At 42.1% G+C, this 132,865-nt stretch overlaps 6 protein-coding genes across 6 annotated transcripts in view; 2 read left to right on the top strand and 4 right to left on the bottom strand.

Annotated features, from left to right (window-relative positions):
• LOC308360241 (semaphorin-4E-like) overlaps positions 1-3,901 on the bottom strand; it is a 14,323-nt gene extending 10,422 nt beyond the window's left edge. The window contains exon 1 of the mRNA XM_080832046.1: positions 3,800-3,901. The gene's annotated coding sequence lies outside the window, so the exon portion shown is untranslated. The remainder of the gene's footprint in view (positions 1-3,799) is intronic.
• Positions 3,902-15,964: 12,063 nt separating this feature from the next.
• Positions 15,965-70,421, bottom strand: p3h2 (prolyl 3-hydroxylase 2). Its single transcript, XM_080833364.1, has 15 exons — positions 69,960-70,421; positions 32,975-33,127; positions 32,058-32,247; positions 28,486-28,617; positions 25,722-25,849; positions 23,801-23,890; positions 23,038-23,078; positions 22,533-22,624; positions 22,044-22,171; positions 21,475-21,570; positions 20,937-21,087; positions 19,700-19,817; positions 18,569-18,644; positions 17,037-17,177; positions 15,965-16,377 (listed from the first exon to the last, which is right to left on the bottom strand). The coding sequence occupies exons 1-15, from the start codon at positions 70,371-70,373 to the stop codon at positions 16,285-16,287; spliced, it is 2,043 nt and encodes a 680-aa protein (XP_080689490.1). The 5' UTR covers positions 70,374-70,421; the 3' UTR covers positions 15,965-16,284.
• A 6,177-nt stretch (positions 70,422-76,598) lies between these two features.
• Positions 76,599-78,414, bottom strand: LOC308383006 (claudin-7-A; the record flags this gene model as incomplete). The annotated part of the gene is made up of 4 exons (XM_080860576.1): positions 76,599-76,761; positions 77,166-77,247; positions 77,748-77,912; positions 78,192-78,414. 4 exons carry the CDS (start codon positions 78,412-78,414, stop codon positions 76,599-76,601), a joined length of 633 nt encoding a protein of 210 aa, XP_080716702.1.
• A 15,289-nt stretch (positions 78,415-93,703) lies between these two features.
• Positions 93,704-117,457, bottom strand: ccdc50a (coiled-coil domain containing 50a). Its single transcript, XM_080831868.1, has 11 exons — positions 117,346-117,457; positions 112,090-112,152; positions 105,522-105,651; positions 102,488-102,578; positions 101,801-101,903; positions 97,428-97,561; positions 96,895-96,948; positions 96,208-96,318; positions 95,854-95,933; positions 95,034-95,143; positions 93,704-94,613 (listed from the first exon to the last, which is right to left on the bottom strand). Exons 1-11 carry the CDS (start codon positions 117,392-117,394, stop codon positions 94,594-94,596), a joined length of 945 nt encoding a protein of 314 aa, XP_080687994.1. The 5' UTR covers positions 117,395-117,457; the 3' UTR covers positions 93,704-94,593.
• Positions 117,458-121,915: 4,458 nt separating this feature from the next.
• LOC308382714 (uncharacterized protein) lies at positions 121,916-124,373 on the top strand (the record flags this gene model as incomplete). The annotated part of the gene is made up of 2 exons (XM_080860243.1): positions 121,916-121,942; positions 122,277-124,373. The coding sequence occupies 2 exons, from the start codon at positions 121,916-121,918 to the stop codon at positions 124,371-124,373; spliced, it is 2,124 nt and encodes a 707-aa protein (XP_080716369.1).
• An 8,435-nt stretch (positions 124,374-132,808) lies between these two features.
• Positions 132,809-132,865, top strand: part of LOC308361143 (regulator of G-protein signaling 13-like) — a gene marked incomplete at both ends in the record, with an annotated part of 1,491 nt that continues 1,434 nt past the window's right edge. Inside the window, one exon of the mRNA XM_080833406.1 lies at positions 132,809-132,865. This exon is cut by the window's right edge and continues 20 nt beyond it. Coding sequence (XP_080689532.1) covers positions 132,809-132,865 — 57 coding nt within the window.

Genomic DNA, 132,865 nt, shown 5'->3' with positions numbered 1-132,865 from the left:
CCAACCCGCTGCTGTCTGTGGCTCTGGAGCAGAATGAGGATGCCAGGCATAGTTAACGCCTCGGGGGGAGATAGATGGAAGTAAGGCAGGATAGAAACTAAATAAATGAGCAATCTATATTCCACCTATGCATCAACAGAGCAGCTGCTGACACATCTTATAAGGCCACGTAATGCACATTATCAAGCTAAAGGGAATATCTACAGGGAAAATAATGAGCCCTCAGTGGTGCTATTTATTCCAAGAAAGCCATTTAAGATATGCCTAGATTTTCTCTGTAATAGCAAAGACAATCAGTTTAAAGGTCAGCCTAAAAGTCACTCTCCCCTGTTTACGACTTACCGATAGCAATGAAATCTGATCAGTCATCAATCAAAGTGTTTAGTATGACAAGTTACAAAGTTAATTTGCCAACACAATCCAGTTTCATTTAGCGCAACATTTAAAAGACTTACGAATATCACATTTCACATTACATCACTTTTGCCATTACAGGCCTAAACGTTATGTTCTGCTTCAGTATCACTTTTAACTGCGTTGTAAAGCATCGTGTACTTTTCTTTTAAACTGATTAAAACACTCACTGCACCATACTCAGAACAAAAATGTACTAATCATTAGTGCGGTTAAGCCATTAAAAAAATTATTACCAATGAATTGCACAATTTGCTGTAGTTTAAGTTATTGATTTAATTATTAGTCATAATTCCAAATTGATAGTTGAATTTCTTCTAAAAGACTGATTTGGGACTGGTCTTTCATTTTGACCACTATGGTAGACACCACTGTGTGTTCAACTTGATTGATCTACTGTTGTGTTGAATAATTATTGACTATCCAATTGAGTGAGATTACCAACATTCTATTGGTGCTATTGTCAGGTTAGTACCAACATCATTTTTGTGAATGTTAAGGAGAGTTTTAACATACATACACAACAGCATTTATCTGGCACCCATCACCGGTAATTTACCTACATTAAATGGTACCATTTGTGTGAGGATGGATCTTATTTTGCATCCTGATGGAGTACCTCTACAGCCTGCAAGACCATCTTGAAACCAAAATAAAGAAAGGCCTGACAAATGACTGAACATGTTAGAAAATCCTCATCCTGCTCGATTAATGTTGCATCAAGTGAAATGCATCATCATTCCTTACATTCATCAACAAGAGACTTAAACAGCAGCCCAACTTAAAGGGTGCAATTTGACCAAATTATTAAGCATTATTTTCCAGTACACGGTTTAATTGAAAATTGCTTTATTTTGCGAGAAGTGGTGAGATTTCACCAACAGGCAGCTCATCAGTCATGCTGAGAAACCTGAAGATATTAAATTTAAAAACCCATCTATCAATCAATTAGCATTGCGACTAGTCAATGGTTGGAAGCGGAGAATGGAAGATTTCTGAAACTGAATCATACACTTTCTACAGCTAAACAGAACATCAACATAGCCTACTACACTGTACAATGAGTCCCCTTAATTCTATTAAGTTAAGTTCTTCCAGACCCAAATTTCAAGAGCACTATCGTGAACAAAAAGGTTTAGGGTATTTAACCACCCGATTTCCAAATATGTCAACAAACTGAATGCTACTTTGTTTCTGGTTTCTCAATCCAAAAGAACAAAAAAGATACAAGCCAAAAGACATAGCCAAATAGTATTTACCTGCAAGTGTACTTTGCAAGTGTATGCAGCCGACAATAACCTGACCACACATTTATCATATTCTGCATAAAACAAATAAAAAAAAAAATGAAAGCTGGCAGAACATTGGTCCTGAAGATGAAGGTGCAACTGAAAACACAAATTAGTTAGGCTACTAATTAACCCTGTTACCTTAGAACTATCCCTGTTCCATCCTAAAGACGCTTACATTTACACACTATTTATCTTTATCTAGGCCCCACCATACACAACGGTGTATGGGGTTGGTCTGATTTTCAAAGAATGCTCACTGAAGTACGAAAACTATTGTAAAGCAAAGCATTGTGGGAGTTTTCTTGTAAATGATTGACCAATGGATGATGCAAGGGAATCTGTACTACACTGAGCTGCTTTAGAGTAGGCTTGCACAGGAAGTTGGTAACAGGGGGCTGCTCAACTCTGACACCCCCAGTGTCATAATCCCCTGAGAGACAGTTTGCACTGGAAACTCATCCTGTCAGGAAAAGGTTTTGGGTTTGCCTGCTCAGATAGCTATGGGCACATGACGTCCGTGAAAATAATGTTAGTGGTATAGGTAGTTGAAAAGGATTAAGTTGAAGGCACAATGTCAATTCAAAGGTAATTTGGAATCAGAATTGGTTTATATTCAAATTACACCAATTGAGGCACTGGGTTATTGGTGGACAAAGGTCAAGGAAACAAGTTGAGATGTATGGATTTAGCACAATAACAGCAGCAGGATCAGAGGGTGTGTAACGTTATTCTTATCATAGGGCAAGTCTTAACAGGAGTTGCTGAGGAAAAAAAACATGAATAACTTGAGAAACATGTCAAATACAGGGAGGAGCATCTTACTAGGGAACGTATTAGTCATCCTTTACACACCAACTTCAGTGTGTCTCAAGAAAAAGGAAGAATGGATGACTAGAGTAGGCCCTAACAAGTCATCATCCTATGATAGCGTTGACTTTCCAAATGAATTGAAGAAAACGGTACACGCTCAAATTCACCTTGTAATTATCTTAACCCAACTACCCACCTACCTTTGCAGTAAAAGCGATTTACCTGAAATTCAGGACTGAAAAATGTACATAAACTTATTTATCTGTCGATTTGTCAGTGTGCTTGAGTTTGAAGGGTAAAACATTGACAAACAACATTGGACGGTTAAATACTAAAACATTAGTAACTGCTAAAATGACACCAATCGCAAGAATATAAATACAGTAACTGGTCAATTCTATACAAAACCATAATTAGCTAGGCCATGCTCACTTAGTTCGAAAAATGTTAATCTTATTACTATTAAACAGACCACATGGTGTAATCACGGACCTATTGGAGGAATTGAGACTAGTAAGCCGCTTCTCTTTGGCAGATCTGGATGCCAGGACAACGTTACAACCCACTTCACAAACTACAGATTTACCAGTGTCAACAAGCTCAAATGTTAGCTAAAGTATATAATTTGCGTGCAAATTCGATATCCCTGTACTTTAAACCCAAGACAAGAAACATATCCTACCTATGGAGCTCACATGGCTCGCACTCACTTGTTCGTATGTTTTTGTCGCCAGAGCGTAAATCACGTAAAGCGTCACCTGAGACTACATTTTACCAGTGGCGAGATCTAACTAATTCCCTAATATAACTTGGCTCCAAGCTATGTTTGTCTCTTTTTCTAGAGAAACTGTAACCTAACATCAAGGTAGGTAATTGATGACACCGGACTACCCAGCAAGCAGATAGGGGTCTTTCTCCTAACGTTATTTCCTGATCCCAAATGTCTGAGCAAACGTTAGCCGGCTAATTTGGATAGGGAATAACGTCAAACTTAACTTTAAGTAAGTCAGCCACGAGCCACCCTAGCCTACTAAAGTTAGTTGCACATCTAGTATATCCCACATTAAGCTAGGAATTCGTGACTATTACCAATATTGTAACTACCAAAAAACAGACGTGCATTAGCTAGCTATAGGTTACGGTTAACGATTCGACTAACGTGACGTTAGGTTGTTGGTTTCAATTTGAATTCGTAGCTCGTTCAGCAACCGCATTTTAGCTCGATGTTACTTGACGTAACGATTGTATTTGTAGCAAAAATGGCATTAACGTAACGATCTTACCTTTCTTGACAAAGTGTTAGTATTCCGTAAAGATTTAAATTTCCGTAGTAAAACACAACCGTCTTCAAGCAACCTGTCAATGTTTCTCCTTGTTGAACGGTGTCGACTCTAGTAATACACACCTGATGGGAGGGAGAGTCAGTCGCTTTAGGATTAAGAGCAGCAAAACCGTGTGACGAAAACTTCAGGTGCGTAGAGGGAGACAGACTAGATAATTTGATTGTCCACTGGATTCGCCCTCTTTTCTTGTTAAGACTAAATGAAAACCAAGAGGTAACATCATTCACTTACGATTAGCGTTCGGGGGGGACGTTAAAATAGTTTTTGGGGCTCTTTCTCACCTGTGATAAGGGTACCTAACTGACAAACTGTCTATGCCACATAGGCTAAAGGTACTTTAATCAGCCTAGGGTAAGGGCTATGAAATGTTCTATTAACGGTGACATAGAAACCTTCAAATGGACAAGTACCCATGCTGGTCTATGACAGATGTTGTGTACATGACATGGCACACGTAAAACCGTAAGGCAAGTAATGTTGTCACAGCTGGTCCTCAAATGTAGGCAAGTGTTCGTGTCTATTAAAATGTAGCCTATAACCTGTTTCAGGTATAGGCAGGGCAGGAAATGGAAAAAAAAACTCGGGCCCATTACCGTAGTAGGCTGTATGCTTCAGTGGCATTGAGGGCTAAAGAGGTGTTAACAAATAGCCTACAACATGGAGGGAGAGGCGCAATTATAGACAATGAGGGTTTTAAGTGAATTTATAAATGTATAGGCTAATTCAATATAACAGAACACAACGACAATATAAATGTAGGCCCATTATTTACAATTAATAGGCTGCTGCAGCAGAATACAGTCATTCAAAGAGAACATGCAAAATGGGCTATCCGAGTGGCTACAAACGTAATTCGACGGCCTGGTATTTATAACAGGTAGGCTTATTTCTTTGTTCTAAATAATGTCAAGTTTGCCACCTAGCGGGAAATAGTCATTACAGCACTATTGGCGAATTTCAAATAAACAACAAAACTACATTTACATATCATAAGGCCACCTGAGTGGGACTAAACGACATTGTATATTTGGTCTGAATTTGTTCTCTCTGTTTTGCATTTGTCACAGTTGTCTTGTACTCTTGGTTTGCATGTGTTCTCTAGAGACCACCTTTTTTTTTTTAGCGCAGCCCTGCTTGTTCTCATGTTGGTTTATATAGGTCTGCAGTGCAACAATAGAAACCGCAGTATAGCCACAGAAGAGGTAGGCTAGATTATTATTATAAGGTAGTAGGCATTTGCCATTCTGGTCTGGCAGATTTTTTTGTGTGTTTTTTTTCTTTCAAACTTGGGTTTACAGCAAGAATTGACACAAACTTTAACACACTCAGTAGAAGCAACATAAATCAATAAATAGGATGGGACCAACACAGTGCTGGGTTTTTTGAACTCAACTAAATGGGCTATTAGGATCAGGGTCAACCTTAACATTGCTATTTTATCCAAGCCAAATAAGTTATTTCACCCAGCAACTTTGCTAGTTCATATTCAAACACAATTCTTTGTCTGTATACAAACTAAACATTTTGACTGAGTTGAAAGTCACACCTTCTCCTAACAGCTAAATGTACAGTATATGCTAATGTAACCTAACATTGATTGTCTAGGCTAATATTAAAGTGACAGGTTGCCTAGACAGTCTAATAAAACAATTTAGGCAGAAACACCTATAATAAAAATAACCCAAGGAAATGACCCAACAGCTTCAACCCAGCGTTTGGGTTGAAAAAAAACAACCCAGCTTTTTTTTAGAGTGTATGTTTATCATGAAGTGCCAAATCCAACTCTTTTTACAGCTGAAATCAGGTGGCTTCAAATGCTCACCTGTGTCCAAAACAAACGAAAAGCCATTGTCAACCAACACATAAAGGAAATCACTGATCAGATAATGCCCAATAGTAATAACCAGACAGGGAAACCAAGATATAATGAACCAATGAGGTAGACAATCATTCTGTGCCCTTGCATAAACATTTAATCTGCATTGCGTGTCATTTTGCACACCACACACATACCATCACTACCCTCCCAATTAGCGTGTGGCATGCACAGAGCTAGTTTCATAAAAACAGATATGTATAGGAGTGTTTAATGTCCTCTACAAGTTTTTTTCATTGGTCTTGATTAACAAAGTGACAGTCACGCATGAAATAAACAGACAGACAACAGCTAGACGAACCTAAAACACTCTCATTGTGTGGTCATGGCTGCCTGCTTTTCAGAACATGTTAATGTTACCCATGATTTACTTCAGATCCCATCCATCACTAGGACATCACTTGAACATGATAAAACTATGATTGAACAGGTCTTATTCCAGAATTATTGCTTTTATATTCTTGAGACTGGCAAAGTGAACATAACGTCTTACATAATAGATGCTTGTCACATCATTTGATTTCATTTGTGAATTTTATTTTTGTGGTATTTGTAAAGGGACCATGGGCGTTTTAAATACAATTTATTTTTAGTACTTGCCAGAGTGATGGCCTGTTTTTCTGCTTTATGAATGATACACCATTGCTGTTATTGCCATATTGTTTGCAATTAAGCAGAGTTAAACTAAAAACAAACTTTGAAAGGTCAAGTGCAACCCCCACAGCATCGGGAACCCCTGAAGCCCCATTCTGCATAAACCACATTACTGTGGCTGTTACTGTAGCTGATAATGCTAATCCCTTTTGCAAGGTGGTCTCTATGTAAGCTGAATACAAATTAACAGTGACCCTGGTTCTTTAAAATAAGACTTGGGTGCGAATATGGCCAAACACAAAACCACAAAAGCAGGGAAATCAGAGAAAGGCTGAGTTATTACAAAAACATATTAACCCTTGCTTATTAACAATTCAGCGTGCAACAAGATCGACATGTGTGGAACATAGCTCACCAAGTAAGGTCTACCCTTGGAGACTCAGTAGAAGCAACATAAAGACAACAGGTGATTTTCTCTGTTCGTCCAATGAGCGTCGTTTAGCAATGCCGTCTGCAAGTACGGTGCAACAAGCTGCCTAGCACTACCAGAGCAGGGGCATCCCTCTCTACCTTTAAGAAGCTCTTGAAGACCAAACCCCTTTCCTAACTTGCACTTCCTCTCCCTTCCTCTACCTGTCCGTATCTTTCCTATAATGCTTTCTCCTCTAGTACTTAAAGGCACCCAGTGCAACTTTCGAGGCAAAAATAGACATTCAATTTCTAGTCTTTTTTTTACACGTAGTAAGTTTCAATAACTCCATACCATTACATATCGACATTCAAGGAGCAAAGATGAAAACTCCAAGAATTACCGGAATCCTGCTTTATTTATTGGTCGCACCAATAAATAAAGATTGTTGTTGTTTACGATTTTCTATTAGTTCTCACCACACAACGACGTCTCATCTTTGCTCCTTGAATGTCGATATGTAATGGTATGGTGTTATTGAAACTTACTACGTGTAAAAAAGACTAGAAATTTAATTTATTTTTGCCTCGAAAGTTGCACTGGGTGCCTTTAACTTGCACTTACAGTAGTTACATTCCGTCACTTTTTTATTTCTTATGTAAAGTAGTATTTATTGTAACACAATGCTCGTAGCTTGATTGTTCTCGCCATTGTACGTCGCTTTGGATGAAAGCGTCTGCTAAATGTGATGTAAATGTCCAAAAGAAACAAACATAATCACCACACTTACAAATCCAACTCTCCTCTCTTCCTGCATCCACCTTAACTCTCCTATTTTGCACATTAATTGGGACAGAAAGGCACCAAACGGAGAAGGGTGTATTCTGGCACTTTTGATGATGCAGGCTTCGTTTAGCATACGTAGCAAACATATTTAATTGTTTGACTGAGTGTTTGAAGTGGGTTATTCATAAGGAAACTCCCTTTTTAAAGACACGTGGCTTATATTTACAGATGTGCATTTCATTGGTCAGTGGGTTGTGGAATTGGTAAAAGACTCTTTGTGTACATCCATCTACAGTGGATAAAAAATAAAATCAGTGCAATTATGACTATGATCAGAATTCTTATGCCTGTAACCATCCATATTAAGTGTGTATCTTGCATTGCTTGTAAAAGAGGTGTAGACAGGATGTTAGTGAAGGGAACGATGCTTGATCCACAATTCCAAGCAGTGCAGTACAGCATTATGATTTTTTTACCTCCTGCATCCATCCCCAGAACCACATGTGTTGATCTTCTTTTGCCACTGTGTGTGTTGTGGGGTTGCATATTGTATCTTGTTTTGCACACTCAGCTTCATTTTCAATTTAGTTTGTTGGTGTTTATTAAAAAAAAAAAAAAAAACTGCTATAGTTAGGTAGCATCAGCAATGTCAAGGGTATGCACTGAATAAAGAATATTGGCTGAATCAATGCAGAATTGCAGGACCAGTGATGAGTTATTAGTCATAACTTCTAAATTAGAATTATACAAGGTACATTTTGGTCCTGGAAAACACTTGTCACTGATAACCTGCTTCCTGTTAAACCTGAATGTTTTACTGACAGGAAGAAGACAGGGAGGGGGAGTCGTTGGATTCAAATCTGCTTAATGGGAAGGACATCTGACATTACATGATAATAACTTTTAAACCTTTTTGTTGTTGTTGTTGGATGAAAGCATATGGGATGGGAAGGCCAGTTGTCATGGTGCAGAAAGCAATATCATATAGTATTCTCAGGTGTACTTTACTACTCGTAAATGTATGACATTAACACACTCTGCTTAATGGCATCCCATATTCTTTAATATTCATAATTAACAACCTGTTACACGTAAATTCAGATGATAAAAGGCTTACAAAATTACAAAATTAATCTAAATTGCAAAGTTAATCTCAGTTACAATATGAAATGAATTAACATACCTAACACTTCAAAACCAATGAGTTCAGTTATTTCTAATGGGAGAGAAGAATTACTGTGCTTGGCAGATCAGAGGATGTCCTGTTGAACTGAAGAATCTGTCTAAATGAACAGAATAGAGGGCTGCATCATAAATAGAATTACGTTGTGAAACGTTCGTATAACGTTCGTTGTGATACGTTCTACACCTTCGCTCTGACTTTGTTTGGGTGTTTCCTCGCTGGTTTTGCTGCTCTCACATTTTCATAAGTAGCTGTCTTGGACTCAGTGTGTACACGCGTTCGTGAGGCCTCCGTTTTCTGTGTGCAGCTCCGCGTCGTTGGGTGCGTGTTCTGATATATACGGCTTTCTAAAGATCAACAAAGAAAGAGACCGCAATACAGTGACAGAAAAGAAGTAGGCTATGAAATATAACCAGTTTTCAGAAAAAAAACTACATGGCTAGTTGTAATGTAATTACAATACAGATAAAATAAGTTAAACATCAGTTTACACAACCCCTTTGACACTCTTCCTTTCAACTCTTCAAAGTTAATTTCATATAGGTTACAGTTGTTCTTAGTCCAGGTTGTAATTGTTCACTAATAAACTATTCACATTGGCAGGTTGTCTGTTTTATGAACAAGTCAATACATGGCCTGCATGCATGCTATCACCACTATTACAAGAAACGCTTATTTTGAAAGGCAATCTCTAAAAGGGAGACGAGATTTCTAATGCTTTGTTCTTGATTTACTTTCATGCGCTCGAGCTGGTGTCGGAGTCTTCAGTGGGCTCTGGGTGAGTATTCTGCTCTGGGCTGTTTGCACACAGGGCCTCGGAGAGGGCTGTTTGGGTGCCCAAGTCTGTACCTTTGTCGTTGTATTTTCATACACAGGGTTCTCTAAGAATAAATGACAGGCCGAGAATATCATTTTAATTTTTACTGTCCACAATGTCAATGTAAATTACACAATGTAAACAGCATACAAAGCACACTACTGGAGTTGTCCATCATGTAAACGTTGATCATTTCATTTGAAGCACAGTCCCACAGTTCAAATCTGAAAAAACCTTGAAACATGCGACCCCCACTGCGTCAGCGTGCACAAGAACACACAAGCAAAACCGCATGGGAGATCGACACGCATTAACTCATGTAATCTGCAGCTGTCTGTGAGAGCTCATCTCAGTGCACCTAACCACATGCCACCTCCACGCTCTCACAACACTCCACTGGAGCCAGGAAGGCACTAGTAAAACCTGACCTTAAAGGCTTTTTTTTGGCCCCCTTCATGAAGCATGCACAGACCTAGTTTCATAAGCTGTGTGCAAACTCCTCTCTCTATTACACTTGTTCTGATGTTTTTTAACCTGGATCTTCATCAGGGCAGTGCACCTAAATGTTTCACAGCCCCACTCTCAGGGTTGGGAAGGTTACTTTTAAAATTTAATAGGTTAGAGATTTCTAGGTACCCTGTTTAATGTAATAAATAATGTAGCTATTTTATAAGTCATCAGAGTAATGTAACTTATTACTTTTGATTGCTTTTTGATTGACAGGCAAAATAACTAATTGAATTACATATTTCCTCCTCAGTAACATATTACCATTACATTTATTAAGTTACATGTAACTAGTTACTTCCCAACCCTGCCCACTGATTATCAGATTTTTAATTAGATTTTTTACATAAATGCTCTATGACAATCATGATGTGTAGCCCATTGGTTATGTATCACAAGTGTCTGAGGCGATGCAGATATAAACCTTTGACCTTAAGCTTAATCATTAAAGGCTTTTGGTCTTCTATTTAGTGAGTTGGCAGAGAGTTAAAGAAGCGTATTTAGTAGGCCAGAGGATGGTGAAGTGACAGAAAGGGCTTACTTACCTCTTTCCAGGCGTTTCTTCCGCCTCCACAGGATCCAAATCAGTATCAGTGCAATGACCACTGCCACTCCTGTGCCTGCTCCTACCCATATCCATACCCCTGAAAGAGGAGGACACAATGTGGATGTTGGTGTAGCGACTAAATGGAAATAGGGCAAGAAAGTGATATGGTCACTCAGTTTTCTTCTTGGCATCTGGCAAGATTTAGTATGTCTAAAATATAGCAGAGTCAAAAATGAATGCAAGTATTTCAATTGTGAAATTATTTCTGTTGCATCCTCATTAAAGACACTGGTTATGAGCAACAACAGACAGTATCTTTCAGACTGATAAACTACTAAGTCTTTCACCGATTTTTTTTAAAGAACATAAGATACACAGGATATCTTTTTACGCAATCTGCAGAATCTGAACTTTACCATAGCCATTTAATGCAGTAATAAAATATAAATAGAATAAAAGATATAGGCCATGAGAAAAATAAATACTTTTCAGACGGGTCACTGCTATCTCTGCCAACATATACTTGCATGTTGCTAGCCAGCCACTACAAGGTGGTGTGGTGCAGCACTTCTAATGCACTATAGCAGCCTCTAAACCTCTCACATGTTTAGAGAAGAATATGTCCCAAGTCTATGGTGTGAATGATTTGATTTGGTTAAATAAACTTAATCTTTAACTTCAAATGTATCTAGTCTTTTATCAAGTTTTTATTTTGTAGTTTTGTTTGGGAGACTATAAATTACATCTGTGTGTAAGTGGATATTTATAGTCAAATATTCTTAATGCAATAGATTTACCGGTCATGTTGGTAGAAGCAGTTGAAGTGTCATCTTTGGAGAATCAGAAATGTACATTAGTAGTGACAAACTGCACTGCATGTATAATTAATCCTGGATATGTGGTTAATAGTAAAGCTGATAATTAACAGAAGAATATCACAAGAATTATAGCCAAGAACAGTTATGTTGAATTAGTGATAAAGAACATTCAGGAGAGGTCTATATACTTGAGAGGTCTAAGCTCTTCATCTGAAAATGTACTTGCAAACGCTTATGAATGACAACAGTTCAGACATTTATTGGCTGAATCGTCTTAATTACCATCAAGGACATTGCAAAACTAAGTCTGTTTTCGTGCAGAATCAGTTACGCTGAGGATACATGAGAGGTCTAGTTTGTATCAGTTTGATTATTAAGGAGTTATTGTTGCCAAATTGCCCATTTCAAGTTCTCTCACTTAGATGTGGCTGGTAAACACTTACTGATAATAACTTGCCTCCCACTGCTTAAGACTTCCCAAAGTTTAGGAATATCCACTGTGGCTTTACAAAAGTACCATCCGCTGTCATTCACAGTCACATTTCTCACTGTCAGTCTGGACCAATATTCTCCATCCTCCAGATGAAAATGATCCTCTTCAGATACTAGCAACTTTTGAAGGTTAGATGGGTCACTGATGTTCTTGGTAAACTTCCATTTAACTTTGACAGTGGAACCATTGCAACAATTGTGCATATGGCAAGTGAGACTAAAGGAAGAACCAGGTAAGACAGATACAAACTCTGGGCTCAGAGATATGGTTCCTTTATCCTCAGAGTAACCTTTATGTACAAGAGCTCCTGTGTACAAATGAGAGAGTTTTTTTTATGAATGTTTTTTTTTTAATTAATGTTTTATGACATGGATTCAGGAAACATCAGCATTCAAACATGTTCTATACACTATGTTCTATGAAAGAGTTTGAAGGTCTTACCAGCAATTAGCAGAAAAAGAGTCATTTTATGAATATGATCCATCCCTGACGCAGTGGTGAGCGCTTTGCTCTCTCTTTGTGAAAGTAAGAGGTGTCTTCCTGCGAAAACCATAATCATCGAGATGACAGAGAAGAGTGGGCTGGGAGGAGGAGTCAAAGGAGAACATTTTTTGCTTGATGATAGAAACTTGTTAATGAAAAAAAACATGCACTGATGTTGCCAAATATACAGGTACTACTTTAAACTTTAATACTGATCAACTGCACATCATTTTGTATTCCTCCTTAAAAACATTACTTTGGTATCATCACTGGCATGTAACTAACCTGACATCAATAGATAGAATCTGACAAGCCAAAGGTTTCAAGCTCAGTGCTGCAGTAACGCTGTTAATTGTCTAAAGAAGCACGCTCATGTTTGGTCATGCTTTGAGTGTGAGACAGGAAAACACATGAGGGCCAGACAGTGTGCATTCCCCCCCCCCCCTTTCTTAGTAGAGTAGAAGAGGTAGAGCTTCATGGAAACTAAAGAGACCTCATGAGGGTCTGTCATAGTGTGTGTGTGTGTGCATGTACACATTATATTATATGCTAAAGTATGCATGATATGATAGTGGCAACCTAGGTTTACTCCATAGCTTAGTTTATTTGTAAAATAGTATTCCTGTAGCACAACAGGTAGTGAGTGAACATAGTAATAAACATATCTATGGACCATATACTGTGAGTCACTTTGGATAGTAGCTTGTGCTAAATCAGTGAATTTAAGTATAAAATGTGTAAACAATCATCTAAAATTTCTTTCAGTTAGAGATGTTTGTCTTGCTGGAAATCATTACAATGCAACCAGTGAAGAGGAAAGGGGTCAACCACAAACAGTCTAGCAAAAATGAAAGTGTATTTTAAAGGTGTCCGGGAGCCGAGAGAGAGGCCCTAAAAGCACGAAACCAGAGGCAGAAGTAACAACAAGTGAACTTTACTGAGAAATAAATCGACAAAAGCCAGGCAGGCAAACTGGTGTTCCAGGTCGGTGGAGTTTAAAAGTTCAGCATGCAGCCTGTGAAGTGTGAAGTCGACCATCTACAGAGGACCCAAGAAAAGAGCTAAGAAAGAGGACCCAAAAACACCAGAAGCAGAAGTTACAACAAAAGTAAACTTTACTGACTCAATAAAATCCAGGCAGGAAAACTGAGCAAAAAAGAGAATGCAAAGAGGAAAAAACCAGCAGGGTTTAAAAACTAAAACATAGACAAATAATTTTAGACCATGAAAAATGGAACCATCTAAATACGTTACCCCAGCATCGTAGATTCGGATGAAGAGTAGTCATGAATAAAAAAAGTTTGCCCATGCACGAGACATGGGCTATAGCAGGCTGATCACCATAGTTAATGTTAGGAAAACCATTAGTAAGCATTAGTTTAACAATCTGTAGTAAGAAAGGCTAATATTCTTAAAAGTTTATATTTATGCCATTCAGAGTCTTCGTTTCTCCATTTAAGCTTACACTAGCAAATCTTCATTGAAGGAATTATACTGCAGTTAGCCAGCTGAGCTAGGCGGTTAATTAAGTGCAGCACACTTATCTGCATAGCTTTCCAAACCTCTGATAAATATTCATTTTTTTTTCTATCAGAATGCATTTCAGCTGTGTGGTTGGAAGTTTGTTGATGCTCGCTATTACATTACCTTTTCCTTAACAACTTAGGCTAATACATACACCATGGCTTGAATAAAACAAGACTGTGACCCAGCCATTTGATTGAGGGGTGGGAAGGGGGGATTTGTGTGGCTTGCGGCCTTTCTGTGTGGATAGCAAAAAAGTAAAAAGAATGTCTCAAAATGACGTCAGTGGAAGCTCGGATGAATGTGTGTTATGGATGTTCCACAAATGCCGATTCGACACAAAATCACGTTTATTCAAATGAAAACTTAAGTCACAATAAGGGCATCTTCACAGTCAAAGGACATCTGTATTTGTGGACACAAAAACACACTTGTAAATTATTGCATATTTGTGGATTTTGGTCCATGCAGTTACAGATCATTTTGACACATTCTTCTCTCCATATGAAAACATCTGTCATATCGGTTTCATGTATGTATTTCTCACGTTTATGACAGAAAAACACTGTGTGGGAAACATGGTTTATGTTTTGATACCCACTGAGTAATTCCTCTCCAGTTTCCCCGCATTTACACAGGAAATACTACCCATTTTCAGAATCAAATGACTAAATGAAAGATTTTTTGCCCTTGTCAGAAAACTGCCCTTGTACCAGTTGTCAAATCAATTCTTCTCGAACATAGAACATTTCTTACTCCTTCTTGCTGTTATTTAACACACAATGCCTCTCAGCCCGGATATGCAGTTTACCCATATGAGCAGAAAGACTGTGAAGCAAAGAAATTACAAAAACACTTGGATTTAAATCTTTAATTTATATATTTATTTATTTATTTATTTGTTACAAAGATGAATTTTTCAAGTGAGATATTGAAAACTTAAATACTGATATTTAAATAGAAGAGACAAAAGTGGCCATCCTCCTTGTCAAAAATGAACGTGATCTATGGAAAATGTGACTACAAGCTTAATACTGAAAATCATAGTTGTCTCACTAGATGAACACAGTGGGTTTAAACTGACCAGGTGACTCTAAACATATTTGAAAAGAAAGGACATTTATATGCCACATCATAATTCAAATTCCTTGAAACAGGAATAAATAACCTCTTTTAATTAAAAAGCTCCTTAAATCAAATGCTGACAACTGCGAAAGCAGATGTTCTCATTCACATACATACCATTGTCTTGTGCCAATAGTCGTGTAATCGTCTACCTCTGATTCCACACAGCGTGTCAAAGGAGAGGTACAGAGTGACGACGACATTAACAGCCTAACTGGATATGGTCACACAAAAGCTGCACACTCTCACTCAATCACACACTCCCTCACTCACTTTCACACACGCAGGCACACACATAAAAAATATCCTAAGACAAACAAAGGACTCTAAAACCCAAAAGAAAAAAAAACACATCAAACAAACAAAATAAAACAACAACAAAATATTACAACCATCACTGTGGTCGTGATTGCCTGTCCTTTTTAGGGTTTCAGTCACACAATGGCATGCCCAGCCAAATCACTGGACCGAAATAGCAGTCTACTGATATCCATGGACAGATATAGTTATTCATTACATATCAACCTTTCAAGTGAAACTTAAAAGCATGTTTTTAAGGCTCAGTGGGTGAATATGTACATTACAGTGTGAGGAAACATAACTTTTTAATAATGCCAGCATTGCATATTCTTCTAAAAACACACAGTGGCTTGCTCTTCGCTTTGGTTTATAAACTATCGGCTAATGCAGTTCAGCACTGACAATTTAGCTGACAGGTAGCCTTCACGTAACAGCTCTGTATTTATATACAGTATATCCATCATCATTGCATGGCCTTGACCTCAAGTGACAAACAAAGTGTGGCTCATTTCCTGACATTACGCAGATTATGCTTCAAATGTAAAAGCCGATAGGGTAAAGATAGCTGTCGGTAATGCAGTGCGCTAATTCATTTGCTCACACACCAGTCTGGTTCCAAAAGTAACATTACATCTAGGCACAGTGTAAAGGTTTTTTCTCTCTTTCAATTCAGTGTTTCTACAAAGTCATGGAACTTTGTGGATTCACACAGTGACTGGTCAGGCACAACAGCTGGATGAAATGTTAAGAATGACTGGTCAACTGAAGAACTGCCGTGCACATTTAAAAAAAAAATAATAAAAAAAATTCATCAATCATCTTCAATATGAACTTCATAACAAAAACAAGAACATACACACAGCATAAAACAGACTCTCACTCTCAAACAATACAAAAATAGAGTTGTTCTCATCACACCATCGTTAAATAAATAGATAATGATTTTGAGTCTAATCTTCGAACCTACAACTCGTCTTTGGGGTTGATCTGGATGTCACCGTCCGAATGTTGAATTTTGTCGAGAGCCTCTACAACCTCATCTGCCTGAAGTCTCTCCTGCAAAGAGGTAAACAGAGAGCAGGGGCAGAAAGACATTTTGTTTTCACCTTGTAGTTTTCACTATTACAAAAGAATGACACACTGTTTCACACATTTTCATAATTGTAAAACAAATCACCATATCCTTATTAAATCATTTTTAAAGGTTTGTTGATCCTTTTCCACACAGAAATGCCACACCAAAAGAGTGGTTGCTTTTCAGAGTCACAGGAACTCAAAACTTAAATTTGTGGTTTGCCTTCCGACTGCACCAGAGAAACCAGTCATCAACATGGGTATTCAGGGTGGTGAAAAGGGACTTTTATTCACTCTTTCCTTGGTTAAAATATTTCCATTAGTAACTAAACTTGTTGCTTTATTTAAATGCCTTTAGTAACTCATCGCTAAGTTTACTTTTGATCAATGAGCTGTGTCCATTTTTTCTAAGGATCACCTTATGTATATTATTTGAAACAAAGAGTATAGACTGTGAAGAAGGAGCTTGCATTTAGCCCAGAAACGTACCTAAAGGACTCTCCCAACTTACGAAGACTTTCATCGGGGTTTGCAAGTAGAACTTGCGGGTGTAAGGTAAACGTCTTTTAACAGTTCTAGATGGCACATTGTTGTGTCATTCACTGCCAAGAGTTAGGTTTTCACACAGCTCTCCTACTCACCAGCTCTCTGAACAGGGGATCCAGTGTAAACCAGAGAGCCACAGCACACCTCTGGCCTTTGGTAACAGCACGTACTCCATGGGGGTTCTCCCCTCCTGATGAGAAGCCAACCATACGGCCACACCGAGGCTTCACCTGGGCCTAGAGAATAATAATAACGATCATAATTACAAATCTTTTGGCATTGTTATGTTAATTAAGATAAAATAACAACAAGTCATATTCATGAAACAGTGTCTCCAACAGTAAAGTATATTACAGTTTCTTTTTACACAGTGGGTTTTACAGACACCCACCTTAACAAATCAGTTAACCTTTGATGCAAAATGCACTATAACCGCCAAAAAACGTCATACTTTGCCCAAAGGGACTCGTGCTGCCATAACTATAGCATATGCTCTCTTCAATTTAACTCCTTAATCACTCAATGTACAATGAACTCAAAAAAACACAGACATCTTGAAGCATTGCAAAATGCATATATCATGTGTTGCTGTATCCTTTTTGTTTTTGCACAGTTTAGTGTTGCATTGCAAAAGAAACATGTATGACACCTCCTACACATAAAATATGTTATATAAATATGAAATTCAGCTATATGCCTAAAGACAGTTCCATGGTAAATTTTCAGCGGTATACTATTGTACAAAATAAGTGTACAGACACTTTTCTTTCCCAGTACAGTAAGTGAAACAACAAAACATGAGACAAATGCAGCCCTAATGCTGATCTGTGGTGAAATTTGTATAAACTTCACATTTACAGTACCGCAACATTCTTATCTTATACACCCCTAAAATTCCCCATATTCCACAAATATTTAAAGGCAAGCGGTCATCATGACACCATATATAATATACTGTAGATACCAGTTTTGAGTGTGCAAAATTGCTAGGTGTGATCAGTGGTTAGTGTTGTTGAATAGAAAGTAGCTGACCTAGGTTCAATTCCTAGGCAATGCTACTTTGGATAGATGTGTTTGTTGTAGTTGCCTTGGTGGGTCACTTTATCTCATTGATAGCCCATGACTTTCAAATGCTGAAGATATAGTGGGAAAATGTCTTCAGCGACAACTACATCTATATTTTTCCTTCATACATGTGGTGATTTAAATTTTGTCTGGTTTTGAACTAAACACTGTTTTGAACAGATTATCTAAATATCTGCAAAATGCTGTAGTTGGAGAGTGAACATTGACTGAGACAGGTATCCATTAATTTCAGAAGAAGTGGTCATTGACGACCTTTTGTATCTAAGCAATCGAAAAGTATCCACAGTTTAGTTCACTTTGTCTACTGATATGCTGGATGTGTTAAGTGTTTTGAGAAAGTGTATATGGTATTCAAACAAGTGTGAAAATGAGTACACAAAGTCTAAGTAGATACTAATCAAAAAGTACCTCACCAATGAGGATACTTAGAAAATCAAAGGCTTTGCTACAAAGGCGGATTATTGGTTTTTATTTCAAGGCTGAGTTATCTCCTTGTTGAGGAAGAGGTTACTAGAAAGGACTATATGAACATGAGCCTTACTGTGAGTGTTTTGGCATCCATCTCTGTGAAGATGAAATCTCCTCCTTCAAAGTCTCCATTGAGGTACAGGAGAGCACTGTGACGGGTAAAGACACAGGTTAGACAGGACAGTACTGAGGCCCTTTTGACCTTCCCGCACACTCTCTGGTACTAAACCAAGATATCAGACAAGACCACAGGCTCTGTTTAGCAGGCAAGCCACTGGCTGCTCCATGTCTCCGGTGTTACTCAGTCCTGGCTTTGTAAACGGGTGGGCTTGGACCAAGCCATAAACAATCCCTACCAATCAGCAAGGTGCTTCAGGACCAAGGACAGGAGGGGTGTAATTAGATTGGCTGTTGAACTCAAATATCAACAACCTTTTTCAAAACAAATAACGGAAACTTTAACTAGGGAAGAGCCTAAACTGCCACAGAAATGGGTGAATCAAGATATACACATAACACAACAAACACAGTGATTACAATTTAAATAAATCCTGTTTGAAATTATCAATTTTTCACTAACAGATTTGAAATAGAATAAAGGTAGAGTCAGCAATTCTAATGCAATACACATCATACACGGACTAGCAGTATGTTCTGTGTATACGCTTAGATAAATTCTGGTGTCCACAGTCTTTAATCTAGATCACATGTGTCAAACTTAAGGCCCGCGGGCCTGATCAGGCCCGACAAGCCATTTAATCTGGCCCGCCAGCTCCTGAGAATGTTGCAAATAGTTCCATTGATTTGAATGAGCAACGGTGACATTTTATTTGGTTTGCCTAATTTTACCTCAGGATTAATAAAGTATCCATCTTTTTATCTATCAGAGCTCGTCTGCCGCGGCCACTGGTATGTTGAACGCACCACAAATACTGCAAGTCCCACAATGCACTGTCCCTGCATTGGTAGCATACGTCAATTTAGGGAGCGCTTGCCCCACTGTCCTGCCCTCAACTTTTTTATTTTGGCCCTCTGTGTATTTGAGTTTGACACCCCTGATCTAGATCATCTGTTTTCAATAGGGTTATCAATTTAAAACAGAGTCAATTGAAATATAGACCATCTGATTTATAACAGTGGACAATTAGAATGGCTTCCAAATATAATGTCTATGTACGGTATACAGTATATGGTGTGCTCTCACCTATAATCTCTACAGGTGTATGCAGGTGGCTCTTTCCAACACTCATTGGCCTCTGGGTCTAGTAGGCAGTTGTCAGCGTGGATGGGGTGACTGAGGTCATTTCTGTGGTCTTGCTGACCTGAGGACACAAACACACCAATTGCAGCCATGAGTCATAACGTGCTGTACAGGATGTCAATAGACATGTCACTAGACAAACTGTTAATTAACCCCTGAGCAGTGCGCACACAAAAATCATTGGCAAACAGGAATGCCCTTTTTGGAAGTTGTAGGATTGTTTCATATAGCTGGACCATATTGAAATTGTAGATGCAGATTACAAAGCCCAGGAGGGTTTCATATACAAGTATTGTTTTCTTTTAGACTATCTATTTTTGTGTGAGTGTCACCTAAAGCGGCTCTAAGTGAGTGTACAAGGTTGACAGCCCCAGTTTGGTTTCACACCTCAATTTAGTTCACACATTGTGCTCTTCAAAGAAATGACGCAATGCATATGTCCTGTAGAATCCGTCTTCAAAATGACAGAGGAAAGATTGTTCTTTGTTCACTGTTGTTATGCATTTTTCTCTCTTTAAAGACTGAGATTTTCAAAGCTAAATCCACTGACCAATAAATATATGATCGGCGTAGACCAAATTATTAGGCTTGAGTACTCATTGTATAATATATGATGTAAATGATAGACATTTCGGGAATGAGGGCCATTGTTTCCTTACTGCCAACAGGGTTTGGGAAAAGGGTAATATATCAGCTTGCACTGTTAGTGGCAAAGTAGGATGTATAGCAATCCCATAGTGGGCTGGTCCAATAGTTTCAAAATTGTAAAGTAAAGGTCCAGTATTTAATAGACACTTTTATCCTTTATCCTTACAAAGGCATCTTACAGTGGCTGGTAATAGGCTAGGTGCACGAAATACTGAGTGTGGGCTGTTTGTTTCCTGTTTAGCCAGGTGTGTTTGAACCTGCCACTATTCTGAATGTAATTAGTGTCTACACGTCCTTCTTTATCGTAACGCTGATTCACTAGGTGCAACACCTAACCAGGTCCGTGTAGACGCTAATTACATTCAGAATAGCGGCAGGTTCAAATACACCTGGCTAAACAGGAAACAAACAGCCCACACTGAGTATTTCGTGCACCTAGCCTATTGACCACCAGTCAACCATTTGGAGGGCGGCAACGCTAGCCATTGTACCACCAACACCTCAACCTGAAACAGTAATAAGTAGTAAGTACCTGTGATTGCAGTCCTACACACCAAGTGTGTATAGGAAAAGTGCAAAGTGGAGTTCAGCATGAAGTACGACTCGATTATTTTCCGCGCCTTCTCGCTGACATCGTAGAACATGCGTGCACTTTTCAGAGACACACGTCCCTCGTAGCCAAACTGAAAACACAATAACACACGTTGATGTTGCATAAAAAATAACACAGCATACATTATGCTCACACATAGTCACACACATAAACAAATAGTTATGTATACATACAGTACATGTTTTAACAAACAAACACACAAACACTATCTCTCTCTCTCTCTCTTTCACCTCCCCCCACACACTCACACACCCGCTAACTCACAAATTCTAAACCACAATGAGCATGCACTAGCCTTATCTCCCAATCACCACATCCTCTTGCTTTTTTTAAAAAAAATGTTTGTGCTCAGATGATGACCATCTTGATCATTTTGAGTGTGCTTAACATTGAGTATGCATCACTTTGAGTATGCATCACGTTGGTTTAAGCAGATAGCGCGCAGGCACATCCCTACCTGCAGAGTCTTCAGCACAGTGGCGCCCTCAAACTTCTCGTTGGGTGTGTGGGGGGACATTTTCCCTCGGTAGCCGTCTCCTGCCATGGTTACCGCCTGAGGGGAGGCAGGCAAAGGAACAGCATCTCAGACACGGAGACTCCTAACTGAGTCTGAACAGCCCTGAATATAAATCGAGTATTTGCACTGTCCTGTGCTGTTCTGAACTCAACTCAACATGGTTGGGTCAGTCTGTATTGTGAGCCAGGCCTTTTCTATTAAATTAGGTTGTTAACCTCTGTGTGGAAATGAAAATGAAAATGTGAAAATGAAAAGGCATTGACTTGAAAAATGAGAAATTAGAAAATATCTAGGACTCCAAGTTGGGTTCCTTAAAAGTGTACCTAGTCCCACTACTGTAAATTAATACATGACTAATCATTAATTATGTGGACCCAAAACCCCTTCAGAAGATTCATTCTGAGGTTTTTTATTTCTGTCAGTGATTTGCAAGTGAATGCTGTTTATGAACTGAGCCACATGAAGCTGAACTGAACTGAGCAGGCCAGAATGGACAGGTGTGGTCTTACATGAGCGAGGCTCTTTAACTCTGTGCACTCGTCCTCAGAGATGACATCATCCAGAAGGACACGCTGGGTCCCATTGAGAGCCTCTGAGTTCTGGACCAGCTTCACATTGTCGTACAACAATGGCCCTCCTGTTCACACAAACACAAATTAAGTTAAAGAAATTGCCGATACCATCTGTACAATATTGTGATGCTCTTGACTGAGCTATGCAATGATACAGTGAAGCCTGTTTATGCACTAATCTACAAAGCTAGGGAGAAAATACAGATACCCCAAACCATGCGTTATGACTGGCTACATTTCATGCCACATGTTCATGTTTGCACAGATTGTTATACTCAAACAAGAGGTTCCATGGTGGTTCTTACAGAAGTTGATAAACAATACAAAGTTCACTAGAAGACAGTTTTTCATGATATAATAAGAATATCAATAGTCCAAATACCAATGAGAATTCAGATGGATGGTGTGGTTAAATGGTTTTCCTACCTTCCTTGAATTCCTGCACCACAGCGATCGTGCCATTTTTCTTCTCTGAGATTGGCACATACTCCATCCAGCCGTCAGTACCAGAGGGGATTCTAGGAAGGTGAGAACAACCCCAAAAGAGTTCAACCTCACCAACCTCACCAACCTCAATCAATCAATCAATCAAAGATTAGGCAACCATGTTGTTGTTTTGATTCAACTCTGTTTAATGAGTCATATCATGACAATGGCAATTATCAGCTCCATCTACTGCTTCTGCAAGCAACAGGAAACAAAACCAGTGCACCAACATGCACCCTTTACAGCAAGGTAAGCATTTGATTTTGTTCTGAGACCTTTAAGGCAATGAGGGAAAAATCACTGCCTTTTACTACCTAGGTAGGATATTGCATTGAGACACACTTGAGGCGCTGATTTTGGCACTAAGCATTAGAGACACTTGTTGATTCAGTGGGTTAGATTAAAACTTGCACAGATTTGAGATGTTATCAGCAAGCCTGCTTACCTTTTGGAATCCTCCCTGCCACCTGAGCTGCTCCAGTAATTCTGAAGAAGCACACATTTTAAAATTATTTATTTTACACGTGAGACAAGTATATATTATATACCTGACTTGATATTTGTATTTTAATAGATTGTTCTTATGGATTATTTCTGGAAGACAGAAGTTTTACATTATGGTGCAGATGGCACAGATGCAGTGATCTGTGGTTGACCATAATCTGATTAGTGTTTTATATCACCCATAGATCATTGTGCAATAATACTTTCTTACACAAAACAAATTAATGATGGCTTACAAAATGCCTTAATGAAGCAGATATATTGACCATATATTAACTATTTATGACCCATATATTGACTCCCTATGTATTGAAAACATAAATGATAGGTGCAAGTAATCTGCACAATGTTGCGCTGTGCAAAGAGATCTCTGCTAATTCAAACACTAGAGGGAGCAAGTGAGCCTTTACTGCAGCTCTAAAGCCTGTGCAGACACCTGTGCCTCAGTTTGGCTGCCGCTCTAGACTGGCATGGACAGCAAACACATCCTCCCATAACTCACACAAAACTGTGCTTTCTGAAATACAGACACGCTTCCCCATAGCAAATCTAGAAAATGTGCAGTGCATTAAGTCCGGAAGACAGAAGAATATGGCAATGGACTGAAAATGCCAGCAGTACTTGTGCTATCAGACCTGTGTGACATTAGCATGTTGCACTACCAAATAACCCAAAACTGCAAAACAGTACAAAATGTGACTTACCCCTTCTGTGTACTCCACTCCCATGTTTTGGCTGCCCACCTTCAGCAACTCAAGCTCTTGCTGGTGACGTTTGACATACCAGTCAGCGTCCTGGCAACACACAGGGAGTAGGATGAGCATTAGTGAGACATTACAGACACACCCATGAAGTATTAAGTAGATGATACACCAACAAAGAACCATAAAGTATCAAGTCCTGAAAGAGCTAAGAAGTCTGCCCTACCTAGCCTTAGTTAAGGGAAGAGAAAACCATTGCTTGATGATGTTTTATAGTGTTGCCCGGTTTTATTTGCAAGATAGTTGTGTACGTAGACGGCTTGGGCAGCTGTACTGTGTTCACAATACGGCTGTTGATCGACCCAGGGAGCAAAACCAAACATCTCCTTGCCTCAGTGCGGAGCTTAATGAAGTGAGGTGCCATCTCTCTCTTGCTCTCTCCTGCTTTCTCTCTCTCCCACTCTCTCTCTCTCTTCTACTCTCCATCCCTCTCTTGGCAAATGTCTCCAAAGCACTTTCTATTAGTCGTTCCTGGCGTGCACTTAAAGGAGATGTTTGAACTGGAGCGGCGCCCGGCGTGTCTCCAGTCCCAGATGAAATACAGAGAGCTGCACTGGAGCCCATCAATGGCAGCGCACAAGGAACGTGGAAGGGGCGGGGGTCGAGGGGCAGCGATTGTGAATGTTTTGAAACTGGAGAAGCCAGTAGCATTTGCTGCTACGGTGTCAGAGGAGAGGAGGGGTTGGGGGGATGGAAAAGTAAAAATGAGGGGAAAAATGCCCTCCTCCCAGTCTGTCATGCAAACAGCGTACAGATTGTTTTAGCTCAGGTCTGGCGTTTCAACATATTCCCTCCCACATAATGTGTACCACTCCTACCAGTTCCTGAAATGCAAGGACGCCTTGGCACAAACTGGTCCCTCTGGGTCTCGCTTCCTTTCACTCTCTCTCTCTTTCTCCCTCTTTCACTCTACTGCTCTTTCTCTTTCCGTTAGGCAAAATAGAACTCTATGGCCAATATGAGGGGGTGGCTAGGGGGAGAATGATTCTAGGGAAGAGAGCTTGAGCCAGGAGGGGAATGATAGCTGCTACTATATTCCCTTAACACACACACACACACATACATGCATACACACACACACACACACACACACGCACACACACACACACACACACACGCACACACACACGTGCATGTACTCGCACACATGCAATTCACACACGCACGCACGCACGCACATAAATAAAACCTCACGCATCCACTTGTGGAGGAGCTGTAGCTGGAAAGCGGCGAGAGGGAGAGAACCGGGGGAGATTTTGGCACTCACATGGATCCTCCTCACTAATGGGATCCAGGCTTGGCTGCCCTGTACCAGCAAAGCTGTGTGGGGTTGTTTTTTTCCCCTTACTGTATAGCGCATTCATGTGGATATGTAAGACGCTTCAGAAGAAATGAATTTACAGTCATCTTGTAACATATGGTTGCTATTATAAAGCCATAAACAATCTCCATGTTAATGGCTGCTGTGCACACCAGTGATAAGGCGAAAACGGATTGGGGTTTTCAAATTCCTCACAGGTCATCAGTGACCAGTGAGTGCTCTTAAACAGATCAACAGGCATGATGAAATTCACACCCATCGGGCCATGATCAGACTCAGACGTCCTCACAAACGCCTCGTTGCTCCTGGCCTCAATTTTTCTCTGGACATCCTTAAGATCCTGGACAGTCTTGCCTCCCCAGAGAAATCCTACCATCCATAAAAACACAAGAACCTAAGCCTGAGCTATAGGGTGTGAAATGTTGCAGTCGTGTCAACTTCCAGCAGGGATGGGACAGGTGTCTTCATTCTTTCGTGTGCCATATAAATGATGGCCACATGCATTGTGGTAAGTGCGGACTCTCCAATCCAAAACACTCTCACCTCTCGGGGGGCTGCGGTGTGACCCAGCACCTCCTGGTAATACTCCACGTTATCGGTCATGAACTCATCCCCCGCATGGAACAGCAGGTAGGACTGAGCGCACGCCAAGGCCTCCTGGAAACGGCCCTCTGTGCAGGAGAGAAAGAGAGGGATTGAGGGGGAAGATTGGAAGGAGGTATATGAGAGAGAGAGGGAGGTAAGACAATGAGGTAGTGAAAGACATAAAAGGGGGAAAGGGGATCTGGAGGAAAAAGGCAGATGTTGAGACAAAGAGAGAGAGAAAGGGGGATAAAGAGAAAAAATGGCAGTAAAAGGTGAAGATAAATTGAGAGAGATCCACAAATAGAGCCCTGAGAAACAGAACACGATCCAGAATGTCAAAAAGACAGATGATGAGACAACAGAAGGAGGAGGTGAGGGTTCATCATCAACCTTGTAAGTGGCTTACAGAAACCCACTCACTGTCTGTAGGCACCCTTTCTGTTTACACTTAGGGGGGAAGGTCAGGGTCATGTTCTCTCTGGGAGGCATAAAACACGGCGGATGTATCTGAGTGTCAGTAGGACTGGAAACACCTTAGACAAATCTGTGAAAGACCTTGGATAAATCAAAGTGTTCAAGTATTGGAAAGCCATCATAAACGACATTCCAAGTCCATGACCTCAATGGAGCAATCATCAGTGAGGCTGAGATAGTGGAAACTAAAGTAGAGAGAGAGAGAGAGAGAGAGAGAGAGAGAGAGAGAGAGAGAGAGAGAGAGAGAGAGAAAGGAGAGAGCGAGAGAACAAAACAAAACAGACTGCTCTAGGAAGCTCGCTGAACTCACTAACTTCATGGCCTTCTGTGCTGGTCTAGAAATAGGTGACCTTGTCCCCTTTACTAACCTGTGTGTGACAAACTGAGACTGGTCACGGATCAGTACTTCAGAATATATTCTCTCTTCTCTGAATGAATACAAATATAAGCTTACATGGTAATAGTGTGGGGGGGGGGCTCCAATAGTAGGGTGATCCAGTGGGTTAGGAATTGTAGGGGGCGGTAAGGAGTAAAACACATTATGGCTGGGGGTAAGTTGCTAATTGCTTTAAAGCCTGGATCATTTTATTGGAGAAGTTTTGAGGGGTTGTTGCGGGTGTTTGCATACACAAGGGCTTGGGGAGTTTGTTTGGGCATATTCCAAAACACCACAACCAGGAGGATGTTTGAAGGGGGCGTTTTGGGCTATTTCATGATTCAGCACCCAGGGGGCACATTGAGGGAATATTACACCATGGCACATTACTGTGCCTCTACACCCCGAACAATACACAGCCCATGAGAACTATGGGCCTTGAAAGCTTCAAATCACTTCCTTCTGGCCTACTGAGAGGAACGTTTATACATTCCCAGTCAATCCTCACTACTTTTCCAGGCCCTTTAACAAAGAGGGATTCTATGCATTTCGCCCCATAAAAGCCTACATGTTATTGAGACTGGCTGGGTCAGAGAACATTTCCTGTTGAGTTGTTAGAGGCCATGGAGGGAAAGGAGTTGACTGTTCGATTACAGCTGGCACTATGAAACGACAGGGTGGGGAACCTTGACCTCTCCTCTCGCTCATATGTATATGTGTAACCATGAAATGTGGTCTTGATTACAACAGGGCCTACATGATTGAGAGTGACACAAATAATGGACTCATTTATGGACTGACTATCCATAAGTATCTACAATATTAGAGTACATTTTCCCCCTACAATTTTTTCATGCTGTCCAGTGTCATTTAATCAACACCATTACCTTCAATTGAGACACATGGCATTCACAGTTGACAGGCATTTATGCTAAAATCTGTGCATTAGCAATTTACTCATAAAGGAGAAGCTATCTGTATATTGAGGTCAGGCTGGTCTAGTGAAGACTGTGGGCACAAATCAGCAAACTTAATAGAACAGAGAGGTCATTCTACTAAACGTAATATTGACCCATCATGAAGAGAGATCACCAAGTGAGCCAGGACAACCCCTGTTTACGTTAGCCTCTGAGTCAACTCCAAACCACAAATAAAACACACAAAGCATTGGATAAATAAAACAAAACAAGTAGAATGAAAGAGGGAATGACAGCGTTTACTGCCTGTATAATATTTGAATACTTGTAAAGCACAACAGTTGCTAAACAGTTCCGATCAAACAGGATTAACTTTCTGGACAAATACAAATTCTTCACTTGGCATGAGTAGACACATCTGTTGTTGGGGAATGATTGTGATCTGAAGAGCTTATGAAAGCCTAAATCACTATAAATGCTCCTATGTGCCAGCCAAGTAGTGAATGTTCTTCAATCCCCCATTTTCTTCTATTATCTAAAGTTCCCAGACAGTGAGATATAGTGACTGAGGAGGTAGACAGATAAATAAGTATGCAGTAGTGGAGGGTTTCTGGCAATGTGGCCTTAAACAAGAAATTGAACACATAATAGACCCAACCAGCCAGAAAGAGGCCTTTAAATGCTAACTCAAGTTAATGGCACCTGTGGGTAGATATAGGACATTTTAAGAATTATAGAGGACATTTTTTATTTAATTGTATACATTTCTTTGCATTACACCTACTGATTACATCTTTCTTTAGCAAAACATTTTACTGGCCAATCCCCACTCCTAAATTGTTGTACAGAACATTGCATGTAATTAAACTAAATGAAAAAGGTTGTGATTTTACAACTCATGTCTGGGAAACCAAGGGCATGCTTGTGACTTGCAATAGCAGCTGAAGCAACTTACCTTTGAAGAAGGCAAACTGCAGGTAGTCGTAATACAGGGGCAGGTAGTTCTCCATGGGCGAGAGGCGTCCGGGGCGAGTGGCCAGGTCCCGCACACACTCGTGCTCACAGTGCAGAACCTGGGTGTAGTGATCTGAAAACACAGATAGGCAAGGAACCAGGTTGTGAGTTTGCTGTGTGCAATTAAGAACTCCGGCCCCTTTCCACATCCTCCTTATCCAATGTGCCAGATCGATGCAAAAATGTTGTGATTATCACGGTGCATTCAACAATGCGCAATCAACAATCAACATATTTCAACTGGCTAAGACACAACAAGAGATCTACTCAGACCATGATTAAGCCTTGGACTGTTTGGAAAGCGAAGACATTCTGTCAGTCTGTTTATGTCAGTGAGGTCATAAAACGTGAACTGAACCGAATCCATGACATTGGACTTTCCCTGAACCCCCCTGTGTTCCCTGTGCCAACTGAGCAACTAGAGCCGTTTCAGGTTAAGCGACAAGAACGTTTCCCGCCGTTTGCAAACAAACAAATGGCCCCTCAAGGCTGGTCTTATGAGACTCTTGTTGGAGTGAATGCCTCAAACAAGCACCCACAGTCCATGCCGACCTCAGCAGGTCACAGTGCTGACGGATCGACTCTGCCTGCAGATTCGCATGCAATCATTCCTGCTGAGGGAATCATGGGGAGGAGAAAAATGGGAAGGAAAACGAGGTTCCTCACTCCGATGAGATCATCCCAGTGAATGAGTGCTGCGGCATCAGCCCACTTTTGATGTGGTAGTGTGCAATGCAGCGAAGCACAGGCGACGACTTTCACAAAGTTGTTTTACAGTCCGGATCAGAGACAGGAGGAAGAGGACGAGGAGAGTTCGAAAGGGGCTGCCAAGCACATGTTACTGCATTTCCCCCCACTAATGCAAATGCACATAACAAGTGAATGAGTGGAAATCTCAGCTTCCAACACAACCACAGTGAATCCTACTGCCCTGGCCTTTGAAGTGGCAATGCAATCCATACAAATCCTATTCCTAAGAGTGGCCTTAAAGCAATGCTATTTAAGAATTTGCCACTTTTTAAGGTATGTTTTTATGAGCAACCATTTTTGGTATCATGTCTTAATTAACCTTGATGGTACATGGACATGTGATGAACAGATAAACACACCTGTCATTCCCACAAGCTGTCTAAGCTTTTTGATATGTGGTTTTGTTGGGTTGGGACATGCTGTGAAAATGTAAGAAAAGCCTTCACAGCACAACATTGCCAACACATTTCGCCAAAAGAAGCCCGTAAGCATGTAAGCAAGATTTTATCATTGCCAACGTGGCTGATGGTGGTGTTTGCATGCTTTTAAGATAGGTAGATTGCTAGTTTTAGACCAGTCATACAATTTTTGCAGCAGTGAATATAAAGAAATTACAGACATGCTAAACGTTGGCATGGCCTATTCAAATCGACGGAACGTTTTGGAACATCCTGAAGGGCCGTATAATAAGTACAGGTATTTACGTTTGATTCCTAATTTACAATTGACCTCCGCGGGCCGCACAAGGACAGCCAACGGGCCGCAAATGGCCCTTGGGCCGCACTTTGCCCAGGTCTGCTATACAGTCTCTTTACATCAGGTGAATTTTGCATTTGGTAAATACAGCTAAACCTTCGTTAAAAGGAGTTGCAAGGTGATATGGTGCATCATGGTTGATGAGTTGGAGTTCAGGACAGCAGATTAGTGGAAGGCAGCAGTTGAGTGATGTGTGTCGGAAAGTTTTGATTTGCTTGAAAAATGCACAGGGTTTCGTGGGATTCTGACTTTGAAAAAGCTGGCCACGCTAAGACGCAAGCACGGACGCACACACACACACACACACACAGAAAAAATGTGTCAATAACTTTCTTAATTTCTTCCATCTCCTCCTTGGAGATGTTGACAAGTGTTTTCCAGTCCTGCTCCACCAACAAGTTCATCTTAAATGCAACACCATGAGTGGAACCTTCCTTCCTTCCACCAGCATTAATAACACCACACAGAGCTGTCTGTCTCATCTGAGAAGAGAGTTGGCTAAAATGTGCTCACTGCTTGATTAGACACATGCTCCATGTTGAAAGGCCCGGTTACCATTTTGTAATGTTTTTTGAGCTTTATCCACAAAATCTACTCCGTTTGCAATCGTGGTCTAATCGCGGTCTAATGTCTGATTAAACAAACCTGGCCTGAAAAAAACATTTTTCCAAACACCAAATGTTTTATCTAAAAAATCTTACAGCGCTTGCAGTCAAATATTCACAAACATTCCACATTTTGCGGTCGGTCAGCTCTGCTACTGCTGCCTTTGAATTACTACGTCATGGTTCAGTTGGAACAAATATTTTGTCAAGTACTATTTGACTGGCTTTTTTTCAAAAGTTTGAAAAGCGTATTTGCTTTGAGTAGACTAAAATATTTGTGAAGAGCTAAAATGTATGTTGATGCACACTCTGGAATTCTTGTTCATAACCATGGTAATGAAAACTGGTCCTAAGAATAAACGAGGTTGAAAGAGTTGGGGAGAGAACAGGCATAGTTATATCTGTAAGAGAAGGTAGACAGTAGAGGGGGTATGGTGAAGTTCAACTGTGAGTTGTGCAGTCATTGTACCAGAACACTGTGTCTGTCCTAACAATAACTCTCTCTTATTTGGCAGGGTTTTGGCCTGCTCTGCTAGGCTTGGCCTGTCTTAAGTGTTAAGGTTCTGCAGAAGTCGCTATGTGTCCCACAACAAGCCAAACTAAACCACAACATAAAAGCCAATCAAATGTTAAAAATTACTATCACAACCAGTTACAGTGTTTTGTTGTGTTAGGGGAACTAATAGCTTAGAGTAATATATTGTAATTAGGCTGATTACAAAATGACAAGCAGTGAAAATTGCCAACAAATCCTGACTGATTCAAAACACAAGTTTCCTCCAAGATTTTGTGGTCTGTTAAATCACTTACTGGACCCCATGATTGTGAATAACAAAAACAGGACACAAAACCTTTTTTGTTCCATTGGTTTTTTTGCTCCATTGAATTGTACAGTGAAAATGCTAACTGTCCTTTAATATATCCATGGTGATATAGCATTGTCATGATTTTACTCTGGCCCACACAGGAGCTCTCATCACTGCTATTTATGTGTCCTCACAGTGTTACTTAACCATACGCAGGCCCCCTTTTCCCTTCTTTGAGTTTGAATTCAGATGTTTATGTCAAACATTAAGGGTCACGCTTGGGCATTTCAGAGGAGTTGTAGGAGGTGGGTGAAATTCTCCCTGAACATTTTATCCCTCTATAATACCTCATCTTTGAAGGCATCAACTTATCAACCTCACGCAGTTTTTCTTACAAAGACAGATTGCTGCATCAAACACAAAGAAACTTCCTTTTTCTTACAATGGAGACCATTTCAACAATGTAAAAGCTACCATTTCAATTGTTATTGAAATCTAGTATCTACAAACATTCCCATTTACCCAATGTCAAATAGTTTATGTTAAGGCTAACTGTAAGTAAACACATTCCACCAGGGCGTCCTCCGGCGTCTCACCTGAGATGAGCTCATAGAGGCTGTAGCGGTACAGCACGTGGTCCTGCTCCACGAACCTCTGCGGCCCCTCGCACAGCGCTCTGCACTCCAGGTCCGCCTTGAAGTACTGGGTCAGGGCCTCCTCGAAGAACGTGATGGCCTCCCCATAATGGTCTTGCTCGTACAGCTTAACCCCCTCCGCAAAGGCTTTCTGTAAACACAACAGGATGTTGGGAACATTCGAAGTGTGACCTGTCAGTTGCAGGGCCTCCACCCTTCTGCATCTGCTGTTACTGTAAATAGTGCTGTGTTTGAAAGGAGGAAGCATTTAGCAAAGGGAATGTAATCAGTCAGTCAAGCTTTGGCCTGCACTGTTAGCAATTTGAGTGAAACCGGCACTTTTTTCACTGTGATTTGTATAGTATTGTAGAGCTGCTTTGCAGTGCATTACTGTAAATCACTATTGCATTATGGGAAACTGTACAAAAATAAAATTGTATCTGTGCTATATAAACAAATGCAATTCATTAGAACTGATATTTAAACAACAATTAAGCTATTTAAGTTAATAAATCAGGTCAGAAGTCATAACTTTTCTGCTTTGACCCATGACCCATGTACAAAGGTGATAGTGGCGTAGTACTTCATTGGTATTTCCTTTGAATAGAAATACCTGCTAGACTTTTACAGACGTTTAAGTGCGACAATATAAACTTACGCAAAGATGATGATCACATAAACTTGTCTAATAATGAAAGCATGGCCAGAGGGACTGTCAGTTTTTAACAACGATATGACTGGTGAGGTTCACTGTACAACCAAATTGCATAAAGGACATTTTAATGAGATTTCTGAGTATCATGCCTCATGATATTGACCATAATATGGAATTTTAATCACAAGTAACCTGTTTAGCCTTTTGTTTTGTGAATGAATACCTGATGTGGACGGGCTTCTCTGTCCATAAAATGCTTTGAGTCCACCCCTTTCATGTTCTTATACTGCTCCAGGTTTCGGCTCATCTCCACATGCTCCGGGTTGGCCTGGAAGTATGTGTGTGCTGCAGTAGCTGCCTTGTCCAGCTCCTTCAACTGGAGAGAAAGAAATAAAGAGAGAGAGATAGAGAGAGAGAGAGAGAGAGAGAAAAAGAGAGAGAGAGAACGTGATGTAAACACATGACCTTGACAAGGACCTCATTACGGTCAAGCAATGAGCACAGATGTCTCACTAACGCACATCATTGCCAAACAGGGCACTTTCCCAGGGCATCCTCCATTACAGAGACTATCCACAACATGTGCCCTTGGAACAACACAACATAGATATTCAATACGTCCGCTGCGATTCGATGAGAAAGGAAATGTAAGAACTGAAGATTATCTCCTCTTTCTCCAGAGGGGCTGAGGCTGTTTGGGAAAATCCTATAACCCCCCCCCCCCCCCAGATCCAGGCCCCAACCTCCCAGCCCTCGCTGGACCCCCGCACTCCAGCAGGTTCCGGTTCTGCCTTGCTGAATAGCGGTCTGACTTTAAGACATTGGCCCGATACTGCAACAACACAAACACATTCCTCCTGATGTCTCCTGACTAAACCACGATACAAAAGTTCAGGATATGCGTTGGCTAAAGAGATCAACATTGCTCTGATCTATTCTATTTAAATGGCATTCTACTGCACAGCAAGGTGGGGGGGGGGACTAAGAGATCAGGCACTTGCAATACAAGAACTGTGATGCTGGTCGAGCACAATGCCGCAAGTTCAGTATGCTAATAATAGCTTTCTTCTCAGCCTTGGGAGGAAAGAGTCCTGGTCCTGCCCCTCACAGGAGCAGTGACCCTAAAACTGCCAATCACATGACAGGGTGAAAGACTAGGAGGTCAGCTCGTGCTGCCAATGGCTTTTTAGAAACAAGGCCATTAAGCTCTGGGAGAGAACACAGAGGTCACTCATAAACACAGGGGGGAGAGGAAGTGCTTTATGATGACTCAGTGCACTAAAGGAGAAAAGGCACAGTGATGCTAAAGAGGAAATGTGAGGAACCTGTGACATGACAAACATGACGTGGCACAGATTAAAATAGCTGGTTAATTAGCTAAACTGCTGTTGATGATCAAGTCATTGATCATCTGTTCTTTCTTGTGTGACTAACGAAAGCAATAACGACCTACACTTATGAATCCCCATGCACATCACACGAGGCCGTCTGCACGGTACTGTAAAAACCATATATTTGACTAGTTTTGCTACTGAAAGACATTCGGAGGGTCAAGACCTTTAGAATAAACAGTAAACCTGCAGATGGTTTATTTCTGGCTTGCGTGATGACCTCCAACATATACATCTGCTTATCTTGACCTCAGTAAATATTTGGTCTCACAACATAACACTCACATCTGCACAGAAAGGGAAAAGTGCATAAACTGAATATGAGGAACAAACAGCTGAACCTGACAGCAGCATGTGGTTGCCTTCCACTCTGGGCTGTTTATGTCAGGGGCCTTGATTTGTGACAAACTGAACAAAAACAGTTTGTCTTCTGTGATGAATCCCATTTGGAATGATGTTTGTACACGTTGGCTGCAGACGCAAAAGACACATTCATCTGAGTATCATTATCTAGTTTAAGCACAGGAGGGAAACTGCAAAGGTAGTCTTAAGATTCATGATGTTTATTTTCCAGGTGTAACTACTCATTGTTATCACGTAGAAGGTCATACATATATGAAGGGATGGCAGCTCTTTTGGGTTATTTATTTGAGGTGGTTATGCAGGCACTTCAGTGATTTGACTGCACCTAGCGCAGAAGAAAAAGATGATATCACAGGTATGGCTTTCACTTTCCAGACAGTCACTTCACCCTGCCCATCTAGATGAGGGCTGAAACATTTAGAGATGATCACAAAAACAAATCTCCCGAGTTTCTGAATCTAGCCTGAAGACAAGACTAAATACCATGAGATACATTGTAACCTTCCTCCAGGAACCTGGAACAGTTTAATTTGTGTATTGCAACACTCTTCTAACCTTTGATTGTATCTCTGAAGTCAGAGTGGTGCTCTAAAGGTCACCCTTTCAACAGAAAGAAGACAAGACTATTTGTGTGTTCAGAGCCCTTAGCTACTGATAAATCACTGCCCCTCCCTTGGCTGGGGGGCACTGAAAGCACCCCCGCCCCCGCAACTCTACACCCTCCACACACACAGTAACTTTTTGCCCCTTCAGTTTTTCTGTGATATGGCCAAGTTTTGGCTCTTTTATCTCCAGTAGAGAGAAGCAGCGGATGAAAAGCTGAGGGGGACATGCTTGGTTACCCCTGAAAGGCCAAAGAGCAAGCTGGCGTCGACTGCATTCCTGCACAAGCCGCCTCTGGTTTCTCTCTCTCACTCTCTCTCTGTCTCTCTCTCTCACTTCCTCTCCACTGCCACTGAACTTTAGAGGCTAGGTTGGAGGTGTATGGGGGACTGGACATTTTTGGGTCCCATCCAAATGCTGACCTCTTCAGTTTTCTTTAAAATGCGTAAAATTCCGGGAACCAGAGCCAAGTGGCGTCTCGTAGAGAACGAGAGCTATAGAAAAGACACAGAGAGAAAGACATAAAAAGAGAGGAGAGAGAGACAGAGTTTGCTGGGGCTGGAACACCTGGGTGAGGCATCTCGTGCCCACTCCACCTGCTCCTCCATGGCATCCCGTGTTTGTAACCATAGAGGACTGACAAACAGCCCACTGTGGAGAAGAACCCCGGCAGGCCATGCAACACAAGACCAGACAAACCTGGCACTGCAAGGCAGACTATACAAACAATTCCGAACAGACTTCACCGTCCCAGATTAGCATGGCAGCGCATTGCAACCGACGTTCACTCATCTGGTGTCACACACAGCATTTCGCTCGTTTAGATCCAGCTTTAACGAATAAAAACCACATAGCCACACTCCCCTCGTAGCTGATTGTGTTAGAAAAAGGATTCTCTTGAGTAATAAAGGAGACATTCGACTTTGATATATTGATCTTGGATACACTTTTGTATGCACAGTGACACATTTTCTCATGATGATGGATTTACAGCCCAGTCCCACCGCGCTGACCTCATAAAGTCAACAGAGTCCATCCTTCTGTGGCGGACGAGAGTGGAGGAGTACCACTCACTCACTTACATGCACTCGTGCAAGAAATGACACCATTATTTACAGGGATTAATCAGATTGTAATGAGGGTTAATAATGGATCCTTAAGCAAATGTTTAAGAGCTTTAAACTACCAACATATCTAATCTACTATTAGCACTTTGGGCTTCCTCTGGTCTCAATTTGAATGGTGTCAAATTAACATTACTGTATTTCAGCAGTCTACACTAAGAGCAGCTGTGTTACGTTACTAAGGTTACACAAAACAGAGTGACTTCATCAACAGATTCAAAGGACATGTAAGGACATCAGGGGTCCTGTATTTCTATAGCTAAAACTAATCCTGATTCCGTTTTAATACATTCTAGGAAGAAAATGCAGGCAGTGTGTGAAATTAGAATTTTGGGCCAATCAACTTTTTAATCAACTCATTATCTGAGTGCAATTAAATATAATGACCATATACCACTCTGTGTCTCCAAATAATTAACACACATCCACATAGTGCAGCATAATTCTTAGATGGTAACACACCGATTCTAAGGGCTATTCATTATTATACAGAAGAGAAACCCAGGTATAAGCCGTAATAATAAGACAGCAGTGATATTTTTTGTGATAACACACTCCCTCTTCTGGTATGCGACTTGCACAATCAATTCATATAACTGTGTTTTAAATATTTCTTTAAAGGCCTCCAGGCATGGACACTCATCACAGCCAAGCTCATGAGAGCCGGCAACATTTAGAATGTTTTTCCTCCCCTTGGCAAGTCTACAGTGAGCACCTGTAACCTCCCTCGTGAGGCGAGCCGTGCCAGTCTCACCACAGAGAGACCTGTGTCAGGCAGCCCAGCGGCTCTTGAAGCAAAAATAACAAACCTTTGATGTGGTGCTTGGTCTGAGCCAAGTCAAAGCTCCACCATTTGCATATTTCCCTTACTCTGCACCCATCTCAAGAACGTTATGGGTGCTGTGCATGAAAACGCGGGTGCATGCTTGATCCGTAGAGGAAAATCTTAAAAGGTGCCGGCATGGCTACACTCTGTGCATGGAGGTCTTGCTACAGCTCCTGAAGCCTGCCATAATGGACTTAATGCCGCTGATTCATAGCTTTCATCCACCTGCCAAACTTGACCAGGCTGATTAAAATCTCGATCATAGACTAGTGGGTGAATTCAGATAAGTAAAAGAAGGTGCAACATTTGAAGTCTAGCCTTGCTCTCAGCTGGTTTTAAGTCCTATACTTCCTACACAAAGTACAACTTTAGAAGGACACATTAATATGGAAAAAGACCTTCTGCTGATTCAATATACCCTCAGAGTTCAATATCCTTCAGCATTACAACCGCATGAGATCATAGGTGAGGACATTCAAGGTATTTCCAGCTGAGGAAGGAAGGGCCGACTGTATGAGCTAGAAGCCTTGGGCTCTGACAACAAGGCTCAGACTGAGGGCAACAGGGTGAAGAACTAATACACTGCTCCCCTGTGGCAGTAGGAAATGTCTTCGCTGCCCTTTTTAAGAGGATTTAACAAGCGTTGGTTGACGGGAATATTAACTCACCTTCATTGTCTTGCAGTGAAGACAGACTGACAGGCACGTTTATCCCCACACAGCACAGAGGGTGGCGAGGCCAAGGCCACTGACAGGATATTAAAGCCATGTGCAGGTGTTCGTCTCATAAGGGCACTGGGTGAGGGAGCCACTTTGAGACTGATAATGAATCTCAGAGAGATCATCCACAGCAGACACTCAGACATTCCTACAAACAGTACTCCGAGACCACGCTGTTGCTCAACAAGCGTATGGTGCTGGCAATGACGGCAGATTTGCAAGCCTCCGGGTAAGATTTGGCATGAGATGGACTGACATTACAGGAGATAAGAGTCCTTTTACAGGTGTCTGGGGCCTAGTTATCATGTTACTTATCCTCTACCGTAGACGATAACCATTGGCTACTGCCTTTGTTTTGGCATGGGATTTATTTGAGTGGTGTGAGAGAGGTTCAAAGTGTCAAGAGTTGGCAGCCCAGCAACAGCATAATATGGTCAGTTCCAAGTGAGTAGAACACTTGATAAGACAGATGTTTTGTCTAAATTGTGAGATACTTTGTTAAAAAAAAGAAATTGTGTCAAAACTTGAGACTCAGTTTAGTCTACGGGCTAAATGGTTTAGGCATCCCAAAGAAAGCACACTGGGCAGGGATAGGTTTTCCCAGGTTTAGAAAGTAGAAGACCATCTGGAGTGGCTAATTACAATAGTCCAACTCTCGAATGATGGAGTGGGCGTAATGAGGTGAATTAGCATGCTTAGTGTACGGGTGCTGCCATCATGGTGATACTATTTACCAAGGGAGCCAGGCGTTTTCCACCTGTGTGAAAGCTCAAAGGGGGTGGGGTGGAGGGTCGAGCAACACCTGAACTTTGAGTGGCAACTCCACTCGGAGGCACTTGAGGGAACACAAGTATGTATGCATTGTATGTTATGTTTGGGGTTGCTACTGATATGATGATGCACAGTGATTACGAGACCACATGAATGGCCTTCCCACAGCATCGTGCTGATTTCTGTGTCAAGCCAGGTGAGTCAGACCAAAGTTGACAAGGCAGTGGAGTGTTTCCAAAACATAGCTGTTTCACATCTAAACAGCTGCTTCACATTTCTTGGTTTGCAAAAGCATATCCTAAAAATCTTTTAAGCTCTTTGCATGGGAGCTGCTCCCCAGAGCCCCTACTGTACATCTGTGAGATTGCAGCAGGCCAGCTATAGCACAGGACACACAGTGGGATGTGTGGTTCTTAAAGAGCACTAACTCAAAGCAGACACTTCACATCAGCTAGCAGTAGCTGTCAAAGTGTTGTGATAGCAAGAATTATATCATATTTGGGGATTGCTACACATCTCGGTGTGTACAAAGCCTGATCATAACTTGTAATCTTGTTTGCACACCAACAACGAAATAAAGCTGCTTAGACATTATATTATCTCTTTTCACACAGTTAGAATACAAACTGACCTGGGGCTCATCTGCATGCAGTCCTCAGATAAAGGAAAACCAGAGAGTTTGAGATGCTTTTGCACAACAGCTTTAATATTGTTGGCTTAACCCTGACATTATAAACACTGCAATTGCACTGCATACTGTTGGCGACCTTCACTGTCGCTAGCCCAATATTTAGCTTATATCCTTTATTTATGGCAAAGGCATCTGTAACTAAAACAAGTGGTGCACCATGTCGTCTCCCATCCACGGCAGGAGAGAGATGCTCTTCAGACCCCTGAGCACAAACAGACTAAACTGTTGTAAAAGGCCACAGCTGTTAAGATAAACAAGCATGGAAAAGCTGCCGACACATTCCTGTTAATTGCCACTTTCAGGGAGAGATTTGCTAAAAAATGTTAAATTGACACTGTCGAAACAGAGAGGGTGGCTTTCATGAAAGCCTATGTAACCTCAAGGAGGGCTACGTGACACATAGCTTGTTCTTCCCATTAACGCTCATTTAAACTATGGCTCCTGCCCTGGTCGTGATGTCTGGCTTTCATTCCCTGTGAGCTTGAGTGGGCTGTGTGGACTACAAGACATACATACTGTATGTCATCTTAGAGAAAGGGCCTCAAGCCTCATTACGAAAGTTTACTTGAGCCAAAGTATAATTTGGTTTATGGTGGGCGTAAAAATTGGGCTTTTTCTCCTGCTGTTACGCCATCAGTTCTGGCATTAGGATAACGGTGATGTGCTCACCTACCCAGCTCTCTTCACAGCTTCCATCTAAAACCCACAAAGAATGCCAAATCAACATTTTGTGAAACTTTACAGAGTAAATTAAATCCAAATGTCCTCATCCAAACAAATTAGCAATTAAACTGTTTAGACAGCTTCATAAAAACATGTTAAGTTCATTGAGATAATAAATAAAAAAAATATTTCAACAAATACACTGTGCCAAGTATGTTCACAGAAGGGGGACTGCTGTATCTTTTCACAAATATTCTTACTGTGTAAATAACCAAAACAGTCTTAAAAGCTATTTGGCAAGATCTAAAAGTCACTTCATTGGTCATTGATCTGACTTAAAGTTTAAGTTTGTTGGTGCAATCCTGTGATGTGCCCTGCTGCAGAATACAGAGCTCTGAAAACATCCACACGTGAACATACAAACATGCTCGCAGATAAACAACTGACAAGATAGTTTATCCCTCTACTCTACTCTTCCCTCTCTAATTCAGCTAATTCTAGTTGCCTCTGGAAACTCACTTCATTTCCATCCACACACATTTTCTTCAGTCAATCCTGACTGCTGTACGGATCACAATACCTGCCAAATTTTGTTTTGAGTTTTCAGCAAGCAGATAATCCCGTGAAAACATTCTCCCTTGTCCTTCCCGTTCATGGACAGTGAATGTCAAACTAGTCATCACCTCCATGGGCTCAGCTGGCACCTATGTCAGCTGTCACTTACAGTATATACTATGTCCTAAGTTGTCAGGCAAAACAGGGCCTACTTTCAGCTTCACAAGCCCCTCAACTAGGCTAACAGAGTATACACGGTTCAAACATTATGAGTGCTACTAAACACATACATATTCACATGCTTGTATGCAAGTACGTACATATATCATACATACATGGTACATGCATACACATAATCATATAGGCAAAAACACACACACACACACAAACACACACACACTCACACACACAAACTGCTATGTAATCCTCACAGCAAGTTACCCAAGAAAGCCTGTGAACAGCTATAGAGTACAGACAGCAGGGTGACGTCTCACTTCCTGAACCCTGTGGAGCAGGGGATGATGGGAACTCATCATACCTATGAAGTCATCATTCAGTGTGTCTATGTCACTGTAACTGGCCTCTCTCCCCATGGCCTGATGACAGCGTGGCACACTGAGGCCCTTTGCTGTGCCATTCGCACCACACCCTCTCACCACACGTGTTGATCCAATAAGGTAATGTCTGCAGAATGCTTTTGGAGGCGGCACACACACCTATAGACACAGACCCCGCTTTCATAGCGGTCTATAGGCCGCGAACACACCAGACTGCATGGGGTGCAAAGCCAAAACAACCCTGGAATAATCTTGCCACTGTACACCGATTGAACTGACAGGCGTTCTTGGATGAATGGGGCACTCTGTGTGGGACCGTGAGGTGTGGGACGGGCACAGGGGAACTGCTGGGGGGTCGATCAACCAGGGGATTCCCACTAGCCTTTGATCTCCACCGGCTACCCTCCCTCTAGCCCTTTTCCTTTCCAGGGATGGCGTGAGGAAGTCTCTCCATGGCGAGGCACGGCTGAACACCCTGTCAGATCTTGGAAATCTAGAAGGAGCTCCTTGGGGGTAAAAAGGTGGATCGCAGTGGGGAATGAAACACCTTCTCACCACCGTGCACCCCCCCCAAAAAAAGGGGAAAAAATTATACGAGGCATGTTTCCTCTGTGGAGAAAGCCATGCCTCTGCATCAGACACACGCTGAGTTCAATAAGCACACTTTAAACACGCTCCTGTCAAAAAGGCTACCACTTCGCAGTGCTACTTTCCTTCCCCCAGTGGCCTCTGAAAACATGGCCCTGTGTGCACCCTCTCGCACCCCCACGTCTCTTTTCAAAACACCTGTGGGTTCCACTCATATAAAAGGAACCTTTCTGCTAGTTGCTGTAAAAAAAATCAAACTAAATTAGTAATCTGCTTCAGACATGTGCCCTCCACCCCTCCCACCAGAAAACATGCTCACTACAGGTGTTTCACTGTGAGGCTCCTTGACAACACGTGAGAAAGAGAGGGAGAGAGAGAGGGAGAGACAGAAACAGAAACAGAGAGAGAAGAGAGAGAGAGAGACAGAAACAGAGAGAGAAGAGAGACATCCCCCCTTCACATTCCTCCACACACTCAGACACGCAGCTCACACACACACACACACACACACACACACACACACACACCTCTCACACACACAGTCAATGCCCCCACGACCGGGTCTACCCCAAAATGTAAAGGGTTCTTCTTTGAAAAAATAACCTCCTTGGAGGAGCAAAATCTCTCAGTTTTAACTTTCATTGTTCACCATCAACTCTTTCCATTTCTGATGGCCTACATAAAAAACTAAGGGCACTGTTTAACAGCATAAGGCGGCCTTTGAAATGACATTAGCTTTGTGAGCCAATGAAAGGTAATTTAATAAACCTTTCCAGTGGTTCAAAAGTATGGAGCTCTTAACTGGGGTCGTAGAGTTTCTCACTGTGTGCGACTAGGCTGGACATGATCTGACTTTTACCATTGTGCCCTTGAAACGAAAGGGGGCGGATATAACAGGCGTGGGTTCACGGTCCTATTCAAGTGTTAAACAGCTAGTGGGCCTGCACTTTGTTCACGCACACAACAGAGCCTTTTAAACTCTCCAAAAGGGTAGCGCTGTCTCTCCGTCCACACAATGATGCCATTCAGGTCCTTGCCCTCCCTTGAGGTTGACGGCCTACTGTACTGCACAGAAAAGCGCCTGTTTCCGTGCGTTAATCTACTGATATGCATAGCTCACCATAATGCAAACTATCTGAAAAAATTGCATCAGGCCTGACATCTCCGTCCAAATCCTTTCCCATGGAGAGGCGCCGCTGACACAGAGCTTTATGGCAGATTAAGATGAACAATGTCTTGGTATTGCAGGGCCAGCGATGCAGCCTTGGTATTAAGCAATCAGCGATTTTCAGCAAAGACTGAAAACTGAATTCCTGTTGTAAGATTAGATGTATTTTTAAAGTGTTAGATGTCCATGATTTAAATGTTGATCTCTAAGCTCAAGGCCATTTTTCACGGCGTGCGGATCCTTTCTCTCTTGATCAAATGGCAAAGGTTAGTGAAGGCTTCATCACTGAGTAATCAATCAGAAAAATTCCTTCAAATTCTTTTCTCAATTCTTGATGGCTCAGATGCGTGATTGGCTCTTATCCACTGCTTTCTTTCTAAGCTACCGTTCCTACTGAAAGACAAATGGCGGCTACAAAAACAAAATAGACAAATTACCTACATTGTTATGACTTATATTCTCCCACATACTGTAAAAATTACCCTCTAACTCACTGTAAGTAAGGCACACTCATTCTTCAGGAGAGGTCTGTTCACTTTTGGTTTCAGCCACCACTTTTTCAAATCTGTGTAAAAATAATAAGACGATTTGTATTTCTTGTAATTCTCTGTAATTCTATATCGTTTCTAAATGTTTCTCTTAGGTTCAAATACAATTCACAGACGTGTACCAAATGAATAGGCCATACTACACAATCGGACAATGTGTTTACCAGGACACTATTACTGAATTCCTGCAGTTATGTGTGTCAGAAGGGAACTTTACTAACACTGGAACAACTATTGGGTAAAGGCAATCGGATGTCTGAGATGTGAGACCTTAGAGGACCAACTAAGGAAACAAGGCTGATGTTTACCTGACTTAACTTCTCTGTCCTTTACGTAAGGCAGGGCCGCATACTTGAGCAGTAAATAAAAAAAGAGAGTGATGGCCAAGTTCTCAAAATGAGGCATAGAAGGTCATAGAAGCTTGAGAAACTTTATGGGGACATATGGTGAAAAAAGTGGGAGAGAGAATGAGATATATTTGGAGAGAAAGAGAAAGAAAAAGTTAGAGTAAGAAAGACTTGGGGGCAGGAGAGAGAGAGGCAGAGAGAGAGGGAGGAAGAGACAGAGAGAGAGAGAGAGAGAGAGAGAGAGAGAGTCGGGGAGAGGGTGGTAGGGCTGTTATTTTTGGAGGTGCGGAGCGCAGAGGTTTTGACAGTAGCCTGGCAGGCAGGCTGCTCCTTTGGCTCTAGCTACAAGTGGGATCCCATGATGAGGCCCCCTGGAGGAGCACTCTGGCCTGGGGAGCAGCGCCAGGAGACCTCCCCCCTGCTGACAATGATGGAAACATGGATCACACAGAGATGCTAGAGGTTAAAGAAAGAAATGACAAGATAAGGAGGAAAACTCATTTGACTGGGATTTAATGGGAAAACCCATAGCTCATAACTCAGCATAACCCTACATTACACAGTATGCTTTATAAAACAGTTGGCTCTAATTATATTAAGTGCCCCAATGTGCCTTATATTGAATTGGTAAATGCAATGCACTTATATTAGTACATGGCCTTACAAGCTGAACTTGGGGTTAAAGCAAGGGTTAGGGTTTAGGTTGAGGGTGAGCGTGAGGGTTATGGTATGGTTATGGAAGTACATGGATTAATAATAACTTAAGGGCACATGACGAGGCATCTAAAAAACCTAGTGCAAGCCAACACAAGAATATATTCCTTGAGCGAAAACAGAGAGGGAAATGTTGCAAGTTTATCAGCCGCATGCAGAGCAGCCCGTTGCTCCAAGCCTTTTGAAGTCACTCCTGAGGAATCTCTGGCACCTACGCTGACATAAGCCATCAGCGCAGACCGCTAATCTTATTTCATGGCACTGGATTTAAGCATGGCAAAGATCGCATCTCATCTTGGACTACGTCCTCTTTGATTTCCTGTTGAATTATGGATATAAACTCACTTGCTGCACACGCTGGGCTGAACTGACAGGACTTCGTCTCGTGAGGTAAACTGTGGGGCACTCACTGAAAACCTCCAACACAAATACTACAACTACCTGTGTGTCCAGTGACAATGACTACCATTGAACAGACCTGCTGTAAAATCTAACTAAGGCACAACAACAGCAATCCCTCTCTGACAGAGCAAAGGGGTCGTCATTACAGGGTTGCCTATACTAATTGAGCACATTCATCATGAATGCAAAGGAGTCATAAAGGCTGACTGTCATGGAATGCAGGAATGTGCCAGACAAATATCTACTATAACTCTTGGAGACACAGAGAAAGAAAGGGAGAGAGAAGAGAAAGAAAGCGAAAAGAAACAAACGAGTGACAGGGAGTACTCATATGTTTCTCTCGGAGAGACCCCCTATATACCTTGCAAGCTCAATTCCCTCAGGGGCTGCAGTGGTAATGTCAGGAAAAAGCCAAGAGTTATGGCGTACCTTTGTTTCATCATTTAGACAGATGGATAGATAGATGGATACTTTATTTTTACCCTGAGGGAAAATTAGGACATTTAACCTCCATACAAACGCTTCTGTTGCTCAGCAAGCTAATACATCGCCTGTAGAGATATTTTGAGTTTGTTGTGAAAGCATAAATAACTATAACAACAATATCAATACCCAACTATTACATGACAAGAATGCATGGAACTCAAACAGGGGGTTGGGTCGGATGCACATTCATCTTCAAGACTGTTAAACTGTTATTTGTGAGGCAATAGACATGTGCTTCATAACTGCATAAGGCAATATGACTGTGGTGCAGTCCCAAAACTCAGACGGTGGAAAGCATCCCAAAGATACATCTTGCTTTCGTACACAGAATGTCAACAACAGTGTCAATTAACGGTAATGACAAGTGAATCAGTGTTGCACTTGGGAAAGGTTGTACAACACGGGTCACCGAACTTGTCAGAAGATATTGGCTGCCATCACACTTTTTGAAGAGAATTCCCATCAAATTATCCCCCTAAGCAGAGGGATTACTGACAAAAACAGAGAACCATTGACCACCATCGAGGATCTCACACAGCAGTTCTCCCTGCCAATCAGGATGCCTTTAACAGAAGGCATACTCTGAATAAAATGACCCATCAAGCCAGGATGTCTTTCAATCTGGTCCTTTCAAATCTGCACAGGTTGTAGCCCTGGGAAAGGTTTCACTGGAACATCCAAGAATCTCAGTCTTCTCCTCACAAAGCCTGAAGAAACCAGAGGCAAAAATACAAAAATTAGGCCAAGTTCCTTCACAAGGCAATGGCGCTGATACCGAGTCAAGCCAGAAAAAAGGCAGCCCTGATCCAGACGACCAGATCCTTCCACCAGGCCTCATGACACATGGGGGAATGGGGTAGAAAGAACCCCATCCTTGTCCAAGTTACCTAAGACTGTAACTGTCACATCCACATCAGGCACACAGGCCCTCACAAATCAAATTTGCAAGAGTAATTACTGGGATGGATCCAGGGGAGGCACAAGTAGCAGATGTTCTCTCTCCAAAATAACAAAACACTCATATGAATCAAATTATTCAGAGGAAAGGTCGTTTATCAGAAGCAATAATATTCAGAGTGTGGAAAGTCCTGTTGAAACAGAGATCCCGTTATATCGTTGTTAAGAAAACCCCTCATTATCCTGCCTTTGGTTGTTTACACCGAACCAAACACAGGAGGCATAGTGCCGCCTCGGTGTGCTGGAGCTCCGACTCAGAAAGCCAGAGAAAATATCCACGGCTGAAGTGAGGCGTGTCATTTATTCAATTTGACATTGTTAACAATATGGCGACAAACTTAAGAGAGACCTTGACTTTATCAATGGTTAGGAAGCTTTTTAAATGCGTGAGAAGATACACGATGAGTCATCACCACATTATTGTGTCTACATTTGGCTCAAACACATTAAAGTCAAAGCTGAGAAATATCATGATTCATGTTAGATGTTCCGAATTCCGAGTTGTCTGGAATGTGCCGTAACATAGGCAAAAACAATGACGCGTGAACTTAGTGTTGGCGGGCTCTAAAAAAGCTGTGCATATTCATAGCAATGTTCAGACTCAAGCTTAGTTGCTGTGCATAATTTACAACATGTTAATGCTTATCATGTCAGATTTGAGTATTCTGACAGCACAGTAATCTTGCTTCATTCTGGTCAGCTGCTAGACAGCATCACACCCCTATACCACCCAGCCCTCCCTTTTGCACAGACATCGTTTCGGCTCCATTACTACCTCCACTGCCTGCTCAGAGGCGTAACAACAATGACCCCCATTCCATCTTTGTACATTTTATGCAGAACGGCAAGGGGTAATAATGTTTATGCCTTGAACAGGCTGTAAAAGCCCATGAGAGAAAGAGCGGAAAGGGCGCTGATAGGTAATGAACCTTCTCTCCTCTAGGCTCTGTGACCTCATGAGGGGTGGGCCTCTCTCCTGGTGTGTGCCGTGAAGGGTCATGACCTCGCTTGCCTGATGATGACATCAGCAGCCAGCTCCCCTGTTTCTTCCTTGAGCTGGCGGTAGCTGGGATTCCTGGGATACCTGAACGGTGTCGTTTAGGGGGAGGTCAGAGGGCAAACTCTGCTGGGATCTGACATGCTTCTCCTTACAAAAACAAATGCTGAGCTGAGGTTCTGCAGGCCACCACGAGCACCCCTCCTGAGGCCTCTCCACGGCTTCTCTCCTGCCATGGAAAAAAAATGGCCTACTAACCACCGGTGGCAATCATGTCTGAATTATTTCTAGTATATTTTCAGAGCGCACTACCCTAAAGATGAAATATAATCTGGAGGTAATTGATCACCCCTGCTGATTAGACTGAAGTCATTCCACATTCAACATGAGATGGAACTGTTAAGCCTCTGTTTTGTCCAAATTTTGTCCAGATGTCTTGCTTTCATGCCATTCTGTATGTGAAAAATGTCTGTCTTCTCAAAGGGAATCTGGATGCCTTTGAGAGTCATTGTTTTGGACAAATGCATTTACTTAATTAAATTACTCTTAACTGGATCTACTAAACTCACATCATTTGTACTTTGCGGATATGACCACTTGAAATACTTCTGCCTCTTGCGTCTCATAACTTTTTATAGACATACTAAGGATAACCACCTCTATGGTAGGTAATCTCTCCTCTTCATTCAGCGGCCTTCGGTCAACCCTGCCTTCATCTCTCACTTGGACCTATTAATCTTTTAAAGCCTGGTGGCAGTGTGGTTTCTTTGACTCACCCCTTTTCAAGGCCCCCTGTAAGAAGTCCCAAAAAGCCACAGATAATCTTTCCCTTTCGTTCTGTTTGAGAATAGCACTTCAAAGTCAAAGCGGACCAATAATAGCACTCTGTAATTAAGATGTGGTTACACATGGTGCAGGGATGTGTGCCGCCTCAGGCATGTCATTTTTTACTATCAGGACTTTTATAATTTGGTCCCTTAAAAAGCCAAGTGCCTGATGAGACCATGATGATTGTTTGTTTGTTTGTTTGTTTGTTTGTTTGTTTGTTTGTTTGTTTGTTTGTTTGTTTGTTTGTAGTTTTCGCGTGACACTTTTACTTTTGTACCTCTTTCACTACTCAGGGATTAAGTATTGGTGGTATACGAACCAGTGATTTCACCTTAGCTCATCTTGGAAAGTTACAGGGATCTGAACGGACTAGTTCTGCGGTAGGCATTGAACTTTTACTGCTAACACACAGGGATTGCAATTCTCTTTGCAAGCTCATTTGATTTTCTTTTTTTGATAAACATAGTCTGCTTCCAATTTACATGTCCCTCCTTTTTGTTCATTGTCAATGCCGTCAAAGCCTTTTCTTATGAGGAACAAATGTTTGCGCTAATAAATATGTATGGCAGAAACCAAAATTTAGATTTCTTAATGGCAGTCAATTGGCCATGGTTTGCACCGTACATTTGGTTTTCATTGCAGCCGAAGCGAAAAACAGAGATGGGCCTGTTCTGTTCTGATTAAGCCTATTACAGGATGAAATTGAAGCCTTACGCCACCAACATCGGTGACTGCAACAGTAAACCCGGAGTGTCTTTTCTCTCGCTCCACTGCTCCCCAACATCAACAACAGAAACCAAGGAGGTGAAGGGGAGGGAATGATTCAGATGTTTCAGACGGGCATGCTTACACACTCTGGTGGTATTACTAATGAATTCTGGAATCAATGTCTCGTACAAGAGGTTAGGCATAACTTTCAAGTTATCATAATTACAAGGAGTTTTCACGTGCAATATTTTACCTTCAATAAGTCAGGGGCTTTCAGATTTCCTGCAGTGGAAAAAAAATGCCCAATAAAAGTTTGTGGTGATGATTGTTTAGGTCTAAGTGTCAACTACACCACTTACATTCACTTGACTTCCCCAAACCACAAGGAGTATTTTAACAACAATCTATAGGAAGAGACTTTGTAGGCTAACCCTTTCCTCATGTGGCCTACACTTAACTCTCTCCCAGCTTATTAGTGGTGGTGGACTGATGATGACATAGTTTTAATGCACAGCTGGAAATAGGTCCATTCAATGGAGCTCCCAAAATATTTTAAATAGCCATCTGCATCTATTATCTCTCTTGTGAAAATGGCTTTGTAGGTCAGTGAATCCTGGCAGTGTTCTTCATAGCTATGGGGGTGAGCTGTTAGGAGATTGTCAGTGTGACACATGGTGAATGGTGTGATTTGATTATAGGCTTGTTGATTGTCAGCCAGCTTAGGGACAGTGTTATTTCACACTATGTGCAGCACATCCTGTGAGGTCAGCAGTGAAAAGAAAGGAACATGTTTTCACCATTGCAAAAGCTTAATTTAACCACCAGAAAAGCAGAAGTTTCGTTTGAAAAACTCACTGCTCATTTATGCACATCAAATTCCAAGATAAAAAATAATAGTCTTTCTGCCTCATCAAAAAATCACCACCAGATGCCAAACTCATAATGAGGAGTCCATTTTTTGCTCTGCATATTACACAAGGCAGGTTAAACAAAACACCAAAACCCTCAGGGAAAGAGAAAAGCAAACATCCAAGCTCTTTAAAGAACGGCCATAGCATGGGGCACAATCCCTCAACCCAGCGGGGAGCCCGGCTCGTGTTGCATGATTTCGTTCTGCCCCCGGTCCGTGTTGATGCTTTGGGACTTTGTTCGACAGAGAGCCTATTCTCGACACACATTGGGCTCGGCTGAAGGAGCCATCCGGCGAGAAGTTATGGACTCTCTGTACTAATTGGGCGGGCAGAACAAACAACGCCAGCAATGACCCATGGTGAGAGGGCCAGTGCTTCATAAATATTTGGACATTCTCCCCTCAAACGTCCCTCTATGGGGCAAAATATCTCAGGGGGGTTTCCAGCTCAAACAGTGCAAGGTTTCTGAGCGTTTGTCCGTCCAAGAATCCTGGGGATTAGGTCTAACATCTCCAAACATCCTCTACCTATCAGTCACAGAGCCCCCCCCCCTCTCCCCTTTCTTTCCAGGTTGGTAAATTAAGTAAATAAAGGACAAAGACACATTTCTGTGTAAAGGGTTTACAGTCCTGTTGACTGGTGTCAACGTGATTTAGTTAAAAATGTGGCTAGCATTGTTTGGAGACAAGTACGGACGAAGGCAGGGTTTGTTAAAGTTTGTTATAGCTGTGCTTGTCTATATACATAAACTGTACATGTGTCAGGATGTGGCCTGGCACAGTCGAGCACAGAGAGGGATTTACAGTCAAACATCTGCAGAGCCTTAAACAACGGCCACTTCTTTTGAAGGCGAGCTGAAGCCCTTTGCACAGCCAGCAATGTAATGACTTTTTCACATCCATCACATTTGGAAGCATTTTGAACAACAATTTGTGTTTTATTTGAAGACAGAACAAAAGAGTGTGTATGCAAAGCCAGCAAAGGTTGCTTAAATGGAAGGTGGAGGACGTAAGTTTGGGCCATTTCAGCCGGATGAGAAATATTTTGCTCATCTAACAATGAGCCAGCTGTTTTTCTTTGACCCCACCCCTCTCACTTCAAATTAAGTCCTGGAAAAAAAGGCGTTGACCAGGTCTCAGCACACATGGTGCACCTTGAGAAAACAGCCGACATGTTCCCTCACCCTGTTTGACTTCATAGTGTGTATCCGCCCTTTTCTTCCAAAATCAAACCCCCCGCCCCCCACCTTGCCTGTGAAATGCAAAGAACTTCTTGTAAAACTTTAAATATATATGCTCCTCCTGAAACTGAAATGGTTGCAGGGAGCTGCCAGGGCTATTTAAAAGTATTTAGGGGTGTTTTGGACGTCACTGGCAGACTGTGAAGCATCGCCAGGTCTGACAGGGGCAAGCTCGACTGAATGGGCTGCTTTCATGATTAAAATCTGGCGGCCAAAAATGCAATGGACCAGTGAGACAGATTTGTCTTTAAAGGTCCATTTCCGAATGCTATTTCACTCTCCCTCTCTCTCTCTCTCTCTCTCATGCTCTCATTTTATCCCCATTCAAATACTTTACATTCTGAGAGTCTGAATTTCACTTTGAAAGCTCTCATTTCACATTCAGACACACTTTCCGGGAGTCAAGTGCAGTGACTGTAGGAAAATGAATAGCCTGGTTTCACCTTGTAAAACAGGAGGAGCTCTATAAAACTTGATGAGCAGCTTCATGAATAGACTTCTCACTCTATCTAAGAAATATGTTAACTATACTAACAGGACCACCAGGGGCGGACGTCCGCCTAAATACCTTAACACAGTGACCCGAGACCTTAAGGCTCCTGTACCTGATTACTATCACAGGCTTGATTTTTTTTTATATTGGCGATGACAGACTGACTGCAAGGACATCCAGGGTTCCACACGGCCAGAGTGCTTCGCATGGATTGCAAATCCAAAACTTTTACATGTATCATTACACATGAAATACATATTATCTTTGCTATGAGCAGATTTCTGGGAGAGGAGATGCATTTCAAGTGCAACAGTGGTCTAGGGGGATTTCAAGTGCAACTGTGATGGCAAATGGACCGACGACTTAAACACATGTCAGCACAGACTCAGAGGCAGGCTGCTCACACATTCCCATGATCCCACAGTTTGTGACCCACTTCCTCCCACCCACCTTCACCCTCCCTTTCTCCCTGTCTGACTACAAGGTGCGATCTAGACAGGAACTCCAAACATTGCCCCTGTGTGACTTCTGCCTCTGGGTAGGCTCCGTAACAGGGCAGAACAAATCAGACACGTGCCTAGCCGGCGATGAGGAGGAGATGGACCTGGCGCTCAACCCTGACCTGATGGTAATAATAGTGAAATTCCCATGGTGCATCCTAATGTGTATTATGGAAAGAGAGCATATGGGGCTATACATCTTACTTTACCTACTGTTGACAGGCAGTCGACTCTAAACCCCAGACCTCAAGGTAATAACGACATAGGAGAAAAAGAGCCCCTTCCTCCAGTGTCTGGGTAACATGATGAGTCAGCCGAGATGACTCAGACACGGATATGTACGAGCCAGAGCATGGAAAGATATTTTCTTCCTTACAAAGTTCCGTTAACACACACCACAGGAATGCTTGTAAATGCGACAATGCTATGCTGTACCAATGTTCCATCCTCCAACAGCAGTCTGGCCCCTTGAAGCAATTCTGACTACACCTAATTGAGCGTAACATTTGCAGGTAGTACAGTAAGCAGTATTAAACAGTAGCTGTTAAACAGAGGATCAAGCACATCCACAAGCAATGGCCAAGATAGGAAATGAGAGGTCTTTTATACACCAGAATTGCTACAGAGCTCACACTCTCCAGCTGTTTCACATTGGGACTTCGGCTCTCTGGATTGGGATCAGAGAGGTTAATTATTCTTGTGCAAGCGTGCGGGTGACGCAAAGCAATTCAGGCCGACACCTCGGCCCCTCTCCATCACAAGTAAACCAGTGGGTAGCTCAGATTTATAATGACAGAGATGACAAACAGGGCCTCAGGGTCATTATCTGGCCCGCTGCACACCAAGGAGCCTGGACTAGAAACAGTTAAATAAAGGTAATGGATGACTGGGACATCATGCTACAGAGAGGGGCAGCTTAACTCACCGGTGCAGTCTTAATGGCCATCTGGAAATGGGCAGGAGTACAGAGAGAAGGCTTGAAATGTGCAAGAGGGCTAGAGGTCCACGATTTAGTAATCGGCCGAAGGTTGAGTCGAGCCATGGGAGGGTTGGGGGTGCAGGTTCATAAGTTGACAGGAACAAAAACAGAACCACATAGATCACTCAAAACATTAATGTGACAAGGGCTCAGTGCCCTTCCTTTGTCTATCGTTCTTTCAAAGTTGCACAATATAGCAAAGATAGTACTAGTACTCTGACATGTCTCAGCAGCCACATTATCATACCTGTGGTTTCGCTAAACCCTAACTCTTCTTTGTCCCAAGAAAGCATTACATTTGTCTGTGGAAGTACTCTGCCATGAGTAAAATGACTTAGGACTGGTGGTGTGGGTAGGTGTCGGTATGTGTGTAGTTGTTAGGGGGTGTGTGTGTACTGTTGCTGGAGGTAGACTTTGAATGAAGCTTCTCACCAGGTCAAATATGTGACAATGTGCAGACAATGTGCAGAGGGGCAGAAGACAGATGGGGGAATTATATCTGCCACCCTGCTGTGCTGCTTGAAGGGTAACGGGAAGTAGAGAGGATGGAGGAGTACTCACTACCCTCTGGGCACTGATGGGATGAGGAGAGCTTGAATCACATGTGCCAATTTAATTTGTAGAAGGAGTGAGTGAAATCCTGAGATGGGAGAGAAAGAGTGTGTGTGTGTGTGTGTGTGTGTGTGTGTGTGTGTGTGTGTGTGTGTGTGTGTGATTGAGTGAGAGTGTACCAAATAGCACAATTTTCTATAGGGAGAACCACCATGTTGATGGGAGTGACAGCTTGAGTGATGACGCATGCAGCGAGATTGTCCTACCCACTATTCCCCAGTTTCTGACAGCTGCCCTTTACTTCCTCCTTTCATGCAGGATAAAATGAGGCCCCATAGAGTAGTGAGCAGCAGTGTCTTCAACCACCCCCGCCCCCCCCCCCCCCCCCCCCCTCCACACACACACACACACAATCCCCAAACACCAGAGGACCTGACCTTACTTGACAGCTCCGGACACAAACCCCAACTGGCAATGTCATTACCATCATGAAGTGCAGCTAAAGCGAAAAACAGGCATTTGCCAAAACAGTGGCACATGCACCCCCCTTTGCTTGTGGAAGTTAACAGTGAGATTAGTCTGTGGCACAATGTTTCTACTGCAGCTGACTCAAACCTGGCCCTTGTCAAGACTCGGTTTGGGAGAAATGGATCACCCAGCAAGACTTAGAAAGGTGAAAGATGATGTAAGCCGAACGCCCCGATGGAATGCCACAGGCAGGGTGGAATTAACGACAAGTCTAAGAATACTGGGTAATTCCAAAAGGCCATATTTAATTACAGAGCAGTTGACAAGCAAACGCTTTATCAGTGAAGCCTAACTTCAATTAGGCCACCCTGCATACAGTGTGCTGTGCCAGAATGAAGTATAGTTACAGCCCCTTTATAATACCTGGCTCCTGTTCCCTGCTTTAGGGGAAATGGGGAAAGGTCGACTTTAAGAGCAGATTTCCCCAAAAAACATTCATGACTGGCATAAATGGTTATGAGGCTGTAGGACAATATACTGATGCCCTTTAGTGACATTTGAGAACATTTAATGTTCTACAGGTTAATAGCTATAGGAAGAATGTGATTTGTCTTACTGACTGATGACAACAGATTCATTTCTTGTGTGTTTAAGATCGCAAAGGGGACACAGTGTTGACTCACGGTTTGCTTTAATTGATATTAAAGCTTCTTGTATGCTGAAGAATGGGTTTCTGGCCCATGGGAAGTGGATTCAAATTAGCATCCTAGTTCACTTACCCTAGTTGTAATAGCAAAATATCATGTGCATGAGAGCCATGTCATGAGGATAAAGAAAAGAAGTCAAGTATTTTGGTTTTGGTGTGTAAATGGGTTCATAAAAGGGTCTTGCTGTTCCACTGCTGCGGAAGAGCTGAGCACAGTCCTGCCTTCAGTCAGCACTAAAGAAGGAGACTTCCCTCTGACAGACTGACAGACACACACACACACACACACACACACACACACACACACACACACACACACACACACACACACACACACACACACACACACACACACACACACACACACACACACACACACACACACACACACACACACACACACACACACACACACACACACACACACACACACACACACACACACACACACACACACACACACACACACACAACTACTGTGACTCAGACCCACACAAATTCTCATACAAACACACACAAACACACACACACACAGACACACCCCGGTGGCGCCCCCAGCACTCCCCTTTTCTCTCTCACACGCACGCACACACACAGATACACCTCCTGGGAGCGTCAGGAAAAGTGCTCACAGAGCTGTAATGAAAGTCAAATGAGGATACGGACACAGGAGTAGGGGCCATTCGCTCGACTAAATGAAAACCAAACAGGCAACCAGTGAGGTCTAGACAGCCACAAGGGGAAGGAAAGAACGTCATGGGGGTAGTAGGAATCCATGTACGTATGGGGGTGGGGGACTATAAAAGAATTAGGCTAATCAGACTCCCCTACAGAGGCTGGAAAAAGTGACAAACTGATTAAAACGAATGGTGGAAGCCCTTCTGACAAGGGCTCTGGGGAAGATGATACCAGGAAATGATGTAATTTGTTTTTTTCTCTTTTCCTCCTCCTCCTTTTTTTCCTAACAGCTGTGCTGTCTGGTCTACTGCTCTGCTCTGTCCCGTCCCAAAGCCAGCCTGGACCAAGGCCCACGCGAGTGAAGTCAACCCTGACCCAGAGGATCACACACTCTGACACACTTCTTTTCTGGGTCTTCCATTGTGTGACACTGGCTCTATAAACTGAACGGCCCCAGTATTCACTGATTACAATAAAAACTACACAAACTCACTGAAGATAACTGCAGATCTTTTTTTCTTTCTCCAGACTAATGACTGATCTTCAAAGCACCGGAGATGGCTGCTTGTCATTAATAAGTTGATTAGCACAGCACATTTAAAGAAATACATATTTTTCAAGAATTCCACACACCTTAAATACCTTATTGCTGGGTCAGCTCATGGCCTCAACAAAGATGTGTGTTTTCCATCTAGATCTTTTAAGGGTGGAAAAACTACAAGTGTGAGTAATGCTTGAAGGTTTCTCCAGAGGCTGGGACATGAGTCGGAGATGAGCAACATGCCCACACGAGGGATGCTGTCTGACCACCTCAATGTTCTTTGTGGACCACATTGAGGTGCAGCTATTGTTACTAGCTTAGCTGGTACATTCTCCACCCACCACACATACTTGTAGGGGGTCTACCAGATATAAGGTGAGGAACAACATTTTTAAAGCTAGTCCTGTTCACCATGGACATCATTTAAGTTCTTCTGTTGTTATTGTTAACACTCAGCTGGCAATGTTGTGATGGTTCAAAATGTTTATGAGGAAAAAAAGGAGTGATCTCATGGCTACACTAAATTAGGCTACCACATCACACTACAGAGGTAAAATGACTTCATGCTAAATAAACACGCTCCCGGCACTTGAGCTAAGCAACATCAGCTCTAATGGTAGCCATATGTTACGCTCATCCAAAGACTCTACTATACTTTCAAAACATCTCATCCCCTCAAAATCCCAGACGCCACTGGAACTGGTGACTTTTAGGCCTCCGGTATAACTGAGACATTTTCCCATCTACTGTGCTCCTTGGAATACAACCATCTGTAAATGTAAATGCTCCTCAGCACGCCGCTAACAGACCACTATGTTGAGTGCACCCACTTAGCCCATAAAAATTCCATAATGATGAAGAGATGCCTGTAGACACAAACCTTCTCATTGACTTCCACTGTTTGTGTCTGCTTCACCTAGCAACCGACTAAGGAAAACAGGACGTATATAGATATTAATTGAATGTTTCAGTAAGCGGTCTCCTCAAAGACATAATGGGCTACTGTATCTGAGAAACTTATATTGCTCTTTCCGACAGACCTGCAGTTTCCTGAAAGGTTACACTACACCCCCTCTTCTAGGTCAGTTTGAGGTAGCTACATGTCCACAGGCGTCAGCTGTCCTACTTCACGTCACATCATACCTCCGCCAAGCACTCTTATGAATACCGCATCAGTTTTATTTGACATTTTGTTGAACCGCACAACATACACATTTATATTAATACTACAATGTGTCCTAGCTTTTAGATGTGTAAATGACTATTCATTGCAATTGAGGTCTTAATGATCTTGGGTTTTTTTAGTTGAGAAAAAGTTCAATTCCTCATGCTATTGGGTGGGGACTTCCCATAGCGGCCAAACCTTCCACTGTCACATACCCAGCAACCTAGCTTAAGTTTTATAACAACAGGGTGCACTTCAACCATCATCCCGATACTTAACAATACTTAACGACAACAACCACACAGCATTTCACTGGAAATGTAAAGTCGACACCTTCGGTCATCAGTGTATTGTTGAATTTGGCCCACGACACCTCCAGAAGGCGTAACAGTGGTGTCTGGCTTCCTAAACCAACCCCCCTCCATACTCATGATGGGTTAGGACACATGTCATACCAGGAATAACAGAATACAGATTAATTAAATTAATAAAGTGTAAAATTTCCGTTATGTCTTGTTCCTTGTTACTTAACAAGAGTTCAATCTTCGAATTCACTTACACAACACCACATCCTCAGAATCCATACATTCAATTACCATGAGGTTCCACAGATACTTTAAAACAACAGGTGCTCATTAACACAATAAGGCACCCTATTAGGGCAATGAGGCTGATGCAGCCCTGGAACAACGCACAACCTCTTGCTCCTCATTCCACCTGGACAGGCCATTGTCCATTGGTTAACTCTCCAACTTGAGGAATGTCTGCTGGTTACACAAGGTCCACATGATTGTCAGTATGTACCCACTGAAGATACTCCTCAAGGTCCTTTCTTTCATCTCTCCAACTACCCGTTTTGTCTTGAGTGCGTAAAGACTTACAAACTTACATGAATCCGTAAATGGCTCGTTCTTTCTTCTTCCTTCCTAGTCTGTCGAGTTCGACCCTCCTTATCGTATCCAGTCTACTCTTCATCATGCCTACAGTACACCAATACCTTCTCTGCTGATTTCTATTGCTTCTTCAGCGGCCTCCTCTATCGAATCAGCCTTTTTTTATTTCAACCTGTCGTCTTGACTTGGCTTGACCTTGCTTTTTTTTCCTACCTTTAGGACGAAATATGTATCTTTCTTTAACATAATTGTAGTTGATGTCACCCAGGTGTCTCAATGTACTTTCCGCTGTACCCTTCAATCTTTCCAAAATTCCTTTAAAATCATTATTGATAAAGACTAGGAGAATAACAATAAGTCTTCCAGTGAACATCAGTCATTCAACTTAACATAATGCAAGGGGTCGTGTCAGTGGAAGCCACCAAGGACAACCAACCCCCAAACAGGTCCAAAAATGCTGCGTCTTCCATTTCATGGCACCTCAGTAAAGAGCTAGACAATCACTGGACAATGTTTCCATGTTAACAGATAGGCTTTTTCTGTGTCCGAGTTTCAAAGCAAAAGCCTGAGTGATTATTTAAATGTGGAAGCCAGGACTTAAAAGCCTGGGGATTTTCCCTTGAGATTTGATATCACTGTTGAGGTGGGTCAAACCAAGGGAGGAAGAGAAGAAGCATTGTTTTCCTTACAGATACAAATCTTCCTCCCCATGCAGTCTTGCTGTTGATTCAATGCAGAGATAATGTATTTGCTTCATACCGCCAGGAATTAATCCATGCCACACTCTTGTTTTCAATTTAAAGCAGAAGAACAGAGGGGGAGGGCCTGCAAAACAATACGCTCTGGGGCTTCAAAGGCACAAATCTTAGTACGTGTTTGAGAGAATGCAGCAAGTTTTTGCGAGTGTGCTCAGACATGATGTGAACCCCCTGCAGGGCTGATCCGCATGTGGGAGAGAATTTTCAGGGAAAACAAAATCGGAGGGGGCTTGGAAAGGCTCTGTGTCAACCACGAAAGAGAGAGAGAGATAGAGAAAATGAAAAGAAAGAGGATCATGGTGCAAACAAACAGAAGACTGTTTGAAAAGAGGTGAGGGGTAAATAGTCATAAATATTCATGTATCCTGAAAAAGTGTTTGTAAGTTTGACCGAAAGACCACCCAATAAAGAATCACATATAAACTTGTCTTTTCTACTATTTTTCTAACATACTCTACCCCCCATGACCCACCCCCACCTCCTCTCCCAACCCCCCTTATTGCTCCAAGAAGGAGGATTAGGACATAGACAAACAAGAACCCAGGACATCAACTCAGACCTCCAAGTCAAGATTATGGTTGTTCACCCCCAGGCATACCTCTTCCTGTCTCCATTTTATCAATTAACTCACTTCAACTCTATTCCATCCAGGATCTTATCAGGTCTCATGAATATTTTGTAGATAAGCACTAGATACTTTACATTTGACATCTGTTTGTAAGTAAAATAAAGTGAAGTCAGAAGACATGCACATGCTCATGGCAAGACAATTTCCATAACAATTACAGAGTTTGTAGAGAAGCCTGGGTGTAGCCTGTAGCGTTCCTGACATCTCTGAACACAATACAGGGGAAGTCGTAAACACCGACAACAGATTGACTTGACTGAAAAGTAAAACAGCGTTAAACTGCACACCTGTTCACACAGACGTTGGACTGGCCCTTGTTGAAGTTTTCAAACTGCTGAACACATTTCAGGGTGACAGAGGGATCTGCTGGAATTCTTCTTACCAGGCTTTGACGTTTGCTTTATATCTTTGCACAGGAAATAAATCCATATGGGAGAGTGGGGTAAGATGAGCCAGTGGGTAAGTTGTATATAGATGTACAGAGACGTCATTATCTGCATCTGTATTTGTTCAGCTAACCAAACAACAACTAACATCAGTATCTGTATGTGGAAAGAATACAGGAAGTCAAATTAAATTGGGGAAATATTCATTGGCTATGCCATTGTTGTGCCTTCAAAGCATAATATTGATTTATGGCATATAAATAATCATAATTCATTAGAAACCATTTGCAGGACATACAGCATGTAACATCTTAAAGGGATGGATATTGAATTAAATACAAGGTAAAATGTTGTTCAAAAATTATATCTATCATTTATATTTCAATTTTTTCATGGAGGAAATTAATACATACAGGTACAGGTCTCTAGCTCCTGCACATGACACCTCCTCCTCTGCCTGCAGTGTGCTGACTCGGAGGGACAGAATATAGTAATCATGTTTCACTAATGAAGTGACTAGGTAGTGAAAAAAAAAGAGTTCAAAGCAGCAGAATGGAGGATTACAAATTAAAGGTTAATAATTATACTTACAGTATTATCTAGTTAATACAATAGTTTCCATATGCAATACAATACAGTAGGCCCAACCCTGTCAGCTGGATCAACAAACACCTAGCACGGGGCAAGTTGAGCCATAAGACCAGTTTTTTTGGGGACCCCATATTGTATTGTCTATTCGAGTTAGACACACTGTTAAGGTTTCAACTGATGGCACACATCCTGAACTGGTGTTGTATGCATACATTTTATGTCTGTCTCATATTTCCTTGGCTTCATTGGTCGACTTAAGTAACAACCGGATCATTTTACCACACTCTCTCCTATAGTCAGTACATTTACAGTGTTGTAAAGCCCCATGAATGGCATTTCAAAGTCTCACTTTGCTTTAGACATTTATACTATATTACATAACACGCTCCTGATAAACTCTGAAGCCTCTTTAGAAGCCTTTCAAAAGTGATGATAATCAACTAAGCCTGCCTATTACAAGCAGGGGGTTCTTTGAACAGCCCCTTTCCTCAATCTATGTGATTCACAACAGCACCGTAAAAACACAAATTGGGACCAGATGTCTCACAACGAAGAGACAAAATAAGAAAACAGCCAGAGACAACCACAACAATAAATCTCTTCCTCTTATACTGAGCTCAGAGAGGTATGCAACATCGCTGAAGCCTGTGTACAAGAAGCTCTCGCTGTCAGTGCCTGTTCCAGTGAGAACCTCAAGACTGTCTTTGTCACAGCATTGGCCCTCTAGGGGCTTTTCTCTCCTTGTTATGGTCACAGCGCCATTATATTTGTGACTTTGCTCTGTGCAGTCCCACGTTTTGTTTATTTTTTACTCCACAGCAGTGCACGACTCCTTGTGTGAAGTCATCCTCAATGGCTTGTTGAGTCATCTCTTTCCCAGAGTCTCTTTGAAATGTTCTACATGATATGATGCAAACCACAGCGATTGGCGTCTTATTTTAATTACGTAGAGGAGCAGGAACATTCCTATTGATATGATAATACGTCGCTTTCCTGTTTCTATTTACAAACCAGCAGACTCATGACACATAAACAGTCTTCCAGACAGACTCAATACACTTGGTCTGGGAAGGAAGATGTAAAGAATACCTCTCTTCAGGAGGACATCTAATACACCTACATCTAATACACAGACAGAGTACATGGTTTTGGAGGATTCCTGGATCTACACGCTTGAGAACTCAAGCCCTCAACTCAAGTCCCAGAAAGGCCAAATCCATCAGACACCTGATGACCCATGACACACGTCCTTAAGGAGGCTGTTTGTGAGAGCACTCTCTACACTCTTACCACTTACCTCTCCCCCTCAGAGCTAAAGAACACAACATTTACAAGGCTGTTCACTCTGCTGTGTCTCTGCTGAACAACTGAACAAGCCCATTAAGAATCTTAACTTCTACCATATTACATCAATGTACACCCGACATCCTTATATGACTTAATTTTTGTACCTTTTTCATTATGGTAGTGATGGGGAAAAAACACTATACTATACAGTGAGCTGATATAATACTCATAAATAGTTAATTTAAAAAGCTGGTAAAAATATATAATGTTTAAAATATTAGGTAAGTTTAAAATATATATAATGGTTTGGCACACTATACACATTACAGCTACAGAAAATTCTATTGTTAGTGCAGTTTTGGGCAACTTCATAATCAAGACGTGTATAATAAATGTATGACAAACTACTTTCCCCCTTACATAACAAACATATCTGTGGCTTTCTGCATTACAAAGGAAAATACCAGGAGATTACCCTTACTCTAATCTTCCGCTAACAATGGAACAGTGTGCTTAGCGCAGTCATTCAAGTGGGAGCCTTTGGAGGGAGGCTGCAAGCTCAGGTTTCAGGCAGAGTTAAGATGGGATCAACTCTGTCATCCATTTAGTCTTCAGTCTTTGGAAAAACAGGGCAGTGAGTGGTCACTCAACCATGACCTCAAGATAGAATACACATAGGTATTATTAAGACAACAATAATGGCATTTGTAACACTATTTCAGCCAAAGTGACATGGTGTTCAGTGAATATCTACATGGGATCTCTGCTCCCACTTGGACCCGACTCTTCTCATGCCTCAAGCCTTGGCTCTGCTGGCAGGGGCATCCAGCATGGCATAGGACCATTTTCCATCTTCTGTTCTATTTCTGTCCACTTTGAGGTAAAGACCAGACCAATGTCAGAGCAGAACACATGGTAGCACTAGGCCCCCTCTTCCTCAGATAGGACCATTAACTAACACTAGCTCATGTCTATTTTCTCTTCACTCCACTGAGACTCTTTGTGCTGTGCTGAGGCATTGGTATGTCGCGATGAAGGATGCAATCAAATGCCAAAGCCTCATGTAAAGCCTGGTCTGCCATATCCCATTCATGAACCTCTCTATACTTCAGTACATTGCCTCAATGCCTTTCAAAGATCAACTCTCAAAGAGGCAAAAGAGAGAGGGAAGAGTCAAATAGCAAGACTATCAAGCAGGAAAACAGGGTGAGAGGGAAAAGAGAAGTACACAGGAAACAGACAGGTAGACTGGAAGATAAAAAGAATAATATAGAGAAAAAAAGTGACAGGCCTGTAAAGTGAAACAGAACTTAGGGTGATAAGAAGGGGAAATTACATAGCTCTTCATGGATTTTTCCTCTAACCGGTGAAATGGCCCATGAATTAACTACACAAGTTAAACCCCTCAATAATGTCCAACCAACTACATCTGTCCAAGGTAAATCTTTATGGTATAATTAGAAGTATTTACCAGTGAAGAGAAAATAAAGTCTGTTTCCAAACAAAGGCCTGTTAAAACACATTACGGGGTGTGATTTCAGCGGGAAATTAAGAGGGCTGTGTTTTATAGGGCAAGTATTAGAAATAAACAAAGAGAAGAAAGGAAAGACAGAGAGAGAGACAGAGACAGACAGAAAGAAGTATTCTCGTCAAATATCCCCATGATCTGGAGGTTTTGCATCATGGACTTGAGAACAAAGCTGGTGTTTGTTGCTTCCACGGTTGCATTTCAGCATGTTTGAGGCTGCTGGCATCATCGCATGCTTGCTGGACGGACACTGAACCAAGTAATGTGTTGCTCAATGTCGACATTTGGGGCAATTTAGAGAGGTGTTGCACTATTAGAAACACATGTGGAGGCACGCTCAAGTAAGTGCAGGGGTCAGCGTCGGGGCGGCAAACAGGGCACTCACAACTCACCAGGAAGAGAGTGAGGGAAAGAGAGAGAGAGAAAAAGAGAGAGAGAGAGGGGGGGAGACAGAGAGAGAAAGGGTAGGATAGGAAAGTAGGGATGAGAAAAATGCAGAGTATTCCAGGGAAAGCATGGTGAAATCGTCTCTGGAAGAGGGAGAGAGGGTTGGTGTGGGAAAAAAGGAGTGTGTGGGGGGGGGGGGGGGGGGGGGGCTTCTCAAGGATCTTCAAACTTGAGAGCTGAAACACAAACACGTCCACTCTAACCCCGCCCCGGGATTCGAACGCTCACGCTCAATTTAGGCAGCTCACCTGATTCCTCATCTCGACATCAGTCAATTAGACGTGTAAAAACACACCTCAAGCCCAATTCACCAGGCGCCAGCGGACACACGCACGGTAACACTGTGTTTTAAAGAGCGCTTTCAGCGTTGCCTCAAAGCCTTTTCAATTTTAAGAAAACTTGAAAACAGTTTGTCTGCTGTGGTCTCAACACATTCTGTTCATGATAAAGCTTTCCCTTTACACAGAAACACATGCATACAGACACACAGACACACACACACAGACACACAGACACACAGACACACAGACACACAGACTCACAGACACACACACACACTGAGACGACCACATCCCCTTCTTCCCCTTGCCCACCACTTAAAGAACATTTTCCGAATGCTTGCAAAAGTTTCCACTGTGCGGCTTGGGTACTCGTAACAATGGATGCTGTGTGATCGCATGTTTCATGGGAGAAAGAGACCAGTGTGGTATTAACAATTTTGCTGGGGACTCGGTTGCTGCTGTGCCGAGGTGTCGAAATTAGACATGGCCATATTGTGCCAAGTGGTCTTATACGATGCACGGCATGCACGGTTGCCAAAGCACAGATCATCCCAGATCGTAGCTGGGCCCTGTAGCAAGTCCAGGCCAGACCTGGGTCACAACCAATGCCATCCGGATCTCAGAAACAGACGCAATCCGGGTTTCAGAGTCTGTTTTGATCTGGGCTGTGGATATGGATGCTTTGTGGCATGAAATAGAAGTCTCATTCCAATGTTAACACACAAAAGTACATCCCTGATTGCTACTGTGGGAGTAAATCAAACTGCCCTTCCGAGTTTTTACGCCCAACGCAAGCTCTCATTTCATCCTTTGTTGAAAACATTTTTTGTCCTCAAATGTTCAAAAATAGAAACTGTTTCCTGTGTCTCCACCTTACCCCCTCTTCTCCCACATAGCCCACCCCCCACTGAGGCCATCCAGTGCTGGGTTTCCTGGAAGCACTGTGTGTGGGGGTGGAGGAAGGGACTGCCGGGGCGCTGCATGAGGACTTAAGCACACGACCCACTACACTGCAATACCAAGATGCTATATTAGAGTGCCCTGTAAATGTACAATACCAATGCACTATATACTAGAGGGGCAGGTGTGTGTGTGTGTGTGTGTGTGTGTGTGTGTGTGTGTGTGTGTGTGTGTGTGTGTGTGTGTGTGTGTGTGTGTGTGTGTGTGTACATGTGGGCTTCCTACATCTTTCTGATGGAGCTATTCTGTAAACCCAGGTGTGTTGAACTTGTGGTCACTGACGTCTCTCTCTCTCTGGGGCATGTTTCCCACCCGTCAGCCAGCGTGACGCTGTGGACATGCCGCTGTCTCTGTCTGGCTCTCTTTCTCATTACTCATCACCTGGCTGCACTGCTCCTCCCACTCCTAACACCAGCATGACAAACCAAAACCTAAACAGAGGTGCACTGGAATAGCTCCACCGCATGGAACAAAATAAGCATACATCATTCTGCCCCCGACGTAGGTGAAATAATGACAGCTATCATATTAGCTTTTCATCTAGTATGTCAATGTCCGGGGCAACGCAACTTAAACATACAGGTCCTGTTTCTACAAGTCCCAAATCATGCTGGTGTGAAATAAATAAGAGTACTTAGAATCACTTGCCCAGGCACACACAAAAGCAAATATTTGGATGTTTTTATCTGTGGTTCAAATTTGATATACGCACGCGTGTGTATGGGGGTGGACAGTAATGAATCTTCTACAGAGAGGGAGTCAAGCGAGGTACAATGTGACATGCAGCAGTTCTAAACACGAGACAATCCATTTGTCAAACCAAACAGATGTTTGCTTGGCAGGGGGATCTGCCTTTTTCCATTAGCAGTCTCCCCTTCCCAGGCCCAGCCAAGAGCTACCCTGGGGTTCACCTCCCCAGTGCGGCCACATTGAGCTGTGAGAACTTTCTGGAGCAATAAAAGAGCTCTCTCTATTGATGCGTGATTTCATATCTCGAATTTCACCCACTGGTATGAGGTGATAGTATGTCTAACGGGCCCTGAGACGTTTCGTTTTTAACATTGTTGGCCCCACTCCCATCCACCAAGGAGAGTTGAGATGTGCTGTAAATTAAGCTCTATCAAGAATGCAACTTTCAGCCACTCAAAACCCCTCTTCACAAAATGCAGGTTCTGGGGGATGTCGTTTTGACATGAGGAAGCACATTTGAATGCACATTACAACACAGCACAGAAGCCCTGACACAGAGATTCCTCTGCTTGTTAAAGGGGGCTAGACGTTTTTAAACTGAATGAAATAAATGAATACGTGCCCTTGCATTCCTGCTGTGCTGTTATCCGCTTCGGTCCAATCATCCAGAAAATGTTTGGCAGAGGCCATGCCATGCTGTCTGGCCAAGCATACTCACAAGGGGTGGGGGCAGGGCCAGGGGGTCAGCACGCACGCCACTCCGACCGCAGGTGTCTTGCAGTCAGAACACTTAGACACAGACAACAACAAGACTCTGGAGATTTAGGAGCCAGTCAGTCAGTCAGTCCTCATTGGAATAGACTGGACGTCCTGGACGTTCCCCTGTTCAACTGAAAAGTGTAAGCGGGAAACCTGCTATCTTCTACTTGGGGGTCATCTCTGCATTCTGCTAGCACCTGTGCTAGCGCTTATTGCTTGTGGTTTATAGTGAGGCAGGGATGCTGATGCATAGAGCATACACCCTCCTCACTTCACACACCACATGTTGATTTTGCACAGGCAGCCTAAGGGGGCCATTCAAACTAAGGTTTTCAATGTTCATTGGTCACCTTACTTCACCTCACCACACAGATGGTGCACCATCATTATGTTCCTGACGCAGAGGTCTCTTTCAAGTTGTGAGCTTTTGTGAGAAAATCTTTGAGCAAAAGAAAACACTGAGGAGCCCGGGATGCAGAGCCAAAGAGAGGGAATGTCACAAGTAATGGGCAAGACTTTCTACTTTTTTCCACACACACACACACACACACACAGGCACACACACACAAAATCAGCTTCCAACAGTCCGTACCCAAGATTTAATTTACAAATTACATCTCTCTCTCCTCCATCCTCCATCACATTTGCGCTATGGCTGACTAATTGTAACAGCGTGACGCCACTTTCAACCAAACAGATGGGACCATTTGGGTGTGTTCAATACTGGAACGAGATACTCCAAGCTTTCACTTCCCAGACACACAGAAACCATCAGTTGCCTGCGAGAGCCTAGTTCCACTCGATGGAATCCCTCTAGTGATGGACCGCAAGCCAAGGCCTCACTGTCTATCCAAGCCCTGAGTGGATTTGATCCAGCCGTTGGTGAGGGACTCATTATGACTAAGCTGCACAGTGCGGCCAGCTGAGTAACTGCTCTATTGTCTTGTGCCTCCAATGCAATGAGGTAAACAGATACATGGCAGTCTGAGCCACATTCCTGGGTTGATAAAACACCCCCAAATATTTACCAGCTGTTGTGGATGCAGAGCATCAACAGGCTTCAGTTTGTCTGAAATGGAATGTTAAATCCATAAAGCTAATCCCTAATAATTCCTTTAGTAAATGCGAATAAAGTCACTTGACTGCCTCATCACACCACACACAGCACACAGCACCAGGCCTGGCGTCCCTCCCTAGGGCAAGGCGAACCACACCGCCCAGGAAGGCCTATTTGATCCTGCTGTGGTTTTGGGCCATTGGAGCCAGGAGTACCAACAGACCGAGGAATGGCCAATGCTATATGGAGCCCCTCCAGGCATGCTTCTGCAAAATGTCCCTCCTTTCACCTTGCAAACAAGGTGGCGTGTCTCTCCCACTCCCTCCTCACTCCCCCCAATGTTTTTGCTCCTTGCCAAAAAGGTAAACAGGCTACAACAGGAAAGCAAAATATTGACAGAGATAAACAGTGAGTGAACTCAGAACATGTGTGGGCACAAGTATACACACGCGCACACACACACACACACACACACACACACACACACACACACACACACACACACACACACTCACACTCACAAGGACTCTAAAGCACACGCGTGTTGGACGTCAGAACCGTGGTGAACAGTCATGCCCTGTGGGACCCCCGGTCCATGGCCTGAAGGCTTCATTATGCCAGGGGGTGAGTTTGAGGAGAGGCGTGTGTAAAAGTGGAATGTTAAATAGGGGTGGAATGCTGTTTATTTTTACAAATGTTGAACCACCACAAACACATGCCTCATAGACAGCTCTTTTTTGTTTTGTTTTCCTGCGGGGTGAAAGAAAGTGGAAGGAGGAATGTTTCTGATCTACACACCTGACTTAAGGTCAGAAAGAAGACACCTCTCAGAGGCTATTGACCCAGGTGAAGGTGTGGGACCTACAGAAACAGGATATAACTGGAAAATCCCTTCCATTTCAAATGAAATACCGAAAGAAACCGCAGTCAGTTTGAAACTTGCACTAAAGATCCCCCCCTATCAAATGAGTCATAATGATTCATAATCTATATAAGCCCTTATAAAAACAAGTTTAAAGAAAGAGATGAAGAAAGAAAGAAAGACAGAGACTATGGCATGACTGCTTCGATCTTTCAACTTTATAAACACAGCCAAACACCTACACCCAGTTTAATCGGAACAGAACACCTTGGCCTGCAGATATGGCTAGTGGTTCCTCACACTCCCAGCCCACTTCAAACAGCCATTCACTTGAAGAGATTTGTCACTCAGGTAACATTTCAACCAGATAATCACTCCCTGACAGAGTACATGAGCAGCACCCTCATGCAGTATGGTGATTATTTAACTTCCATGGCAATCCTTCCATGGCAACTGTCTTTCCGTTCTGTTTGAACCGAGTTACTCGGTATCATGTCTGAAAGACTTTGACAGTCTGGATCATATGAGGTCAGCCCATCAAGGGTAGCCAGACATCTACACATAAAAGTGGCTAAAAATGGAAATAGGTGCATTGTAATTATCCTAATTAGTCATTAGTTTAATCAGGTATAGAGACATTACATAGAGGTTAGAGTCATTAGAGACACAAGTCAAATTGTTTAGTACTCACTACTCTGTGTGTCTCCTGAGCAGACCACCAAAAGTAAAATACAAAGTAAGATCTCATTTAGCTGCCACCAGAAATCCTTCTCTGTGCAGTTATGTTCATTACTTAGCATCTTTTAATCTATATCTCTTCTTGGCTGTGAGAACATACGTGTGAAAGCGGGAATAAGACCTCGGTGCAATTACAGTACAACACAAGGACATCACAGGGCTTAAAAATAGATAACTGCACTGCTTAGAAAACAGTGGTTAGGAAGACTTGTAACTGCAAACCAACAGACCACAAGAAGTTGACCGCTCCACAGATTAGTGAGTGTGTAGGGTAATGTGCTAACATTAGTGTTTTCGCTTTTAAATGAGAGGGTAGGGACTTCAATTTAATAATACAACTTCATTTAACGATGGTTTGTCATTAAGCAGACTTGAACCAGAAGGACATAAGGCTATGATACCTGTAGAGATTGGCGCGCAAACGGCTTTGTCTAGCGCTATTAAGAATGAAGGGAGTGGCAAAGAAATCACCCGAAATTCTTCAGCCACCCCCTGATGTCTTTGATGACAGCTGTGATAGCGTGTGCTTGCCTCATACCTGCAGTGTGTCCATCTCCTCAATGGGCTTTAAATAAATGTCAGATCTGCGTGAATCATAGACGTCTGTTAACTGTCACGAGTTCATTAAACAGAGGCTTTCACACAGGTCACACACAACATTAATGGATGCCAACATACTTCATTGTGTTCCCTGGCCTATCTGTGTTGTATCAGTTATTTTTTCTTTCATACAATAATGCCAGGTGTCACACAAATATGACAGCCTGGGCTACTGGGGTCTCAACCGATAGGCGCTTGCTGTTTGCTGGATAGAACATTCTGGTCTGAACTTGCATGACACCGGCTGACCAGGAAGGCGGCAGACTGCGAACAGAACAGAAGAGACCAGCCTTAGTGCAGCTCTTCTTGTCATACAGTCCCATGTCACGAGTTACCTGTAGGCAGCATGAAATACCCAAATACCCCTATGAGCTATTTTGCACTTCAAGCACTTGTTCTCCTCTATCACGCACAGCCGACTAGGTGAAAAGCCTCTGACCTGCTGCCTTTGCCCTAGCCCCTGAATGTGTAAAAACGTATTACTTTCAAACTCCTTTCATTTACCTTGAGGTAAGCCATCTGCAGGTAGTTGTAAGGTATCCGTCTGTTGAAGTCCTGGATGACATCCTCGCTGACTGTGTGCATGGACTGCGGTCCCAGTTTGTTCTCCATACAGTCGTTCAGGCAGGAGGCTCTCCGCAGGATGACATCAAAGAACTTAAGATCGGATAATGGGTCTGCCTCGAAACGATGTTTGTCCTTACATTTAAGTCGACATCGGACTTTAGTGTGACGGAGCTTAGCGAAGCTGCTGAGCGCTCCCTCCATATAGCGCACCACATTCTCGTAGTCACCGCTGTGGAAAGCGTCAATTGCGTTGTCATAAAGCAGATCAAACGGTTCCACTGCGGCTGACGACAGGAGAATTGAGTGAAAGATTACTAGGAAAGTGCCACTGAGGTATCTGTTCATATCCATCTTCAACAGCTTGAGTCTGTGTTACTGTTCTCACGTTTCAGCGGTCGGTCCCAATGTGCGATCCCCGTTTCCAGAAAGATCCCGAGGCAGACCTGAAACCAGATGGACGAGTGACTATTCAATGCAACGTAACAAGTGATCTCGACAAGTTTGTCGTCCGATCACTGGAGTGTTGATAGCAATAATGGGGGCTTTTTAATGACGATGACCAGAGACACATTTCGGCAGTGACCCCCTCCCCTCTCCTCAAACTCCTCCCCCCTTAGATCCAACTAGGAAATGAATGGCCGTGACAACTTCACGCTTGTTAGGTCAACCCCCAGTCAAACTACAGGGAGAAAAAAAAGCCTTCCCATTTTCAACTATAAAATAACTTAAGGGGCTATAGGGGGTGTGCACCTGCTACAGGTAGGTCACTGTAATAGAAGCACTCATCTATGATCTAATTGATTTATTTTAAATACATGGTCTTTTCACTTGCTCAACAGTCCATCTAATTAACGTCTGCTGCCTTGTAGGCTATCTATTATGATTTCAATGTTTGTGTACAAACACATTTCGGAACAGTTTCCGGAAACGTGGGAATAAGTCAGTGGAACCCAGGACAGAAAGTCAGTCATGACCGTTATTAAACTGTTTCAATCAGCGTTTCACGTCTTATCATAGCAAACATAAAGAGCTCCAGGCACGGGGGTAAACTCACTGTTGTACAGCGTTGAAAACAACTCCCTCTACCGGTCCTATTTTTTCCACAACTGTAAAACAAATTGCAGACATATGTCCCCCTCTTGCGTTGTTCAAATCTACTACACGATACAAAACTTGCGCCTTGGAGATGTGAATACTAATAACACTGTTGATTATAGTCGGAGTAGCCTAGTAGCAGCAGCAGCAGCAGCAACAGTAGTAGTAATAATAACAAAGTGAAACAAATATTATAAACGCAATTGACCCGATTAACACATTCAATAAAATAAAAGGTTTCAAATTATAGAAACTTTTTATTATCATCATAATTGTACACTAAACCTTTCCACATAAAGTAGCTCAGGCTACCAACAGGATGTGTATTTAGCTTCCCCTAATTGAATCTTAACATAGCACTTTATAATACATTATCCAATCTTGATGCCAGTGTTGATTTGATACACCTAAGTTCAATACCGCTCCTTTGTTGATTGACTCCTCTCAGAGGAATCAGTCAAACCAACATCTAAGTGAGTGACCAACAAAAAACAACAGAAGTACTGTGGTTGATTCAGCTACCAAACCTCTAACAAATATCTCCACTGGTCTTGTGTGTGTTTGCTAATCTGGTTGCCTCACTTCCACTACCAGTTCCGCACAGCTTCTTCCTATCAAAGGCTTCCTCAATTGCATCTTCAAAGGGGATTGTTAACTTATTAAATCAGACAATGTGCTTACACTCAAAATACAACACCATGTCTAGTCTCAGCAGTCCCAAATGTAAACTGTGGAACTTCAAATTGTTTACCGACATCAGCCAACAATCTGCAATCCTGCACTTTAGTACTGTTTGTATGTGCTTGGTGTCCATTTGTATGCCCCCCCTCGCACAAACAAAATCCTACTGTCCCTGTTACAAACCAGCAAAGAGTTAACTTCAACGGAAATTATTTAAAAACCTGAATATGTCTCCTTGTGTAGCGACCCTCTGACAGGATAGTTTTACATCCAGACAAAATGTATTTTTATGAGCCAACACCCAAACACAACTTCTGTCTTCACCCAGCCCCTTTTACTGAGGTTCTATAGAGTTGGGAGAACATCATAAGTGGCTCCAACGATTAATTTAATGTGGTAAGCGTCCACAGCCCAAAGTTTTCTCCTGATTACATCCCTCCTCTCAACACTATACCTTTTCATCCACTGACCTTGCTTTGCTATAGAATCCGCTGCTTCTTCTTGCTCACCAACAAAGCTACCATGTGCCTCCTCTTCAGCAATAAAGCCTTCATGCTTTCTAACTGCCACCTAGCCCAAACCCATCTCTTCCACTCTGTACCTTCCCAATGATATCCCTATGCTGTAATGCTCCTTGTGCATGTTAACCCGCTTCTCCTGGATCCTTATACTGTGACAAAGTCATCTCTAGGCTTCTATTAGCACATTTGAATTCCCATGTGATTCAACATTGATGCAGTTCCATTCCTTGACTTCAGAGGCCCATGGCTATCTAGCCTTTGATCTCTGCCCAGTAAATGTTTCCTTCTCAGTCTGATTGGTTTGTCCTTGCTGTTGGCCAGCTGTATGATGCCCACCATTCTGTGCAAGTGTGCCAGGCCCTCCTTCCACTGTAGCAGGGGTACTGATATCCTGTTGTCTTTGGTGCCAAATCCATCGCTGGTCTTCAAGGGACTTACTGAGTGCTCATCGCAGGGCCCCAGTATTCCTTCATCCACGACAACTCTGATTGCGATTGTGAGTGATCCTGTGTAGGCCCTTTATGTGCAAGATATCCACTTTATGTGAGCACAGAGTATAGATTCCATCAAGTTATCCCAATGAGGAAATTCAGTTGCAATTAACTGGCTTTCCAATTCATTCTAGCAATCTTGGTGTCAGACCCAACAGTCTTGTCTATATTTTCATTGCCCCATGCAGACATTACAAATACACACACGCACACGGTTAGTTGTAGTTGAAATGTTTAGCATTATAAGTAGGTGAAGGTTTAAAATGCGGAAGAAAAAGATTGCATCTTTACTCACAGATATTGTTAAATTGCATGATTTGTGTGTGAGTGTGTGTGTACGTGCACACAATGGATATAATGGTAATTTTGAGGAAATTAGTAGTTCTTGACAGGGGGTGCAGGTTTCATCACTTGGTCTGGAATCAGAAAGTTTACTCAACATAATGATTTGACAATGACTTGTTGGTGTGCTACAGCAACTCCTCTATCAAGAAATGAGTAAGTCTGCTCTCTTGCAAGTGAGAGTTAGGCTGTGAGGGGCTGGACTTGCTGAGAACTGAGATAAGAGAACTGGTGAACAAACACTTACTGAAACTGTTCGGAAAAGTTGTTGGTGGAAAATTAATTTAAGGCTGGAAGCCAATGTGAATAAGGAGCACTTACAAGAAAATTAAACTGGAAGTTACAAAAACAAACAATGCTTTAATACTTTCAAAAGGGGGCAGAGCCCCCCTCCATTCAAATTATCTTCCTTCCCTTATCCAAGTGGCGGACACTCTCTCTACATTTAAGTCTAGACCTACAACGTTCCTCTTTATTACTCCCCATAGTTAGGAATGGTGTGGAGAGGTCCAGCACTCATTGCATATCCTCTGGTGGAAAGACCTGCCTTTGCTGATGTCTATCTGGTATAGTCGGTATAGTGAACTCCAGACCATCCGTGGTAGTGTTGGACCAGCATGCACCATCCCTTAGTTAGGCTCTGTTCTCTGCCATCTCTCTGATGTCTTGATACTGTAACACGTTGTTTATAAATTGTGTGCTAACTTGTCTGTCATCTCTCTCCCTATAGTAGGACCTTTGCCTCCCACACTGATGGCCATGACAATTGTTCTCCTCCATTAAAATTATGTTTACATATACGTGTATAAGACATTCTATTAGAATACCAAATTATATTCTGTCATTATGTTTTTTCTCTGCCCCTCTCAATTAGACTCTCTACTGCAAGTTGTGTCCCCTGCGTGCCCATGGAATTCTAATACGTCTAAAATGCATCACACACATATTCCATTTGCCAGCCTAACTTCCCATCTAACTAATCTAACTAATCATCCTCTGATGTTATTACTATAAACCCTATGAGGGCATTACGACCCTCAATATGTTGAATGGCCATTCTGATTGCATGCTGGCATTATGAAAACACTGTGTTTTATCCACTACCAATCTTGTTGGCATCATGTATATACCATCTTGTATGTATTATGTGATCTTGAATGTATATTAAGAATGTATATTAAAACAAAGGTCTTCATTATTATTATATGTGCCACATGTATGCCCCCCCCCCCCCCCCCCCCCCCTACAACTAAAAAGTCTGTGTAATAATGAAATAATGAATACATGATGAGCACGTTGAATACGTTTTTTAACATTTACAGCTTGCATTTTTTACAATTATCAGCAGAGGGCGATCTTTGAGCATAGTACAAAGAGTGTCATGTTACAAGAAATCAGTGTCACCACAATCCATAAAAGGAATACAGCCTTCTTACGTGTATTTTGAACACAACAGTCTGGATATCTGTCTCATATTCTACAACCCAAGCTTGATGATTTGAATAGTATTTTTGAACAATACAGTAATGCTTAATAAGACAGTGTGATACAAATATTCCGTTTCATATATACCGTTTCATATATCTCTCATGAATTTGTTTCCTAATTTCATTCCTTAACCCTTCTATAACTCACTCTTCATGAATTTTAGGGACCAATCATCTGTGCTCGCCTCCAGAGGCATGCATTTGTCAGCTGGAAGCACGCAGTTGAATGAATAGTGATAAAGAGGCGACAGTCTGCAAATTCTGTCCCTGTCAAAAACTGAAGAAGTGAGGGTGTTGGAATGTTGGGTGTTGGAGGGTGTACGAGCCGGACCTGTGGAGAACTGGAGATAAGAAAGGGAGGGAACCAACATTTCCTCCGCTAATGGGAATACTTGCTGCCAGGAATAGCTAGAAATGGCTGCAGAACACTTATCACAGATCAAATTGAAATTGAAAGTTGCGAAAACAAGCAAAATACTTTTGTAATACATATATGCATATGCATATATGCAATTTTATCCACCAGCTATTGGGAATCTCTGCACAGGTTAACAGATGTTTCTTTCTTGACATGAGAACTAATGATAATAAAACAACAATAAACAGGAAATTTCACAGCAATTATGTTCTCATGTCATTACAAAACAGTTCAAGCAACCGAAGGGATGCGTTAACATCAACCACTGAGGATGAGTTTGTTTACACATGTTTATTTTTGTTGTTTACACTGTGCAAAAAAACATATTTACAATTCACTGTCCTCGTAACTGACCAAAGACATACAGTGCTGCTTGAAAGTATGTGAACCCCTTGAGCAGTTTAGAGTTTTCTGATGTTTTACCATGATTTTTCTTTTTTATCATCACTGGTTTCCATAAATTAGATGTTAGGTTTATGTTTATCAATTGCATGTACTTGTTTAGAGGGAATTGTGTGAGTAGCCAAAAAACTACGTGAAACACAGAATTAGTCTATGTGCAAAAGTAAGTGAACCCCCAGCTGCATTGGTAAAGTCAAATAGGTAACAGATTCAGTTGAAACACTTTGGGTGCTTAATTAGTCAATTACATGCAATTGATTGATGCAATTGACATAAACCTGACATTTCATACATGTAAAACTGGTGATGATAAAATAGAAAAATCATGGTAAAACAACAGAAAACTCTAAACTGCTCAAGGGGGTCACATACTTTCAAGCAGTACTGTATGCATGCATATTCAACCAGGATCAATTTGGTAAACCAAATTTGTTACAAATACCAGATTAGATATGACAGCATGAACAACTTTGTAAAGTAACCCCAAACTATTTGTGATGCTGTTTGTTCATCTATAGTCCCGTGCACCTTCTGGAGTGTTTAAAAGAAGATTACATTTATTATGTGAGTTTATCATGCTTTGTAACTGACCCTTGTCTTTCTATTCTATTACTTTACAGATCCAAAAAAACAGTATAAACTGTATTATTTTATACAAACACTTTATTCTTAAAACAGATGCAATGGTAAGACATTTTTGACATACAGAACATATTTAAGGATTTGACCAACTATTTATCTTACTGAAGTAATATAAAGCATTAAATGAATGGCTCACAAAAGATGACACAAATAAAAACCATGTCCATGATGCCAGGCACCATGCATGTCTAACTAATCATCATAACTTCTTTCACAACTGAGCTTTAAATGAAAATACAAAACTAATATATAAAATGGTGGTATTGTGTAGATCATCACAAGTTACAAACTAGGACTACCATATACACAAGCAAATGCAGAATTGATGTGTTTTTAAGAATAATCCTTCAGCCTCAACATTAGTTTGTTGATGAAGAATCTCTGTGGTTGAATCTGATACATGTGATCCAGCCGCCAGTGAGCTGTTGTGGTGTGGCTTTATGGTGCTCCTTAACAGTCTAAGGGACCTGTCACCCATGAGTTCTTTTGTGGGATTTCTACACGTACTCTTTGCCGGAGTCCATCTGGACCGGAGGCTGCGATGTGTACCTTCTGCGTGAAGAAGACTGTGACAAGCTGCAGCAAGCTAGGGGTGCCCCTCCAATAATAGACAGGAGAGCTCCACCCCAACCCAAAAACAGGCACTTGCCCAGGGAGAACCTGTGGGAGAAGACACACAGACGGTCAGTCACCCAAACATTGACCACAATCCGTCACTCAGAGATGTGTGTATGGGCCCCAACTGGCAAAAAGCAAGGCAATGAGCAAAATCCACCTCGCTTTAATCAAAGCTAATTTAATAACTGGCTTATTTAATACCATGAGCAAGATCCTAAGTGCAAACATGGGTGAGTCAGCACAATGTTCCCACACATGATAGCTTAAGTTCATGCTTGATGGGCTTTGCTCTTTGCTTTATTCATTGCACGTCAATGGGGCCTTGGGTCTCTCAGAATACCTAAAACAATATAACACACAATGCTGGTGTTTACCTGTAATATAATGGTACACACAGACAGTTCAAATTGGGATTCACATGAACCTGAAATTCAATCAGTTTGTACCTGAGGACTTGTGTGCCAGGGTTATTGAAGGTTGTTACCACACCATGGGCATACCAAGACACTATTCCCAAAGCACAGACCCCTGTAAAAGAGCATAGAGAAGGGTGTTATTCTGACATGTGATTGACTCTGATGTGACGGCGCAACTGTTGGGCGCAAGCTCCAATCACACTACTTTAAAAACAGCACATGAGCTCAATACCAATGATGCAAAATACTTGTAATGTTCTGTTGTGATGCCATATGATAAATCAGATAGACAGATTCAGACAGGCTAACTACTGCAAAAAGATAACTATGCCACAGTAATACTAATGGAACCAAAGGGATACTGAATCTATGTATGAATTAATTAATTTGTGCTTTTCAGAGGCGGATCATTTCACCAACACAAATGTGAACCCCTTACTTGGATGATGAGCTGGAAAATTGGGGTGCTCCAGTACACTCACCACACATATAAAGGATTTTCAACAAGATGCTCCAAAGACACGCTGTTTCAGTTGGATATAATATTGCTGTAGCGGTTCTATAGACTACTACAGGACAAATCTGATTAAATGCAACAAGGGGTCACGCTACCTGCCAAGGTGATAAGGATCCCTCCAGTGAATGCCACCTTGTTTTTCACTTGTTCGTCTTCATCCAGGCACAGTGTGCATTTCATGCCCAACATAGCCACTGCCAACCCACACACTGATAGAGCGATGCTAATGATCATCATGGCTCTGGTCACCTGGATGTCTTCTGTAAGGGTCAAAAACATTAAAGGTTAAAGTAGTACACAGGACTGGTAACGTATTGATATTTGGGAGAGAATGAACATTTTTGGGCCGGATGGATGAAAAGTAAGCCACCGAGAGAGTGAAAATTCAGTCATCTGGGAGAATCACATGGGTAGAGGGAGTGGTTTGGTTTTGGTAGGGTATGATGAGGGTAAAAAAGTTGACAGGACTAAAACAGAGAAAGAGGGGGCCTTCATGTCAAATTAATACAGTAAGCTTGTTAGCAGGGTAGATAACTTACTTGGTAAATGGAGAATCGAGTCAAAAACAGTGCACTCCCATTTGCCAGAACTAGGCACCATGCACTCCATCCAGAGTCCAGTGTTGATCGTAAAAGACTTCAGCATCCCCTCATCTGTGTGGCCGTGAGTTTTCCATTCGTTCACACAAGTTGATATAATCAGGCAGACAAGTCCCAAAGACGCTAAAATACAACCAAAAACTTGGACACATCCATTTGCCATGGCAGATCCGAGGTGGTATGGGAGTTCAGTAAAGATAGGCAGAACAGCAGGTTCAAGAACAAGTGTACAAAACGCAGATCCGTGCAAATGAGCGCAAGATATAACCCGTGGACACTCAAAGGGATAAAACCGTTAACTATGGGAAAGCTGCTGGTCTCTTTTTATACATACTGTCAACTCACTGGCACCAGCTGCTGTCCACCATCTGTACAACACCCATCAAGCTGAGAACGCAGAATTGTCACTCCTACTTCACCACCGTCATAGTTCTTCTAGGAATAAGGAGTTGATGTATCTTTTGAACCTGCTGTTGTGTGTTTTTTTTGTGGTAATCAGCGTTTTCGCATTTACTGGTAGACGAATGGTAATCTATTCACGTTATATGACAACAACCACACATTAACTTACAACCTGTAGCCGTTTGCAAAAAAACTATCTGAGCATCTCTAACTAACTAGTGAAATTCGAATCTGTAGACTAACTAGGACGTTGTCTCACTGATGAAACACAGTAGCCTATATGACCGCCAGTAGGCTATAGCAAAAGCAAATCACTTCTTTGACAATAACTAATTTGTTTTCAATCAATTATATTGACGTAGGCTATAATTGCTTACCCAACACAAATGTAGTGAATGTAGCCTAGGCATATGGACATAAGCAAATAATGCAAGATAATGTTTTGAAATGGACTCACGTAATCATGTTACTGTCGTTTTTATTAAAACAATCAAATTGAAATTAATATCTTCAGTATGTCTGCCAATTATATATCCAACAACATTTTTGCCAGCCTGTAGGCTATTGCTACACGTTGCTGTCCTGTTCGTAATTTTCCGATACTGACTGGTGGACTTTTCATTAACACTTAAATAATGGTTTGGATAGGGTCTCAGTGCTGCATCAGGCACTATGGGTAGACTAAGGACAGAAACAAACTGACCACACACATGCTAATGAAATGTACCTGCCTGTTTGAATTCACCCAGAAAAGGCTAAACAATCCCTAATGGAAGACGAATAGGCCTGTAGGCAAGGGAGATGGCCCTTTGGCTGTAGCAAGAGCACAGTAGTGAACATTTGACAAATAGTAATACAAATAAACAATCTAGGCCTATACAGTGCCACTTTAAAGTATGTGAACCCCTTGACCACTTAGGAGTTTTCTGTTGTTTTACCATGATTTTTCATTTTTTTCATCACCAATTTTCCATAGAAGGAATGTCAGGTATATGTTTATCATTTGCATGTACTTTTTTTTTAGAGGGAATTGTTTGAGTAGCCAAAAGACTACATGAAACATGGAATTAGTCCATTTCAAAAGTAAGTGAACCCCCAGCTGAATTGGTAAAGTCAAGCAGGTAACAGATTCAGTGAAACTTATTTGGGTGCTTAATTAGTCAATTAAGCAAACCGATCATCTGAGACATCCTTAGGGAAAGGTTTGGGCAACACAGATTAAAAGAGGGAGGAAACCAACCAAACTACTGTAGTGCCAAGGTGTACCCACACAGATCAACAATGCCGAAAGGAAACAAGATATCCGAGAACATCAGGAAGAAGGTTCTGACAGCCCATCAGTCTTGGGAAAGCTATAAGACCATCTCCAAAAGATTCCAGCTCCATCCATCCATCCAAGACAAATAATTTAGAAATGGAGGGCATTCAACATGACCGCATCTCTGCCTAGAAGTGGACGCCCATCAAGACCATCACCAAGAAGCACCAGAAGAAGAATAAATCAGGTAAAAGTCAACCCACACATCACCTCTAAAGAGTTTCAGACCTCTCTGGCAGCATCTGGGGTAAATGTACATGGGTCTACAATCAGACGAAAATTGAATAGACATGACATTCATGATCGGGTTGCTAGAAGGAAGCCTCTGCTCTCAAGAAAGAACAAAACTGCCCGTTTCAACTTTGCCCGAGAGCACTTGGATAAACCAAAGGCCTTCTGGAAGTCCCTTCTTTTAACAGATGAGTCCGAGATAGAATTATTTTGTCACGATCAAAACCAACAATTTTCGTCTGATTGTAGACCCATGTACATTTACCCCAGATGCTGCCAGAGAGGTCCGAAACTCTTTAGAGGTGATGTGTGGGTTGACTTTTACCTGATTTATTCTTCTTCTGGTGCTTCTTGGTGATGGTCTTGATGGGCGTCCACTTCTAGGCAGAGATGCGGTCATGTTGAATGCCCTCCATTTCAAAATTATTTGTCTTGGATGGATGGATGGAGCTGGAATCTTTTGGAGATGGTCTTATAGCTTTCCCAAGACTGATGGGCTGTCAGTACCTTCTTCCTGATGTTCTCGGATATCTCGTTTCCTCTCGGCATTGTTGATCTGTGTGGGTACACCTTGGCACTACAGTAGTTTGGTTGGTTTCCTCTCTCTTTTAATCTGTGTTGCCCAAACCTTTCCCTAAGGATGTCTCAGATGATCGGTTTGCTCAATTGACTAATTATTCACCCAAATAAGTTTCACTGAATCTGTTACCTGCTTGACTTTATCAATTCAGCTGGGGGTTCACTTACTTTTGAAATGGACTAATTCCATGTTTCATGTAGTTTTTCAGCTTCTCAAACAATTTCCTCTAAACAAGTACATGCAAATGATAAACATAAACCTGACATTTCATCTATGGAAAATTGGTGATGAAAAAAATGAAAAATCATGGTAAAACAACAGAAAACGCTTAAGTGCTCAAGGGGTTCACATACTTTCAAGTGGCACTGTATATAATTTAAGTGACAACTACAGCCGCGGAAAAAATTAAGAGACCACTTCAAAATTATCAGTTTCTCTGGTTTTACTATTTATTGGTATGTGTTAAAGTAAAATGTACATTTTTGTTTTATTCTATAACCTACTGGCAACATTCCTACCAAATTTCAAATAAAAATATTGTCATTTAGATCATTTATTTGCAGAAAAATGACAATTGGTCAAAATAGCAAAAAAGATGCAGTGTCTTCAGATCTCGAATAATGCAAAGAAAACAAGCTCATATTCATTTTTAAACTACACAATACTAATGCTTTAACTTAGGAAGAGTTCAGAAATCAATATTTGGTGGAATAACCTTGATTTAAAATCACAACTTTCATGTGTCTTGGCATGCTCTCCACCAGTCTTTCACATTGCCGTTGGGTGACTTTATGCTACTCCTGGCGCAAGAATTCAAGCAGCTCGGCTTCTTTTCATGGCTTGTGACCATCCATCTTCCTCTTGATCACATTTCAGAGTTTTTTTCATGGGATTCAGGTCTCGAAATTGGGCTGGCCATGACAGGGTCCTGATCTGGTGATACTCCATCCACACCTTTACTGGCCTGGCTGTGTGGCATGGAGCATTGCCCTGCTGGAAAAAACACTTCTCAGAGTTGGGGAACATTGTCAGAGCAAAAGGAAGCAAGTTTTTCTTCCGGGACAACGTTGTACTTTGCCTGGCTGAGGTTTGTAAAAGACCATAAGGATTGAACCAAAGCCGACTGGAGGGTCTCCTAGTTCGTCTTCTCTGATGAGTCCAATTTCACAGTAGGTGCAAGACTCTGTGGCTTGTAGGCCTCTCCAGGTCTCCGTCTAACCATCAGACGACCATGTGTTGGGCAAAGCTGAAAATTGGACTCATCAGAGAAGACGAACTAGGAGACCCTCCAGTCCGCTTTGGTTCAATCCTTATGGTCTTTTACAAACCTCAGCCAGGCAAAGTAGAACGTTGTCCCGGAAGAAAAACTTGCTTCCTTTTGCTCTGGCAATGTTCCCCAACTCTGAGAAGTGTTTTTTCCAGCAGGGCAATGCTCCATGCCACACAGCCAGGCCAGTAAAGGTGTGGATGGAGTATCACCAGATCAGGACCCTGTCATGGCCAGCCCAATTTCGAGACCTGAATCCCATAAAAAAAACTCTGAAATGTGATCAAGAGGAAGATGGATGGTCACAAGCCATGAAAAGAAGCCGAGCTGCTTGAATTCTTGCGCCAGGAGTAGCATAAAGTCACCCAACGGCAATGTGAAAGACTGGTGGAGAGCATGCCAAGACACATGAAAGTTGTGATTTTAAATCAAGGTTATTCCACCAAATATTGATTTCTGAACTCTTCCTAAGTTAAAGCATTAGTATTGTGTAGTTTAAAAATGAATATGAGTCGATATCGAGATCTGAAGACACTGCATCTTTTTTGCTATTTTGACCAATTGTCATTTTTCTGCAAATAAATGATCTAAATGACAATATTTTTATTTGAAATTTGGTAGGAATGTTGCCAGTAGGTTATAGAATAAAACTAAAATGTACATTTTACTTTAACACATACCAATAAATAGTAAAACCAGAGAAACTGATCATTTTGAAGTGGTCTCTTAATTTTTTCCGCGGCTGTATATCTAGTATGTGACAAGGTTGATGACATTTCGAAAACATGTATGGTATAGTTTATGCCACTGATGCAATCAGGAAATGAGTTGTTAGTTTTAAAATAGAGAGATGGGAATCAGAAACGTGCTAAAAACACATAATTGATGAAGTAATGACACTACGATTACTCATCTTGGTACATTTTTAATCATCACAAAAAGTAAAAATCTTATTTGATGTTTAAACTAAGAGAAATAATAAATTGTAGAGTGGTCTATAAAATGTAACCCTAAACCCCCCATTCACATTTGGCCTATGTGTGCTTACTCTTTCATCATACAATTTGGACATACCATCTTTCCAATATTCTTTCCATTGAGCCACACAGTAATACTCTTCCCTGTGTTTAAGTGTGTGTCTACATTACCCCAGTGATGAGCTTTAAAACCTTTCACAATCCCAGAGAACTAAACGGCATTTTCTTTGTTATACTTCTTGGGAATATACAGTGGGGAAAATAAGTATTTGAACCCCTGCCGACTTCGCAAGTTTGGCCACTTGCAAAGAAATGTGTGATCTTGAATTTTAATGGTAGGTGTATTTTAACAGTGAGAAACAGAATATCAACAAAAAAATCCAGAAAACTGCATTTTATAAGATTTATGACTTTATTTGCATTTGATGCAAAAAATAAGTATTTGAACCCCCAAGCAAACAGCAAGAATTCTGGCTCCCAATGGCCAGTTATGTGCCCAAAAAGCACACAGATTAGTCCTCATTAGGTCTAACAAGGTATACCTGATCTCAACTGGTGACTTGTATAAAAGAAACCTGTCCAAAGAATCATACTTCACACCTTCAACCTCACCACCATGGGCAAGACCAAAGAGCTGTCCAAGGACGTCAGAGGTAAGATTGTAGACCTGCACAAGGCTGGAATGGGCTACAAAACCACCGGCAAGCAGCTTGGTGAGAAGCAGATAACTATTGGTGCGATTATTCATAAATGGAAGCAACACCAAACAACTGTCACCCGCTCTAGGTCTGGGGCTCCATGCAAGATATCCCCTCGTGCGGAATCAGTGATCATTCGGAAGGTGCAGAATAACCCCAGAACTACACAGGGGGAGCTTGTGAATGATCTCAAGGCAGCTGGGACCAGAGTCACCAAGAAAACCATTGGCAACACACCACACCGTAATTTTTTGAAGTACTGCAGCACTCGCAAGGTCCCCCTGCTCAAGGAAGCGCATGTACAGGGCCATCTGAAGTTTACCATTGCACACTTGAATGATTCTAGGGAGGATTGGGAGACAGAATGTGGTCAGATTATACCAAAATCAAGCTCTTTAGCATCAACTCGACTTGCCGTGTTTGACAGGGGGGGATGCTGAATATGACCCCAAGAGTACATCATACCCACCATCAAGTATGGAGGTGGAAACATTATGCTTTGGGGCTGTTTCTCTGCCAAGGGTACAGGACGACTCCACCGCATCAAGGGGACTATGGATGGGGCCATGTAACGTGGAATATTGGGCTTGAACCTCATTCCCTCATTCCCTCCCATTGAAAACACAACCTTAAAGATTTGGAGAGGATCTGGAAAGAGGAGTGGACCAAAATCCCTCCTGAGATGTTTGTTAACCTGGTGACCAACTACAAGAAACGTCTGACGTCTGTGCTTGCCAATAAGGGTTATTCCACCAAGTACTAAGTCATTTTTGTCAGTCAGTTTTGGGGGTTCAAATACTTATTTTTTGCATCAAATGCAAATAAAGTCATAAATGTTATAAAATGCATTTGTCTGGATTTTTTTGTTGATATTCTGTTTCTCACTGTTAAGATACACCTACCATTAAAATTATAGATCACACATTTCTTTGCAAGTGGCCAAACTTGTGAAATCGCAAGGGGTTCAAATACTTATTTTCCCCACTGTAAATATTGGATTATCCCTCCAACTTCCAACCAACATGGAAGGGAAACGTGTGTCCAATATCCTCCAACCCAGACCAGGCAGGCATTCCTGGAATTGTTCAGTGTTAGTCAGTCAGGTTTCAGATGCCTGGCCTCCCCCATGTTCTATTCACAGGCATGTGAGGCTTTCCCGCCACAGCTCAGCAGCTTGGAGGTGGCTGAGGAAGCAGCCCAGGAGCAAACTCAAAAGCACCTGCTGCATGTCCACACTCAATTGGCCCATGTCTACCTCAGCTAGTCAGCCAATATAGAATTGAAACCGGGAGTTTAATCTCTGTGCTGCAATAGCAGGATATATTATGAGGCAGAGGTGCTGACAGCATTTCAGGCTAAGAAGGAGGTTACAACAGCTCTTGTAAAACATAATAAAAATAGCACATGTTTGGCCAATGAGGAATGGAAGTTAAAAAGTCTTCCTGTTTGTTCTCTGAAATGTAACGAGACAATTCATTTCACGGGGGTGATATCAGGCAAACACCACACACACTCCATCCCACTCCAGCAGATGCTCTTTCCTTTGGCATGGTACACGTTCCCGTAGTTATACAGTGCTCTGGCCTGCCCAACCTGCGCACACACACACACACACACACACACACACACACACACACACACACACACACACACACACACACACACACACACACACACACACACACACACACACACACACACACACACACAATGTAGTACACAGAAAGCTCTTTGCATCAGTACACATGACTTTCTGAACTCTGGGTGACACAACACTATCAGATCTGAATCACTGACTAAAGTGTCTATGTGACTGACTGACTAAAGTGTCTGTGTGAAGTCACCAGAACCTCCCAGGCTTGAAAGATAAAGATAAGTCTAAATCACCGAACCAACCACTCAGCATGTCTACCTATCTATATACAAGATTTGTGTAATAGACAAGATTTTACTTCCTTGAATTCCTTCCCTTATTCCGTAGGGCAGAAAGATAAATGAACGCTTGCAATAGCCTACATCAAAACACCACTCAAGCCTTTCTAAAATAAAAGGAAAGGCAGATTAAGAAAATGAATGGGGATTTAATGGGAGTGGAAATTGGCTTTCCTTTATATTCTAATTATTATTACATTCTATTATTACATGTATTTTCTGGTTAATCATCTGATTGCTCCCAGCTACAAGCCAAACATGGTATCTAACACCAGTTGGCAATACGACGTTTTTCAGTAGGCTACCTGATTTCAGGTGACTGCATAAAATGGAAGATGAAATGTGTGGGTTAACATTAGATTCTATCACTTCCGTCTTTACTGTAAAAGCCTTTTTGCTGCGCTGAGCTCCTGGCTCTGTCCTGTCCCTTCCCGCCATCTAGTGGATGGAAGATTAAACACAGCCGCACTTCACTCCTGAAATATCATGACTAATTCGGATTATGTGAGCTAATTGTGTATATTCTGCGTTTCTGCAAAGTTAAAGAGGATGCACAGGGCTCAAACTACCTACTTAATTAGGCAACGTTCTTCGTTTCCCCCTGCACGTGGTGGCTCTTTAATGACCATATTTCCTCGGACGAGGCTATGTAGGCTATCCTAGTGTTGAAATTATTATTTTCTTCTGACGTATGCTAGACTAATAGCTAAAATGTGAATATGTAGCTTGGCAGTAAATACTGAATGTAACATGCTATTTTTAATAAATGTTCCTCTCATAACAAAAACGAAAATGACTTTTCAATGTAAGACCTTGGGACCTAAGCACATGCTGAAGGTTCAACCCCTCCCTGCAGTTTGGCGCGGCGAAGGCGTCGGGGAAGCAAATGCCTTGGGACAGCTAATCACAAACCAGTCTGGTGTCATTCCTATGTGGGGAAGAAAGCCCAGGGCCTAACTGCCTGCTGATTCACGCAGAGCTGAGAATGCAGTGCCTCTTATCAAACCAGCGAGCACACCTGTGTTTGACAGAGGGAGGAGCGAAAAGGGGACGGGACAGCGAGATTAAATGAAAGTGTGGATTTGTTTGTTTAAGCTATTTTCATGAAACAGGGAGATAGAAATAGGTTGGTAAATGAAATATACAGAACAGTCAAAGCAAATAAAAAAATATCCGAAGCGAATAACACCATGGTGTTGAAAACAAAGCCACAGGCAGGAGATAAGACAATGGCAAAAGTTAGATACACTGTGTGAATCTTTATTCAAATTGAAGCAAAGACTAATGAAAAATGACTTTTGTCAGCCTAAGCCAACTACAGATCACTGTATGGGGTCAAATGAGGAAATGTCACTCTTAGTTGTGCAAAAAAAATCTCACATTGTTACCTCACATTAACTTCTTAATACATAGTATGCAATGCAATGGTCATTCCTTCTTAACGAATTTGCAGGTTGGCTACTGAAATGGCATAGGCTACATCTAATAATCTTATCTCGCGTAAGAAGCCATAACCCTGAAATGTAAATGTGACAGGCATAACGAGAGCATAAAGTGCTATCTGTCAATGTTGTTTCACACGCTCATGCCTTGCCAGAACGAGTTAAACCGAGACACACCCTGCTGACCCTCTCTACCGGTTTTTCTTGAAGATGTGCCTCGGGCTCATCAGCGTGTGGTTTAAAAAAAATGCTTGAGAAGTCAATCGCATGAATTAAAGCGAGCAAAAGCAGAACTGTTCCACAGTGCATTCTATGTACGAGTCAGAAGACATCACTGCCACACCTGAAGAGCTCCAGGAGGGGGTTTCACAATACGTTCATTTTCGTTTTTTACTTGTTTTCAAAGGGTGGGATGGAAGGTCTAGGTTACTCTCAACGAGGGAGAGGAGGGTGTGTGTAGTTATTCCATGTTTCAACACGTGAAACAAGTGTTTGGGGATCCAGATCTCAGTAAGCGTATGCCTACCTGCAACCTTCCACACTTCCAGGTAAGCAACATCAAGAACATTTTCTCCAAACTTTCTTGACAATAGAACTAGGGAATTGTTTCCATGATAAAGACTAATCTTATATTTGTGCAAGATTGAAGATGAGTGATTAATCAAACGTCTTAAGGTGGCAGGGAGATGTGCCTTACCTGGATAAGGTGTAGAGCGCACATACAGGAAACGCAAAATTAGATGATTACGTTTAGGACTAACATATTGCAAGACAATAATTCTGGCATAACTGATTCCTGAGATAACTTGAGAGTGATTTTTCGCCTAACATTTACATAACCTTGTAATAATCCACGATCATACTATGTTTGAATGTGATTATGTTCAGAGAGTAGAACGAAAAGGCAGACTTCTCACTCTTATGGTATAATGAAGATGTTTAAAGTATGCAAACATACTGCACGTTCACATATTAATGTACAGTTTGAAAGGCTGTGTAACTTGGACAGGTGTGGTGGGACTATCCGCTCTGAATAGCTCACATGGCAGAATGGCCAACCCACTCAAGACGAGACTTGCTGTATAGGCTTTCTCTCCCAGATCGTTACACACCATACTGCTTATTCAAAGCAATTAACTTCTCATTATGTTGTATGAAGGGCCTTGAAACGGGCCATGCAGACTCTGTGTTGCTAAACCACAACGTGCAATTTAATCAATAAATGCTCTCATTTCAGGGGCAACAGCGGCCAGAGGCAGCCCTGCACGTTACTACACAACTCCAGACACTGTTGCACACACAGCTAGAAGCTTTGTCTGAGATGTGCACGCCTGATTTCAGTCATTGTTTCTGGTAGTGTGTGTGGTAGGGCACCACCCTGGCGATTCAGTATGGAGTTGAAGTATCCCACTGCTGTAACTTGCCATGCCCACATTACTGTTCAGGAGTGACTTTACCAAGGACAAGAAACATTCAAACACACACACACACACACACACACCATTGCTTTTAAGAATTCTCAGAGGACAAGACAAACACAAACAGCATTTGCACTCAATAAACTGCCATATTGTATTTTTTAAAGCATGATGCAATCTCTTTCACAAGCACTAGAGGGCACCATTCCACAAGGAGAGGAGAGGTGATGTAACTTTTCTGAAGGCTGCTAAATTCAGGGCGGTATTACATGCAAGGACTCAGTGACATGCCAGGCATGCTGGTGAACCAGATCTCTCCTGTCACAGCCCTGTCTCAATGGTTCACCACATCTAACACAGAAAGAATGCAGGACGGCGCAAAAACCAGAACTGTTTCTCTGCTAAGCATCATGACTTTATTGCTCCAAGCAGCCAAAACATTATTACAATCTTGTTTTGAAATCCTTAATTCACCAAGTAATTTGCTATTGTGTATATACTATAGCGAATGTAAAAAATAAATATGGAAATGTCATTTGAAACTTATGAGAAATAAAGATTAATGGTTGCAATTTGCAAAACACATGTGATCATTCCAGTCATTGTACACTACATTAATATGAACCAGTCACTGTCATCTCTTCCCAAAACAAAGAGTATCGGATTTAAAAAAAAAATGGCACTTGAATTTCATGTTGTCTGCTATGGCAATGATACCAACACCTATCATACACACATTTACTCAGCACAGTAAAAGAAACAAGACGGTATTGTGATATACCACCGTCTTGGGATAAGAGCAGGTTTGTGCTTTACTACAATGAGCCTGCACTGTAAAGAGGGAACAATACTGGAGACGGAGGAAGAAACCCTGCTCAAGACAGACATGTTTTTCATGAAACACATTTGTTCCAACATTTAATACAAGTACCAAGAACAGCCTAAAAAAGTCCTAAAATTGAGAAGGATTAAAGGATTGTGGCCCAAAGTAATTTGCAACAGCTTTACTACTACACTACTGACAGCGGTCATGTCAGCCTGAGAAGTTATCTCAAAGATCTGAAGTGGCATTAGCCCGTCATGCTAATGCTAAATGTTTATTCCCACAATGCTCTGAAAAAAAGAGAAGTCTGCATGATTTTAAATGTTAATAAACTGTAAACTGAGGAAGCCCCCATTAAAAAGAACCCACTGTTCTTGGTTTGTGCTCAGCTGAAATTCAGTTGGGGATATCAATCCCATTTGAACCCATATTAATTACAGTCAAAAATGACTTCAGATGATTGAGTTCTTGATTTGCCCCTGGAGGACCCTGAAGGTAATTAAACTGTGTGTGATTTAACTACATCTTGAGTGAAACTCATTCATTCTCTTGGCCTATTCACTCACAGGACTAAAATCTAAGTCAGCACCCATAGGATGATGGGTGTCTCTAGCATGCTTAAACGGCTCAACATAAAACATGGACAAGACAGTGAGGTGCTGTTTCCAAGCGTCCTCAACAAGTCAGCCGCCAAGCACTGGGAAGAAGAAAAAAAAAAATCACACACACACAAGAAGAAACTCCAAATACATAGAAAATGTAAAACGTTCGATTTAAATGGATACATTTAGTAGATTCAAACATTGATTTATAAGACAGTCAGATAACCAGCAAATAAGCTTTCAGAAACACCACCATTCCAAACTCTCAGCTTTCAGTCCAAAGGTAAACAGATTGTGGCATATACATTTTTTTTTTTTTTACCATCGAATATCCCATTGCATACAAATTCAGTAAATATTTCCCAACATTAAGAAAAACATAATTAAGATCACTTTAAAAAATCACCACACAAGAAATGAATACTATGTGCACAGAACTTCAAGGCCGTTTCTGAGCTTAGAGTAAGCAAGAAGGCCCATTGTCATGACAACCTGTCACACCCCACTCTGGTGACTGAAGGAAGGATAGGGTGTGATGGTGGTTGGTGAGGGGGATACGAGCTTCAACCACAGTTCACAACATTAAGGGGCCCTGGATAACCTACAGCAGATATGAGACTAATTCATTGTTTAAGAAGGGTTAGTTTGTTGGAAACAAATGAATGACATGCTGTTCTGGGAAAACCAGTCCCCTACTGGCTTATTTAATCAGTGCTCCCTTTTCCTCTTAAGAAATGAGGCACTGGTGGAACGCTACAAAACCATCATGGATAGCTCTTGCATGGACATCAAAAAAAGCATTAAGGCTCTCTGGGGGGTGTCTTTAGTCTGCAGTGTGTCCACTTGAATTAATCTGGCTGAAATGGATAAAAGCAGTCACATACAGACTATTATTTATTTCCCCCCACTTTGATTTTAGGCATTGCTAATCCCGCTTATCTTTATTCTCAACTCATCGAGTCCAACCTGATAGACAGGACAATGAAGCCTTACAACTTCAGGTGATGTTGAAGGTCGAACAGCATGAAAAATATTGTGTTTTTACGACTATACTTGTTGTAACTATACTTTGTTGGGATTGAAAAGTACATATTAAAAATGCCCATAACAGTTGTATTTAAAGACAAACAAACAAACTGACAAAAATAAAGCTGCAAGCAGTGATAAGGGGGCCAAGCAACCCAACAGGGCAAAGTTGTCACAGAAACCTATGTCGTTATACAAAGAGCATGGCTGTAAGCACTCACAAGTTTCATGTCAATTGACTCAAAGGACTGGCCAATATGAGCTCACTGCCTTTTTGGTGGCTTTGCCGTCGGCCTCGATAGGCTGTAATGGAAGAACGGTCTGAATGACTTTTGAAAATTAAAACTCCATCTGATAACTTTCATGAGGCTTTGTCTGAAGATTATCTGTTCCAAATTTGGTGACAAGATTCGACAACGTTTGTGGCTACTGAGAACTTTTAAAGGTTTGGGATCCTTGGGATCTTCCAAGGTATCACCAAACATAGCAAAGACATTTTTTTAAGGCAAACACATCTTAACTTTTGCCTAGTACAACTCCCCTCAGTGGTTAAATGATGCACATTTTCGGACAACCTCAGGACGGGCTCCTGAGTCAATATACAAAGTTTGGTGTCAAACATGCATGCATCAAAGAGTTGCTTAGACCTCACTTTCTCTTTCTTGGCTTTGCTGCCAAATTTCAATTTGCTGTGACGGACGAACGCTTGAATGCTTGAAAGTCAAAGGTCCATATGAATATGTTTGTGTGGTGTGGTCTGCAGATCATTTGTGCAAATTGTGATACAAATTGAAAAAACGGTGAGGCCTGTAAAACATTTTTGGAACTTTTTCATAAAATCCAGTATAGTGGTGGCATCAATTAGGTTGCCATGACAATTTGCTATATCTCAGATTTGGGTCCTCCCACTGAATTACCTGTGTAATATTTAAGCAATAAGGTTCGAGAGGCAGTACTGTATCGTCACTAATGTATGAGAAGCAAAGCAAATAAAACGGTGAGGCTTGATCTGATGATCATCTATTCCAATTTTGGTAAAGAATGGACAAACTGTGTGGTGTGTGAAATTTCCTAAAATTCAAGATGGCGGAAAATCCAATATGGCAGAATTGTACATTATAGGGTGCAGTAAACTTGGCTTGATCCAAGGAATCCAATGCTGCTTTTTTAGTTTTATTTTATTTTTTTTAAATCAAGCATACTGTTCAAAAGTTTCGTGCATATATCCACCAACAACTTTGACCTATCAGTGGCGCTGGAGCGCAGACATGAAACTTGGGTGAAACGAGTCAGGGGACAGCTAGAAGGAGAAGAACAAGATGATGATTCAGAAAAGATAGAAACACAAATCAGTGCCTGCGCAGCTTCACTGCTTGGCCCCCAACAACAGAAAAGAAAAGAAAATATAAATCAGCAGTAGTGGCGGGACAATCACATCAATGCAATCCTTCTTTCTCTAAAACAGAAAGGACAGATAACTTACAGTACAGAGAATTATTTGTGATGGAATCAGATGCCCATTTAATTAGTCATGTACAAAAAACATGGAGTTATACATAGATACAATATTGTGAACAATATCATGATCAATCATACCCAAAGGATAACCGAAGAAGTCCTGATAAAAAAGGGGGAAAAAGATGAAAAAACACAAACAAACAACAACAAAAAACAAGGGAAAGTGAAAAACCACCATACTGGGGTGAATGATTGACAACTGACAATCCTGTGAAGCTACCGCCACAATTAGATCCCTGAAAAAGTGAGCATTTTGGCACGAATCCCGTAGAGCCAATTTAATTATCAGAAACAAAAATGTCTATGCAGCATATTAATGACAGCTCATAAAATGCATTGCAGAAATGCCCCAAATGCAGTTCAGCTTCAGCGGAAAAGGGTCCACGGCAGTCATCAATACACTCAACCAACAACAAAGAAATTAATCGAATTACAAATTGACCGTGGAAACAGCATATTTTCAACCATGTTATCTACAGCATACAAGAGACTGTATTAACCACTATGGCCACAGATGTGCCAACACATACACACTCTCTCTCTCTGTCAAAAGCTCTTTCCGAGGCATGGCAGCATTTACTAAATGAGCTGTGAGTACATCTTCATTCAGCTGCTAATTTTGGCCACAGGAACCCAGTTCCTGCTCCCTGCAGTGCAGAACCGGAATGCACAGGACAGGAAGTACAATCCCTTTGGCCGTACAGAAGTTGGAATGTCAATGAACAAAATGTACCCAGAGCATGAACATGAGAAATGTGATATACAAGTGTGGTGGATCACACATGCCAAAAGGCAGAAATGGTTTAACACAGAGTGCGCATTAAGACACAAGCATTTGCGCCTGTATTATGGATCATGGCTGTATTCCCTTGTCAGGTCTAGCTACCAATGGTGTGAAATTTCCCTTTTTGATGTTTTGTCAGCTTAAAAATGAATGCCTTAGTATTTTATATATGAAAGTTGTTGATCTATTTTTAAAAAATTAAATAAAATAAAAATGTCCTTTTTGCAAATACTTGCAGCTGAGGTTACTCTGTATACCGACCATGCAAATATTGCAAACTGCTGTTGCTTGTTCAACAAGAGCTCAAAACTGAAGTAAGGGAGATTTTGAACTCAGAGAAAAATGTTCATGGTAAATAAAAACAAACAAAATTCACGTTTTGGATATGGACTCTCCATGGTCAGTTTTAAGCTTCAGCTCTACAGTGTGCATCAAGGGTGGAGGGGAGGAGAAAAAAACAAACAAAATATACCTTCACACTCAAACTCTTGAGCTATAATAAAACACTTTGGAGTTAACCTTCAGCCTGCATGCATACACAAACACAGCAGTAGCAGTAGCGATGCATTCTGTAGAGACAGAGACTGAGAGAGAGAGAAAGACTGATAGACATATACAGACAACAACCAAGCGTAACCTGTGAACTCCAGGTCAAAATGTCCCTTGATGACCACACCTCTTCAGGTTCAATATACAGTGAATGACCAATAATCCTGAAAATTCAATTTCTTCTTTTTTGTTGTTGTTGTGTTTAAAAAGGGGAATCCAGGACCCAACTCCGTCCAGTGTGGGTTCAGACGTGGCTTAGAAGATCCTCAAGGCTCTGCTGGACCAACACCAAACCAATGGCCAGGAGGAGAGAATCATCAGAGACAAAAAAACACAAACAGCATCCTGTGTACTCGTCGTCAGTGTGAGTGTGTTCAGACAAAGCCATGAGACGTCCAAACAGCAACAACAACAACAAAAAAGATCATCAATGTTCCTCTCTCATTAGAGTCTCAATGATTTCCATAATCAGAGAATGTCGTGATTGGACAGTAGGATCGTCATTTTTTGTTCTCTTGGTGTCGAGCTGATTTAATAACAACATAAAAAAAGGAACTGAAACAATAATAAAAAAAAGATCAGCAATGCTTCAGAAAGCTACCCAAGGTCCAGCAGGTCAGCCTGGGAGAGGCATGATCGGAAAAATCTCTCATGTTTTGAGTAAGCAAAGGACTTAGCCACCTCTGACCACGGTACAGTGACAAACAAGACAATAAAATAAATAATAATAAAAAAACGAGGAAGTAGAATTCAGCACAAGCAGCAGGGGCTTACATCACTGCTTATAGTAGGAACCTGAGAGAGAGAGAGATAGACAAAAAGAGAGCGAGAGAGAGAGAGCAAGAGAGGAGTTAGGGGGAGGGAGTGAAAGGTCAATCGGTTTTATGGTTCTCATAATCCCTGCCTCTAGCCATTCCAGAGGAGGCAAGCACTGCTGTAGGCTCTCTACTGTGGTGTGTCATGTGTACCCATTCTCAACAGTGACTTCTTATACACCTGCCAAAAGGGCTGGCCATAATTTACAGTGCACAGCTCATACAGATTTTTAACTCTTCTTCACCTAATTTTACAGAAATGCATGACTGCTATAAGCACCTACTGCTAGCCAAATGTCACTCTTGATATTCTATGCAAGTAAAACTGTATGATACACCATAAGGTCAAAGTAGAAAAAAAATCCATGATTTAGTCACTGAAAGTGGTTGGAGGACTCACCTTTGTAGGCAGCATCGGGTCGGGTGGCGGGCCGTGGAGGGTAGTGGGGCTCTGGGTAGCCATAGTTAGACTGCACATTCTCGTATTCAGGTGTGCGGGGACGGGCAGGCCTGGGGAAGAGAAGGAGACACAGGCTGTCAGTTGGAAACTTTTTTTCGTTAATGTTTTCTTTCCACCGTATGGCACATGTAGTTGTGACTTCTTTGACCTGCACCATTCTTTACAACATTCAACTTGGCAAAATGGAGCCTATACAGCTTGGCATTATATGGGACAACTCTGGTACTATAGCTGTGCTATACAACCTAGAAAAGTGAAGTTCTTTGTAGCAGAAACTGGATTTGTTTGTTTGTCATCCGTCTCATGGCATGAGATGTATTACAATACATATATGGGGACACACATTAGGGAATTAGCTTAAATGGTGGGAGGAGGACATTAAAGGATTAGCAGAGTCAAAATGTCTAAACTAATCCAAAGCCATGTGGTTGCAAAGGTCAGAAAAACACAGGCCACAGCCTGGCCAGAGGACCCCCCAAATGTTCCCCTTCTTGAATGTTTAGAGCTAAGGAAGAATTGCATGCCAGATTGCTGCAAAAATAAATAGCCGGGCCTCTATAATTGTGTAGACATTATCCCATTATAGACACATTATCCTTTATCATTCCAGATTTTCCCTTCATTCAACCTTTTCTTTTAGATTACAGATTAGATTAGATTAATGGATGAGGCCTACATGGCAGTCAGCTCGTGTTTTGGTTGGGAGTGAAGATATTTATTTGTGTGTGTGTATCTTTAAGAAAAGGTGTGTAGGGAGTACCTGGATGGTTTATGATTGCGGGCTCTATGCTGGTCATACTCTTCTCGTGATCTGGGTCGCACTACCTCCTCTGGTGCTGGCTGAAGTGCGCGCACACACACACACACACACACACACACACACACACACACACACACACACACACACACACACACACACACACACACACAACACACAAACACACAAACACACAAACACACAAACAAACACACACACACACTTAACATCTTGAACTGCGAGAATCATAATACATTACATTTAGAATGAACTGAAATCACTAAAATAATGTAACTAGCAAAATGTGCGTATTGGGATGTAAATGTCTGAATGTAGAGTTAGGCCATATGTCATTACCTTCCAGTCGCCTTCTGGTTTTCTCCGGTCCATGGCTGGTTTCTCTCGCTCTCGGTCCCGCGATTTCTTAAAGACTTTCTTTTCCTCCTCCATTATCATCCGTGCAATTTCCTTTAACAATCAAAACCAAATTACACATCAGTCTCTTCCCCAAAAAAATCACAGCACAACCTCTTAACCGGACCACACAGACGGACAGATGGCAAACCTGCTGCCATTTGTATCGCTTATTTAAACACAGATATTTAGGGCACAATACGAACATGCAATTTATTCATGCTCAGCAATGATGGCAGGACAGTATCCATCATCAGATTAAAATAAAATAAATGTGTCGTTGTTCCATATGTAGGCAGAATATCAAAGGATTTTCTCCAACACAGGGAGATATACATTCCATTTGACCTTCGTCCAGTTTTCATCAAGCTCAAACAGCAGATAAATCTAACCTCTTTATGTTGGCTTAGGGCAATTTATTACGCTACCAATTCAGTTAATCCATCAGGAAGTATTTTGAAGGTCAACTAAGTCTAAATGTGTACAACCCTAACCTCACAATCAGCTTCTCTGTCTGAGGCTATATTTAGAATGTATTTATCCTCAATGCAATCTGGGTTTTTCTTTCGTGGCTCCTTTTGTGTCTATTATTGAACTGAACACATTACTCTGGTAGGAATGAAGCCTTACCTCATCCTGAGCCACCTGAGCAGCCTGGGCGTGGCGCTTGCCCATCTGACTGGCCTGTAAACAACACAAAGGGCAGGATACGAGTTAGCACCATGAGAGCACATGGTGTTTCCCATATCTATCCGGTGAGAGTTGAACCCCTTCCTGTAATCTGTGGAAGACCTGGTTTCACTGAATGTAGAGTTAGGCCATACGCACTGCTCAAAGAGAAAGGGGAAATGTTCGGGTACTTTCCCCCTCACATAAGCGAACAATTAAAACCTAGAGAATGTGAAAGACAAAGAAGACTGTGTTGATGAATGCTACTGCAGTGTTAAATGCAATTTCAGTCATCCAGTTTATGGTTACATGTTTATGTGTATGTTGACTTGAGTGTGGTACTGAATTCTATTTGTAGGATGTCCCTCTTCCACCAAGTCTTGCTTTGCTGGTGACAGACAGCCTTTCAAATCTCCAAACAGAAAACAAAAAAAATCAAAAAAATGTTGTGCAGTCATTATTTGGCCCTGCTGAGGGCGCTGTGGGGCTCCAACCTTGAGCTCCTCCTCCTGCAGCAGGCGCGCCACCTCCAGGTCCCGCAGCTCCTGCAGCTCTTGATCTCGCACAGCCATCCGGCTCAGGCCCTGCTGCGCTTCCACCACACCAAACTCCCCTCGACCTCCACGGCCTGCAGGGGCAGAGAGAGAGAGAGAGAGAGAGTGAGAGAGAGAAAGCGAGAAACAATAATGAGAGAGGACAAAAAGAAGAGCTTTGAGGTGGACAGAGGAAGCGAGGAAGCGAGCAAGCGACAAAGCATAACATGATAAGAAGAGAGAAGGGTAGCGTGCTCAACGGAGGGTAAACTGTGGGAGGAAACCAGAGATTTTCGGAAAAAAGTAATTAACAGAGAACACACTGGCCACTCGTATAGAAGAGCTTAATTTGTCCACACATATGCACACGCACACACAACACACACACACACACACACACACACACACACACACACACACACACACACACACACACACACACACACTGATGAGCCAGTATTACATTCAACACAAATATGGATACCGATTGTTTTGTTGAGGTCAATGGGAAGCATGTGGCATGATTCGGTGAAAAGAAATCATAATTCCCAATAAAGGATGATGGAGGAGGAGGAGGAGGAGGAGGAGGAGGAGAAGGAAGAATCTGAAATTCGTCACCATAATTTGTGTTACAAGAAGCCCCACCACCTGGTGATCCAGCGCAGGAAACGGTGATACACCCAAACACAGACACACACACACACTCAGGTACCCCATACCTCTATCCAGAGGGGAGCTGGAGAGGTAGTTGAGCTCCCTAGATTGAGAGCGCACCCTCTGGACATCATCGTCCAGGTCCAGAGCCTCCCTCCTCTCCCCCCTCCTGGGGGAGCGAGAGCTGCTGGGCTCCTCAAACACATCACTGGGCCCCGAGGGGAGACGCAGGCGGCTCCTGGCCTCCTCGTCCTCAGACCAGGAGCCTGTGCGCTCCTCCTGATCCCTCTCTCTGCTCCTTGTGTGACCATTGTGATTCCTCTTCTCCCAGTCTCTGCCTCGGCCTCTAAGGGCATCTTTGGTCTCGTGTCCATCTCTGCCTCTGGACCAGTCTAGTTCTTCTTGTCTCTTGTGTCCATGTCGGTCCCGCTCTGCGTCACGATCTCGATCTCTGTGTCGGTCCCTATCGGACTCCGTCATCTCCAGCCTGTCGCGGCTTTTGGCCCTTTCTCTGGGTCTCTCCCCGTCCCTCCATGCATCTCTTTCCCTTTCTTTATCCTTCCTCCTGTCCCTGTCCCTCTCCTGATCCCGGTCTCTCTCTGTGGGGTAGCTGGGCTGTGGAGGTCGGGGGGGTCTCTCCTTCCTGCGCACCACCGGCTCGTCCTCCCACTCCTCGGCCGGTGCGCCTCGGCCCCTCCTGTGCTCGCCCTGCCTCTCCCTGCCCTCAGGGGGCAAGTGGTCAGGGTAGTGTCCCCCTCGCCTGTCCTGATGTCTGTCCCTGCCGGGGCTTGCATGGCGCCGGGGACCCCCCAGCTCGGGTGGGTCGTACTCGGGGTACCTCCTCTGCCCGGTATCTGATGACTTTTTGCGGCTATTCTCTGGAGAGGGGTAGCCCGTGTCAGAGGGGATTCGATGAACTGGGAAGAAGCAGGCAGGAAAAGGGAGAAGGCGAGGGAGAGTGTTTTGGAAGGAGGGATGGAGGAGTGTGCCAATGAGTGGACACAGACAGAGAGACAGGCAGACAGACAGACAAGGCCAGGGGTGTTAGTAGTCATGATGGGTTAGTCACCTGTGAGAATAAGTTACATGAACATGAAAATGCTCACACAATACCATCGACATTACACTTTTTAAACCAAAAGAGCCTGACCCAAGACCCTGAACATGCAGACCTGACGCAAATACAAATAAATGCAAGTGTAACAGATATGGGAGTGGAAAAATGTGATGGTTTTTGCTTGTTCGCGCTTCGTACATACAAATACATTTATCTGAACTTTTTTGTTTGTCTCCCTTGTACGTCGCTTTGGACAAAAGCGTCTGCTAAATGACTAAATGTAAATGTTTGTCAACAATGACAACAGATTGTAAACATGAACACCAAACTACCCAACCAACCAGTTCAAGCCCTGTGTGATGAGCACATGGGTGAAAACAATCACTGGTTGCTCTGAGGGGCAGAGCACTTTGAGAACACCTCTCTCAGCATGAGGTCATCAAACTGGAATGTCAGGTATTCCTGGCTGTTGATCCAGTAACAGGTCGAGCCAGGCTGTGTACTTTTGAAAATCTTAATTGCAAACACAGGTGGTTTTCTATAGGTTGGGTGGAGATGCCAACAACACCACATGTTCTGACATTTCAAAAAAGAGGACAATTCATTCATTTTGAGTGCCAGTGCCATCAAAGCCATGCAAATGCCTTCCAACTATTCATGACCTCCCCGACCAGACCCGACCAATAAATAAACCAACCCTTAATGCGGCAGATAATCACTTTCTGAGCGTCACATCTTCAGCTAGACCGTGTGAGTGGATCAAATATGGAAATGCAAGCTTGTTTACATGTTGCTCCATGTCCAAAACAAGCCACCCTCCTTCGGGGCACCCGGCTGAAGTGAAGAGGACAGGCCTGACAGAGCGCTGACAGAGGGAGAACGCGTCAGCCTTCCACTGCCTCTGGAGGTCTCAACCGTCAACCAAATGAGCAATGCAACAGCTCACCCACCATATCTTCATCTCTGAGCTCTGGTTTAACAGTGCACCAAGAACATTATGCACAGGCCTTGCTTAAGTGTTTGCTTTGGCAATAAAAGTAGTGGATTAAACGAAATAAAAACATGTTCATAACAAGACACAACAGAGACGTCCTTCACCTCTACACCCCCCTCAGTGCAGGATTTTAGGGTATAAACACAGTTCTGAAGAGCTGCAGGTTTACTGTGAAGGCTCCATGGCTCTGTAGTCGGCTGTGTAGTAGGGGCTGGTTCTTTTTTTTTTTTTTTTTTTAAGGGGAAACTGCAGATTAGCGTGCCTACACTGCCTTTGGCAGAGAGGAGGGTGGAGAATTACAGCGCACTAAGGAAATGCTGCCAGAGAGATAAGGCGACGGAGACAGAGTGGGAGAGAGAGAGAGCGAGAGAATGTGGGTGGGTGTAAATGTGTCTGGTACCATATCACAGAAAGAGGGAGAGAAAGAGAGAGAGAGGGAGAGCGTGAGAGAGAGAGAGAGAGAGAGAGAGAGAGAGAGAGAGAGAGAGAGAGAGAAAGAGAGAGGGAGTGAAAATCAAACAAAAAAACTGGGAAAGTATTTGAATGTGATAGACTGGAGCGTGAGCTCATATGTCTACCTCAGGAATGATAGACATAAAAAAATAGGTACTTTGTGTGTGTGTGTGTTGGTGTGTGTGTGTGTGATGGTGTGTGTGTGTGGTAGCTTAGAGGTAGCTTATCCAGGCTATAGGTGCTTTGAAACTCAGGTTTGGAACCAACACAAAGGCCGCCGCAGAAACCTCTTTTACACAGATGACCCTAAGTGGGTCATATGCTTCATCCAGAACAGACAAAAGAAATCCTGTTTGTCTTCCCAAGTGCAGAGGAAGCCGAGATGTCTATAGCAACATTCCATCACCGACACTCACTGCTAATGACGTTTCAATAGGGAGGGGTGTATATGCATGTGTATGTAACCGTTTCATTGATTTTCACAGTGTGATAATTCAAGCTTCATCCTCCATGGCTTCATTCACATCACATTTTGTCGTCCTGAACAGAACTGTGACAGAATGTTTTGAATGATTTCGGCAGGAACAGGGGTTGCTTCAGTCACAAGTCTGGTTCCACTAGTTCTTCCACTTGCGGTCATGTGCACTGGGATACCAAAGCTGACTGGACTAAAAGCAGAGTAATGGTCTAGGTTTCTGGCTGGCTTTTGTCAGCTACTCAGGATACCAAGTGAATCTAATGACAGAAAGCCACCCCAATCTGTTAACATTAAACAAAAGGGCAGATATACTTTTTAGACGTAAACAAGTCCTTCTGCTTTCTCAAAAACTAGGGGCGGTCGTCTGTGACTCATGACAAAAAAAACTAAAATAGTTCACAGCTCTGCATCAAAACATCAGAAACTGTAGCTGTTCTCCACTCAACTTGACAAAACTGTTCAACAAGATAATACCCAGCAACCCATCCGTAATCTACCATCTACAGAACTTAGCCAGCCAGCTTACCACTAACCCCCCCCAATTCATGCGTCACACACTGCTCCTTTCTCATCGTAGTATTCACGCATCACACACCTACTTTCTCAACATAGTATTCATGTGCCACACACCTCCTCTAATCATAGTATTTATGCGTCAAACACACCGCCTCTCATCATAGTATTCACGCATCACACACCTCCTTTCTCATCATAGTATTCCTCCTCATGTTTGGGCTCCAGCTGCTTTTGACGTTTCTTCTCCTCTTTCATCTCCTTCTCCTGGAGTTTACGAGCGATAGCCTAAAAACAAGAAGCAGAAATGCAAAAGGGCACATAGAAATAAATAAACATTGCACATGAAATCTATATTTCATCCAGAGTAATACATTAGATTCATTATTAAAGTCACTCATTTTGTGTTCTTAGGGTTCCCTCAGAGTAGTCCCAAAAGTGTTGTGACATGATTGAACCTAATGTTGATTTTAACATTTGCATTCATAGGTCATCAAAAGCTACAATTGGTGCTTCACAACATCAGAGACAGCATGGGGTAAGTGGCAGAAATGTATTGTAATAATCCAATGCAATCAATGTGTTATTTAGTTGTATTTAGTTAACCTTGACTGCTAAATTTCCTGAATGGAAATATGTTTCACCACAAGAGGCAGCCTGCTTCGTGTGTTTACTTCCTGGATGAAAGAGGCATTCACTTTAATGGTCATATTTCATCCAAGGGGTAAACACATGTGAAAGCCAGGTTAGCCCACATGTCATTTTGCTGATAACACTAGCTTGGGGGTGGGGTTGTAAAGGTGTGCCATCTTTCTGTGTTTCCTTTTGCTGAATGAACCCTAATGAGAACCAGGCTGGTCTGCTCTTCTCACCGCATCCTTCTCCTCCTGTTGTCTCTGCTGCTCTGCCTGTAGAACAAGCTGCTCCTGGATCTCCTGGGCTATCTCACTGTCAGTCTGCTCCCTGGAACAAACACACACACACACACACACACACACCCCAAATTCAGACAATGACTTCTCACATGACACTGCCATGATGACAGAATACCACTTTTAACCCAAAAACACCACCATCAGTAGCCTAAATAATGTTCTTTTATGGCGGTCAGTTATGTCTGACTAGGTCCTTTAGTCAAGTACATTTCTCACCAAATTAGGGAGGGATGCACTGATACCAGTATCGGGCCGATACTTCGTTAAAATACTCGTACTCATTTTTGAATTGCCGATACCAAGCACCGATACCCAGTGTTGCGCCTGAAAGTGTTGCGCGTTGAACATAGCAGTCCTAGCATATCCAGCGTGTGTGAGAGCGCCGAAGTTGCGTAGAGGCTGAGAGCGGAATTGCAGACAGATAAAGATTTTAGAAAAAATATAGCTAGCAACATATTGAAAATGTTTGGAGCTGTGAAATTTGTAAAAACATTTGAATTATTAACCATGAACTGAACTAGTTCATGTAGAAAAAGAACTTTCCCAACACTGCCCATAAACTAGCCTACCACTTAACAGTATTTCCCTACATCAAACTGGTCGCGCTATGCGGACACAAAATGTGATTTGTTGTCCTACCAGTCTTTGCCCTACTAGTAAGTACCTTATTTGCCGTCTTGATTTGTCTTGTGTTGCACTTGCGTTGCACTTGCGTTGCACTTATGCTGCACTTGCTTGATGTTTGACTGGGTTAGGAAAGTTTGTCATAGTGTCAAAGTAGGTAAATGTCAACAGGTTTTGCTAAATTTAGCCGCTAGCATCTGGTTAGCAACTAGCAATTCCGTTGTGCTGCCTTTACAGCGATTTGGGCTCCGTTTAAGATAAATGACGACGACAGGAGGCACAGTGTAAGATCTGCACTGCTATGGTGTTGAGGGGTGGAAAGGAAAGTACTTTGTTTAACACAAGCAATTTGATTAAACATCTGAAGACGCACCATAGTGCTAAGTACAAAGTTCACTAATGCTAGTGGCGAAAGACCAAAGAAACCAATCTTAACCTGACGTCTTGCAAAAGAAAAAAAAGGCGCACGCACACACACAGTCAGAGAGAGAGGTAGAGAGAAAGACTTAAAGTACCACATAGGTTAAGTGATTGTTTGTGTACTTGAGCAGGAGACTCTTTTGATCCTTTTGTAGTTGAAATGTGCTCATGTGCTAATCCAGTCATAGTTCTGTTCACTTTTTGTTAGCAGACTGTGTTGTTAACTATGTAGCAAATTGAATTGCCCTTATCTGGTTATATTTGCATTTTGTCTAATGTGATACTGACTTTTTGAAGGCTTTTTTTTTTTGTTAAAACCAGAAAGCTCTGTTTATTTTTGGCTTGGGATAGCCTTCTGTTAATTTTGTACTATAGACATAATCTGCAGAGGATAAAATAAAATCTGCCTCCAAATGAATTGCACTTTCATGGAGACCAAATCTAAGAAGTATCTGTACTCGGTATCGGCAAGTACACAAATAAAAATACTCGTACTCGTAACGGTTTGTAAAAAAGTGGTATCGGTGCATCCCTGAAATTAGGTTAAGTAAATTCCGCCATACATTTGCCAGCCACACTTTGTTCAACAGAAAATCTGTTGCCTCAGTGTCACTATCGGGCTAGCACAAACAGTACAGTTTGTTCTGCAGTCGGGCAGCTGGTGTGGGCGTGTTCCTGAGTGCATGGCCTTGCCGTGTGGTTCAGCCTGCGGGACACACTGTGCCTCCCTGCATCACTGTCAGGATCCTCCGATGATAACATTAGCAGAGACGAGTTATGGGTGTGTGTGTGTGTGTGTGTGTGTGTCCGTGTGTGTGTTCATGTGTGTGAGTGTGTTCGTGTGTGTGTTCATGTGTGTGTGTGTGTGTGTGTGTGTGTGTGTGTGTCTGCGTGTGTGCGGATCTTATGTCTAATGACAGCACACGCATATTTTTCATCTCCCTCTGCTGCAGTCTCACTGTTCTTGGTTTTTGTTTTTCTTTGAACATTCTTCAACAGTAACTGAGAGCAGGACTGACTCAAGGACAACAGAGGCCGACAGGTTCCATGGATAGATGTCTCCCTAAGGAGACGACTTACTAAGCAGAGCTCTTAGCGTTTCCCATGAGGGCAGCCTGACCGGACAGTGAAGCTCCAAGATAGGATTCATGGTCAAACAGCACAGCATAGATCACTCAGAGGGATATAAAATACAAGAGTATGCAACATGGCGGCCTTTAGATAATCACACATAAGCCCAGAACTACGAAGAACACAAGGGAATGTTGTGAACATTAAGAATCCTAAAAATGAACTCCAGGGTTGAAAATACTAAGGCCCTTAAGGGAGGTGTTTACTTTCTGCTTTGGCTGCTTCAACGTCTCCTTTATGAGGAGGTGCTCCTTACATGATTTACGTTACATTTATTTATCTTATACTTATGCAAAGCACCATACAAATGCGCTTACTCTACAACGCAAACACAACACAGCAGGCCGAGGACAGAGAAGAGAGACTTGAGAGAGAGATTCATGAAGAGAGACCAAAGGTGATGTATGATCTAAAAGAGGCATTAGATGTATAAGTGCAAAAAACAATACTATTAATTCATTTAGACTGTAGTTGTGATTTCCTGAGCAGCTGGTGCAGCAGAAAATCTCTGACTCAACAGAGGCTTTGATACTGAATCGGCAGTCTCAAACATTAAGTAAACATTTAAGTACAGTCTGGGCCTTACGCCTACCCTTAACTCAGCCCTCAACGGAGTCTCACCCTTTTTGATGGAACAAAACACTCACAACAAGCTTTAATGGCATTAGATAGAAGGCTTGACTAGTGAGGCTGCAAGTGAAGGTTAAGACTGGCCAGGAGTAGGTGCGGGTCGGTGAGTGTGACAGTGTGTGTGGGTGTGTGTGTGGAAGTGTGTATGTATTTGTGTGTGTCTTACAAGTGTTGGTGTTTTTTCTGCTTCTGGTCCTTGGCTCTCTTGTCTTCCTCATCTTGCAGACGTTTGGCCACTAGTAGGTCTTGCTGCACAAGGCGGCTCCTGTTGATGTTGGACGCCAAATGGCTCTCAACTGGGTGGAGGGAAACAGAAAAACATATTAAACTATGCTTCTCTTCATAGTCACACACATACTTACATTTAAAAAATAAAAAGCCAGAGCCAAACATTGCATGTGTTCAATGAAAAAATATAAAAAAAGATCATGTATGCTGCAAGCCTAGTCTAGCTCCAACTGTTCCTGTGTAATGTACTGTCCATCAATAGTCCGATAAAAAGATACATATTTTTTATTTGCTTATTTTAGGGGTATGTTTTCACTCAACCCTCAATCAGGTTTTAATGGATGGACAGGCCAACAAAGGAAAATCGAACTGGATCGGCGGCCCTTAGTCCTGGACTCCATTTGCTGAAGGATGAGGACACAGGAATCAGCAGCATGTCTACAGTCGTGGCTAAAAGTTTTGAGAATGACACAAATATGCATTTCCACAAAGTTAGCTGCTTCAGTGTCTTTAGATATTTTTGTCAGATGTTACTATGGAAGACTGAAGTATAATTACAATCATTTAATAAGTGTCACTGGCTTTTTCAAGACCTCTGCAATCCGCCCTGGCACGCTGTCAATTAACTTCTGGGCCACATCCTGACTGATGGCAGCCCATTCTTGCATAATCAATGCTTGGAGTTTGTCAGAAATAGTTTTTTTTTTGTTTGTCCACCCGCCTCTTGAGGTTTGACCACAAGTTCTCAATGGGATTAAGGTCTGGGGAGTTTCTTGGCCAATGGACCCAAAATATCAATGTTTTGTTCCCCGAGCCACTTAGTTATCACTTTTGCCTTATGGCAAGGTGCTCCATCATGCTGGGAAAGGCATTGTTCATCACCAAACTGTTCCTGGATGGTTGGGAGAAATGGCTCTCGGAGGATGTTTTGGTCCAGCAAGCGCCAGGACCGTCTCCTAAACATGATTCAGCTGCGGGATCGGGTCACCTCCAGCACAGAGCTTGCTCAGGAATGGCAGCAGGCAGGTGTGAGTGCATCTGCGCGCCCGGTGCACATATTGACTTTTTGCATTAACTTCATGTTATTGCCAATAAAAGCCAGTGACACTTGCTAAAATGTTTCTAACCATACTTCAGTCTTTCATTAGTAACATCTGACAAAAATATCTAAAGACACTGAAGCAGCAAACTTTGTGAAAATGTAAATTTGTGTCATTCTCAAAACTTTTGGCCACGACTGTATCGTTACGACTGGATGGTCACAGACTACAGTTTGTAAATAACACAGTCATAACCTTGTCAAGGCCATGTAGACTCTATTTAAGATGACATTGGTAAATCAACCATACAATTTATCCCCCCACCCTGATGTGTGACGCACACGACACATTGACGAAGGGTACATCAAACATTTATCAAAGCGGCTGCTTCTCACATGTTTCGCACTGATCGTAGTCTGTGGACGAACCCCGTCAAACCATAAATCTGCTGCAAAGAACTGGAGACTGATTTATGTTTGCGCTAGCTTCGTCTAAGGACCTCTGATGCGAGAGGACAGATAAGTCACTCAACGGATTAAAACTGAACAAAATGGTCAACCACCTCTGTACTGACAGATATGAGGGTACTGCAAGAAATCAATTAACTTGAGTTAACTTATTTCAGGTCCAAATCTATGTACCCCTGATTGAACGTGGTAAAATTCCATAAGCAAATGGAAACAAAATCTCCAAGTGTCTCATCAATCCCACTGACCCCAGCCGTGTAGGCTGGCAAGAGCGTCACATAATGTCACCTCTTCTCATCCGATAGGCTTTCAGTCAGTTCTTCTTCTGGAACTTTCCGTACGTTCATCTCTCCACTCTATACAACAACATCACAAACAGCCCGGAACTCTTAAGAAACTATCCGTTCTGATAGGGCACAAAAAAACAAAACACAAAATAAAACGATTTGTCAGAGGTACATTTGATGAAGCATGGGCCAACTCTGCCTCGGGTTTAACAACAAATGTGCCTGAAGATATGAGTTAATTTGTGGAAAAATGTACATGCCTTCTTGTGGTCGTTCTTCTTTCACCCCAGGCACAGAAATCTCAGATGGTGCACCGAGCAGCCAGCTGCACTAAACACCACCAGGGCTATCAGTTTCCTACCCCAGAGCAACAGAACATACCCATCTCGAACTGCTTTCCTAACACCCAAATCAGGCCTACAGTACTGGGACTGTATGATGACTGGGATGGTGCGGCATGATTGCTGGGCAGGTCTGTGCAGTTCTGCATCTTTTTGGTCAGGTCATTACAGCTGTGTGAGTAAGAGGCATGTCGAGCTACAGTGGGTGGATCAGCAGTATCGCTGTACCTGTTTACCATGTAAGGATGAATAAGTTTCTAAAGGATAGGTGTGTGGAGTTACCGGTGTGTCTTTGAAAGTATATGTGTGTGTGTGTGTGTGTGTTCCAGGAATCTGTCATTAATCCATCTGTCAAAGCCATTGTGATATTGTGATGTAATAATATGTTGGATTTACTTTATGCCGTGTACTGACACCCTCCACATAAGCGCAAGTATGAACTAATTTGCGCACCAACAGTGATATGGAGGGAAAAAAAGAACATTGCTCTTTTTAAAATTTCAAAAGCCCATAAACATATATTATGACTGCATCAAACATCTTGGGTGATTTAGTTTGTCTGGAACACATAGGCTATGACGGTTATGGGGCTATAATGTTCATTAAATAATGCTATTTTATTTACATTGTTGCAAGTGGAAATGATGGACATGTTAATTTGCATATAGAGTGGGGAAGTGAGAGCCGATTACCGAAGTGGTCATTGGAATCTCTTGGGGGGACACCTTCTAATGCCCGGTGTGAACCGCCGTCCTTAGAGCTGTGATTAGATCACCCAAGACAGATGTTAATACCAACTGTGAAAGGCCTACCACCTCCCCACACCCCTCACCATGGACTTAAACAGCACCCCATCAACACCTCACCCCACGTCAGGAACACTGAGAACGATCCTCTACCCACCCCAGCCCGACCCGCCTGAGAGACAGCTGGAGTGACTGCACCAGGACAAAGCTGTCGTTCTGGATGGTATCAGACTCATCCTGAAGGCCTGCGCGGACCAGCTATGCGGGATTCTATAGCACCTCTTCAACATTAGCCTGAGCAAGAAAAAGGTTCTGGTGCTATGGAAGAAATCCTGCCTAGTAACGGTACCAATAAAGTCTTCTCCATCTGCAGATGACTATAGACCCGTTGCCTTAACATTCCACATCACAAATGTCCTGGAGAGACTTGTTCTGGCTCTTCTCAGAACTAAGATGACCACCACTCTGGACAAAGCTGGCAGCAATGACGTGTCCTTTGATTTCTTAAGGGCCTTTAACACAATATAGCCTTCACTGCTGCAAGGGAAGTTCCAAAAGATGCAGGTAGACACCTCCAAAGCCTCCTGCAGGTAGAAACCTCAACAGGTAGACACCTCCACAGCCTCCTGCAGGTAGACACCTCCACAGGTAGACACCTCGACAGCCTCCTGCAGGTAGACACCTCAACAGGTAGACACCTCAACAGCCTCCTGCAGGTAGACACCTCAACAGGTAGACACCACAACAACCTCCTGCAGGTAGACACCTCCACAGCCTTCTAGATAGACACCTCCACAGGTAGACACCACCACAGCCTCCTGCAGGTAGACACCTCCACAGGTAGACACCTTCACAGCCTCCTGCAGGTAGGCACCTCGACAGCCTCCTGGAGGTAGACACCTCGACAGCTTCCTGGATTATTCACTTCCTCACAGACAGACCACAGTTTGTGTGACTGAGGGGATTTGGGAACAACCATCTCCTCTAAAATGTGGCCGAGACAACAGAGATGGTAATGGATTTTAGGATGGTCAGGGCTAATCTGAACACAATTTCCATCCTGGGAGAAGAGGTGGAGGGCTAAAGATACCTGGGTGACACTTTGATAACAGACACACAGAAATGTAACACTGAGACTGTCTACAGAAAGAGACAGCAGACTCTACTGCTTCAGGAAGCTCAGGTCCTTCAATGTGTGTAATTTTGCATATCTTTTACCAATCTGTTGTGAAATATTCTTTGCAGCAATCTGTTGGGGCAGCAGCATCAGAGCTAGTGGCACTAAGACACTGAACAAGTTGATCTAGAATGCTGGCTCTGTGCTGGGGACTGCTCTGGAGCCTCTAGAGTTGGTTGTTGAGAGGATTTTGCACAAACTGCTCAACATTGTGGATAATATTTCACATCCCCTTGCATGATCTACTGGTCAGACAGCAGAGTGTTTGAAGTTGAAGGCTCTGTGTCCGGGATAAGAGGCTTATTCTTTGAGTGGTAATGCACTATGCACATTACATATGTATATATACAGTATAGGTGTGTGTGTGTGTGTGTGTGTGCATACATATGTACATCTACATGTACATGTAATACTGTGTGCTTTTTTTATTTACCAGTGTCTGTTTGTGTGCAAGTTGAGTCACATGTTTTGTGATTTTGTGTATATTATGTGCAGATAACCTGTGAGAGGACCCAATGATGAGATAGCAAATTGGCAAGCACCAAGACAACTGGCTGCCAAAGATGTTATGCAGTCTAGCGGTGACACCACAAGCAGACAATGAAAACACGAAGACTGTGTGGAAGGAAAGAACAATAGCAATCAAGTTTTAGAAATGGTGTCCAGACTTTTAACACTGCATTATTGAAACAAGGCAGTGAAGAAAGCTGACCCAGAATCCTTGACAAGTGGCGCTAGAAGGCACTGAACAATGCTGACAAACACAGTGGAGACACTGACCCTAAACAATAGCCGCCGAATTCTTTAGAGGCCTTTTAAAACCTCACATCTGTCTATGGGGTCTGATTTAATAATGAAAATAAAGCCTTTAACAGCAAGCAGTGCTTACAAACCCATGATTATTTCATCCTCCACCACAATTTAATCCCCAGGACACAGCCTTGTTAACCACACCAGTTATCTGTACTGAATGCCTTGATGCTTGGAGGAAAGGACAAAAATAAAAGTGTTGCTACCCTTGCAGGCTATGACTTCACAGACCGGTCAGGGAGGCCCCTCTGAATAAAACCTGAACAAGACTAATGTCAAGAGTGCGCTTAAGTGGCAATGCAAGCTGTTCACTGAGTCCTCCGTAACACCTACACAAACAAGAGTGAAAGACCCCGCAGGATAAAAACCACATCTGTTCCAGTGCCAGTGGCGGAACATGCCTCGTTCACGTTCTCAATGGCCTGAGGACACAGACACAGAAGCAGTAACGTGGCTAACTCAAGGGGGTTCCCATATGGCTCGGAAAGTCTATCAATCTGGAAACCTGTGGCATTTACACGCCCTGCATGTGTCAAGGGCAGAAAAGTCTGTACAAGCCTTCTTGGCTTCTTTTATTCCTTTACAGATCTGAGTGTGGGGAAAATAAACTGTGTGTCCCGTCTTCAATGCCACTGTAAGAAAAGCACAGAAGAATAAAAGGACATCTTTTAATGGCCCTGTGATCGTTTCTGAAATCCTCTGAGCATCTGTTTCTGCTTGTAAGCATCTGAGTTCCTTGTTGATTTCTAAAGAAGGGCAGTCAGCGGTTATCTCTCAAAGCTCTGATCATATTTACTGTGAGGGAAATGAAGTAGGGCAAACGAGGTAAGACATTTTCATGGCTAAACTGAATCCCCTTTTAAGAGGGCAAATGACTGTTGAATCCCCTCCATATGTGTGGGCGCGTGCACACAGTTTCAGATTAAGAGGTGCAACCTAATCTCTTACACACACACACCCACACAAACATCCTCCCCCACAGCCAAAAATCATTACAGTACTTAAGGAACTGCTTGAAACTCTAAGTGCAGTTAAATCCTATGTCGCCCTAACAAGTGACATAAGAATGGACAGAACAGACCCATTGCAACTACGTCAATAAGGTTATTAGATAACAGACATAGCTGAGGCCACCCATCGGCCTTGTCCAAGTTCAACAAGTGCAAAAGGGGTGAAGGGATGGGGAGAACTTCCACTGGGTTTCCCCACTGCCTGTTTTTTTTACCAAGTGACCCCATATCTTTCCCAGCAGGGCTAAAGGGGGTTGCTGGCTGAGAGGAGTTTGCTCACTGTGTGAGACATTACAGGTGGTGCACTCAGGATGATGAGATCTGTTTCTTTTCAGAGAATGCATAAACACAGAACCCAAAAATCTTCACTGACAGAGGAAACCATATTTTATTCAAAATGATGCATGCAGTAAAGTCAAAGTGTGACAACTATGGATGACAGTCAGGCAAAGAATAAGACTGAAAACAAATATGGAAAATCTGGTAATTTCCCCAGAATTTACAGCAATATCATTTCTCCTCTTTTGACTATACGAAACTGTAGTGAAAGAGCATGTATTCCCCTAGTCTAGCAGCCCTAAATTCTAAGCACTGAAGTATAAACAAAGACAATGAAAAGGTCACTTACTTTCCTGTTCCTGCAGGTTGTGGGCCAGGCAGTGGTCCTCCAGTACAGCAAAGTCCCGACACACTGTGGGGCAAGAGACAAAGAAGGTGATTTTTTACTTCTTCAGTTCTAACCATGAAAAGTGGTATAATTTCTGTTTCTGTTATTCTTAAACACGTTATGCTTTTGGTTTTAAATGACAAAGGCAAAGTTCAGCTCAATTTTCCACAGGGTTATCTGTTATCTGTCTGGCTGATGGCCTCACACTTCTGAAATCAACTGCTGTGATTCCCCACTTCTGATCAACTACACAGTTGGTGTTTGCAGCTGTGCTCATCTGTGATCATTAATAATTTGTGTTCCATGAAATGTAAAATTGTTCATAATTTACTTGTATTAGTCTGTAACTTGCATTTCCTCTAAATGGAAAAGGCCTACACTGCTGTTCCACTGTAGCCATCTGACTTCACGACAAGTTTATAAACACAAACTGGGCACTCCAATCTAACACAGGATTTGTCGCAGCAGCTCTGCACCAATTACAAGTACCTGCCCTACTTCACTCCAGCACTGAAGAGATTTAACCAGGTGTGCTGGCAAGGCAGAGCAGGTCCTGACCAATCCTGAGCATGGGTGCATGGCAGGATGTGACAGAAGTTTGTTTTGTTATGTAGCCTAGCCCAAGTCCAAGTGCAAAGTAAGCACTCCGATACTTGGAGGGAAGAAGAGTAGAACTAGGCAGGTGTTTTACTTTTGTGGTTTTAAACTGAGACATTTTCCAGCAAAGAAAGACTACCGTTTGTTTGTGCTTGTTGTATTGTTTGTGGTGTGAACTTCAGAAATATAGTCCCTTCAGCAACTGGTACTGAGGTCTGACTGAAATGGAAACACAGCTGTTACAAACACAGCTAACTGCCTGATTCGGAGGATAAAAAGCAGCCAATAAGGATGTGGCCTAAATGTAAGCGGTCACACTGGGTTTTAGCATTGGAGCACTGAAGCAAGGAATGAAAGGCTTAGAGTGGACTAATCCTTGGGGTTACATGCAAACATTAGCCAAAGCATAGTAGATAGTATAGGACCTGCACTCAAAAGTCAGTTAAAGCATTTAAATTACTATGTCTATAAATGGCAATTTCTTAATATCAACATTTTCAACACCCTGAAAACCTCATGATTTAAGGAGAGTGGCAGAGATTGAAGGACCTGTCAGATCCCAAAGACCTTAAATGCCACTTACTCTAAACCAGGCATAAATGGACTGATGTGTAATCTACTCGCTCTCTCTCGCACTTCAGACGTTGTGCTGAGGGGTGAATGTCTAAGTGTGCAGCTCATGGCATCCTGAGTTAGGCTTGTGATCAACTAAAAATACAGTCAGAGGAACAGAAACCTTGGGCAGCTGCTGTGACAAACTGCACTATTATGGCACAGAACCAATCAATATTTTTAAAGGCGAAATAGTGCACACGAATGCCACCTGAAAAGTTTCAGTGTCTCAACAAGGCCTGTTTTCTGAGTTCAGTAGTAGATGCGCTGTAAAGAATGTCTAGGAATAACAGGCCAGTCTTATTGTATGACCCAGAATGACAACCTCTGAAGCCAAATGAGCAACTTACATGAAAATAGTTAAACCATAATGTCTGAACAGATGGCCTATATTTCAGAAAGCATCAGACTCAAAAGCCTTTCTTGATGATGCACCTTGTACATAATGTTGTTCTGCCTTGTATTCAGTGGTGACATTTTAAATAGTGATCGAACATATTTAACTTAAACTAGTTGCTACTAACAATTTACTCAGTCATTCATCTTGCACAGAGCCGGCATTTTAAAATAAAAGCCTGGTCCTTAAGCCATGACTAGGGTAATTTGAGCGAGTAGAATATCAGCGAAGGCCAGGAATTGTCAACACATTTTCAATAATAATATTTTCTGTTCAGTTTTCTTGAACAATAGTACAGGATAAGTTCTGAATATTAACAAGAACAAGTGATTTTGGAATTCAAAGATTAAAACAAAGGCATGACATGTTATTTCCATTTAATTTCAATAAACTACCTACTTTGGATAAAGTATGGCTAAAATTACCATATAGGCCTACGTTTGGTTGTGAAACAGCTATAATGAGTGCCTCATGAAAAATAAAACAAACACATATTAAAAAGACAAAATAATCTGTCTGATGTCTGTAGGGTTAAAAGAGAAACAAATATCAGAAAATGTCGCACAATTTTTAGAAATCACCACAAAATTAGTAATTTTGATCAAAATCCAGGAGGGACTGTCTAGAGAGAAGCAGACTAAGCCGAAGTGTCTTTGTTTGCTCTTAATCTCCTATATGCTGGTTTACATTTAAGGGCAGTCACTGATCACCAACAGAGACATGCAACCCTATAATCAGCTTATTGAGAAGTAGTGGCTAAAGGAACCTGTCTTTTCCAAAATTAGTGTTGACGTTGAGGGGGCATTACTTGTAGAGCCCACAGTCAAGAGACTAGACACAAGATAACAGAGACTGCACTTTTTCAAAAAATATGTTAACCACTGTACCTGCTTTTTTTCATACAGGATAACCCATCCTCTCTTGCTCACACTCACACACAATCATAGTTCTTGGGGCCGGTTTGTTTGCCTAGCACGCCGGGCAGGCCGTTTGTGAATGCAGCTTTCTGTTCCCCTGTGACCGCCCACAGAGACATCTGTTTCCTCCGGCAGGGCCACACGGGCCTTGAATCACCCAGTCTGTTTCAGAGGGTGTCAATCTCTAGGCTAACCAACAGAGTTAGCCAACTGTCCGTGGCTCCACAGAGGTCATCTCGCCTCTTGCTGTGCCAAGAGAGGCAGATAGCGGTAAGCTACGATTAGGCTTTAGATATGTGATTAACATTTTTTTGGGGAGCTTATGACAATATGCTGGCAACTAATTTATACAGATTTGGAAAGCCGAGAAGGAATGCCAATATTACGGCAAAAATCTGCCTAATTTGACATAGGGTACCTGGTTGGGTCAGAGCAACCTCTGTGTGGATCTGTGGTCAACAAAACATCCATCTGTAGACAAATTAGGCGTACTGGCCGACACACTTGGCAAAAGCTCTGAACATTTTGAAAACAAATACAAATATAGTCACTCTTGGCCACTCTTGTATAATACAACTGAAAATCAGGCTGCTGCTTGAGTGAAAGCAGATTCAACTTTAAGGTTCAAAAATAAAATCTGTGGAACATTCCATGGCCTCTCACCAGAGTGGCAGACTACCAAAAAGGAATGGATTGGTGCTGAGGCCAAACAGGTGCTAAGGAAATTAGGCTGGCCAATACATGCCTGCTGTGGACAGACACAAACCACAGAGATATGGCTTAAGACTACTAACCACATCTCACCATATGGCACTCTTCTTTAAGCACAGTCTACCAGTGTTTTCCCTAACCCAGTCAAGTTCACACAAACAAAACAAGCCGACTACATAGGTCAATATTTATTTTACTAAACCCTTAAAATTGTAAGCCATTGCAAATTTGATTTTGTATTGCTGAAATTCAAGTGGATGCATGAAGAGGCTACAGTCCAGAAATGGGCATGTTCAGATACAAGCAATTACAGGTCATATCCCTGTATGCTGGTGGACCTAGACTCTCTATGAGAAATTGAATATCACTTTCATGACTTTCAGTTTCACCCAATTAGCTTAGATGGGGGAAAAGTAATCTTAGGCTGAGCTAGAACTTGATGTCCGTCAACTTTCTAGGAAAGGGGGAACATGAGAGGTAAAAGATGATGGGCTAAAAGTCTTTCTAAAAGTTATTTCCTTTTTCTTTTGAGGCCAGACCATGAAAAAAAAACACTTCCTACAGCCTCATTTACCGGAGACAGTCACACTTAACCTGTGTTAGCAAGCAAAACACTCTAGGACAACTGCACCAAGATGAAATAGTGAGCATGGTAAAAGCAAGACCATTGGGATCAAAATGCTTTTTGAGCAGTCTGCTAGAACGTGGGAGAGGCCTTGGCCTGTTGCAAAGCAAACATGAGCCCCAGGCAAGATTTCTTTTCACAGCATAATCCACACTGACATTATATGGATTGAGGGCAACTGTTCTGTTTCATGAGATACAATCTGTGAACATGATATCGAAAAGGTACAATGGAAACAAATTAATTTACAGGTGGGAGTATCTATCCACATTCCAATAATGACGGGGGGAAAGGTGGCAGTGGCAATCATATAAAACAGCTGGATTTAAACGTCTTCACGCTCAGCACTCTGAAACAAAGAAAACTTTAACCATTTCCTTGCAATCACACTTCAGGCACTTCATTTTAAATATGAATGCGGGTGAAACTATGCAAATGTAGTGATTCGTGTCAACTGATGCCTGAGCAGGTCTCGCCTCACACGACATTCATACGGCGAGACATGCTAGCTAGTTGCTCTCATAACTGACCTATGGCTACCACATACAATGATGTCATTAAAGCACCACTAACGTTAGATTTAAAAACGAAACCAATATTTAGATTACCTTACACTTCAGATAAGTGCCGTAATATTAGTACTTTTTGTGGTTCGACAAAGGTCTAAAATTGTGAATGAAATGTAACGTTTCACTACAATCTGATTAATATCCTACTTCGAGTATCGCTGAGGAAGAACCCTTTCTGCCAAGTCCAAACCTCAAAGCGAACATAAATATAAGCCACACCTAGCAAGCTGGCTTAAAAGCTAATGATGATGCTAGCTATTATAACCAGTTAACTATAATGTCAAATATGATCAGCAACGTGATTTCCAAAATCTGACACAATCATATACAGCAATCAATTGGTTAATACAGAAACAATATTAACCCATCATTAGATAGCTAGCTTTCACGAGGTTCAGGACAAGTGATAGCTAACGTTCATTCAGTCAGCTTCTTAAGGAAAATACCCAATATGCAAAGCACATCATGCTATGGTATTACGTTATGGGACGACGCTGATGGATTGTATTCAAGCTAGATAATTTGGTGTTTACCAAATCACTGAACACGCATTTGGCTACACCCACAGTAACATTATCGTTTGTGTTCATTGTATCAACATAACGTTTATTTTCGGAAGATTTAATTTCTGGTTAGTCATTGTGGCATTAACGTGTCATTTGATGAAAACAGATCCGCTGCAAATAAATCGTTGCTGTCACCTTCGATACAAACTATTCAAAAATGCTATTCAATGTCCCATCGACAGGAATACTCCATAGCTAGCAGGCTGCATGAGCACAAACTTACCCTCTTTTACTCCAGGCAGATTTTCCTGATCAATACTAAAATCAGCCATGTTGTCGGCAATATTTCAAACGTGTACGTCCAATTATGTTTCCACAACTTCCGCCAAGGTTACAGGAGACAGATGGATTATTTATTCAGTCAGTAAACCGATTGATGGGTCGCGTAAAAGTGTCCTTCTGATTAGTTTCAGTGACTGGAGTGCGACGCTGACAGCCTGATGCACTTAGAACGCCTCCTTTCCTCCCCAGCAGCTGTGTGTATAGGCTATCAATTCACGTGAGGACTGTGACTACAAGCAGGGCGGAAAAAAAGTCACTAGGCTACGGACAGCAATGTAGGTCAATTTGGCTATTTTTTTTTTTAAACGCGTGGTGAGTAGACGTTAGTCGTCGCTGCAGGTACAAAGGAAACAAGTTTACAGGATGCTGATCTGATCTGTTGTTTATCAAAACCATGTAGATAAACAGAAGAACTAAGAGCACCAACTCAGAATTGTGTAAAAAGGCTTCATGGAATAATGTATAACCCAGTGATGTGAGAATATAGCCTAAAGGCCACAAAATACCTATGCCACTGCCCCTAAATTCCAGCCATCTACAACAGGATCCTACTGTCAGTGCCTCATTTATCAGAACAGAAATAAATAACGTCATGTTGAGACAAATTGAATGGCAGATATCTAATTTAGCTAAAACAACTTGAATGCAGCAGTCTCACAACTGACAATGGGGCACATTATTTCCTGACAACAAAGCATGCCCTTCAACGGCGGTCTTTGCATTTATGGCAAAGGGGACAATTCTATTCCCCACAAGTGCCTCCAACTTCACCTTTAGCTAATTAAAATAAAAGACATCGACTATCATTCCAGGGACACTTTAATAGACACAGCTAGTAAAAGCATCCTCTGTTTATGCCTGCACTTAATTGAATTTACAACTCCAAGAATGACACGATACGATATTCTGTCTTAGAGTCAAGTCTGAAATCATCATAGTTCTGTCAGGGAGTAGAATGGTCTCTCTTGAGTGAAGATGGGCCAGTTTTACAACACTGGTGAGCTATTGAATGAAAGGAATGACTCCTCCCCCTTCCCATTTGATAAAAAGAAACAGTTGAGGATGTTCCTGTAGCAAAACAGAGCCTGGAATTAGGTGGGTACTCCGTCTGGAAGTCTAGTTGGTGTAATGGACAGGGTTATCTCCAAAAACCTCTTCCTTGGTGTCCTGCTCATATTACCTCTGCATGGAGTGTTTGACGTACAGGCAAGCCTTTTGACCCCTGGTAAGTATGAGCACATTTGTACCTGTATGAGGCCATCAAAAGGGAATAGGCTTATTCAACTAGTTTTAACAATAGGAAATTGAATTTTAAAAAGCTTCCATGTCACTTTAATTCAATACTGTGCTTTTATTGATCAAAGTTCCTGAATCATGCTCATTGGAGTAACCTGAAGCAAGCAAATTGGCAACCTTGCAAGATAAACAGTATATTAATAAGAGGAGCAAAACATCATCTTTTGGGTTAAACAGGGGAAATGCTTTTTATGTTTATGACATTTATGATGTCTGCCTCTGATTCTCTCTTTTGATATCTAGGGAACCAGATTTTACGCCACAAAGGCAACGCAGACATCCACAATAAAATCCTAGCATTTCTACTGCGGAAAAGCTTGGGGCCAATTGACAGAAATGACGCTATGGGTAAGCTTGCACTATACCTTAGCTATAAGGGCTAGGAACTATCATGGATCATGAATGCAAATATTACAACATTCCGATTGGTACATAATTATACATTATACATATTCCTACAGAATTTGAACTGTCAAGCAAGGGGGAGGACCTGGATGAGGTGACTACGTTAATTTTCTCACAAGAAATGTTTGGATAGGATATGAAATCCCTGAAGACACTATAAAATGAAATTGAGTTTTTGTGAATTGAATGATAGTATTTTCTCCATTACTGTTACGTATCATCTCTTTAGTATAAGGACTTTATTTTTCTTGTTTGAAAGATGTGCAATGACCTCTGAATGCTGTTGACCGATGTTGTGCAATGAACGATGAAGGATACAGTCTTAACTATGCTTCCTGACTTAAAACAGCATGGCCTATTGGCAGAGAGCTTACAGTAAGGCACAGGCTGTTGTTATGCTGACTCAAGGTCTATATATTGACATGATTCACCTGTAGCTGGGTTTAAATTCTGTGATTTTCTGAAATGTGACTCACAGCTGCAGGGGCAGATTATCTCTGAGGCTGATGGAAAAGAACATAGCAAAAGAGGAGAAGGTGAGTGGTGTGTGTGTGTGTGTATGTGTGTGTGTGTGTGTGTGTGTGTGTGTGTGTGTGTGTGTGTGTGTGTGTGTGTGTGTGTGTGTGTGTGTGTGTGTGTGTGTGTGTGTGTGTGTGTGTGTGTGTGTGTGTTTGTGTGTGTGTGTGTGTGTGTGTGTGTGTGTGTGTGTGTGTGTGTGTGTGTGTGTGTGTGTGTGTGTGTGTCATTTTTTTCTGTTTGCTTTCATGTAGATGTTCATGTAGATGTTTGTGTTCAAAATGGATAATAGGAAATAATACAAACACTTTCCCACTTCTCTTTTAGCCTGCTTCTGGAAGTACTGTGTGTGATCACTAAGTCAGAAGACAGATGGACAGCATGAAAAGACACTGGAGATATGGCTCTAAACAAAACATGGAAAAGTGGAACTAGTTCTCAGAAGTTATTATTCATCTATGTGATCATCATTCACTTTCATCAAGTAGCATACATGTGTTATTGCTTCAATAAAACAACATGAGAAATCTTTAAAATTGTATTGTATTTAATGCTGAATTATTGACATTTGTTGGTGGACCATGATATGGCCCTTACTCTGAGAATACCTTTTTTTAATTTTATCTTTTTACACCTGACCACCTGACATAATTTAGTAGGCGATAAACAATTTGCATTCTACGCAGGCAAACCTTTCCTTGAAGTCACAGAGTCTCAAGTATGTACAGTGCAATTCCTTGCGCTGAACTTTACTGGAATGTCTCCCTCTTGTGGTTATACAAAACTGGAACCTGCACTTTCACTCAGGGCTCAAAAAACAAGTTCAAACTACAGTATTATCATGAAAATCTTAGTGTATCTCTTATTGAAAAACGTATTAAATCAGGGAAACATGTTCTATATAAACTCCCATGTTTTAATCATAATCTTTAAGGCAGGGTAGGCGATTTATTTTCAGAAACATTTTTTACATTTCTTGAAATCCTTGTTATATCCAGATAGTAAAGGTTACATTAAATACTCTGACAAAAAAAATAAAAAAAATGGCACACTGCAGGGTTGTAAAAAGTCTGTGCAATCATTTAATTTGACCTTAATGAACTGATTGGATGGCCAACCTTCCTACCTATCTGTGCACCCTCTGCCTGTGCACTTATTGCAAAGTGACCTAAGTCTTCCACAAGGCTAGACAGACATATAGCTGTAAAAGTTTACGAGCTAGTTGCACAAGAATAGCAGAGAAAGTGCAGCCAACATTTCCAGTTCCACCTTTACCTACAACAGCCTATAGCCTACTGTTAAACAAAGCATGATAAAGGTACAAAGGCTTCATACGGAAAGGCCTCCATATTTAACAAACACAAACTCTATGGCACAACCTAGCTAGCTTCTTATGTAGCTTTTGTATTAGCTCAATTCTAATGCTAGTTGACTATGTACTTACACTTGTACACTTATTTGTTTGTTTTTGTAGTTGTGAAAATGAGACGTATGAACGAGACATGAGGTACCGTAGTTGGATATGATTAGCACTGACAATGATTCCCTTCACAACTCTGAACCTCCCTCTCTCTCCTGGACAGGATAATCAGGCAGTGTACGTTCATATGTTTTGGAGAGGTGGTTTATGATTGGTCTGGGATATTTTAAGTGGAATACTTTCAAAATCTAATTTACTCTTGCTGGTTTCTTAAGAATCATTAACCCTATCTTAAATCAATAATTTGTAATCTTTAATTACACAGAACTCCATCAAATGTTTTTGTCTACTGTATTTTCATAATAGAATACTGTTTACCCATTGCTTTGAAGTGCTTAGAGGTACTTTCCATGTAGTGTTTTGAGCTGAGTTGGCCTGTGGTTTTGGCATTGTGGAGTTAGTATGCTATCTTGCATGAACAGTCTTTCTTCCAGGAGTGATGGGAGTAATGACAGTGTCATCTGATTCATAATAGAAACTATTGATACAGTTCAGTGCCTGTCAGAGATCATCTAATGATCTAGAATTTGGATTATCATCACAGTACATGTAAATACACAAGAAAGTGAGAATAAAAAACAGACGAGTAACTCAGAGGCATGCAGAATTATAATTTTCTTCCTGGGCTGGTCCCCTAGTTGGACAGTTGGTTGACGTCCAAAACTCACTAGTCATGCTGTCCATCAGAGCGGATGCAGGCATGCATGTGGTCAAAGTTGGGAAGTTCAATAAACTGCAGATAAGCATGGGAGTTACACATCATCTTCCCGAAGCCTCCCATACAAAACCAAATGTCAACTTCCTCACCCAGTGAATGTTTCTGGTGTGCGATGCTGAGAAGGTGAGAACAATAATGCTGATGTTAGCTGTGACAACAACTTCACAATTATATGCTGGCTAGCTATGACAAAATAATGATTATAATGTAATTCCATAGATAAATCTATATTTTCTATGCATTGCTGTGAGGCACATTATGATAGTCAGGCATTAATAGCATTGGTTAAATCCTAAAATTAGCTTAATGAGTCCTTACTTAATTTGATGCCGGAACTGTTTCAATTAAATTACTTTATTTTCTGCCAAAAGGCATCCAGCTAAAAGAGTTTTGCAATTTCTCCTGTAAGATCCCATACATGGAAAAACATATTCATTTTTTGTTCTCTGCTCTCCAGATTTGCATCATGAGTTTTATGGTTGTTGTGCTATTCACGTTGGGACTTCACTCTGTGTGCTGTAACCCATGCCCCACAAGTTGTTCGTGTAATAAAAAAGGGGCAGTTGAATGCAGAGGGAATATAATGGATATACCCAAAACTTTGTCAGTCCATACTTACCTGCTAATACTGCAGGAAACAAATATCAAGGTCCTTAAGAATCAAGTCCTTCAGCCTCTCATTCTACTCCTCCGTCTGAGCATTGCTAACAGCATTCTGGACACCATACAGCCAGAGGCCTTTAACGTTGCTCCACAGCTTCAGTCTGTCAAGTTATCATCTAACCGTCTCTCAAGCTTCCCACCCGGGGTGTTCCGGAGGCTAACTAATCTTGAGCAACTGCACTTGGATGGAAATCAGATCACGTCAGTTTCACCTGAACTTTTCAAAGGCCTTGGGAACCTGACCGAGCTGGACTTGAGCATGAATAGAATCTCACAGCTAGATAACAACGTGTTCCAGAACCTCCACAGGCTGCGCTTCTTAAACCTTGGGAAAAACTCACTCACACAGTTGCCTCCTAAGATGTTCCATGCCCTCCCATACCTCCAGTTTCTAATCCTATACAATAACCAGTTGGAATCGCTCCTCCCCGGTGCCTTTGATAACCTCAATAACCTCCTGGAGCTCAAGCTCCACAACAATGAAATCAGGAGTATCCCCCCTCAGCTCTTCTGGCATATGGCATACCTGCAGACATTGACTTTGTCTGGAAATCAGCTTCAGACCCTTCCAGAGGAGAGCCTGTACCACCTGCCTCACATGCAGAAGTTAACGCTGTACAATAACCCCCTGGATTTCCTACCAGAACGATTGGTAGGCATCATGACAAAGCTTAAGGAATTGTACTTGTATAGTACATCACTCACCACCGTCCCATGGAACCTGTTTGCCAACATGACTGGGCTATTACGCCTTAATCTCCATTTGAATGACAAGTTGAACTCCTTACCTGAGAACCTCTTCTGCTGTAATCCCAATCTCACAAAGCTGTCTTTGAAGTTAAATCAACTAAAGAGCTTGCATCCCCAACAGTTTAGTCATCTCCCTTACCTTAAAACACTTCTACTAAACAACAATAATCTCCTGTCTCTCCCTGAAGGAATCTTTCATAAATTGGAAAACATTGAGGTGATTGAGTTGCACGAAAACCAGCTCCAGACTCTACCTGGAGATGTGTTTGCCATTTCAAATTTTACACACACTCTCGAAGACATTACACTCGCTGACAACCCATGGAACTGTTCATGTAGTATCCTGGATTTCGCAACATGGATTAGAAATAACCCAAGTTTGGTCAGGGACAAAGAACCAGTAAGATGCCAGGAACCTCTCCACTTGCAGAATGTCACTCTGGGGTCCCTGAGTCAAGGTTATCTTTTGTGTGAACCAACTTCGAAAGTGATGACCACAGTGGTCCCCCTAAACACAGTGGTCCCAGTAACCACAGTGGTCCCCCTAACCACAGTGGTCCCCCTAAACGCAGTGGTCCCCCTAACCACAGTGGTTCCACTAATTCCAGTGACGGAGCAAAATACAGAGACCACCACAACTATACCAACAGCAGCCCCAGCATCTGTTCATAGGGCATCCACATCTGCGGCTCCATCAAAGCTTATTCCCAGGTTGAGTTCAGAGCATTCAACTATCGCTCCTACACCCCCCTCAACTGTCACTCTGCTTGATATGCCAATACTAGTAACAAACTTAGTTAATCTCATCCATGCCTCCGAAGAGAATGGAGCTCTCCTGGCATTCACACCGACCATCTCAGACATGAAAGGCCACCAGGTTGTCATTGAAAACGGACCCGACATTGTCCACAACAACCGGCACCGGGGATGGGTGTACCTGTGGACGGTCCCGCCCAGCGGAGCCTACAGTGACTTCCTGATGACTATCCATGTCATCATGCTGGTGGTGGGCGTGGCATTGATCATGGCCAGTGTGTACACCTTCTACCGACTGACCAAGGTGATGTGTAGTCTGGCATCAGACAGTGGATGCAAGATTCCAATGTTAAGGGGGAAGAAAAGAAAAGAACAGATGCTTTAAATCAGACCATAGCTTAATCAGTGTTTTTTTTTCTGTGTCTTTCAGGACCTGTGTTTGTGCTTATTTTTGGTGTAAACATGCTTGATTATTTTGGGGTATTTTCAGAATTTGGATAGGGTGCATCATAACATTAAGGATTAGATCACAATCTAAATTTACATCCTAAATTAATTTCTCCGATGTAATTGCTAGAATGGCCAGAGTTGTTTTATGCCTGTCTGTAGTGCCTGATGCTGCAAATGCTAATTTTAAAATGATGTTGTCTTGTCACATTTATTTTATAATAATGTAATGGTTAGTTTCTTCTACATTTAGCACAGGATGTATTTACATAACCATATTCAAACTTATTCTATAGAAGTACAGTTCACTGATTTTACAATACATATTTCTAAATGTATTTGTAAATATATTTGTAAACAACGAAAAGCTAAATGAATGGGCTTTTGTGTATTATTGATGTAAGAATAAAAAATGCTAAATGTGTTTCTACTCTTAAAGACATGATTCAATGCAGTGAAATAACTAACTCATTCCAGTATTATTCAGAATTTACTAACTGCTTTTCAAATTAAAAACATAGATATAGTACAGACAAAATAGTCTAACTGCTGCCACCTGGTGGTGTGGGACTGCACTCTCAAACAGAGAGAACAGACATTGAAGTATCATCTTTTTAACTATTGGAACCGAATTGAAATTAAATGGGAAAAAAGCATTAATGGACTCATTAATGGATTTACACAATCATTATCCTCTACTATATCCTGAGATAGGAGTTGTCATGTGTTTTGCACTTGTGTGCAGGGCGTTTTAAGGGACCACCATCTGCATAATTATACCATCAACAACATATCCAATCTGCAATATCTTTTAATGCAATTTCATTGGATATTATGATGTATTTGGTGATATTGAAATGTTTCACCTACAGAGCTCCTTATGGACACAATTTCCAAAGAGTGTGGTAGCGTGTCAAATTCCGTGACGTTTGTACCTTTGCGTCACAAGATAGTGGTTAGTGAAGTGTGTTGCCACCAGATGTCATCGTTGGAGACAGCCCGAGGGTCTTCTGCATCTTTGCAGCCTGCCAGTGGGACTGCGGCATTGCCACTGACAGCCTGGAGGGTCTTCTGCCACTTTGCTGCCCACTTGCGGGCTCTCTGTGCCTCTGCCACAATCTTGGGGTCCCCATGTCGCTGGCAATCGCCTAAGAGTTCTTGGTACCACAGCTCAGCGGAAGTGCTTCCATCTTATTCACTTTTCCAGCACTAACGTTTCAGAGATGGGACTGTGTCCTCTTGCCCTCCATGGTTCCTGATGATTGCCAGGCTTGTGGTGGTGCTGGGGATGACTGGTCCTAATCATCTCCCCAACACCACAGGGACTTTGACGGATTGTTTTCCTGCCTTCCACTGTTCTACAGGCCTGTGCCATTAACAGGGCTTATGAGGGTACTGTTGGCAACCGTGCCTGATCGCCATCTCTCGATCATTCTGGGAACTTTTGTGTGGTTACAGCCAACCAATCATAATGCTTTGTGTGTGGGATGGAAGTTGCACTAATATAGTGGCATTGGAGGTAACATGGTGTATGAGGCACAGCCTTGCCTTTAAAACTGTCGTCAGTCCATATCCCTCGTCCGGAATTTTTTTTTTTTTGTAGGGTGTGTTTACATTTGATTTAAAAAAAAATGTACTGCATTCCTTTTACTTACATGATATTATTGCTGAGGTCTTCTAGAATATATAATCAGATATTCCATTTGTTTTTAGTTAAGGAAAATGTACAAAAACATCAAGGCATGTCAGACAACTTAGAAAAGTCTAAAAGGCATTGGACTGTAGAGGGTCTCTGTGTCTGCCTCCATTCTTCCGGGGTATTTCACCACACCATGTATCTGCAGGGACAAATTACCCGGTTGCCGTACCTAGTTCAGTCAATGAAACACATTCTCACTGACCACTGTTTGGTTTTTCTTCTTTTCTTTTTGCCTACGCTTTCATTTCAAGTAGTTTGACAGGGAGATGTGTTTCACTGTGTTATCGCTCTTTTGCCTAATTATGAAGCACCTAGCAAGCTAACAGTAAGAGCGCCCTGTAGGGGATTTCATTGTTGTCTCCTGCACAAAATCATAGATTTCAAGGGGGCTCTCACGGAATTGTCGTTGCTGTGGTTACCAGCTGTCCTCGGGGGCCCGCTTCCTGCTTAGCCTCCCCTGTCACAACACCCCCAATGTGTGGCCAAACAGACAAGTAGGTATTATTTTGAATCCAATAACAGCAGGACTCCAAAAACAGCACCTCAGCGATTACAGGATACAGGACTCAAGCACTAACTTCATATCTGCTGTGACTAAAGCAATATGAACATAGCAGAAATTTGAGCTGTATTGACTTATTCCCTTCAGTTCCTGAGACACAAGCTAGGAACTTTTTGTGCTGAGTTTGTTGATAGAACTCAATGAAACTGCCACACCTGCCACTCCTTGTTATGACTCAACGTGAGTAAGGTAATAATTCACCTAGTTCTTGCACACTCATCACAAGTAATATTCCATCTGAGATGCCATCCTGCTCGGGGAAATCAAGACATAGCTGCCATTGTTCAACAGATATGTTTTTTTTTGGCACATTTGATACTTGCATACTTCTGAACATATGGCTAAATAAGTCACACAGAAACTAACAAAGAAAAGTTTTTGCCAGTCTCTTGCGTTATCCAATGATCAAACAACTGTCAACTGAGCAATTATTGACCCTGTTCACTTCACTGGAAAAAGGAAGGGATATTCTCCAAGAAGAAACAGAGAAGCAAAGTGTCAGATGTGCTTCAGTGGTATTTCGACACATGATAGTTTACTTAAAGACATAACTGAAGTGTACTTAAAGATTTTACACCCTGTCTAAAACCCTCCTCTAGAAAGAGTGGTGTACGTATTTCTGCACTTCCATGAGTTGGTGGACTGACTTGAGTGATTGTACTGAATTTTCCACAACAAAATATTATTCCTCTTACAGTAATGACGTATCTTTTCACCACATTCTCTCTTTACATGTGTATATTACTTTTGACTTTGCCAATGACTGCTTTGACTAACTAACCCTAAAAGAACATGATACTTTAAATGGATTGTGGCGAGTGTCCTTACTACAGGTATCACTGTGTGGTACAGTAGCGCCACACTATGGGAGAGGGGGGTTCTCCAGAGGACTTTTAAATCTCCACAGGGGACCATAGGAGCACAGCTGCCCCTCGTGGACACTCTGTTCACCCCCCTGCTGCAGGGACAAACTGCAGGCCATTCTCAGAGATCCCTGGACACTCTATGCTTAGGTGGAGAAAATCCAGACACCAGCTAAGATACCGACCAGAGAGGATCAGAACAAACTGGTAGCGCTTCAACAACAGTTTCTTCCCAGCGGCTGTCAGACTACTTGTGAAAGACATTCAGGCTGGAATGAAATACCTTGCCCCCAGTCAAAACTCCTCCGACAATGTGATAATAGACTGATAGCACCTGCCCCCTCAACACACACATACACACACACACACACACACACACACACACACACACACACACACACACACACACACACACACACACTTATATTATAAGTATATTATACAATTTATACTTTTTTGTCTGTGTATGTGTGTCTTTCATTATTATTATTTAGTTGTTTTTGAATGCATACGTAACTGAGAGATCCTCACAAGAGTTCCAATTCCCTTGTACACCTGTACCTCAGCAAATGGCAAAAAAAGTATTTGGCTCTTGAGCCTTAAAGCCTTGGATTGCACAAATATCAGAACAAGCCAGCAAATGTCTTTGCAATTAATCATTCATAACATGCTTGGTGGTTGTGATGGACTGGTCCCATTGGCATCCATAAACCTGCAGGAACATGCCCCGAACGTCAGAGTGCCTCACTCTAACCGAGCAGTGAAATACTGCACACTAGAAATGTAGTGCAATACACAGAAATCATTCAGAGCTGACCAGGCAAACACAAAACAGCTATGCCAAAATGCCTAAGCTACTGTTTTCAATGACAAGGATCCACAAATTCAACAACCTCATCCCCAGTGGATGGAAGACAAGAAAGTAAGATTGATGTTTTGGGGGAGCACAATGTGAGAGTAAAGATTTTGAGTAGAACAGGGATTGACATTACAGGACAAGAATGAGGATAGAAAGCAAGGCAGATTAAACTGTGTTGTACACTGTGAATAGATCATGTTCTCTCTGTAATGTTATATATGTGAGGAAACAAGAGCAACAAAGACATAATGAGAGAGGAAAAATGATCTTCAGTTAGCTAGTGAAATGACAATTGGTTCTGTTATACTGCATAGACCTCAACTCAGCTTTAAATGTCCATTTGTGTATCGCCAGTGGTTAAACCTTTATTACAAAGTAGCTCTTCTGGGCACCTAGAAAACTTCCCATACAGGGTAAGTCCCTTAAATCACACTGTGTGAAGTTTAATCAGAAAATGGACTGACCTTTCACTGTTGACCGTCACAGGTTTAATGTTCTGCTGAGAAGAAAGGGGCAGAAAAACAATATTAAGTGCACCCTGGTGCGTAAAATTACAGAAAACTCCGACCGTGTCGACAGGTGAGTTACAAAGAAGCCAACAGGAACAAAACTTCTGTGTCCTCCTGTCATATACAGTTCAGAACAACAGTTCTCAACCACAGAGCTGAAACAAACTTCCCATTTCCTATTATTTATGTGATTTCTTTTGATGTGGCAGGTCTACCAAATGTCAAAGTGAGGACAACGCCTCTCTGGGAGAGCTATTGAAGAACAAATGTGACTGAATACTTCAATGACAACAATCAATCACTTTTATGTCTGTTTATGTCTTTCTTTGTTAACCATCACTTGTATGCACTCATCGCCTCCCTCACTACAGATTACCTTGCAGCCTTCAGGGAATTTCTCCAGTCTGAGTTCAGCGAGGAAAACATTGAGTTTTGGCTGGCGTGTAGAGAATACAGAGAGTCCACAGCACCGGCCCACCGCTTCCTGAGGGCAACTGACATCTACCAGGAGTTCCTCCATCCAATGGCTGTGAAAGAGGTCAGGCAAACAAAGGAAATCAAGCTCTTCCTTCACTCTATGTAAATTCGTAGAGACTTCATGGCATCTAAAAATGACTGAATAATGGCTGAGTGATCTGAATACAAATCTGGGCGTTTGGGATTAGGCTAATGTAAACGGATGTAAGATAATGCTGAGTGATACGTGGTGAAGCATATGCACATACTAAAGTAAGAGCTGCCAGATACCTAACTTCCAGTAACTTGCCACCATGGCACAAACATTTTTGTTGGTATTTGTGGTATGTTTTAGTATTTTAGGGCACCATCATCAGGGCTTCCACCATCATTATTTCATGACAAAATGTTTATGCTGGTTCTTCAAAATGTATATAGGTGGTTTTACATATTTAGAATATTGACATGTTTCATTTCCAAACTGGTTAACGGCTGTCTAATGAGACCCACGCAATATCACTCATGGTGACTTCCCTGGATTTGACCCACAGGTCAACATTGATCAGTGCACACGGGACAAGGTCAAAAGGTCGATTGTCGAGACCACCCCGTGGTGTTTTGACGAGGCTGAGATCCACGTGCTCAGACTGATGGAGAGCGACTCCTGGCCGAGGTTCCTGCGCTCCAGTGCCTGTGGGCGTCTCAGAACAGAGGGCCTTATCTGGCTTTAACCTATGAGAGCTAGTAACATTTATTCAGCGACACTCCAACACTCATCACAGAGTTTTCAGGCAGCAGCAAACAGGCCGCATGAGGAAGGAAGTCAGTGGATGACACACAGGGGACCGGAGGAAATGACGGTGCTACAGAAAGCAAAATAACCGTCTGCAGTATGCAAGCCAGGGCCTTATCACAGATCTCGGCTATAGATGGAATGGTTGTGACATTTGCCTTTGCTTATCATCTCTGGCCCTCCTCCGTTATGCCAAATGCTTGACTTTCCGGCAAACACACTGAGGTGCAGTGTTACACAGAAGGCCCCATGGCTTGGTGATATACTATGGCTTTACTTTTTACAGGCTCCTCAGATATTCACACTTTCCTTTAGCTATGTATTTAGAATGAGTTTAATTTCCCGTATACATTTAATCTACCAAACCAATCCTTTGATCTTTATCAGAAATAAATTGACAAATGGTTATTTTTAAAAAGGTCTTGTGATGCTTACAAAATCGAGTTCAGATGACAATTTTCCATGGCTTTCATACTTTTTGGTCACATGACTGATGCCAGCTAACTGATGTTAAACAGAGGCGTTAAGGGGGGCGACACCATCACGAAATGGGAAAATTGGCGGCATCAACCTTTGACACTGTTCCGTAAAAATGACATCTTCTGGTGAGTGAAGAGCCTATAAAAGGAAATCTTAAGGATCTAAAAATAAATGTCAGACTGACCTAAAATTCCACCCACAGATTTAATGTCATCAGGGCACCAAGGCATGGATAATCTCTCTGAATGTGCCTCCTTGTTAGGAAAGCCATGGCACAAGCATTATTTTTCACGGGCGCTGTAACAAATGTTTCTATGCTTCCACTTGATGAGTGCAAAAATGTTTGTTGCCCAAAACAAAGGAGTTATTTATTGTGTTTAGCATGAAATAAACAGCTTGATTAAAGTGCATTTTTGAGATGACTGGGTGTGCTTTTTGTGCGTTTTTCAATCAGAACAATTGTGTCATGGGCTTTATTTCTGTTTCTCCATATAAATATAGTGTGTGATTAATCATGGGTCGGATTAATCATGTGCCGGTATCCTCCTCATTGAGATCAAAGCAATAAATATATCTCCTCAATACATGGACCCCACCATGGCCACAATCTCAAAATTCCTATTTTGTTTGAAATAATAATTTCACAAATATATAATAATAATAAGAGGATAATAATACATATATATTGATTGATAATATACACATAGTCGTCTGGTGACACCACAGACAGAGCCTGAGTAGAGGGCCCACTGTGCTGTACTGTTGTTCGTGGCTTCAGGTTTCCTCTGTCCCAACCATAAGGGTAGTAGGCTTTCTCAGTCTGATTCAGAGCTGATTGTCAGCTGAGAGCACGCAAAAGGAACTGCGTCTGAGGTGTTTGGTCAACTCCTTCAAAGCGGTGGATGAACGTCAAAGTACAAACTGTGTTGTGGAACACACGCGACAGGATCCAACTTGGTGACGGAGGTTGCCTTCCTTGCAAACGGCCCACACCATGTGCCGTCAACCAGCTGAGCCATCAGCCACACACAGCCTGCTCGTGTTTTCCCTAAACCACAACCGTTGCCATGGCAAACAAAGGAGGAAATGAACAAGTCACAAAGTACAACTTCAGCTTCTCTGTCTGAAGCTCAGAATTACTCAGGGTCCCTCACTCAGAGAGAGAGAGAGAGAGAGAGAGAGTAAGAGGTAGAGAGAGAGAGAGAGGGAGACAGAGAGAGAGAGAGAGAGAGAGAGAGAGAGAGAGAGAGAGAGAGAGAGAGAGAGAGAGCAATGATGGTATTGGTCAGTGTTGGTTTTTTTTCTCTTGATTTTTCTCTTGATGTTCCCCTGAAAATGTGAGCTGTCTATATGTGGAAGTAATGAGTGTCCATTGCTAATGGTTGAATGCATGTGGCCATCTTTGGGCAAGTTTGGAAAGAACAGGTTGGCCTCAGATCTGACACGGCATGACAGACAGGAGATTACTGCCCAGGTGTGAGAAAAACTCACTCTGCCATACAACATCAAGATCACATGTAATAACAGCACATGTACAAGAGAAAAATATAAAAACATAAAGTAATAGATTTTATGATATTTTCAGGTTAGTATATGTTGATATACAGCCCTGTGAAATGGCAGAGTAGATAATATTGCACATCTTTTCACTTTCATAAGCAAAGCTTTATAAAAGGTGAAAGACAAAAAATGCAACAGGTAAAAAGAGCTAGGCTTCTTCATTTGCTGCTTGAAGGTTTATGTACTCTCCAAAACATGAAAAGGAAGATGCCGAGCCCTCTGACAACGTGAACATTAGTGTTAGACAAAGGTGTCCATAAGTGGCTTTCATCAGAAACAGATAAAATGTGTATGAGAGAGAGAGGGGGGGGGGGGGGGGGGCGGGGCAGAGAGAGAGAGAGAAAGAGAGAGAGAGAGAGAGAGAGAGAGCGAAAGAGAGAGCGAGAAAGAGAGAGAGACTTCCTCTTTTTGCTGTGGTTCGTCAAGCACCAGTAAGTGATGTTCATTACCAACTGCTAGCTATTGTGATACTGGATATAAAAGGGGAGCAGGAGGCAGGCGACAGACCTGTACACCAACAACAGACACAGCATGACTTCAGTCAGGACCACGCGCTGGTGGATTTAAACGCACAAGCCCTTCTCTCCCTAACATGCCAAGCTTAATCACAGAACCACTGACACCGCTTTTTAACATGGAGAGAGACGAC

The sequence above is a fragment of the Sprattus sprattus genome, assembly GCF_963457725.1.
Source record: "Sprattus sprattus genome assembly, chromosome: 2".
NCBI classification, from domain to species: domain Eukaryota; kingdom Metazoa; phylum Chordata; class Actinopteri; order Clupeiformes; family Clupeidae; genus Sprattus; species Sprattus sprattus.
The sequence above is the reverse complement of the archived record's forward strand: the minus strand, read 5'-3'. Positions and strand labels throughout refer to the sequence as shown.

What these genes read in the sequence shown, in the direction of transcription:
- p3h2 (XM_080833364.1), bottom strand. Translation starts at nt 70,373, where the DNA reads ATGGATATGAACAGATACCTCAGTGGCACTTTCCTAGTAATCTTTCAC. An exon ending in TGCAGATGGCTTACCTCAAG is followed by an intron (nt 33,128 to 69,959) that starts GTAAATGAAAGG and finishes CTTTCTCTCCAG; the next exon opens with TTGAAGGAGCTGGACAAGGC. An exon ending in GTGTAGGACTGCAATCACAG is followed by an intron (nt 19,818 to 20,936) that starts GTACTTACTACT and finishes TTGTGTCCTCAG; the next exon opens with GTCAGCAAGACCACAGAAAT.
- ccdc50a (XM_080831868.1), bottom strand. Translation starts at nt 117,394, where the DNA reads ATGGCTGATTTTAGTATTGATCAGGAAAATCTGCCTGGAGTAAAAGAG. An exon ending in CAGAAAAAACACCAACACTT is followed by an intron (nt 102,579 to 105,521) that starts GTAAGACACACA and finishes TGTTTGTTCCAG; the next exon opens with GGAGCAGACTGACAGTGAGA. An exon ending in TGCAGGAGGAGGAGCTCAAG is followed by an intron (nt 96,949 to 97,427) that starts GTTGGAGCCCCA and finishes TGTTGTTTACAG; the next exon opens with GCCAGTCAGATGGGCAAGCG.